This window comes from Anolis sagrei, chromosome 1 (assembly GCF_037176765.1).
Source record: "Anolis sagrei isolate rAnoSag1 chromosome 1, rAnoSag1.mat, whole genome shotgun sequence".
Classification (NCBI taxonomy): Eukaryota; Metazoa; Chordata; class Lepidosauria; order Squamata; family Dactyloidae; genus Anolis; species Anolis sagrei.
The window spans coordinates 338552547-338696725 of record NC_090021.1 but is presented as its reverse complement, the minus strand read 5'-3'; the positions used below and the strand labels follow the sequence as shown (position 1 = coordinate 338696725).

At 45.4% G+C, this 144179-nt stretch overlaps 1 protein-coding gene across 2 annotated transcripts; it reads left to right on the top strand.

The window, feature by feature from the left end:
* The first annotated feature begins 55597 nt into the window (after positions 1 to 55597).
* NID2 (nidogen 2) lies at positions 55598 to 143266 on the top strand. Of its 2 annotated transcripts, XM_067463103.1 has the most exons (21): positions 55598 to 55862; positions 64918 to 65223; positions 83007 to 83233; positions 88582 to 89264; positions 93966 to 94115; positions 98420 to 98665; positions 100126 to 100326; positions 102843 to 103076; positions 104938 to 105081; positions 109419 to 109547; positions 114525 to 114668; positions 116133 to 116252; positions 118480 to 118713; positions 125790 to 126011; positions 126116 to 126285; positions 133863 to 133992; positions 135530 to 135701; positions 135806 to 135963; positions 137398 to 137521; positions 141684 to 141796; positions 143053 to 143266. In XM_067463103.1, exons 1-21 carry the CDS (start codon positions 55659 to 55661, stop codon positions 143061 to 143063), a joined length of 4122 nt encoding a protein of 1373 aa, XP_067319204.1. In that variant the 5' UTR covers positions 55598 to 55658; the 3' UTR covers positions 143064 to 143266. The 2 variants fall into 2 exon arrangements, with proteins under 2 accessions (XP_067319204.1, XP_067319205.1); XM_067463104.1 differs by lacking the exon at positions 109419 to 109547.
* The last annotated feature ends 913 nt before the right edge of the window (positions 143267 to 144179 follow it).

Sequence of the window (144179 nt, the reverse complement as noted above, 5' to 3'; positions counted from 1 at the left end):
CCATGATTGTGTTTCAGGATCAGGGTGCTTTGGATGTGGAGAGTGATGTCAATGAGTTGCAAGATGAGTTTGAAGATGGCAATGGTTTGGCCAGTGATACTGATGCAGAGAATGACCAGGAGATCCCTGTTCAAAGTGTAGTTTCTCATGAGAATGGCCCTGAGGGGTGTGGGGATGATGGTGTGCTTTCTGAATTGTTACCAGAGAGTTCCCATGATAGAGAACATGAAAACAGCTCGCCATCTGGCCCATCTGCAGAAATTAATAAGCAAATAGATAGACAGGAGGAGATCAGTCAAAATAGGTGAGCCGAACAGTGGCTTCGGCGTTCTGCCAGGCTCGAGAGAAAAAGATAAGAAAGTCTCAGCTAAAGCGAAACCAATTTCTGAGTGCTAGAGATATAGCTAACGAGGAGATAAAAGTCCCAAGTACAGGAGATGTAGTCAGATGAAGCATCGTTTGGAATCAAGTCAAGACCTTGTCCTTGTTCATGGAAGCTTTGCTTGGAAAATTCATGTTTTAAGTGCCTTTGTTTCATGGTTTTGCTTCTTGGATTTTATGCTTCTAAATTAATGCCTTGGATTCATGTTTCCTGATTTCTTGCATTTTATTTGGGAAGTTTTGACTTTGTTTTTATGGACTTTGTTGGACTATTACCCTGGACTACTTTGTTCCTGCTTATCTTCCTACCTAATTGGATTTACCTATTTCTCTAAAGTGCTTTTTTACCTTACTGCTTTTTAATTATCTTCAATAAAATGATTGTTTTCCATGACGGATGGCCATCCAGCTTCTGTTTAAAAGCTTCCAAAGAAGGAGCCTCCACTACATTCCGGGGCAGAGAGTTCCACTGCTGAACGGACTACTTTGTTCCTGCTTATCTTCCTACCTAATTGGATTACCTATTTCTTTAAAGTGCTTTTTTACCTTACTGCTTTTTAATTATCTTCAATAAAATGATTGTTTTCCATGACAGATTGCCATCTAACCTCTGTTTAAAAGCTTCCAAAGAAGGAGCCTCCACCACACTCCGGGGCAGAGAGTTCCACTGCTGAACGGACTACTTTGTTCCTGTTTATCTTCCTACCTAATTGGATTTACCTATTTCTTTAAAGTGCTTTTTTACCTTACTGCTTTTTAATTATCTTCAATAAAATGATTGTTTTCCATGACAGATTGCCATCTAACCTCTGTTTAAAAGCTTCCAAAGAAGGAGCCTCCACCACACTCCGGGGCAGAGAGTTCCACTGCTGAACGGACTACTTTGTTCCTGTTTATCTTCCTACCTAATTGAATTAACCTATTGCTTTAAAGTGCTTTTTTACCTTGCTGCTTTTTAATTATCTTCAATAAAATGATTGTTTTCCATGACAGATGGCCATCCAGCCTCTGTTTAAAAGCTTCCAAAGAAGGAGCCTCCACCACACTCCGGGGCAGAGAGTTCCACTGCTGAACGGACTACTTTGTTCCTGCTTATCTTCCTACCTAATTGGATGTACCTATTCCTTTAAAGTGCTTTTTTACCTTACTGCTTTTTAATTATCTTCAATAAAATGATTGTTTTCCATGACAGATGGCCATCCAGCCTCTGTTTAAAAGCTTCCAGAGAAGGAGCCTCCATCACACTCCGGGGCAGAGAGTTCCACTGCTGAACGGACTACTTTGTACCTGCTTATCTTCCTACCTAATTGGATTTACCTATTTCTTTAAAGTGCTTTTTTACCTTGCTGCTTTTTAATTATCTTCAAAAAAAGGATTGTTTTCCATCCAACGGCATGGTGTTTAAAGTCAGAAGGCTCTTCCTGTCCTGGAGTGCAACAGGAATTTCTTTTCCAGCAGACGCAATATTCCATCTGAGGACTGACCAAAGCAGAATAGAGAGGCACCATGATGTAAACCGTATGCTCTTCAATGATGCGCCTTAGAATAGTATTTATTGGCTTTTTTAGTAGCTGCATCACACTGCTGACTCATATTCAGCTTATATTAGGCATGTTCTGCAGCATGATGAGGTCCATGGCATTTAATCTGCCTTTTTTTTCAGCAGCAGAGCAAGCAAAGTCATAAATAATACATTCATCTTTGGAATATCCTCCAAACTTTGTGAAATAAATGAAGGTGTTGGAAATCATGAGGAAGTCTTACGTACTGGGAACTTAGGAATGGGTCACACTGGTTAGGAAAATGTATTTTGCTACAGCATACTTCTTCTTAGGCAATCCCTCGTAGATTAAGGATGATGGTCCTCCAAGTGGAGTGTCTTGGCAGTAGGTCCATAGGTAGCTGTGGAGCCCTATTCTTGATTCGCATGTTCTCTTGCAGTGAGGACATTGGTTTCCAAGTGGAAGGCGGTCCTGATCAGGGTTGGCTTGACGCCCCATCCTCTTGGCACGTTTCTCTCTTTCACCCTCCATTCGTGCCTCTTCAAATTCCGCAGCACTGCTGGTCACAGCTGACGTCCAGTTAGAGCAGTGTTTCTCAACTTTCCTAATGCCGTGACACCTTAATACAGTTCCTCATGTTTTGGTGACCCCCAACCATAAAATTATTTTCCTTGCTGCATCATAACTGTAATTTTCATACTGTTTTGAATCATAATGTGATTCAATGTGAATGGAATGTGTCCAGAGGAGGGCGACTAAAATGATCAAGGGTCTGGAGAACAAGCCCTATGAGGAGCGGCTTAAGGAGCTGGGCATGTTTAGCCTGAAGAAGAGAAGGCTGAGAGGAGATATGATAGCCATGTATAAATATGTGAGAGGAAGCCACAGGGAGGAGGGAGCAAGCTTGTTTTCTGCTTCCTTGGAGACTAGTACACGAAACAATGGCTTCAAACTACAAGAAAGGAGATTCCATCTGAACACAAGGAAGAACTTCCTAACTGTGAGAGCTGTTCAGCAGTGGAACTCTCTGCCCCGGAATGTGGTGGAGGCTCCTTCTTTGGAAGCTTTTAAACAGAGGTTGGATGGCCACCTGTCAGGGGTGATTTGAATGCAATATTCCTGCTTCTTGGCAGGAGGGTGGACTGGATGGCCCATGAGGTCTCTTCCAACTCTTTGATTCTATGATTCTATAATGTATCTGATGTGCAAGATGTATTTTCATTCACTGGACCAAATTTCACACAAATACCCCATACACCCAAATTTGAATACTGTTGGGGTTGGGGGGGGGGGGGTTGATTTTGTCATTTGGGAGTTGTAGTTGCTGAGATTTATAGTTCGCCTATAATCAAATAGCATTATGAACTCCAAAAATGATGGAATTGAACCAAACTTGGCAAACAGAACTCCCATGACCAATAGAAAATACTGGAAAGGTTCAGTGGAAATTGACCTTGAGTTTTGGAGTTGTAGTTCATCTACATCCAGAGAGCACTGTGGACTGAAACAGTGATGGATTTGGACAAAACCTGGCATGAATACTCAATATGCCCAAATGTGAACACTGGTGGAGTTTGGGGAAAACAGACCTTAACATTTGGGAGTTGTAGTTTCTGGGATTTATAGTTCACCTACAATCAAAAAGCATTCTGAACTCCATCGAGGATGGGATTGAACCAAACTTGGCACACAGAACTCCTATGACCAATAGAAAATACTGGGTTTGGTGGGAATTGACCTTGATTTTTGGAGTTGTAGTTGCTGGGATTTATAGTTCACCTACTATAAAGCATTCTGAACTCCACCAACAATGGGATTGAACCAAACTTGGCACACAGAACTCCTATGACCAATAGAAAATACTGGGTTTGGTTTGGTGGGAATAGACCTTGAGTTTTGGAGTTGTAGTTGCTGGGATTTATAGTTCACCTACAATCAAAAAGCATTCTGAACTCCACCGAGGATGGGATTGAACCAAACTTGGCAAACAGAACTCCCATGACCAATAGAAAATACTGGAAAGTTTTGCGGGAATTGATCTTGAGTTTTGGAGTTGTTGTTCACCTACATCCAGAGAGCACTGTGGACTGAAACAGTGATGGAGCTAGACCAAACAGATACTCAATATGCCCAACTGTGAACACTGATGGAGTTTGGGGGAAATAGATCTTGACATTTGGGAGTTGTAGTTACTGGGATTTATAGTTCACCTACAATCAAAGAGCATTCTGAACTCCACCAAGGATGAGATTGAACCAAAGTTGGCACACAGAACTCCCATGACCAATAGAATATACTGGAAGGGTTTAGTGGAAATTGACCTTGAGTTTTGGAGTTGTAGTTCCACTGGCTGCCGATTAGCTTCCGAGCACAATTCAAAGTGCTCGTGCTGACCTATAAATCCCTAAACGACTCCGGTCCAGTTTACCTGTCCAAACGGACTCTCCCCTATGAACCATCAAGGTTGTTAAGATCTTCTGGGGGGGGGCCCTGCTCTCGGTCCCACCACCTTTGCAATCACGTCTGGTGGGGACGAGGGACAGGGCCTTCTCGGTGGTGGCCCCTCGGCTCTGGAACTCTCTCCCCATGGAGATTAGATCTGCTCCTTCCCTCCTGACTTTCAGAAAGCTGATAAAATCTTGGCACTGGAACATAGCATTCTCAGAATGATGATTGAGTCAATAACTGCTGACCACACTGACGGATGGTGATGAATTTGTGATTTACCTGGATGACTTGGCTTTATGTAATTATTTAATCTGTATTTTAATGTGTTTGAATGTCTTAACGTATTATTAATATATTTTAGCTTATTTGTGTATGAATTTCCTGTTGTTAGCTGGCCTGAGTCCCTCTTTGGAGGTTGAGAAGACCGGGTTATAAAAGCTCTAAATCAGTGTTTCTCAACCTGGGGGTCGGGACCCCTGAGGGGGTCGCGAGGGGGTGTTAGAGGGGTCGCCAAAGACCATCAGAAAACACAGTATTTTCTGATGGTCATGGGGTTTCCATGTGGGAAGTTTGAGCCAATTCTATGGTTGGTGGAGTTCAGAATGTTCTTTGATTGTAATGAACTATAAATCCCAGCAACTACAACTCCCAAATGTCAAGATCTATTTTCCCCGGACTCCACCAGTGTTCATATTTGGGCATATTGAGTATTCATGCCAAGTTTGGTCCAGATCCACCATTGCATGAGTCCACAGTGCTCTCTGGATATAGGTGAACTACAACTCCCAATCTCAAGGTCAATGCCCATCAAACCATTCCAATGTTTTCCATTGGTCATGGGAGCCAAGTTTGGTTCAAATCCATCGCTGGTGGAGTTCAGAACGCTCTTTGATTATAAGTGAACTATAAATCCTAGCAACTACAACTCCCAAATTACAAAATCAATCCTCTCCCAACCCCACTAGCATTCACATTAGGGTGTATTGGGTATTTGTGCCCAGTTTGGTCCAGTGAATGAAAATGCATCCTGCATATCAGATATTTACATTATAAGTTATAACAGTAGTGAAATGACTGTTATGAAGTAGCAGTGAAAACGATATTATGGTTGGGGGTCACCACAACATGAGGGACTGTATTAAGGGGTCATGCCATTAGGAAGGTTGAGAACCACTGCTCTAAATAATAATAATAATAATAATAATAATAATAATAATAATAATTCACCTACATCCAGACAGCACTGTGGACTGAAACAGTGATGGATCCGGACCAAACTTGGCACAAATACTCAATATGCCCAAATGTGAACACTGGTGGAGTTTGGAGAAAATAGACTTTGACATTTGGGAGTTGTAGTTGCTGGGATTTATAGTTCACCTACAATCAAAGAGCATTCCGAATCCTACCAACGATAGAATTGGGCCAAACTTCCCACACAGAACCCCCATGACCAGCAGAAAATACTGTTTTTTCTGATGGTCTTTGGCGACCCCTCTGACACCCCCTCACAACCCCCCAGGGGTCCCAAACTCCAGGCTGAGAAACACTAGTGTAGATGGATCCTAAATTGAGCTTTCCCATTGCCTTCCTTTGACCCCTGTCTGGGCTTTTCCTGTCTCTCTCCCACCTGCAGACCTTGGCTGTCTCCAAAACAAGCCCAATTTGGAAGCAGGCGCTCTTTATTTAGAAAGTACAGTGCAGGTTACGACATGTCCAGCATTATCAGAACTGGATGCTACTACTAGTCTTTGCTTTTGAACATTGAGTGCACCTCAGCCCCATTGTTCCAGAAAAAACCTATCCGTTATACTTTTCGGGGGGTCCTAACTCAATAGGACAGTTACTTCGTGTTCCCCGTGCTGCTGATACAATGAGAACGGCCTTGGGTCCCAAGACATTCCTCGCCCCAAGCCAAAGCTAAACTCCCTTTTCCTCCCAGGTGCCTTCTTACTGTGATAAGCTGTTCCCAGCTCCCAACTATCAATTAGTTGCAGCTGGTAGTTATCTGACCCGACTCCAATTCCCAGCAGCTCTGAAACTTCAAATGCATAACTATATGAAGAATCTATTACTATGTGAAGAATCTATAACAGCACAAACGCATCATAATCTCAGGCATAGCACGTCCTAAACATGGGATCCTGACCCCCATCAAAGCCTCCAAAACAGGCCTGAACATGTTTATCTTCTCAAATCAGACGGGATCGAGTATCTTCCCGATATTTAGGCAGCTTCCATTTGCAGAGCTGGAGTTCCTCAAGCGTCACTGTTGGAAATGCAGCTGCACATTCTTGGACGGTGTGTAAATATACACGGTTGATGTTCAGCAGAAGACTGACATAGTACAACCACCGCTGACCTATGTGCGCATAGATGTGCTAGGCAGATGCATGACTCTGGATCTCATTTGCAATCACCCTCCCAGTGATTCAGACCCTCAAATTATCCCAATGTGGCTAGAACAATCCCAGTGAATGCTATAATCATTAGGCTGGAAGGGACCATAAGGGTCATCCAGTCCAACCCCCTTCTGGAACTAGTCTTGGGAAATGGTCTCATAGCATCCAGAAAGCTGACATGCCGCATTATCACAGGGTGTCTGCGCCCCACACCACTGGAGAAATTACACTGCTTAGCCGGTATTGCACCACCTGACATCCGCCGGGAAGTAGCAGCCAATAGTGAAAGGACCAAGGCAGAGACATCTCCAGCTAATCCCCTGTTTGGGTATCAGCCAGCACGTCAACGACTTAAATCAAGACATAGTTTTCTTAGATCTACAGAGACACTAGCTGGAACACCCCAGCAAGCGAGAGTCCAAAAGTGGCAGGCCCAAACCCAGCACCTCAATTCATGGGTGATACCAGATGAGAGACTCCCCTCTGGGCACACAGAAGATTGGGCAACTTGAAAGGCGCTGAACAGACTGCGCTCTGGCACCACGAGATGCAGAGCCAACCTTCAGAAATGGGGCTACAGGGTGGAATCCTCGGCATGCGAGTGCGGAGAAGAGCAAACCACTGACCACCTGCTGCAATGCACCCTGAGCCCTGCCACATGCACGATGGAGGACCTTCTTGCGGCAACCCCAGAGGCACTCCAAGTGGCCAGATACTGGTCAAAGGACATTTAACCAAATACCAAATTTGCAAAATCTGTGTGTTTTTTTCCCCCTTTTTTCTTTTTCTTTCTAATCTCTGTGTTTGTTTTGCTCTGTTAGAATTGTAATACAATGGTTGCTGATGACACGATAAATAAATAAATCCAGAAAGCTTTGGATAATGCAGATTGAAGACAACTGCAAAAGATATAGGACATCCACTGGAAGTTTTCATTTTATTATTGATGCTCTGAGGCACGCTGCACCTCATAACCACGGCTACAGATATGACAAAAGTTCACACAAGCATATTTCCTGTCATCGTCTCTTCTCACCATCCTGGTGCCTTTAAGTTTGCTGGTACTAGTCCATTATCTGGGTGGAGGCCACAAGGGGGTGCTAGAGAGAGAAGGATAGTCCAGAAGGAAACTCTGGCATCAACACTGAGAACTGGGAAGCGTGGCCTTTGAGCGCTCTTGCTGGAGGTCAGCTGTGACCAACAGTGCTGTAAAATTTGAAGAGGCACGAATGGAGGGGAGAAACATCAAGAGGAGACATGATAGCCATGTATAAATATGTGAGAGGAAGTCATAGGGAGGAGGGAGCGAACTTGTTTTCTGCTTCCCTGGAGACTAGGACGAAATGGAGCAATGGCTTCAAACTACAAGAAAGGAGATTCCATTTGAACATGAGGGAGAACTTCCTGACTGTAAGGAGAGCTGTTCAGCAGTGGAACTCTCTGCCCCGGAGTGTCATAGAGGCTCCTTCTTTGGAAGCTTTTAAACAGAGGCTGTATGTCCATCTGTCGGGGGTGCTTTGAATGCAGTTTTCCTGCTTCTTGGCAGAATGGGGTTGGATTGGATGGCCCAGGATGTCTCTTCCAACTCTATGATTCTATGGACCACCTTCCACCTGGAAACCAATGCCCTCACTGCAGGAGAACATGCAGGTCATCTATGGACCCACCGCTGGGACACCGACCTTGCGGGATAATCTTACCTGGACAACGAGGGATCGCCTAAGTAAATCAGGCTTGTACAAATCGGTCCTCTCTCCAGGTGTTTTTAACTTCAACTTTCACAATTTCTAATGGCCAGTAGGCTGTTGGGAATTTTGGGAGTTGAAGTCCAAAACGCCTAGAGGGAGGGCCCAAGTTTGCCCAGGCCTAGGTTAACTAAACCTAGTTTCCTTGCCTTGGGTCTGGTTAGAGATCGAAGCACCTTATCTAGAAACAACATCATACGAAAGCTGACTGGCACAACCTGTATCACAACCAGATACAGTGAAGACATCTGCCCTTGCGCTGTGCTACTCCGCTGCTGAGTATGCATGCCCAGTGTGGAACACATCTCACCACACTAAAACAGTGGATGTGGCTCTGAATGAGACATGCCGCATTATCACGGGGTGTCTGTGCCCTACACCACTGGAGAAATTACACTGCTTAGCCGGTATTGCACCACCTGACATCTGCCGGGAAGTGGCAGCCAATAGTGAAAGGACCAAGGCAGAGACATCTCCAGCCCATCCCCTGTTTGGGTATCAGCCAGGTCAATGACTTAAATCCAGACATAGTTTTCTAAGATCTACAGAGACACTCGCTGGAACACCTCAGCAAGCGAGAGTCCAAAAGTGGCAGGCTCAAACCCAGAACCTCAACCAATGGCTGATACCAAATGAGAGACTCCCCCCTGGGCACACAGAGGACGGGGCGACTTGGAAGGCACTGAACAGACTGCGCTCTGGCACCACGAGATGCAGAGCCAACCTTCAGAAATGGGGCCACAAAGTGGAATCCTCGACATGCGAGTGCGGAGAAGAGCAAACCACTGACCACCTGCTGCAATGCAACCTGAGCCCTGCCACATGCACCATGGAGGACCTTCTTGCAGCAACACCAGAGGCACTCCAAGGGGCCAGCTACTGGTCAAAGGACATTTAATCAACTACCAAACTCACACATTTTGTATTTTCTCTGTTTGTTTGCTTTGTTCTGTTAGAAATGTAATATATTTGACTGGCTGCCCTGACACGAGGGGGAAAAAAAACCTTATCTATGTAGCCCTAGAATCCATACATTCACCCCCAGAAGTAACATAGAATCATAGAATCAAAGAGTTGGAAGAGACCTCATGGGCCATCCAGTCCAACCCCATTCTGCCAAGAAGCAGGAATATTGCATTCAAATCACCCCTGACAAATGGCCATCCAGCCTCTGCTTAAAAGCTTCCAAAGAAGGAGCCTCCACCACACTCCGGAGCAGAGAGTTCCACTGCTGAACGGCTCTCACAGTCAGGAAGTTCTTCCTCTCCATTCCCTTCCAAACATGCAGCTATTTTTCCCATCTAAGGCTAAAGTTCTGAGAGTGCCTTGGACTGCGAGAAGATCCAACCAGTCCATCCTCCAGGAAATAAAGCCCGGCTGCTCACTGGAGGGAAAGATACTAGAGACAAAGTTGAAGTACTTTGGCCACATCATGAGGAGACAGGAAAGCCTAGAGAAGACAATTATGCTGGGGAAAGTGGAAGGCAAAAGGAAGAGGGGCCGACCAAGGGCAAGATGGATGGATGGCATCCTTGAAGTGACTGGACTGACCTTGAGGGAGCTGGGGGTGGTAACGGCCGACAGGGAGCTCTGGCGTGGGCTGGTCCATGAGGTCACGAAGAGTCGGAGACGACTGAACGAATGAACAACAACAAGGCTAAAATCCTTAGGAATGCCAAAATTGTTTTTTCACAGGATTAACACTGATCCTTCACAGTTTTTATCTCCCAGAGTAACAGGACTGCAAAACAATAGAGTGAGTGCAAACTAAATAGTGGGGACCCATTAAGCAATCTGGATGGATTGTCAACATCTTTTCGAAGAAGAGCAGATGAAACAGGGAATGTGGCAAAGCGCCTGGGCCGGCCTCCTCTGGATCATGCCTGCTTCCATGATTGATTATGGGAAGATGTGTTGAAGCAAACATTGCTTTTTCCTCCACTTCTGAGGCCTCAGTCTGGATTGGTTGTCCTCAGACGCCTTAGGAGAGCCAGTGTGCGGAAGTAGTGGACGGAGCATGAGACAACGGCTACATCTCCACTGTAGAATTGATGCAGTTCCACACCACTTGAACTGCCGTGGAATCCTGTGAGTTGTACTTTGGGGGAGCACTGTCATGCTCTAGCAGAGAAAGTGAAAAGCCTTGTAAAACTACAACTACCAGGATTTCATAGCGCCTTGATGGTTTAAGTGAGATCAAGCTGAATTCATTCTGTAGAATCATAGAATCAAAGAGTTGGAAGAGATCTCATGGGTCATCCAGTCCAACCCCATTCTGCCAAGAAGCAGGAATATTGCATTCAAATCACCCCTGACAGATGGCCATCCAGTCTCTGTTTAAAAGCTTCCAAAGAAGGAGCCTCCACCACACTCCAGGGCAGAGAGTTCCACTGCTGAACGGCTCTCACAGTCAGGAAGTTCTTCCTCATGTTCAGGTGGAATCTCCTCTCTTGCATAGATGCAACCTACGAGTCTGTAAAGCCTTGTTTAAATCCTTGCTCAGCCATGGCTACCCATTGGGTGACCTTGTACAAGTCACACATTCTCAGCCTCAGTGGAACGCAATAGCAAATCACTTTGGAGCTGACCGGTTCACCTGCGGATACGGGGGCCTCATGGGTTTCCGTATCTGCGGTTCAAAGGAACACAGTTTCGGCCTCCCCTGCGAGAGCATCTGTTGGGGTTCAGCCTCCGTGCGAACCAGAACCTGAACCTGATTCTTTAATTGTATTTCCTGATTCAACTGAACAGGCCTCTGAACATGTATCTTTCCCTGATGGTGTTGAAACTGGTGATTATGAAGCCAATGGCGGGGAAAGTGAAACTGAACTTCCTGATGATAATGTTTTGGAATCAAGTAGAGATAGCTCTCCAGGGGGACTCACACCTGGGTTTGCTAATGAGCACTGAAGAGAACAGATTTGGAAAAACGGGAGTGAATTGCAGTTTCTACGAAGGTCAAATGGATTACGGGAGAGGGAGGCTTCAAAGTCTGGAGGCGTTTCAAGAAATAGTTTTTTTTAGTTTAAGGGGCCGCTCCCCGGCTGTCTAGCTAGATCAAGCATCGTTTTAGACTGAGGCAGTACCGTGGCAGATTTCCTGTGTTTCATGGCCTGCATTCCCAGAGGCTTCTAGTTTTCAAGTACAGTTAGTGATATGCTAACAGGTTCCTGGTTTTTGTATCATGGCTTTTGGAATTTTGCTCAAGTTCAGAGATTTTCCTGACTGCTGTGTTTCTACTGTGACATTTTGACTTTGCAATTACCTTTCTTTTGTAACCATTTTTCATTAATAATTTTTCAGTAAGGCCTTCGACAAGGTCCCCCATGGCCTTCTGGCAAGGAAACTAATCCAATGTGGGCGAGGCAAAACTACGGTGAGGTGGATCTGTAATTGGTTAAATGGACGAACCCAGAGGGTGATTCTCCCCAAGGCTTCCTCCTCTTCATCCTGGAAAGAAGTGACGAGTGGAGTGCCACAAGCAGGGTTCCGTACTGGGCCCGGTCCTGATCAGGATCTTTATTAATGACTTAGATGAAGGGCTAGAAGGCAGGATCATCAAGTTTGCAGACGACACCAAATTGGGAGGGAGAGCCAATACTTCAGAGGACAGGAGCAGGATTCAAAACTATCTTGACAGATTAGAGAGATGATTGGCCAAAACTAACAAAATGAAGTTCAACAGGGACAAAGGCAAGATACTCCACTTTGGCAGGAAAAACAAAATGCAAAAATACAGAATGGGGGACAATGCCTGGCTCGAGAGCAGTACGTGTGAAAAAGATCTTGGAGTCCTCGTGGACAACAAGTTAAACATGAGCCAACAATGTCATGTGGCGGCAAAAAAAGCCAATGGGATTTTGGCCTGCATCAAGAGGAGCATAGTGTCTAGATCTAGGGAAGTCATGCTACCCCTCTATACTGTTTTGATTAGACCACACCTGGAATATTGTGTCCAATTCTGGGCACCACAATTCAAGAGAGATATTGACAAGCTGGAATGTGTCCAGAGGAGGGCGACTAAAATGATAAAAGGTCTGGAGAACAAGCCCTATGAGGAGCGGCTTAAGGAGATGGGCATGTTTAGCCTGAAGAAGAGAAGGCTGAGAGGGGATATGATAGCCATGTATAAATATGTGAGAGGAAGCCACAGGGAGGAGGGAGCAAGCTTGTTTTCTGCTTCCCTGGAGACTAGGACGCAATGGAGCAATGGCTTCAAACTACAAGAGAGGAGATTCCATCTGAACATGAGGAAGAACTTCCTGACTGTGAGAGCCGTTCAGCAGTGGAACTCTCTGCCCCGGAGTGTGGTGGAGGGTCCTTCTTTGGAAGCTTTTAAGCAGAGGCTGGATGGCCACCTGTCAGGGGTGATTTGAATGCAATATTCCTGCTTCTTTGGAGGGGGTTGGACTGGATGGCCCATGAGGTCCCTTCCAACTCTTTGATTCTATGATTCTATAATAAAGAGGATTGGATTTCCCCACAGTCCAGTGTGGTGGATTTAATCTTATGGTCTCATTTCCTGATCTGGGATGCAACAGCATCCTGGGTGAGCTGGCGGGGTTCCAAGGCTCTGGAAAGGAAAGGTTAATAAGGATAGCGAGTTTGACTCCTTAAAGGACACAAAGCCTTCTCGACCAAAGTGAGCAAGTGCCTCACTGAATTACATCTCCCAGGATTCCATAGCATTGAACCATGGCAGTTGAATTGGTGCCTCACTGCCTTCATCCTATAGTCCAGCGGTTCTCAACCTGGGGGTTGTGACCCCCAGAGGGGTCGTTGGGTCATTTTTGGGGGGTCGCGAAGCTACCTTGGTTGGCTCCGCCCCCTCCAAAATGGCTGCCGACCCCCTGTACCAGACAAAAAGCTAGCACTCCTGGTCAGCCCCTCCGCCCAGCCCCCACACCTTTCCCAGCTCGGAAAGGCATGGGGCCCAGGTGGAGGGCTACGCAAATTGCAAGGTTGTGCGGGCAGCTTTTCTGCCCGGCCCTTGCTATTTATGCTGGAGATCAGAATGCTCCTTGATGGCAGGGGAGCTATACATCCCAGTAGCTCCCAAATGCCAAGGTCTATTTTCCCCAAACCTCTCCAGTATTTTCTGTTGGTAATGGGAGTTCTGTGTGCCAAGTTTGGTTCAATTCCATTGTTGTTGGAGTTCAGAATGCTCTTTGATGGCAGGGGAGCTATACATCCCAGTAGCTCCCAAATGCCAAGGTCTATTTTCGCCTAACCTCTCCAGTATTTTCTGTTGGTAATGGGAGTTCTGTGTGCCAAGTTTGGTTCAATTCCATTGTTGTTGGAGTTCAGAATGCTCTTTGATGGCAGGGGAGCTATACATCCCAGTAGCTCCCAAATGCCAAGGTCTATTTTCCCCAAACCTCTCCAGTATTTTCTGTTGGTAATGGGAGTTCTGTGTGCCAAGTTTGGTTCAATTCCATTGTTGTTGGAGTTCAGAATGCTCCTTGATGGCAGGGGAGCTATACATCCCAGTAGCTCCCAAATGCCAAGGTCTATTTTCCCCAAACCTCTCCAGTATTTTCTGTTGGTAATGGGAGTTCTGTGTGCCAAGTTTGGTTCAATTCCATTGTTGTTGGAGTTCAGAATGCTCTTTGATGGCAGGGGAGCTATACATCCCAGTAGCTCCCAAATGCCAAGGTCTATTTTCGCCTAACCTCTCCAGTATTTTCTGTTGGTAATGGGAGTTCTGTGTGCCAAGTTTGGTTCAATTCCATTGTTGTTGGAGTTCAGAATGCTCTTTGATGGCAGGGGAGCTATACATCCCAGTAGCTCCCAAATGCCAAGGTCTATTTTCCCCAAACCTCTCCAGTATTTTCTGTTGGTAATGGGAGTTCTGTGTGCCAAGTTTGGTTCAATTCCATTGTTGTTGGAGTTCAGAATGCTCCTTGATGGCAGGGGAGCTATACATCCCAGTAGCTCCCAAATGCCAAGGTCTATTTTCCCCAAACCTCTCCAGTATTTTCTGTTGGTAATGGGAGTTCTGTGTGCCAAGTTTGGTTCAATTCCATTGTTGTTGGAGTTCAGAATGCTCTTTGATGGCAGGGGAGCTATATATCCCAGTAGCTCCCAAATGCCAAGGTCTATTTTCCCCAAACCTCTCCAGTATTTTCTGTTGGTAATGGGAGTTCTGTGTGCCAAGTTTGGTTCAATTCCATTGTTGTTGGAGTTCAGAATGCTCTTTGATGGCAGGGGAGCTATACATCCCAGTAGCTCCCAAATGCCAAGGTCTATTTTCCCCAAACCTCTCCAGTATTTTCTGTTGGTAATGGGAGTTCTGTGTGCCAAGTTTGGTTCAATTCCATTGTTGTTGGAGTTCAGAATGCTCTTTGATGGCAGGGGAGCTATACATCCCAGTAGCTCCCAAATGCCAAGGTCTATTTTCCCCAAACCTCTCCAGTATTTTCTGTTGGTAATGGGAGTTCTGTGTGCCAAGTTTGGTTCAATTCCATTGTTGTTGGAGTTCAGAATGCTCCTTGATGGCAGGGGAGCTATACATCCCAGTAGCTCCCAAATGCCAAGGTCTATTTTCCCCAAACCTCTCCAGTATTTTCTGTTGGTAATGGGAGTTCTGTGTGCCAAGTTTGGTTCAATTCCATTGTTGTTGGAGTTCAGAATGCTCTTTGATGGCAGGGGAGCTATACATCCCAGTAGCTCCCAAATGCCAAGGTCTATTTTCCCCAAACCTCTCCAGTATTTTCTGTTGGTAATGGGAGTTCTGTGTGCCAAGTTTGGTTCAATTCCATTGTTGTTGGAGTTCAGAATGCTCCTTGATGGCAGGGGAGCTATACATCCCAGTAGCTCCCAAATGCCAAGGTCTATTTTCCCCAAACCTCTCCAGTATTTTCTGTTGGTAATGGGAGTTCTGTGTGCCAAGTTTGGTTCAATTCCATTGTTGTTGGAGTTCAGAATGCTCTTTGATGGCAGGGGAGCTATACATCCCAGTAGCTCCCAAATGCCAAGGTCTATTTTCCCCAAACCTCTCCAGTATTTTCTGTTGGTAATGGGAGTTCTGTGTGCCAAGTTTGGTTCAATTCCATTGTTGTTGGAGTTCAGAATGCTCCTTGATGGCAGGGGAGCTATACATCCCAGTAGCTCCCAAATGCCAAGGTCTATTTTCCCCAAACCTCTCCAGTATTTTCTGTTGGTAATGGGAGTTCTGTGTGCCAAGTTTGGTTCAATTCCATTGTTGTTGGAGTTCAGAATGCTCTTTGATGGCAGGGGAGCTATACATCCCAGTAGCTCCCAAATGCCAAGGTCTATTTTCCCCAAACCTCTCCAGTATTTTCTGTTGGTAATGGGAGTTCTGTGTGCCAAGTTTGGTTCAATTCCATTGTTGTTGGAGTTCAGAATGCTCCTTGATGGCAGGGGAGCTATACATCCCAGTAGCTCCCAAATGCCAAGGTCTATTTTCCCCAAACCTCTCCAGTATTTTCTGTTGGTAATGGGAGTTCTGTGTGCCAAGTTTGGTTCAATTCCATTGTTGTTGGAGTTCAGAATGCTCTTTGATGGCAGGGGAGCTATACATCCCAGTAGCTCCCAAATGCCAAGGTCTATTTTCCCCAAACCTCTCCAGTATTTTCTGTTGGTAATGGGAGTTCTGTGTGCCAAGTTTGGTTCAATTCCATTGTTGTTGGAGTTCAGAATGCTCTTTGATGGCAGGGGAGCTATACATCCCAGTAGCTCCCAAATGCCAAGGTCTATTTTCCCCAAACCTCTCCAGTATTTTCTGTTGGTAATGGGAGTTCTGTGTGCCAAGTTTGGTTCAATTCCATTGTTGTTGGAGTTCAGAATGCTCCTTGATGGCAGGGGAGCTATACATCCCAGTAGCTCCCAAATGCCAAGGTCTATTTTCCCCAAACCTCTCCAGTATTTTCTGTTGGTAATGGGAGTTCTGTGTGCCAAGTTTGGTTCAATTCCATTGTTGTTGGAGTTCAGAATGCTCTTTGATGGCAGGGGAGCTATACATCCCAGTAGCTCCCAAATGCCAAGGTCTATTTTCCCCAAACCTCTCCAGTATTTTCTGTTGGTAATGGGAGTTCTGTGTGCCAAGTTTGGTTCAATTCCATTGTTGTTGGAGTTCAGAATGCTCCTTGATGGCAGGGGAGCTATACATTCCAGTAGCTCCCAAATGCCAAGGTCTATTTTCCCCAAACCTCTCCAGTATTTTCTGTTGGTAATGGGAGTTCTGTGTGCCAAGTTTGGTTCAATTCCATTGTTGTTGGAGTTCAGAATGCTCTTTGATGGCAGGGGAGCTATACATCCCAGTAGCTCCCAAATGCCAAGGTCTATTTTCCCCAAACCTCTCCAGTATTTTCTGTTGGTAATGGGAGTTCTGTGTGCCAAGTTTGGTTCAATTCCATTGTTGTTGGAGTTCAGAATGCTCTTTGATGGCAGGGGAGCTATACATCCCAGTAGCTCCCAAATGCCAAGGTCTATTTTCCCCAAACCTCTCCAGTATTTTCTGTTGGTAATGGGAGTTCTGTGTGCCAAGTTTGGTTCAATTCCATTGTTGTTGGAGTTCAGAATGCACTTTGATGGCAAGGGAACTATACATCCCAGCAACTGCAACTCCCACATGTCAAGATCTGTTTTCCCCAAACTCCACCAGTGTTCATATTTGGGCATATTGAGTATTTGTACCAAGTTTGGTCCAAATGCACAGTCGTTTGGGTTCCCAGTGCTCTCCGTATGTAGGTGAACTACATCTCCCAAAAATCATTATCTATTCCTCCCAACCCCCTCCAGTATTTTCTGTTGATCATTCGGGTTCTGTGTGCCAAGTTTGTTCCAGGTCTATAATTTGTGAGGGTCTCAGTGGTCTGTGGAAGTCAGAGCTGAATCAGTTGAAGGTACTGCAAATCCCATCATCCATTGTCCATACTCCCCGAGGATATTGTTTCTGTGATCGATTTGTAACAATGAAAATACATCCTGCATATCAGATATTTCCATTATGCTTCATAAGAGTAGCAAAATTACCATTATGAAGTAGCAACGAAAATATGGTTGGGGGTCACCACAACATGAGGAACCTTATTTAGGGGTCACGGCATTAGAAAGGTTGAGAAACACTGCTATAGTCTAACCAAAACCAAGGTTACAACAACAGCTGTTATAGAACTCCAGTATGCTGATGACAATGTTGTCTGTGCGCATTCAGAAGAAGATCTACAAGCCACTCTAAACACCTTCGCAGAAGCATATGAGAAGCTCAACCTGTCACTGAACATTGAGAAAACCAAGGTGCTGTTCCAGCAGTCACCAGCCAATCCCTCTCCAATGCCAGTAATACAGCTTAATGGTGTAACATTAGAAAATGTGGACCATTTCCGCTACCTTGGCAGCAGCCACCTCTCCACCAAAGTCAACATCGACGCCAAAATACAACACCGCCTGAGCTCTGCAAGTGCAGCATTTTTCAGAATGAAGCAGAGAGTGTTTGAGGACCGGGACATCCGTAGGGAAACCAAGGTGCTCGGCTATAAAGCCATTGTCCTCCCAACCCTGCTATATGCCTGCGAAACGTGGACTGTCTACAGATGTCACATGCAGCTCCTGGAACGTGTCCATCAGCGCTGCCTCCGGAAAATCCTGCAAATCTCCTGGGAAGACAAGCGGACAAACGTCAGTGTGCTGGAAGAAGCAAAGACCACCAGCATTGAAGCGATGGTCCTCCAACATCAACTCCGCTGGGCCGGCCACGTTGTCCGGATGCCTGACCACCGTCTCCCAAAGCAGTTGCTCTACTCCGAACTCAAGAACGGAAAACGGAATGTTGGTGGACAGGAAAAGAGATTTAAAGATGGGCTCAAAGCCAATCTTAAAAACTCTGGCATAGACACTGAGAACTGGGAAGCCCTGGCCCTTGAGCGCTCCAGCTGGAGGACAGCTGTGACCAGCAGTGCTGCAGAATTTGAGGAGGCACGAGTGGAGGGTGAAAGAGAGAAACGTGCCAGGAGGAAAGCACGTCAAGCCAACCCCGACCAGGACCGCCTTCCACCTGGAAACCAATGCCCTCACTGCGGAAGAAGATGCAGAGCAAGAATAGGGCTCCACAGCCACATACGGACCCACAAGGAAATCCATAATGGAAGACCATCTTACTCGTCCAACGAGGGATCGCCTAAGAGAGAGAGTAAGAGAGTCTATGCATACACACCCTTTGTGCTGAATTTCCAGGAGAGTCTGTACTTTTGGCATATTTTCCCCACTTTCTCTTCCCAGCCAGGTTCTGTTTTCCTGCTGAACAAACATCCGAAGACTGGCGTTTTATGAGGAAGGCAAGGACAGATGTTCTCGGACAGATTCTGCGTTCCATCCCAAGGACTGAACAGGACAAAAGGGAAAGCTGTTCACCATCACTTATTTCAATCTCCATAATATTCAGAGACTGTGGACCATTGAAATAAATAGCTCAGTGCTATGGAAGCCTAGAAATTGTAGTTTCACCAGGTTTTTAGCCTTTTCTGCCTAATAATGTCAGTATAGAATCATAGAATCATAGAATCAAAGAGTTGGAAGAGACCTCATGGGACATCCAGTCCAACCCCCTGCCAAGAAGCAGGAATATTGTATTCAAATCACCCCTGACAGATGGCCATCCAGCCTCTGTTTAAAAGCTTCCAAAGAAGGAGCCTCCACCACACTCCGGGGCAGAGAGTTCCACTGCTGAACGGCTCTCACAGTCAGGAAGTTCTTCCTAATGTTCAGATGGAATCTCCTCTCCAAACTCACCTCACCAAACTCCAACTCCGGGGATCCCATCACCTTGAGCCAGGGCAATTAAAGTGGAGTCAAACTGCATTAAATCTACAGTGTAGATGCACCCTGAATTTGGAGACTGTTTGTACAGAACAGGCTGGGAGGTTTGTTAGGAAACATCATTTCTTAATTTCAGTTTAGGCAGGAAAATATTTTGGTTCGGATTTGCTGGAAACAGATGGGGCTCGCTGGCAAGAGTCTCGTGTGGGAGTTTTTGAGTACAAGCACTTCTAGAGATACATTTACAATTATTATTATCAATCAGCAAGACTTAGCAAACATTTCCTTTGGGGATTTAAATCTGTTGGAACGTGTGAGAAATCAGTTAGTGTGTGTGTGTGAACTGTAAAATACGAGGGTTGAATGAAAAGTCATGCCTCCACCTTCATTACTTGGATTTGGATTGGGATATTTTAATAAATCAAATGCAGAAATAATCATTACCTCTGAGGATGCTTGCCATAGATGCAGGCGAAATGTCAGGAGAAAAATTGCCTCCAGAACATGGCCATATAGCCCGGAAAAACCTACAACAACCCATGGATTCCGGCCATGAAAGCCTTCGACAATACGCAGAAATAATCCTTTGTATGTACCCTTTAAGGAGCCCCTGGTGGCACAGTGGGTTAAAGTACTGAACTGCTGAGCTTGTTGATCGAAAGGTCGCAGGTTCGATTCCGGGGAGCGGCGTGACTTCCGCTGTCAGCCCTAGCTTCTGCCAACCTAGCAGTTCGAAAACATGCAAATGTGAGTAGATCAATAGGTACCGCTCCGGTGGGAAGATAACGGCGCTCCATGCAGTCATGCTGGCCACATGACCTTGGAGGTGTCTATAGACAACGCTGGCTCTTCGGCTTAGAAATGGAGATGAGCACCACACCCCAGAGTCAGACATGACTGGACTTAATGTCGGGGGACTACCTTTACCTTTACCTATGTGCCCTTTAACTACCACTGTGCTGGTACGGCTGTACCAGGAGCTCCAACTTTATTTTCTTTCTGTTATCTGTTTGCAATTATAGGGCAGGCCTCCTGTCCATCATAATTAAGCTTTGGTTCCGCCCCTTGTTCAGGGCTCTGGGAGGGAAAGGAGCCATTTTTGGTCAGTCTCACACAAGGAAGCTAGACTATAGGATGTAGACCAGCTCGTCCCTAGAAAAGCTTCTTTTCTCAAGAGCGTCCAGGGAAAAGTAGCATCTAAGGAAACAGAAACAGAAATTCCAGGGAAAAGGTCCCAAGGCTCTGGCTGAGAGCTCATAGCCTCTCAGCCTCTCAGCGAACAGAGGGAAAACAGCCCTGATCCACAGAACTCCAGCTGACATATCTTCAAGCCTCGGCTGGTAGGTCTACTCGATACCCAGACGCATTTGGAATCGGTAGTAGGACCCACACCGATGGGGCATAGATAGTAAAGAGCCTGGGAGAGGTTAAAAAGGGTTTTTCCTACAGAGAAGGTTTAGTTAATCAAAGTCAGGTGCCAGTCCATTGAGGACTAGACTAAGAAAGCCTTGAAGTGTTGTTTGAACCATTGAAGATTTGTTGTTTGTTCCATAATAAAGACTTTGTTGTATCATTAAAGACTCTAAAGACCATCACTTCAGAGAAATCCCTGAGAACCTCTCTTTGAGGCGCCCCTGGCTTCCCGCTGGCCTTAAAGTATACGTCCTATAGAAAAGTACAGCTGTTACAGGCCCAGCACATGACAGAACAACCACTATTCACTTTTCCACATAATCACAAGATAATTAGATACATTTCTGCTAACGATGAACAAATTATTTGAAGCTGTCATGGAAGAAGTCGACATTCTGTTTCCGCAACCCATTGTGCACAGATCTTCCAATAGCCAAGCAAAGCAATAATGTGACCCACACATTTGTGTGAAATGCTGATTATGCTTCAAATTTCTCTCTGAGTGATATGACGATTGTCTTGAATCAATCTGTCAACCTTTTGCTTTTGAAACTCGGTGGTTGCTATCACAGGACGTCCAACTCTTTGTTTGTCACGCAAGTCAGATGTTCCCACCTCAACATCTTTAAACTTGCTCACCCAACGACGCACAGTACTCACATCAACACAATCAGCACAAACAGCTTGCATTCCCTGATGTATCTCCTTTGGGGTGACACCTTCTGCTCTCAAGAATTCAATGACTGCACGTTGCTTAAGTCGCATTGATCGACCGCCTATGTAGGGTTACATACGTCGCGCTTTAACAACACAACCGTTCAATGCTAAGGCCTCCCGCCAAATGGAAATGTAGAGGAGAGTCTACTGAACAAGCCAGTACCTGCTGCATACCTGTACTGCCATCTGTTGAGGAGTTACGAAGGTGGAGGCATTACTTTTCATTCAACCCATGTAAGATCCACAAAGCTGATTAGTTGGGCTACACCTTGGGAGCTGGCTGAGCCTGGAACTTTTGGTTACTGTTACATTTTTGTTCGGGCTTGAGCTCTGCAGTTGCTTTCAGAGAGAAGCAGAGAGGAGAAAGAAACATAGGGATCCTCTCACCTCTGCAGGAGTCTACCATGTACCATGCAGCTGTGGACAAGTCTACATAGGGACCACCAAATGCAGCAGCCTTGCCCAAACATGAATCAAGGAACATGAAAGGCACTGCAGTCTACTTCAACCAGAGAAGTCAGCCATTGCAGAGCACCTGAGGAACCAACCTGGACACAGCATTTTATTTGAGAACACAGAAATGCTGGACCACACCAACAACCACCATGTCAGACTACACAGAGAAGCCATTGAAATCCACAAGCATGTGGACAATCTCAACAGAAAGGAGGAAAGATCTTGGAGTCCTCGTGGACAACAAGTTAAACATGAGCCAACAATCTGATGCGGCGGCAAAAAAGCCAATGGGATTTTGGCCTGCATCAATAGGAGCCTAGTGTCTAGATCTAGGGAAGTCATGTTCCCCATGCTCTATTCCTCTTTGGTTAGATCACACCTGGAATATTGTGTCCAATTCTGGGCACCACAATTCAAGAGAGAGATGGACAAGCTGGAATGTGTCCAGAGGAGGGCGACTAAAATGATCAAGGGTCTGGAGAACAAGCCCTATGAGGAGCGGCTTACGGAGCTGGGCATGTTTAGCCTGAAAAAGAGAAGGCTGAGAGGAGACATGATAGCCATGTATAAATATGTGAGAGGAAGCTACAGGGAGGAGGGAGCAAGCTTGTTTTCTGTTTCCCTGGAGACTAGGACGCAATGGAACAATGGCTTCAAACTACAAGAGAGGAGATTCCATCTGAACATGAGGAAGAACTTCCTGACTGTGAGAGCCGTTCAGCAGTGGAACTCTCTGCCCCGGAGTGTGGTGGAGGTTCCTTCTTTGGAGGCTTTTAAACAGAGGCTGGATGGCCATCTGTCAGGGGTGCTTTGAATGCAATATTCCTGCTTCTTGGCAGAATGGGGTTGGACTGGATGGCCCAGGAGGTCTCTTCCAACTCTTTGATTCTATGATTCTATGAATTGCATCAACTCACATTATGTGAGTTGACACAACTGATCACATTGTACAAATGTTGTTCTGGACTACGAAGAGTAAACTACTTGGGTTGTTGTAGGTTTTTCCGGGCTATATGGCCATGTTCTGGAGGCAATTTTTCTCCTGACGTTTCGCCTGCATCTATGGCAAGCATCCTCAGAGGTAGTGAGGTCAGACCTCTGAGGATGCTTACCATAGATGCAGGCGAAACGTCAGGAGAAAAATTGCCTCCAGAACATGGCCATATAGCCCGGAAAAACCTACAACAACCCAGTGATCCCAGCCATGAAGCCCTTCGACAATACAGTAAACTACTTGTTCTTTACTGTGTATCTGCATGGCATATTTTCTTTCTCTGGCAAGGCAGTGTGTGGGCTGACCAAATGTGAACTACACATGGTTTATTTTACATTATGCCACAAATTCCAGCATCCCCCAGGTTGCAAGATGAAGGCGAATCTGGGCATTGCATTCCAAAAGGAAAGTCCTAAATACCTTGTAAAACTACAACTCCTGGCATTCCATAACTTTGAGCCATGACTGTTAAAGTGCATTAGTTTTACAATGCAATCGTACCCTTGGATAGATTTGAACTGAGCATTGTTTGTATCTTAATTTGTGACATGACCAATTCCATGTTGGCAGCTTTCCCTGCTGCTCTCGACACATTTCACCACTCATTTTCCAGGCTTTTGTTTCTTGGTCTCATTATTATCGTTGTTATGAGATTTCAAATACCTTTGTTCTTAATGTACTGCTTATGCTCAAAGTTTGCCAAATGTGAAATGACTTTGGAACTTTGTTAATTTTTTAGGGGGAAAAGTTTCCAAACTTTTTGGGAATGTTGTCAGAAAAGAGAAGAAGTCAAGAAGACCTTACAGAAATGGGTCAAAGTAACATCTAAAAGTTACTTTCTGCTTGAATAGAGCTGATGCATCGTGGTCCTATGTGGTAGGTGTTTTGGGATTTGTAGTCAGTGGCTATTGATAGCTTCCAAGTCAATGAGACAGTATTTTTTTGTTGCTGTGTCAGGAGCGACTTGAAAAACTGCAAGTCGCTTCCGGTGTGAGAGAATTGGCTGTCTGCAAGGATGTTGCCCAGGGGATCCCTGAATGTTTTGATGTTTTACCATCCTTGTGGGAGGCTTCTCTCATGTCCCTGCATGAGGAGCTGGAGCTGACACAGGGAGCTCAACCCGCTCTCCCTGGATTTGAACCGCTGACCTGTTGGTCAACAATCCTGCTGGCACAAGGGTTCAAACCTGTGCCACCGGAGGCTCTGGTAGGATTGGATAGCCTTTGGAATCTCTTCCAGTAGGATCCTTCTGAGGTCAAACCCAGAACTCCCTGCTTTCAAGCTAATCTGACCTGCAGCAGGGAGTTCCACAGTTCTCCACTGCCCGTTTGGGCCAACTTCCAAGGAGTGTGGTCGCAGCAGCAGCAGCTTCAATCAAGGATCTTTCCATTTGCCTTGCTTCCTTATCCTTGCCTAATATTGTAACCAATCCCCCCAATAAAGTACTAATTAATTGTAACTTTTTCCTCTCTATAGTGTTACTTTGTGTCTTTTACTGTCTCCAGACTCTTTACTATAAGAACATTTCCTCTCCCAAGTTGCAGATGGCTACCAGCCTGGCTGGGATGTGATTTTTGCATCCCGGGGTGGCCGAAACTGCGCTCCCCTGAACCGCGGATATGGAAACCCATTGGGCCCCCGTATCCGCGAGTCAATGGATCGCTTCAAAATCAGTGCGGGCTCCCCTCTCCTGGGCAGGAGCCTCCAAATTCTAGCTCGATATCACTTGGAACTTATGGTCTTCCCCCAATTAGAACCGTGCAAGCAAGTTCCTAACAAAACAAATTGAGGCTGGCCTTCCATTCTCAGGCTTTGCTGCTTTTTCCAAAATCTCTAAATGCATCTTGCAAGGATACTGATACAAAGGAACCTTTTCCACTGATATGATACCCACAAGGACCCTAAGGCCCATTGCTAAACCCCCGTGATCCCAATACACTGATACCCACAAGGACCCTAAGGCCCATTGCTAAACCCCCGTGATCCCAATACACTGATACCCACAAGGACCCTAAGGCCCATTGCTAAACCCCCGTGATCCCAATACACTGATACCCACAAGGACCCTAAGACCCATTGCTAAACCCCCGTGATCCCAATACACTGGAATTTGGTTTCCAGAACCGTTTCCAGTAACGTCTGGCTAGCTCTTGCTGCCAATAGCTAATTAAAACCAAACCTTCTGACCTCAGATTTAAATGGGTTTGCAGGAATCCTGCCCCCTTTATCTTGGGTGGCTGATCCGTTATGCAACAGATTACCATCCATTGCCTGTTCCAATGGATTTTGGCTCAGTCTCGGAAGAAAAAAAAGGTTATGCATTCCAGATTTGATCTGTGCAAAGCTCCCAACAATGTGGGAGCCCAGCTGAGACTCTTTGGGAAGTTCATCTGGTTCAAAAGGTGGGTGACACAACTCGGGACAGAAAAATGATTGAGAGATTGAGCCGCCTGAGGCTGCCCTCCCTCTTCCATATGCAAAAGGTACCTGGACCAGCAGGTGAACCCACAACTTGCCATAGCTCTCTCCTCCATCCAACCTTCTTTTCCTTTACAACCTGAATTTCTTTGCAAGTGCAACAGGAATTGTGGGAGTTGAAGACCAAAACACCTGGAGGGCCCAAAGTTTGCTTATTGCTGGTCTAGATTGAGGAAGTGACTGGATTGACCTTGAAGGAGCTGGGGGTGGTGACGGCCGACAGGGAGCTCTGGTGTGGGCTGGTCCATGGGGTCACAAAGAGTCGGAAACGACTGAATGAATGAATCAACAACAACAAGCACCGGGAATGCTGGCTGAGTGTCAGCTGCATTAAGATCACTCTGACCAAAAGGTCATGAGTTCGAAGCCAGCCCGGGTTGGAGTGGGTTTCCAACCAATTGTGTGTAACTTTCTGTCGACCTTTGCAACCTGAAAGGCAGTTGCATCTGTCAAGTAGGAAAATTAGGTACCACCTTAAAGTGTGGGGAGGCTAAATTAACTGATTTATGAGGCCATAAAGAAGACTCCAGCAAAGCATTCCAGCGGGGAAGCATGCGGGGAATGCGGAAATGCTTCATCAGCGTTGCAGATAGACGAGGAAAGCGACAGCTCCCCTTGCGGCCAGAAAAAGTTAAATAGCCTCTGTGTATGTCTGTATATGTTTGTATGTCAAAAATTGGCATTGAACGTTTGCCATATATGTGTACACTGTTATTCACCCTGAGTCCCCTGCGGGGTGAGGAGAAGGGCGGAATAGAAAAGCTGTAAATAAATAAATAAATAATAACAAAAGATTGAGGAAAGTCTTAGTCCCATTCTGCTTTGGTCAGACCTCACCTGGAGTAACAATACAAACTCCAGTTCTTGCATCACCGTTCAAGAAGATTGACGAGCAAGAACATGTCCAGAGAAGGGTGACCAAAATAGTCAAAGGTTTGGAAACCAAGCACTCTGCGGAGTAGCTGAAGGAACAGCTGGAGATGTGAAGATGGAGAGATAAAGTGATATAGTGAGGTTTGAATTTTGTAAAGGGATGCCAGAGAAGATGGAATAGGTTTGCTTTTCATAGAATCAAAGAGTTGGAAGAGACCTCATGGGCCATCCAGTCCAACCCCCTACAAGAAGCAGGAATATTGCATTCAAATCACTGACAGATGGCCATCCAGCCTCTGTTTAAAAGATTCCAAAGAAGGAGCCTCCACCACACTCCGGGGCAGAGAGTTCCACTGCTGAACAGCTCTCAAAGTCAGGAAGTTCTTCCTCATGTTCAAATGGAATCTCCTCTCTTTGGCTGCTCTAAGGAATAGGGCACGAACCCATGGACTCGAAGAGCTAACTAAGGAGTTCATGTTGCAACTAGGGGTTTACAATAAGTTTTTTTTCTAAGTAGCAGGGAGGATCAGAACCTTTTCTGTTACAGCTGCCACCAGTTAATTGGGTGTATTATCTGTTTCAGCATATAACAAGGCACTAAGTTTGCAGACTTTGAGCTTTACATTTGGCTTAGCTTGATGGCATGTTTGAGTTAAAGAAACCTTTGGCTCTTGCTGGGAGTGGTTACGCAGCCTCCTGAAGCTGAAGACTGAAGCAGTTTGGAGTGCCAGAGAAACTGCTTGTTTATACCTGTCGGAATGTACTCTCCCCTATGAACCACCAAGACAATTAAGATCTTCTGGTGGGGCCCTGCTCTCGGTCCCGCCACTTTCACAATCGTGTCTGGCAGGAACGAGAGACAGGGCCTTTTCTGTGGTGGCCCCTCGGCTATGGAACTCTCTCCCAATTGAGATCAGATCTGCCCCCTCCCTCCTGTCCTTCAGGAGGCTGGTGAAATCCTGGCTATGGAAGGAAGCATTCCCAGAGTAATGGTTGAAACCGGCTACAGAACAAAGTTATTAACCACACATACGGACTGAGTTGGACATGATTTTATCTTGGCAATTTGGTTTATTTGTAATTTTAATTGATATGTATTTTAACTCATTATTATATGATGTTTTTAGATTGCGCTATTAGCATTGAGACAGGAAAAGAGATTTAAAGATGGCCTCAAAGCCAACCTTAAAATCTCTGGCATAGACACTGAGAACTGGGAAGCCCTGGCCCTTGAGCGCTCCAGCTGGAGGTCAGCTGTGCCCAGCAGTGCTGCAGAATTTGAGGAGGCACGAGTGAAGGGTGAAAGAGAGAAATGTGCCACGAGGAAGGCGCATCAAGCCAACCCCAACCAGGACCGCCGCCTTCCACCTGGAAACCAATGCCTTCATAAAAAAATTATGGCAAGATAAGGACATTCTACTAATAACTAAGTAGAGAGACTGTATTATTTGTTTGCATATCATCAGGTAAAGAAGAAGACTCACTAGAGATATTTTTGATGTATATTGGTGAGAACAATTCTTCTGTTTGTTGTATATTGGTGAGAACAATTCTTCTGTTTGTTGTACATATATTGGTGAGAACAATTCTTCTGTTTTGATACACAGTGAATAGAACTATATTCTTGTTTCTACTTAAAAGCAACAGACTCGTGTGTATTTTTTTTGAGTTTTTATCACATTGAGAGTAAAAGGGGCTGAGACTTTCTGCGAGCTACTAATGCTATTCTGACAGTTCAACCACCAGAATGATCTCGCTGGGATGATGACAGTTCTGAAGTCCTGGTGCTCTCCATGGAATGAAGGCCCCATAATGCCAGGTAGATAATTCCATGTGAGTTAGAAATGCATTATATGTAACCAGGGGCGGCTCATCCATTACGCGAAGTAAGCGGTCGCAGAACACTTTTTTTTGCCAGGGGTGCAGAGGCGCCTCTGTAAATGCCCCTGGGCCATCACTTGAGGAGTGCCCCCCCCCCCCTCAGCTCATAACAGCCCTAGCAGTCCGGGGAGAGCCTCGGCTTTCTTGCCTCGCTACCAGGTGATCCTCTTCCCAAAGGGGCCGGGCCCTTGAGCCTCGCCTAGCCCCTCTCGTTCCTGCTCCACCCGGCCACCGGGTGCGCGAGCAGAGCCAGCGCTCAATTATTCTCCGCGTTCGATCCCTTCCCCATGACTGGCTCCCTTTCCCAATCCCCTAGCGCTCCACCTGCCTCCTCCTCTCCCCAATCTGTGGGTGGGCCAAGGGGCAGAGCCACCATGCCTGGCCCACTTTGGGTCCAGAGGCGTGTCTGAAGACCCCAACGTGCGCACCAAAAGTCGCCTCTTCTCCTGACTTTCTCTTCAGCCATTGGGACCAAGAGAGAGAGAGAGAGAGAGAGAGAGAGAGAGAGAGAGAGCCCCTCCGGCTGGAGGTATCTCCCACCTCCGCTCCCTCCTTTGTTTTTGCGCCTACCTTCAGGAAAGGTGGGCATCTCCACCTCTCTCTCTCTCTCTCTCTCTCTCTCTCTCTTGGTCCCAATGGTTAAGGAGAAAGTCAGGAGAAGAGGTGACTTTTGGTGCACACGCTGGGGTCCTCAGGCACACCTCCGGACCCAAAGCAGGCCAGGCAAGGGAGCAAGTGCGGCAAGTGTAGTTACTGGGGTGTATAGTTCACCTACAATCAAAGAGCATTCTGAACTCCACCAATGATGGAATTGAACCAAATATGGCACACAGAACTCCCACGAAGAACAGAAAATATATATCAATGATTGGTTGGGAGGAGGGGCGCCAAAATACTGTTTGCTTACCGTTGAAAATTACCTAGGGCCGCCTCTGTATGTAACTCCATTGTGTGTAAAAATACAATTCTAATGGACATGTGGTCACAGGACACTCCACTTAAGGGTTAAGCATGTGGAGATGTGGAACCTAGAGAGACAGTTGAGTTATTGTTCTTATTCTTACTTTATTTCTTACCTGCCTCTACCTGGCTTGAGTTATGATCATGTGACAGGTATGACAAGAATTGCATCCTTTCCCATAGTCCCTATAGGTATATAGTGAAGTGGCAGACATGTGCTGATCCTTTTTCCATGATGATCTTTCTATGATGTCTTCTTGCCATGCAGGGCTCACTTGCTATGACGCTCACTTTCTATGTGGATCTGTCACCATGATCCTTTGCCACAGTTTGTGTTGTGATGGTGTGATCATATCTGAGAGAAGAATGGTGTAAACAACTCAATATAGCAACTAGGAAAGAATAAGAGCCCCCAAAGGAGTTTGGATGAAAGCCAGAGCTAAAATGTATTACTGTAGTGATCAGTAAACAAGGTCAGAGCTATAAATCTCTGCTAACTACAGATAAGGACTCTGCAGTGTTTTGGTTTGAGTTAATGGCTTTCCTTGAGAAACATTTAGTCCCATGCGCAGCTCCGGGAGGATGTGGAAAGGAGAGAATAATTTCACGTACCTACCCAGTGGGCATTTGTTTATTTTGAACCCCGCATCAACACATGAATCATGTGAGTTGTAGTTTTACAAGGACTTTTCTGCCAAAGAATGCTGGTGCATCTCCAAACTACCACTCTTGGTATTCCATAGCATTGAACCATGGCAGTTAAAGTGGTCTCAAACTGCATTAATTATACAGTGTATAAATAAACGGTAGCTGGACTTTCAATTAGATCTCAGCCACTGTCATTACCGGGTGCCAATCGCTGCCCATTTCAGTGTGAACTGTTTCTGGAGTTCATGCAAAAATAGCTTTCCTTTCCGTCTCCGAGGGCGAAAAATTCTTTTTGTGAGATTCTGGTTTTAGTGCCCCATTAACAAGTCACATTGGAATTTGACGAAAACCTTTCTTTTTCCTCTCTCTCTCTCTCTGCAGGAACCAGAAGCTATTTTTACCCAACGAAGCACACTGTTCCATTGTTGGCTGTATCTTTTTTATTGCTGTTGTCAGTAAGGATTGCCTGTAAATATTTACGTTATCACATTCTCTCAGCCTCAGGGAAAGGCAAGGGCCAACCAACCTCTGGAGAAACATTGCCAAGAAAAACCTGTGATTCTGTCGAATTCATGCAGTTTGACGCCACTTGAACTGCCAGACGTCAGAGACGACTTGGAGGCGCACGACAACAGAACTGCGGATGCGGTGCAATATATTTTTCATAATCACGAGGATTTGGATATGCAAACATGAAGAATGGGCCTTCAAAAAGCAATAGTAGTTCGGTGGAAATAAGACAAAAATCCTAATTGTTCATATACGCTAGTGACTTTTGAGCTAGCAGTGTGTGATCTACTATCAAGAGATATAGAATCATAGAAACATAGACTTATAGAGTTGGAAGAGATCTGGTGGGCCATCCAGTCCAACCCCTTTCTGCCAAGAAGCAGGAATATTGCATTCAAATCACCCCTGACAGATGGCCATCCAGCCTCTGTTTCAAAGCTTCCAAAGAGGGAGCCTCCACCACACTCCGGGGCAGAGAGTTCCACTGCTGAACGGCTCTCACAGTCAGGAAGTTCTTCCTCATGTTCAGATGGAATCTCCTCTCCATCCATCCATCCATCCATCCATCCATCCATCCATCCATCTACTGCGTCTATCACTCCATCTATCTATCCATCCTAGGCCCCTTCTACATATCTATCTATCTATCTATCTATCTATCTATCTGTCTATCAATCTATCTATCTATCTATCTATCTATCTATCTATCTATCTATCGTATCTAACCCCATTCTGCCAAGAAGCAGGAATATTGTTTTTAAATCACCCATGACAGATGGCCATCCAGCCTCTGTTTAAAAGCTTCCAAAGAAGGAGCCTCCACCACACTCCGGGGCAGAGAGTTCCACTGCTGAACGGCTCTCACAGTCAGGAAGTTCTTCCTCATGTTCAGATGGAATCTCCTCTCCATCCATCCATCCATCCATCCATCCATCTACTGCATCTATCACTCCATCTATCTATCCATCCTAGGTCCCTTCTACATATCTATCTATCTATCTATCTATCTATCTATCCATCTATCTATCTATCGTATCTATCCATCCATCTATCCTAGGCTCCTTCCACACATAGAATCCTAGAATCCTAGAGTTGGAAGAGACCTCATGGGCCATCATTCAGTCCAACCCCATTCTGCCAAGAAGCAGGAATATTGCATTCAAATCACTCTTGACAGATGGCCATCCAGCCTCTGTTTAAAAGCTTCCAAAGAAGGAGCCTCCACCACACTCGGGGGCAGAGAGTTCCACTGCTGAATGGCTCTCACAGTCAGGAAGTTCTTCCTCATGTTCAGATGGAATCTCCTCTCTTGTAGTTTGAAGCCATTGTTCCAATGCGTCCTAGTCTCCAAGGAAGCAGAAAACAAGCTTGCTCCCTCCTCCCTGTGGCTTCCTCTCACATATTTATACATGGCTATCATATCTCCTCTCAGTCTTCTCTTCTTCAGGCTAAACATGCCCAGCTCCCTAAACCGCTCCTCATAGGGCTTGTTCTCCAGACCCTTGATCATTTTAGTCGCCCTCCTCTGGACACATTCCAGCTTGTCAATATCTCTCTTGAATTGTGGTGCCCAGAATTGGACACAATATTCCAGGTGTGGTCTAACCAAGGCAGAATAAAGGGGTAGCATGACTTCCTTAGATCTAGACACGATGCTCCTATTGATGCAGGCCAAAATCCCATTGGCTTTTTTTGCCGCCACATCACATTGTTGGCTCATGTTTAACTTGTTGTCCATGAGGACTCCAAGATCTTTTTCACACGTACTGCTCTCAAGCCAGGCATCATCCCCCATTCTGTATCTTTGCATTTTGTTTTTCCTGCCTAAGTGGAGTATCTTGCATTTGTCCCTGTTGAACTTCATTTTGCTAGTTTTGGCCCATCTCTCCAATCTGTCAAGATCGCTTTGAATCCTGCTCCTGTCTCCTGGAGTCTTGGCTCTCCCTCCCAATTTGGTGTCGTCTGCAAACTTGATGATCATGCCTTCTAGCCCTTCCTCTAAGTTATGAATGAAGATCCTGAACAGGACTAGGCCCAGGATGGAACCCTGCTGATGGCATTCCACTTCTTTCCAAGATGAAGAGGAAGCCTTGGGGAGAAGCACCCTCTGGGTTCGTCCATTTAACCAATTCCAGATCCACCTCACCGTAGTTGTGCCTCGCCCACATTGGACTAGCTTCCTTGCCAGAAGGTCATGGGGGACCTTGTCGAAGGCCTTACTGAAATCCAGGTACGCTACATCCACGGCATTCCTCGCATCTACCCAGCTTGTAACTCTATCGAAAAAAGAGATCAGATTAGTTTGGTATGACTTGTTTTTGATAAATCCATGTTGACTATTAGCGATGACCATATTAAAATGTGGGTGTATTGGGGATTTAGAATCATAGAATCAGAATAACCATACAGCCTGGAAAACTCACAGCTACCCACTGATTCTGACCATGAAGGCCTTCAGCAACACATTGCTATGCAATTGGTTTTTTGAACTGATTGGCACATAGTACTCTTGACTGGCAGTTGAGCATCCCAAGGAAAGAAGTGGTGGAGCAATTCAAGGAACATACCGCCACCTACTGGGCAAGAATTGAATGACAAAATTTCTTTCCCCTTTATATTGAAAAGCTGCATCCTAGAATGATTGGAGTTTGACTCCTCTTGAAGTTCCATGTCTTTGTGGTATCCTGGAAGTTGCAGTTTGGTGAGGAATCAACACTCTTTGACAAAGAGGGCCAAATATCTTGCAAAACTACAATTCTCACAACCTCATAGCAGTTGAAATGGCCAAACAGCATTAAACTTGATGGTACTGATGGGACAAAGAGCAACAAAGGGCAGGTAATCAGATTCCAAGTGTAAAAAATGGAATATAGTAAATAACAAGTGTGTAAATAAATAAATTACACTTTATGTCCCGAACATTTATTATCACAGTCAGGAAGTTCTTCCTCGTGTTCAGATGGAATCTTCTCTCTTGTCCCTTTGAACTTCTTCTCAAAATGTGGGCTTATATCCATGATAGACTATGGAAAAATAAAAATAATTTAGAGTTATCTCACACTCCATAATCTTCTTTCCTCCTTTTTATTGCAGTTAGCAGAAAACTTCAGAGATGCATTTCATTACACAGAGGGAGGTCTCTGCTTTCGCCACCAGATGGCAGCATTTATTTGTCGTGTGAGAGCAACCAGTCCATTATATTACATTTCTAACAGAACAAAGCAAGCAAACAGACAAAATACAACATTTGCGAGTTTGGTAGTTGATTAAATGTCCTTTGACCAGTATCTGGCCACTTGGAGTGCTTCTGGTGTTGCCGCAAGAAGGTCCTCCATTGTGCATGTGGCAGTTCTCAGGGTGCATTGCAGCAGGTGGTCAGTGGTTTGCTCTTCTCCACATTCGCATGCCGAGGATTCCACCCTGTAGCCCCATTTCTGAAGGTTGGCTCTGCATCTCGTGGTGCCAGAGCACAGTCTGTTCAGTGCCTTCCAAGTCGCCCAGTATTCTGTGTGCCCAGGGGGGAGTCTCTCATCTGGTATCACCCATGAATTGAGGTGCTGGGTTTGGGCCTGCCACTTTTGGACTCTCGCTTGCTGGGGTGTTCCAGCGAGTGTCTCTGTAGATCTTAGAAAACTATTTCTAGATTTAAGTCGTTGACATGCTGGCTGATACCCAAACAGGGGATAAGCTGGAGATGTCTCTGCCTTGGTCCTTTCACTATTGGCTGCTACTTCCCGGCGGATGTCAGGTGGTGCAATATTGGCTAAGCAGTGTAATTTCTCCAGTGGTGTAGGGCGCAGACACCCCGTGATAATGCAGCATGTCTCATTAAGAGCCACATCCACTGTTTTAGTGTGGTGAGATGTGTTCCACACTGGGCATGCATACTCAGCAACAGAGTAGCACAGCGCAAGGGCAGATGTCTTCACTGTATCTGGTTGTGATCCCCAGGTTGTGCCAGTCAGCTTTCGTATGATATTGTTTCTAGCACCCACTTTTTGTTTGATGTTCAGGCAGTGCTTCTTGTAGGTCAGAGCACGGTCCAGAGTGACTCCCAGGTACTTGGGTGTGCTGCAATGCTCCAGTGGGATTCCTTCCCAGGTGATCTTCAGAGCTCGGGATGCTTGTCTGTTCTTGAGATGAAAGGCATGTCTGTGTTTTAGATGAGTTGGGGATCAGCTGGTTTTCCCTGTAAGAGGCAGTAAGAGCACCTAGAGCTTCGGAGAGCTTCTGTTCTATCGCCTCAAAGCTCCCTGCTTGAGCAGTAATGGCACGATCATCAGCATAGATGAAGCTCTCCGTCCCTTCTGGCAGTGGCTGGTCATTTGTGTAGATGTTGAACATAGATAGGTCAAACACGCTCCCCTGAGGCAGGCCGTTCCTCTGTTTCCGCCATCTGCTTCTCTGGCCCTGCAACTCAACAAAAAAGCTCCTGTTTTGTAGCAGGTTTCCTATGAGGCGGGTGAGGTGGTCGTCCTTTGTGATATTATACACTTTTCTCAGGAGGAGGCGGTGGTTCACAGTCTCATAGGCTGCTGACAGGTCTATGAAGACAGCTCCTGTGATCTGCTGCCTTTCAAAGCCATCTTCTATGTGCTGAGTCAGGTTCAGCACTTGCGATGTGCAGCTTTTGCCTTTTCTGAAGCCAGCTTGCTGTGGGATCAGACAGGGGTCTATATTTTCCATAATTCTATGCAAAATAAGTCTCTCCAGAACTTTGTATAGGTGGCACAACAGGGAGATTGGTCTGTAGCTGTAGATGGCAGCAAAGAGTCAGGAACAATTTCTAATAGACTGCCACAGGGTTTAGACTACAGCTTCAGAATTTGAAACTGCATTGTATGGTCAGTGTACACACACATATATAATGCAGTTTTAATTGCATTATATAGATCTGCACTGGCAATATATTGCAGTTTCAAAATGCATTATATGGCAGTGTAGATCCATTTCATACAGCATTGCATAATGTGTGCCATGTGCGTTTTCGAAGCAAAGTTTCTAGTTCTTAACAAGAAAACAACAACTATGGCTGTATTTACACTGCAGGACTATAGCAGTTCGACACCACACTAACTGCCATGTCTCAATGCCATGGATTCCTGGGATTTGTAGTTCAGTGAGTTATTTACCCTTCCTGGGATTTGTAGTTCAGTGAGTTATTTAGCCTTCCTGGGATTTGTAGTTCAGTGAATTATTTACCCTTCCTGGGATTTGTAGTTCAGTGAGTTATTTACACTTCCTGGGATTTGTAGTTCAGTGAGTTGTTTACCCTTCCTGGGATTTGTAGTTCAGTGAGTTATTTACCATTCCTGGGATCTGTAGTTCAGTGAGTTATTTACCCTTCCTGGGATTTGTAGTTCAGTGAGTTATTTACCCTTCCTGGGATTTGTAGTTCAGTGAGTTATTTACCCTTCCTGGGATTTGTAGTTCAGTGAGTTATTTACCCTTCCTTGGATTTGTAGTTCAGTGAGTTATTTACCCTTCCTGGGATTTGTAGTTCAGTGAGTTATTTACCCTTCCTGGGATTTGTAGTTCAGTGAGTTGTTTACCCTTCCTGGGATTTGTAGTTCAGTGAGTTATTTACCATTCCTGGGATCTGTAGTTCAGTGAGTTATTTACCCTTCCTGGGATTTGTAGTTCAGTGAGTTATTTACCCTTCCTGGGATTTGTAGTTCAGTGAGTTATTTACCCTTCCTTGGATTTGTAGTTCAGTGAGTTATTTACCCTTCCTGGGATTTGTAGTTCAGTGAGTTATTTACCCTTCCTGGGATTTGTAGTTCAGTGAGTTATTTACCCTTCCTGGGATTTGTAGTTCAGTGAGTTATTTACCCTTCCTGGGATTTGTAGTTCAGTGAGTTGTTTACCCTTTTCTGATAGAGAGCTTGGGTGCCACAACAAACTACAAATCCCAGGACAACATAAAGTGGGGTTAAAGTATATTTTTGCGGTTTGGATGAGCTATAGACAGGTTTTGCTTAGGGCGTGTCTGTAATGTGGAATGAATGCAGTTTGACATCACATCAACTGCCATGGCTCAATGCTCTGGAAACCTGGGAGTTGTAGTTTTACAAGGCCTTTAGTCTTCTCTGCGAAAGAGTGCTGGTGCATCATAGAATCAAAGAGTTGGAAGAGACCTCATGGGCCATCCAGTCCAACCTCATTCTGCCAAGAAGCAGGAATATTGCATTCAAATCACCCCTGACAGATGGCCATCCAGCCTGTGTTTAAAAGCTTCCAAAGAAGGAGCCTCCACCACACTCCAGGGCAGAGAGTTCCACTGCTGAACGGCTCTCACAGTCAGGAAGTTCTTCCTCATGTTCAGATGGAATCTTCTCTCTTGTAGTTTGAAGCCATTGTTCCATTGCGTCCTAGTCTCCAAGGAAGCAGAAAACAAGCTTGCTCCCTCCTCCTCCCTGTGACTTCCTCTCACATATTTATACATGGCTATCATATCTCCTTTCAGCCTTCTCTTCTTCAGGTGAAACATGCCCAGCTCCTTAAGCCGCTCCCCATAGGGCTTGTGCTCCAGACCCTTGATCATTTTAGTCGCCCTCCTCTGGACACATCACCAAACTACAACTCCCAGGTTCCCATAGCAGTGAGCCATCGCAGTTAAAACAATATGAAACTGCATTAATTTGACAGTCTAGATTAGGCATGGGGAAACTTTGGCCTTCCAGATGTTTTGGACTCCAACTTCCACAACTCCTAGCAGCCTATCACCTATTAGGAATTGCGGGATTTGGAGTCCAAAACACCTGGAGGGCCAAAGTTTGCCTGTGCCTGGTGTAGATGCACACAGAAAATGGGCAGCTGATCCATATTCTGCACCTAGCTCTTTTCTAAGCACTGTTCCTTGAGTTATATGAAGCCCTTGGTCTCCCTTAGCAGGGTTGTTTTCAGGCTTTTCCTCCATGGAAAGGAATGAGTTGCTTCTGTTCCTTTTTCCTCTTCCTTTGAGCAGCTTGTAGGCGATGTGCAATATCTGCATAAAAATGCAAAAGTCCCGGCTAATTCATGAGGGGCCAAAAGGCCTGGGTCAAATGTGAGGCCAGCGGCAATGAGAATGAATTAAGGCCTGTGTTCTAGAGGAGGTGAACCATCTGGCCTGCGCCATAATGCCTCGTTTGAGACGCACGCCTTTCCAGCGTAAATGGCCTCTTAACGGGATGACGGCTGACTGGAAAACCCGTAATCATTCTCATCGCTCTTCCCTGCCATTATTTAGTGTAAAAGAATTGCTTTGAGTCCAGGGATTGAAGGGAAAAGGATGAGATTGTGGCTAGAAATCCAGTATAATGTAATGGTTTGAACACTGGACTCCCAAGAGTTCTGGGTTCGAATCTCCATTCGGCCATGGAGACCCACTGCGTTGTTGTTGTTCATTCATTCAGTCATTTCCGACTCTTCGTCACCTCATGGACCAGCCCACGCCAGAACTCCCTGTCGGCCGTCACCACCCACAGCTCCTTCAAGGTCAATCCAGTCACTTCAAGGATGCCATCCATCCATCTTGCCCTTGGTCGGCCCCTCCCTACACCACTGGAGAAATTACACTGTCTAACCGGTATCGCACCACCTGACATCCGCTGGGAAGTAGCAGCCAATAGTGAATGGACCAAGGCAGAGACATCTCTAGTTCATCCCTTGTTTGGGTATCAGCCAGCACGTTAACGACTTAAATCTAGAAATAGTTTTCTAAGATCTACAGAGACACTCACTGGAACACCTCAGCAAGCAAGAGTCCAAAAGTGGCAGGCTCAAACCCAGAACCTCAATCAATGGCTGTTACCAAATGAGAGACTCCCCCCTGGGCACACAGAGGACTGGGCGACTTGGAAGGCGCTGAACAAACTGCGCTCTGGCACCACGAGATGCAGAGCCAACCTCAAGAAATGGGGCCACAAAGTGGAATCCATGACATGCAAGTGTGGAGAAGAGCAAACCACTGACCACCTGCTCCAATGCACCCTGAGCCCTGCCACATGCACAATGGAGGACCTCCTTGCAGCAACACCAGTGGCACTCCAAGTGGCCAGATACTGGTCAAAGGACATTTAATAGAATACCAAGTCTGCAAATTTTGTGTTTGGTTTGTTTCTTTGTCTGCTTTTTTAATGCAATACAACTGTTTTGGTTTGCTCCTGACATGATAAATAAATAAATATGTCAGAGGAAGTCAGGGAGAAGGAAGCAAGCTTGTTTTCTGCTGCCCTGGAGACTGGGATGCAATGGAGCAATGGCTTCAAACTACAAGAAAGGAGATTCCACCTAAACATGAGTAAGAACTTCCTCACTGTGTGAGAGAACTGTTCAGCAGTGGAACTCTTTGCTCTGGAGTGTGGTGGAAACTTCTTCTTGTGAGGCTTTTATGCTGAGGTTGAATGGCCATCTGTCAGGAGTGCTTTGAATGCAATTTTCCTGCTTCTTGGCAGAATGGGGTTGGACTGGATGGCCCGCCTGGTCTCTTCCAACTCTAGGATTCTATGACAGTGTTCTGATGCTGTTGTATATCAAACTAGATCAACTCAACTGTCTAGGTCAGTGGTTCTCAACCTGTGGGTCCCCAGGTGTTTTGGCCTACAACTCCCAGAAATCCCAGCCAGTTTACCAACTGTTAGGATTTCTGGGAGTTGAAGGCCAAAAACATCTGGGGACCCCAGGTTGAGAACCACTGGTCTAGGTGCACCCGCTTCTTCTTTGAAAGTTTGTAAACAGAGGTCGGGTGGGCACATTTCGTGAATACTGGTATTCCCACACAGACTAGATATCCCTTGTGACCCCTTCCAACTCTGATTCTAATGTGATAGCGAAGGCTGGCCCCAAAGGCTCTGACTCACAGAGGGTCAAGTGGCGTAACTGCTTTGGAATGCCTTTCCATCCTTCCATTCGCCTGCCTTTCCCTCCTCTTCTTCCTGACTGCCGTCACCATAGACCGTGCCTTGGGAAGTGTGGCGTGGGCGAAATGCCTTTCCAGCGCCTCTTGCTCCCATTCCTTGTCACAACAGCGATAAGGAATGGATGGCTGCAGGAGAATATATTGCTGCATCGATGAAAGCCTGGACGATTGTGCCTGAGCAATTTCAGGAAGAGGCAGGCAGGCAGTAAGATGCCCAAAGTTTGTTACAGAGGAAGAAAACACTCAACTACTATTTTAATGCAGATTCCAGGCAGCTAAAAAAGCCAGTGACATTCTAGGCTTCATGAATAGGAATCTAGGTATGAGTCTACTCTGTTCTGTTATGGTCAGACCTCACTTGGACTATAATGCCCAGAACTAGACACATAGAATCATGGAATCATAGAGTTGGAAGAGACCTCATGGGCCATCCAGTCCAACCCCATTCTGCCAGGAAGCAGGAAAATTGCATCCAAAGCACCCCCGACTGATGGCCATCCAGCCTCTGCTTCAAAGCCTTCAAAGAAGGAGCCTCTACCACACTCTAGGGCAGAGAGTTCCACTACTGAACGGCTCTCACAGTCAGGAAGTTCTTCCTCATGTTCAGATGGAACCTCCTTTCTTATAGAATCATAGAATCAAAGAGTTGGAAGAGACCTCATGGGCCATCCAGTCCAACCCCATTCTGCCAAGAAGCAGGAAAATTGCATTCAAAGCACCCCCGACAGATGGCCATCCAGCCTCTGTTTAAAAGCTTCCAAAGAAGGAGCCTCCACCACACTCCTGGGCAGAGAGTTCCACTGCTGAACGGCTCTCACAGTCAGGAAGTTCTTCCTCATGTTCAGATGGAATTTCCTTTCTTGTAGTTTGAAGACATTGTTCCGCGTCCTAGTCTCCAAGGAAGCAGAAAACAAGCTTGCTCCCTCCTCCCTGTGGCTTCCTCTCACATATTTATACGTGGCTATCATATCTCCTCTCAGCCTTCTCTTCTTCAGGCTAAACATGCCCAGTTCCCTAAGCCGCTCCTCATAGGGCTTGTTCTCCAGACCCTTGATCATTTTAGTCGCCGTCCTCTGGACACATTCCAGCTTGTCAATATCTCTCTTCAATTGTGGTGCCCAGAATTGGACACTGTGTGATCCCATGTGTGGTCTAACCAAGGCTGAATAGTGCATGGGTAGCATGACTTCCCTGGATCTAGGCACTAGACTCCTCTTTGTCTGTCTATTGAAAGATGGCCATGTTGTCATCCCATCCTGTATCCTTCCAAGATGAGCGGACCAGGCGTGGGATAATGGAGGGTGGTCTGGACCGGTGAGAAGAAGCAGAAAAGGCATATGGCTGTGGGCTCATTGCTCTGCCTTCCCGTCTGCGTTCGTAATCCTTTGGTTTTCCAGCCAGAGCCTTACAGCTGTTCAATCTGTATCCAGAACCAAAGACCTCTTGTTTATCTTCCCTGCGCCTTAATCATTCTTTCAGGTCTAACAGAAAAAACACTTCAGCTGCTTTTCAGCAAGAGCCGGATACTGCTCTGCCTTCAGATGTTTCCTAGACGCCACACTATACACAGAGTTTGGGAACATTAACTAGTGGGACTACAAATCCCTTAGTCTTCCCTCTCAGTGGTTGGTGTTGCCATGTTGGGACTCACCTGTTGTTGTCACTGTGTGCCTTTAAGTCATTTCTGACTTACAGTGACAATTTTCTCATGGGCTTTTCTTGGCAAGATTTTGGCAGAGGAGGTTTGCCTTTGCATTCTTCTGAGGCTGAGAGAGTGCGACTTGAGTAGGGTCACCCAATGAGTTTCTTCAGCTGAGCTGTGATTCGCATCTTGGTCTCACAGTGTCAAATAAAACACTCCAACTACAATATCACAGTGTCTGTCTTAAAACATTTCAGGACCAAAACCTGAGACCATAAGGGATCAGTTTTCACCTTAACTGCCATGTCTCAGTGCTGTGGGAAATTGGGTTTTATAGTTTAGTCATTCTTTGGCCAGGAAGGTCAAAGACCTTGTAAAAGGGCCATTCCCATAATTTGATCACATTGGGTGTTGGCAAACTGTGCTGGCACAGCTGTGCCTGGAGTTTGAATCCCCTTTTTCTTTCTTTGCTTGTTTGCATGAATTCCTGCATTTTGCAATTTGGTAGCTACCTGTACAGGGTGCAATCATAGGGCCAGCTACCTGTCAATCATCGTTGCAGCCTTTAGATCTGCCCCTTTCCCCAGGTTTTGGAGGGAAAAGGAAGACTTAAGGTAGTTTTACAGTTGGAAGTCTTTCCGACAGGACGTGTGGGGTTTCTCTTTCCCACCTGGGAAAGGCTTTAGTTCTCACAGCAATCCGCTGGGGAAATATAGCTACAGCCAGCCTTCGCTGGAAAAAGGGAATACTGCCAGCTTTGCTGGATAGTAAAGGACTTCCTTCAACTTGGAAATCTACAAAGACTTTGCCTGGTAAGGTCTACTCGGGTCACCCATAATGCAGATTGGAACCGGGAGTAGGACCCACGCCAGCAAAGAGATTGCCCAGGGACGGGTCAGAGGATTTCCCTTAAAGATGAAAGAAACAGTTTGTTAAGCAGTTGCCTGTCCCTTGTTGGCAGATTGAAGAAGTTACTGTTAGAGACCCTAAATTGGGTCTTTTTAGGTCCACGTCGTGGGAGCACGAAAGAAGGAGACAGTCCCAAAAAAGATCAAAAAACAAGGTTTATTTTAGTTTCTTCATGAAGAAGATGGACAGCCGGGTAGCATGCACAGATGCTACCCTTCAAGTGACTGCCGTCCCCCTTGGCTTTTGACCACCAAATATATAACCTCAAGTTAACAAGAACATTTTTTTTTGTCATGGAAAGTACCCTCTTTCTATCCCCCTCTCTTGACCTTTTGATGGAAAGTACCTTCTTGTACATGCGGCCTCTGCGCTTCAAAAAACAACCTTTGAAGTTAACCGCAAGCATCCTGTGTAAGAAAGTACCTTAATATGTCACATCTTGTTTCTTCTGTGGTGCTCTTTTTCTACAGAGAAAGGGTATGTCTCTCTTTTGCTGTTAATTTCATTCAAAGCTCCTTACTTAGTATTTGCAAATTTCTCTCAAAGACCCTTTCATTACCAATTTCCAAAGTTTTGGAGTGTTTAATCCGTGTTTGAAGATTTTATCCCTAATAAAACTTTGTTGGACTTATCAAGAGACTCAACAGAACTTTGTGTGGGGAAATCTGAAAGGTCTCTCAGCCAAGGCGCCCCGGCGTCCCGTTGGGCATTCAGAGGGCACGTCCTGTAAACGGTCATTACTCACAGGACCAACGCGTGACAGCACACAAACCATGAATTCTACAGTGATGTGAATTGGTCCTGGTATAGTGGGCACCCGATTGCAGTTTTTTTGATGCCTTACATTGGTGCTTTTGTGGCCAACTGAAACCCAGACTATCTCCAGCTGTTTCCAAATATCACAAAGAACATCCTTTTGCAATTACTTCAAAATAAATGAAGGAACCAGTTGTTCCGCCCTCCTCCGTCCATCTCAAATGCCCTGGGGAGAACTGGCACGTTTCCTGTCCCTTGATTTTAGTGCAGCTTCTAATTAATTCTTTCTTTTTTGGGTGCAAAGGCCAAGGGAACAGACAGAGAGGAGGAGGGGAGGACATACACAGAGGCCTGCGTCTACTACATCCAAGTGCAAGGAATCTGATTTCTGTTTCGAAAGAAAAACTGCAATCGTGTCAAAAAAGGAATCATAGAATCAAAGAGTTGGAAGAGACCTCATGGGCCATCCAGTCCAACCCCATTCTGCCAAGAAGCAGGAATATTGCATTCAAATCACCCCTGACAGATGGCCATCCAGCCTCTGTTTAAAAGCTTCCAAAGAAGGAGCCTCCACCACACTCCGGGGCAGAGAGTTCCACTGCTGAACGGCTTCCTCTCACAGTCAGGAAGTTCTTCCTCGTGTTCAGATGGAATCTCCTCTCTTGTAGTTTGAAGCCATTGTTCCATTGCGTCCTAGTATCCAGGGAAGCAGAAAACAAGCTTGCTCCCTCCTCCCTGTGGCTTCCTCTCACATATTTATACATGACTATCATGTCTCCTCTCAGCCTTCTCTTCTTCAGGCTAAACATGCGTGGCACTGGTCTTTCTGAAATATTTATTTATTTATTTACTTTGCTTATATACCGCTGTTCTCAGCCCGGGGGTGACTCACAGCGGTGTACAACATAGGAACAACAAAATTCAAGACACAGTATCAAAACAATTCACAATCCAACATTATACAAAAACAACATCTACGAAAACCATTCAGCGTCGTCTCATCGTCCAAACCACAATCCAATATCGTTTTCCGTTGTTCCGTTCCTATCGTCATTACCAATCATTGTACTTCTTGTTCGAACGCCTTCTTGAACAGCCAAGTCTTTAATTTCCTGCGGAATATATTAGGTGCCAGTCTAATGTCCATGGGAAGGGTGTTCCACAGCCGAGGAGCCACCACCGAGAAGGCCCTATCTCTCATCCCCGCCAGCCGTGCTTGTGAAGCAGGCGGGATCGAGAGCAGGGCCTCCCCGGAAGATCTCAAAGTCCTGGTGGGCTCGTAGGTCGAGATGCGGTCGGATAGGTATCTTGGGCCGGAACCGTTTAAGGCTTTATAGGCCAACGCCAGCACCTTGAATTGAGTCCGGTAGCAAATCGGCAGCCAGTGGAGCTGGTACAACAAGGGCGTTGTATGCTCCCTTCGTCCCGCTCCTGTTAGTATCATGGCTGCCGCACGTTGGACCAATTGAAGCTTCCGGGCCGTCTTCAAAGGCAACCCCACGTAGAGAGCGTTGCAGTAGTCTAAGCGGGATGTAACCAGAGCGTGGACTACCGTGGCCAAGTCAGACTTCCCAAGGTACGGGCGCAGCTGGCGCACGAGCTTTAGCTGTGCAAATGCTCCCCTGGTCACCGCCGAAACCTGGTGTTCCAGGCTCAGCGATGAATCCAGGATCACACCCAAGCTGCGAACCTGCGCCTTCAAGGGGAGTGCGACCCCGTCCAACACAGGCTGTAACCCTATGCCCTGTTCGGCCTATACTGTTTAGGATTTAATTGGCGTCTATTCAATGGATTAATCTCAGGGTGCACCTACACTATGAAATTATTATTATTATTTCAGTTACTTCTACCCTGCCCTTCTCACCCCAGAGGGGGACTCAGGGCGGCTTACAAAGGCACAATTCGATGCCGGCATCAACATAACAATAGAATAAAAACAATATAGCAGCAATTAAACAATTAACAATCAGTTTCTGCACTGCAACAATAATCATAGAATCATAGAATCATAGAATCAAAGAGTTGGAAGAGACCTCGTGGGCCATCCAGTCCAACCCATTCTGCCAAGAAGCAGGAATATTGCATTCAAATCACCCTTGACAGATGGCCATCCAGCCTCTGCTTAAAAGCTTCCAAAGAAGGAGCCTCCACCACACTCCGGGGCAGAGAGTTCCACTGCTGAACGGCTCTTACAGTCAGGAAGTTCTTCCTAATGTTCAGATGGAATCTCCTCTCTTGTAGTTTGAAACCAATAAAAACCAATAAAAGCGATTTCACCTAATTAACGCTCAGCGTTCGCCATCTCATAGTCCAAATTCCAATTCCACTTTGTCAGTCCTGTCAGTCCTAGACTTCTAATTGTCTTTATCTAGTTGTCAGATTGCCCGAAGGCCTGGTTCTACAACCACGTTTTTAATTTCCTCCTGAAGGAGAGGAGGGATGGTGATGACCTAATTTCCCTCGGGAGTGAGTTCCATAGGTGAGGGGCCACCACTGAGAAGGCCCTGCTCCTTGTCCCCACCAACCTCGCTTGTGATAGTGGTGGGGTCGAGAGCAGGGCCTCTCCAGATGATCTCAAACTCTGAGGTGGAACGTAGAGGGAGATGCATTCGGACAGATATGCTGGACCGGAACCATGTAGGGTTTTGTAGGTCAAAACCAGGACCTTGAATTGTGCTCAGAACTGAACCGGCAGCCAGTGGAGCTGACACAACAGGGGAGTGGTGTGCTCCCTGTATGTCGCTCCGGTGAGCAATCTGGCTGCCGCTCGCTGGACCAGTTGAAGTTTCCAAACAGTCTTCAAGGACAACCCCACGTAGAGTGCATTGCAGTAATCTATTCGGGATGTAACAAGAGCGTGGACCACTGTGGCCAGATCAGGCTTCCCAAGGTACAGGCACAACTGGTGCACAAGCATTAATTGTGCAAAAGCTCTCCCGGCCACCGCCGAGACCTGGGGTTCCAGGCTCAGCGAAGAGTCCAGGATCACTCCCAAGCTGAAATTAATGTAGTTTGACCTCACTTGAACTGACTTGGATCAATGAATCATGGGAATTGTAGTTTTACTAGGTCTTTAGCTTTCTGCACCTAGAGTGCCAGTGCAGTGCCAAACTACAAGTTCCAGGATTCCATAATAAAGGGAAATAAGTTTTGAACTACAGCTTCTATCATTCCCCAAAGTTGCTAATTCCAGCTTTGGCACATTTCAGCCTGGACAGGCTATATTACACACAGCCAGCAACCTCAATTACACACAGACATTGTTATTGGTATTTTCTTTCTTTCTGCTGCTTCAAATTTGTTATTCCCAAAAAGACATCTTGACAATATTGGACTCCGTAAGTCAACATGATATGCTGCCAGAAACCAGATGTGTCCCTGCATGACACAAGGGAAGGAGGCATGTGCAAATGAAGTCACCCCTTTTGTTGTTGTTGTTGTTGTGCTGGACTCTATCTTCCTTTTGCACTTGCAGAAGGAAGTGAGAAACCATGGGGCTCATTGGCAGGAGAAGACCAAAGTGGGAAAGTTTGTCCCCACAGATTTCTAGGAATGGAACGAAGCACATTAAACTCACTCATTTGCATTCTCGTGGTAAAATGGGGTGCCTGTATCAGAAGGTCCTGGTTTAAACTATCCGAAGGTGTGCTGGTACAGCATACCAGGAGCTCTAATTCTGTTTGCTTTGCATTAAATGTTTGTTTGCAATCCTAGGCTTGGGATTTTGCAGCAGGGTGGCTTCCTGTTATAGTTTGCAATCATAGGGCAAGCCACCTGTCAATTATTGTTAGGTTCCCTGGTCCCGCCCCTTTTTGAGTTTTGGAGGGAATAGGAGCCTTTTTGTGTCAGTCCACACAAAGAAGCCTTTCACACAGGACATGAAACCAAGACCTCCTGTAGAAAGCTTTGTCTTCTACGACTAGGCCGGGGAGAAATACAGCCCCCACAGCTTGGCCGGGGTTATACAGCCCACAGCTTGGCCGAGGATCATACAGCCTTACAGCTCCTTTGCTGAGGGACTTCAGCTGGCCATCACTGAAACCTGCACTCCTTCTTTTCCCCTGGAAGTCTACAAAGCTCTGCTTGGTAAGGGTCGCTCGTGGAAGCCAGACGCAGTTGGTACCGGGTGCAGGGGCTCCACACTAACAGAGGCAAGTACAGACTGCCCAGATTAGAAGTTAAGGATTTCCCCATTAGTTAGTATACAGTTATGAAGATAGTGCCTGTTCCCAGTGAACAAGATGTAGGTGAACTACAACTCCAAAACTCAAGGTCAGTGCCCACCAAACCCTTCCAGTATTTTCTCTTGGTCATGGGAGTTCTGTGCGCCAAGTTTGGTTCAGTTCCATCATGCTCTTTGATTGTAGGTAAACTATAAATCCCAGCAACGACAATTCCCAAATGACAAAATCGGGTTTTTTTTAGTGGAGGATGTACATTGGGTTGTTAGGTGTCCAAATTTGGTGTCAATTCCCCCAGTGGTTTTTGAGTTCTGATGGTATCACAAACGAACATTACATTTTTATTTATATAGATAGAAGCTTAGTAGATGCAAGGAATGTTGTTGATGTAGTATATCTTGATCTCAAAAAGACTTTGGCAAGGTCCCCCATGAGATTCTCACAAAGAAGAGAATAAGATATGAATTAGACTATGGTCCTGTGAGGGGGATTGGGAATTGGTTGACTGCAGGGATCTGTCCCGGGCCTTTCAGGGCCATTCAACATCTTTATCAATGACTTGGATGAAGGTATAGAGGGCATGCTGATCAAATCTGCAGATGACACCAAACTGGGAGGGAGACCTCATGCTACAAAGGACAGGATCGGAACCCAGAATTACCTTAGCAGATTAGAGAGTGGGGTCAAACACAACATACTTCAAGAGGGAGAAATGTACAACATATAGAAATAGCATGTTTTTTCCCCCAAGTCAGAAGCAACTTGAGAAACTGGGTTGTTGTAGGTTTTCTGGGCTATATGGCCATGTTCTAGAAGCATTTTCTCCTGACGTTTCGCCTGCATCTTTGGCAAGCATCCTCAGAGGTAGTGAGGTCTCTTGGAAGTAGGAAAATGGGTTTATATTAGGCCTGGGTAACAACGGAAAAATTTGTTTCTAAAATCGATTTGTTTTTTGGGGTTTTTTGCGTTTCGATATTTAAAAGAATTCTGAAATTTTCCTTAAAAAAAGTTCGATATTTACGAAATTTCGTAAATGGTAAAAGAATTACAAAACAATAACGAAACAATAACGAATCAATTCGTTAATGGCGGCCGCGATCGCGCAATACGCTAAAAAAACTTCTGAAACTTCCCTCTCCCTCTGTTGTTGACTGTTGGTGTGATATTATAATATTTTTCACTAATTAAACAAAAAACAACTATAAAACTTGCCCCAGACATGCGGAAATAATAACGAAACGACCTCAAACCAATAACGAAACAAATACATAACGAAATACGAAGCATTTACGAAACGAATTGAAAAATTCGTTTCATTTTTAAGTTGCTCCAGAATGGTTCGTTATCGCTTCGTTAACAAAAAAATAACGAATTTTTAACGAATTACGAATTAACGAAACGAAACCGCCCAGCCCTAGTTTATATATCTGTGGAAACACCAGGGTGGGACAAAGGACTTTTGTCTGCTGGAGCTAGGTGTGAATGTTTCAACTGACTACTTTGATTAGCATTTAATGGCTTGGAAGTGCCTGGGGCAATCTTTCTTTGAGAGGTGATTTGATGTGCCTGATTGTTTACTCTCCGTTGTTTTGCTGTTGTAATTTTTGAGTTTTTTAATACTGGTAGCCAGATTTTGTTCACTTTCATGGTTTCTTCCTGTCTGTTGAAATTGTCCACATTCTTCTTGTGGATTTCAATGGCTTCTCTGTGTATCCTGACATGGTGGTTGTGAGAGTGGTCCAGCATTTCTGTGTTCTCAAATCATATGCTGTGTCCAGCTTGGTTCATCAGGTGCTCTGCTATGGCTGATTCCCCCAGGCACTTCCAAGCCATTAAATGCTAATCAAGGTAGTCAGTTGAAACATTCACACCTAGCTCCAGCAGACAAAAGTCCTTTGTCCCACCCTGGTGTTTCCACAGATATATAAACCCCTTTTCCTACTTCCAACAGACCTCACTACCTCTGAGGATGCTTGCCATAGATGCAGGCAAAACATCAGGAGAAAAGGTCTCTAGAACATGGCCATATAGCCCGGAAAACCTACAACAACCCAGTGATTCCGGCCATGAAAGCCTTCGACAATAACTTGAGAAACTGTTTGAAAGTTTTGGGGAAATGTTCACAAATCTGCTCTACATCTCCTCCTTTCTCCCTCCCTCTTTCTCTGAGTCCTGAAATAAAGAGGGAAGAACTATATTGTCTTGGCTCTCTCTGATATCTTTCTCTCACTTCCCTTAAATGGCATTTCTGCACATGGAGACCGTAGCCAAACAGGGCATTGAAATGAGAAGCTGAGCTTTGCACAGCTACTCTTAAAGAAGTAGTGCCATGCTGTTCAAAAGCAAACATGCAAAATTACAACTCCACTGGCTCAGTTAAAGGCAGAAAAAGATGGGAACAGGGAGCAAACTTGTGATGAGTACAAGGCGTGCGTGGGGAGAGAAGAAGGGAAAGCCCTTTGTTTCCACTTCCTAGCCATGAGAACTGATAAGGAGTTCCAGATCCCTTCTGCCCACGAGAAAAGATTTACTCATGTCCTGTGGATGAGAAACGAGCAAGGATAAACGATGGGAGAAGAAGCCCCGGATGCCAATTCTCATGGTAGTTGCCACCACTGCATGGAAAATGAGTAGGATGGAGACGGTGCCGTTCCCATACACAGACACACAGTCATCCCTCCAGATGTGTGGGTTTGGCTTTTGTGGATCTGATGGTTTGCAGATTTATTGCAATGGTCTCTTTTAGGCCTGGATGAAGACCTTTAGAAACCCTAAACATTGAAAAGGTTTTGGTGCCCCCCTATACCTGGATGAAGAGCTTTAGAAACACTAAGCATTGAAAAGATTTTGGTGCCCCCCCCCCCCATAGATCTAAATCAAAATAGAAAACATGATGTCCTAGTTATCCACAAACCAGATCAACAATTGGGTCACACCGTCTACAGAAAACCCACACACACAGATAGATATCTACATAAAAACTCCAACCATCACCCAAGTCAAAAAAGAAGCCCCATTAAAGCCTTGGCAGACCGTGCAAAAAGAATCTGCGAAGCCCAACTCCTCCAAGATGAACTGAACCACCTCAACTGGGCTCTCCAGGCCAATGGAGACTCCACCTCAGACATCAGGAGAGCTGCAAGACCACCGAGAAGAAGCCACGAGAATAAAGACGAAGATCCACCCAGAGAGAAAGTGTTCTTGCCATCCATCAAGGGAACCACTGACCGCAGAGGGAAGCTGATGAGGAAACACAACATACAAACAATCTACAAACCCACCAAGAAAATCCAACAAATGCTACATTTAGCAAAGGACAAGGGGGATCCTCTCACCTCTGCAGGAGTCTACCGTATACCATGCAGCTGTGGACAAGTCTACAGAGGGACCACCAAACGCAGCGCCCAGACACGCATCAAGGAACATGAAAGGCACTGCAGACTACTTCAGCTAGAGATGTCAGCCATAGCAGAGCACCTGATGAACCAGTCTGGACACAGCATATTATTTGAGAACACAGAAATGCTGGACCACTCTCACAACCACCATGTCAGGATACACAGAGAAGCCATCGAAATCCACAAGCATGTGGACAATTTCAACAGAAAGGAGGAAACCATGAAAATGAACAAGATCTGGCTACCAGTATTAAAAAAAACTCTAAAATTACAACAGCAAAACAGCAGAGAGGAAACAACCAGGCACATCTTAACACCTCTCAACAGGGGATTTTCACAGGCTCAGCCAGGCCTTCAAATGCTAATGAAGGTGGTCAGTTGAAACATTCACACCTAGCTCCAGCAGAGAAGAGCTCTTTGCCCCACCCCAGCCATTCCACAGATATATAAACCCTTTTTCCTAGTTCCAACAGACCTCACTACCACTGAGGATGCTTGCCATAGATGCAGGCGAAACGTCAGGAGAAATGCCTCTAGAACATGGCCCTATAGCCCGAAAAAAACCCACAAGAACCTAGTGATGTATTTATTATTTATTTCTCGTACTTCTACCCTGCCCTTCTCAACTCAGGGCGGCTTATAAAAGGCACAATTCGATGCCAGCACAACAACAAGGTAAAAAATAAGACATATATAAACAGTAGTTAAAACAATTAAAAACAATCCATTATACATCACATTCCCTAAAAACCAATCTAATGCTCAACGTTTGCCAGCTCAGAGTCTGTGAATTCAGTTCCACATTGTCTAATCCATCAGTTGTAGTCGTTGCTTGTCCTTTGTCTATCTGCCAGATTCCGCAAAAGCCTGGTCCCAAATCCATGTTTTCAATTTCCTTCTAAAAGAGAGGAGGGATGTCGATGACCTAATTTCCCTGGGGAGTGAATTCCACAGGTGAGGGGCCACCACTGAGAAGGCCCTGCTCCTCATCCCCAGCAACCTCACTTGTGAAAGAGGCGGGGCAGAGAGTAGGGCCTCCCCAGAAGATCTTAAACTCCGAGGTGGGCCATAGAAGGAGATGCATTCGGACAGATACGCTGGGCCGGATCCGTATAGGGTTTTATAGGTCAAAACCAACACTTTGAATTGTGCTCGGAATTGGATCGGCAGCCAGTGGAGCTGACATAACAGAAGGGTGGTGTGCTCCCTGTATGATGCTCCGGTGAGTAATCTGACTGCCGCCCGCTGGACTAATTGAAGTTTCCGAACAGTCTTCAAAGGCAACCCCACATAGAGTGCATTGCAGTAATCTATTTGTAACAAGAACGTGGACCACTGTGGCCAGATCAGGCTTCTCAAGGTACGGGCTCAACTGGTGCACAAGTTTTAATTGTGCAAAAGCTCTCCCGGCCACCGCCGAGACCTGGGGTTCCAGGCTGAGCAATGAATCCAGGATCACTCCCAAGGTGCGAACCTGCGTTTTCAGGGAGAGTGGAACCCCATCTAACATAAAATACACTGCACTTTTTGAAACGAAACTAAAGCTATACAAAAATAATGTCTATTTTTATTTGAAGAGTTCTCTACTTTTTCAAAGTCTTTAATTGTGGGATCAACTTCTCACAGGATCTGGTTCAGCTGCAGTTTTGCACCATATGATCCAAAGTAAATTTGGCAACGGGGAAAAAAATCTATTGTGCCTCCCTTCATTGATACCCAAAGTACTAGCTTATTTGACTGAATGGCTAATCCATTGAATCATAGACTTGGAAGAGGCCACATAGGCCATCTAATCCAACCTATGGTGTTGCTTGAAGTGCTGCTTGAAGTGCTGACCTGAAGGCTGGCAGTTCAAATCTGCGGGTTGGGGTGAGCTCCTGGTGTTAGCCCCAGCTTCCAACATAAAAGGTAAAGGTTGTCCCTTGACATTAAGTCCAGTCATGTCTGATTCTGGGGGTGGTGCTCATCTCCATTTCTAATCCAAAGAGCTGGCATTGTCCATAGACACCTCCAAGGTCATGTGGCCAGCATGACTGCATGGAGCGCTGTTACCTTCCTGCTGGAGCGGTACCTATTGACCTATTGATCTACTCACATTTGCATGCTTTCAAACTGCTAGGTTGGCAGGAGCTAGGGCTGACAGCGGAAGCTCACGCCACTCCCCGGAATCGAACCTGCGACCTTTCGGTCAACAAGCTCAGCAGCTGAGCGCTTTAACCCACTGCACCATTGAGGGCTCCCCTGCCAACATAACAGTCCAAAAACATGCGAATGTGAGTAGATAAATAGATATTGCCTTGGTGGGGAGGCAAACAGGCACTCCAAGCAATCATGCCGGCCATACGACCAGTAGGTGTCTACGGACAACGAAGGTTCCTTGGCTTGGAAATGGAGGTGAACACCTTCTCCAGAGCCGGAGTTGAGCACTGTCTCCAGAAGCCAGAGATGAATGGAGAAGCCTTTGTCTGTTAATATCTGTCTCATTGTATCAAGGTATTGATACAGACCTCACTACCTCTGAGGATGCTTGCCATAGATGCAGGTGAAATGTCAGGAGAGAATGCCTCTAGTCCATGGCCATATAGCCCGAAAAAACCTACAACAACCCAAGGTATTGAATGTCTCATAAAAAGAAAGCCGTCCTCAACCTCAGAAACATGGAGTGGATGAAGGATTCTGGGAAATCCAACCCCAGATAGGGAAATAAGAATATTGAAGAAACTAGCAAGACTCATTTCAGAACCACTGATAATCATCTCTGAGAGTTTTTGGAGAATGGGACTAGCTCCAGCAGACTGGAGGAGGGCAAATGTGATCCTTATCTTTACAAAAAGGACGACCCAAACAATTACTATCCGGTCAGCCTCACGTTGATACCAGGCAAGGTGTGGTCTGCCTTGGTCAGACAACACCTAGAGTCACACTGTGTCCAATTCTGGGCACCGTAATTGAAGGCAGATGTTGACAGTCTTGAATGTGTCCAGAGGAGGGCAACCAAAATGATCAAGGGTCTGGAGAACAACCCCTATGAGGAGCGGCTAAAGAGCTGGGCATGTTTAGCCTGCAGAAGATAAGCCTGAGAGGCGACATGATGAGGGCCATGTATAAATATGTGAGGGGAAGTCCTAGGAAGGAGGGAGCAGGCTTGTTTTCTGCTTCCCTGGAGACTAGAATCATAGAATCATAGAATCAAAGAGTTGGAAGAGACCTCATGGGCCATCCAGTCCAACCCCCTGCCAAGAAGCAGGAATATTGCATTCAAACCACCCCTGACAAATGGCCATCCAGCCTCTGCTTAAAAGCTTCCAAAGAAGGAGCCTCCACCACACTCCGGGGCAGAGAGTTCCACTGCTGAACGGCTCTCACAGTCAGGAAGTTCTTCCTAATGTTCAGATGGAATCTCCTCTCTTGTAGTTTGAAGCCATTGTTCCGCGTCCTAGTCTCCAAGGAAGCAGAAAACAAGCTTGCTCCCTCCTCCCCCCTGTGGCTTCCTCTCACATATTTATACATGGCTATCATATCTCCTCTCAGCCTTCTCTTCTTCAGGCTAAACATGCCCAGTTCCCTAAGCCGCTCCTCATAGGGCTTGTTCTCCAGACCCTTGATCATTTTAGTCGCCCTCCTCTGGACACATTCCAGCTTGTCAATATCTCTCTTGAATTGTGGTGCCCAGAATTGGACACAGTATTCCAGATGTGGTCTAACCAAAGCAGAATAGAGGGGTAGCATTACTTCCTTAGATCTAGACACTATGCTCCTATTGATGCAGGCCAAAATCCCATTGGCTTTTTTTGCTGCCACATCACATTGTTGGCTCATGTTTAACTTGTTGTCCACGAGGACTCCAAGATCTTTTTCACACGTACTGCTCTCGAGCCAGGCATCCCCCATTCTAGGATGCAATGGAAGAATGATTTCAAACTACAAGAAAGGAGATCCCACCTGAACATGAGGAAGAACTTTCTAAGGGCATGAGAGAACTGTTCAGCAATGGATTTCTCTCTCTCTCTCTCTCTCTCTCTCTCTGAACCCTGGAGTGTGGTGGAGGGCCCTTCTTTGGAGGCTTTAAAAAAGAGGCTGGATGGGCATCTGTTGGGGATGCTTTGAATGCAATTTTCTGGCTTCTTGGCAGAATGGGGTTGGACTGGATGACCCACCAGGTCTCTTCCAACTCTATGATTCTATGAAGAAATGCCCTTGTTCTGTCACGCGCTGGGCCTGTAAATAGTTGTCTTTAAAACAGGACGTGTAACCTTTGCCCAACGGGAAGCCAGGGGGCCTAAAGAGAAGTTCTCAGAGGTTTCCACCACAAACAGTCTTTAGATGGCTTGAGAAGTACAACAAAGTCTTTTATTAATGAACAATCAAACAGAAACTTCTCTTGTCTTCAGTAAAGTTAAGCAAATGATTCCAAGCTTTTAGGTAACTGGTGAATTCCTAATCTTGCTCACGAAGGACAGGCAACTGTCTTCAATAACTTCTTCTTTAAAGGAAAATCCCATTTTTAATTTCTCCCAGGCTGACTGAAACTTAAAGCTAACTGATGTGGGCACCACTACCGGGTTGAACTGCGTCTCAAAGCACTGAGTGGACCTACCAGCAAGGCCTGTAGTCTCCTCAGCTGGAGTTCTTTTATCTTTAGGGCTGTTTCCCTGGAAAGTCTTTGGAGAATATTTTCCTTCTGTTTCTGTTGGAATTTCTGTAACCCTGGAAATTCTTAAAGGTTGAAGCTTTTGTACAGGGGACATTTACACACGTCCTGTACATTGGCTAACCTGGCTGAGACTAACTAAAAAATGGCTCCCTTCCTTTCCCAATTGCCCTGAGCAAGGGGCGGAACCAAAACTTAACAATGATGGACAGGTGACTTGCCCTATGACTGCAACCAAAGGAAGCCACCTATCTGCAGAGTCCCTAGGACTGCAAACAAACATTTAATACAAAGTAAATAAAATTGGAGCTCCTGGTACAGCCATACCAGAACAGCTCTGTTCCCTGTACAAAAATGTGATTTGTGCACAGAAAGCTTCCTAACTGTGAGAGCTGTTCAGCAGTGGAACTCTCTGCCCAGGAGTGTGGTGGAGGCTCCTTCTTTGGGGGCTTTGAAACAGAGACTGGATTTCGGGGTTGCTTTGAAGGAGATTTTCCTGCTTCTTGGCAGAATGGGGTTGAAATGGATGGCCCATGAGGTCTCTTCCAACTCTAGGATTCTATGAAAACACATGGAGGGAAGGCTGGAGTTGGCCCTTGCTTGCTGTACACTGCAGAATGAATGTAGTTTGACCCAACTTGGCCTGCCATGGCCGAATGCCAGGGGATATTGGGATCTGTAGTTTGGCGAGGCACCATCCCTCTTGGACAGAGAAAGGCCCCAGGACCCTATAGATAGCCATGGATCCATGGGGGGATCCATCCATTCTGGGAGGAGAGAGAGAGAGAGAGAGATGTGCCACTGGAGAGCAGCAGCTGCAGCAGCAGTTAGGATGAGATCCAGATGTTCCACGCGGGGAGGGGACGGGGGGGGGAGAGAGAGGGGGTTGCAGGACGTGCAGGGATTGGTCCCTGGGCCTCCTGGGCTGGCCAATGGGATGCAATGGGATGGCCCTCCCCCCGAGGAGGAGGCAGGGAGGGAGGGAGGGGAGCGTTGCCGCCCGAAGCCTGAGCCTGAGCCCCGCCGCCAAGCATGCCTCTCCTCGGGTTGCTGCTGCTGCTGCTCCTCCTGGTGTTGCTCCCCGGGGGGGCCCCGCTGGCCCGGCCGGACCTCCTCCCCTTCGGGATCTCCTTCGGGGACCGGGACCTGCCCGCCGGCGACGACGAGACCGGCCCCGCCCGCCTCCCCGAACCGGGATTGCCCTTCTTCTCCCAGACGCGCTTCCACCAGCTCTATGTAAGTCCCGATGCCTTCCTTGCCCCCCCCCCCCCCCCGCCTTCTTCCAGCCCTTCCCGACCCTCCCCACCTTGGCAGGCTCCCTCTTGCAACCCCTCCCAGCCCCTGCCCCCTCCTCTGCCCTTTGGCAACCCTTCTCCACCCCAATTCTTTGCACACTCTCATCTCTTTCTAGCCCAGGCATGGGCAAACTTCGACCCTCCATCCATCTGGTCTGGACTTCAACCCACCATTCCATCTGAACATGAGGAAGAACTTCCTGACTGTGAGAGCCGTTCAGCAGTGGAACTCTCTGCCCCGGAGTGTGGTGGAGGCTCCTTCTTTGGAAGCTTTGAAACAGAGGCTGGATGGCCATCTGTCAGGGGTGCTTGGAAACTACAAGAAAGGAGATTCCATCCGAACATGAGGAATAAATTCCTGACTGTGAGAGCCGTTCAGCAGTGGAACTCTCTGCCCCGGAGTGTGGTGGAGGCTCCTTCTTTGGAAGCTTTTAAACACACGCTGGATGGCCATCTGTTAGGGGTGCTTTGAAACTACAAGAAAGGAGATTCCATCCGAACATGAGGAAGAACTTCCTGACTGTGAGAGCCGTTCAGCAGTGGAACTCTCTGCCCCGGGGTGTAGTGGAGGCTCCTTCTTTGGAAGCTTTTAAACAGAGGCTGGATGGCCATCTGTCAGGGGTGCTTTGGATGCAATATTCCTGCTTCTTGGCAGAATGGGGTTGGACTGGATGGCCCAGGAGGTCTCTTCCAACTCTTTGATTCTAGGATTCTATGACTGGGTTGCTGTGAGTTTTCCAGACTGTCTGGCCATCTTCCAGGACTCAGGAGCATTCTCTCCTGACGTTTTGCCCACATCTATTGCAGGCACCCATCCTCAAAGGTTGTGAGGTCTTCCAAGCTTGGCTGCTTCCATCCTGGAGGGGAATTAAATGCAAGAGACTCCACTTTGGCAGGAAAAACGAAATGCAAAGAGACAGAATGGGAGACGAGGACTGGCTTGAGAGCAGTACGTGTGATAAAGATCTTGGAGTCCTCGTGGACAACAAGTTAAACATGAGCCAGGAATGTCATGTGGCGGCAAAAAAAAAGCCAATGGGATTTTGGCCTGCATCAAGAGGAGCATAGTGTCTAGATCCAGGAAAGTCATGCTCCCCATGCTCTATTCTGCCTTGGTTAGACCACACCTGGAATATTGTGTCCAATTCTGGGCACCACAATTCAAGAGAGATATTGACAAGCTGGAATGTGTCCAGAGGAGGGCGACTAAAATGATCAAGGGTCTGGAGAACAAGCCCTATGAGGAGCGGCTTAAGGAGCTGGGCATGTTTAGCCTGAAGAAGAGAAGGCTGAGAGGAGATATGATAGCCATGTATAAATATGTGAGAGGAAGCCACAGGGAGGAGGGAGCAAGCTTGTTTTCTGCTTCCCTGGAGACTAGGACGCAATGGAACAATGGCTTCAAACTACACGAAAGGAGATTCCATCTGAACATGACGCAAGTGCCATTCAGCAGTGGAACTCTCTGCCCCAGAGTGTGGTGGAGGCTCCTTCTTTGGAAGCTTTTAAACAGAGGCTGGATGGCCATCTGTCAGGGGTGATTTGAATGCAACATTCCTGCTTCTTGGCAGAATGGGGTTGGACTGGATGGCCCAGGAGGTCTCTTCCAACTCTAGGATTCTATGATTCTATGAATCCTTTGTTGGGAGGTTTTAGCTGGTCCTGATTGTTTCCTGTAAGGAATTTCCTTGTCTGGGGGCAGGACGCAGCCAAGCTTTGAAGCTGCTTATTTATTTATTGTGTCAGGAGCAAACCAAACACTTGTATTGCATTTTTAACAAACAAACAAACAGAACACAAAGTTTGCACGTTTGAAGCTGCAAGGCTATTGAATGCAAATCAAGGTGGCCAATTGCAGCATCCACACTTGCCTCCAGCAGGCAAGAGTTCTTTCTCCCACCCTGGACATCATTCCACAGAGATATAAACCTCATTTTCCTAGTTTCCAACAGACCTGACAATCTCTGTGCATGCCTGCCATAGATGTGGGCAAAACGTCAGGAGAGAATGCTTCTGGAACTCTTGTCAGCTTGAGACAAGCGTGAATGTTGCAATTAATCACCTTGATTAGCATTGCTAATCAGGACAGTAAATAAAGAAAAACACTCTGAAAATAGGGAAGTTCCAGGCATGAAACAATCAAGGCCAACTAACACCTCCCAAAAAAGGAATCCCCCCAGGCAGGAAGCAGCCAGGCCTTGAAGCTTGATTGCAATGTCAATCAAGGTGGCCAATGGCAACATTCACACTTGCCTCCAACAGATAAGAGCTCTTTCTCCCACCCTGGACCTTCCACAGATATATAAACCCTACTTGCCTAGTTTCCAACAGATCCCTCAACCTCTGAGGATGCGTGAGAAATATGTGGGCAAAACTTCAGGAGAGAATGTTGCTGGAACATGGCCATAGAATCATAGAATCCAAGAGTTGGAAGAGGCCATCCAGTCCAACCCCATTCTGTCAAGAAGCAGGAATATTGCATTCAAATCACCCCTGACAGATGGCCATCCAGCCTCTGCTTAAAAGCTTCCAAAGAAGGAGCCTCCACCACACTCTGGGGCAGAGAGTTCCACTGCTGAACGGCTCTCACAGTCAGGAAGTTCTTCCTCATGTTCAGATGGGATCTCCTCTCTTGTAGTTTGAAGCCATTGTTCCATTGCGTCCTAGTCTCCAGGGCAGCAGAAAACAAGCTTGCTCCCTCCTCCCTGTGGCTTCCCCTCACATATTTATACATGGCTATCATATCTCCTCTCAGCCTTCTCTCCTTCAGGCTAAACATGCCCAGCTCTTTAAGCCGCTCTTCATAGGGCTTGTTCTCCAGACCCTTGATCATTTTAGTGACCCTCCTCTGGACATATTCCAGCTTGTCAATATCTCTCTTGAATTGTGGTGCCCAGAATTGGACACAATATTCCAGGTTTGGTCTTCCTCTTGTACAACCTTCTTTCACGCCTTCCTTCTGCCTTCTTAGACTTCATTTTGCCCTCTTCGTCTTCCTTCAGTCATAGAATCATAGAATCAAAGAGTTGGAAGAGACCTCATGGGCCATCCAGTCCAACCCCATTCTGCCAAGAAGCAGGAATATTGCATTCAAATCACCCCTGACAGATGGCCATCCAGCCTCTGCTTAAAAGCTTCCAAAGAAGGAGCCTCCACCATACTCCGGGGCAGAGAGTTCCACTGCTGAACGGCTCTCACAGTCAGGAAGTTCTTCCTAATGTTCAGATGTTCTGATCTTCCTAATGTTCAGTCCTATTCACACTCCCTCTTCTTGCATGCCTTTGCACCTCTCTGCGCTTCCAGCCTTGTGCATCCTTCCACCTCCTCCCACCCTTCCATCCCTTTGGACTTCCTTCCAGCCTCCTGCTTCTCCTCGTTTCACCCACTTGCACTTCTTTCCACGCCATTTTGCCCCCTTCTCCTCCTCCTTCCACCCCTTTCCTCTTCTTCTTTTGCACTCTCTCACACTCCCTTGTACTTTCTTGAACCACTTGTTCCACCTTCTTGCACTTCTTTCTACTCTTTCTCAGCCCTTTGGCACTTGCATCCACTTTCATGTGCTCCTTCCACTCCTTTCCTCCGTATCTCACCTCCTTGCCTTTTCTTGAACCCACTTGTACCCTTACGCACTCGACCCTTTTCTGCCTCCTTTTTCCCTTGTAACCCCTTCCACTCTTCCGCCTCTTGCCCTTTCTTGCACGTCCTTCTTCCCACTAGGACTCTCTTCCATCTTTTCCCACTTTCTTGTGCTTCCTTGCAGCTCTTTCACCTACACTTCCTCCCACACTCTCTTACATCCTTGCACCCCTTCCATTCCCTTGTGCCCTTTGCACTCCCAACCACACTCTGGCAGCACATTATCCTGCCCCTTTGCACCTCCCTTCCGGGGAGCGGCGTGAGCTTCCGCTGTCAGCCCTAGCTTCTGCCAACCTAGCAGTTCAAAAACATGCAAATGTGTGTAGATCAATTGGTACCGCTCCGGCGGGAAGGTAAGGGTGCGCCATGCAGTCATGCTGGCCACATGACCTTGGAGACCTACGGACAACGCCGGCTCTTCGGCTTAGAAATTGAGATGAGCACCACACCCCAGATTCAGACATGACTAGACTTAATGTCAGGGGACAACCTTTACCTTTTATACCCTCCTGGGAAGCTCTTTCCATCCTCTTGCACTACATTTTACTCCCTCCCACACTCTTCTCTTTTCTTGTTCTCCTTTCTTGCATCCCCTTGCACTCTTACCCCTCTTGCACTTCGTCCTCTTTCACCTCACTGCCACTCTCTTGCACCGCCTTGCACTTTTTTACACCCCCTTGTATTCCCAGTCCTTTCCCCCTCTTGTACCTCCTTCTACCTTCTTGCACTTTCCTGTATTCCTCTTTTGCACTTTTTATTGCATTCCTTTCCACTCTCTTGCACTTTTTTTGTATTTTCCAGCTGTTAGGATTTTTGAGACTTGAAGGCCAAAAACATCTGGGGACCCCAGGTTGAGAACCACTGCTTGCACTTCATTTCACTCTCTTCCACTCTCTTCTCCTTTTTTGTTCTCCTTTCTTGCATCCCCTTGCACTCTTACCCCTCTTGCACTTCGTCCTCTTTCACCTCACTGCCACTCTCTTGCACCGCCTTGCACTTTTTTACACCCCCTTGTATTCCCAGTCCTTTCCCCCTCTTGTACCTCCTTCTACCTTCTTGCACTTTCCTGTATTCCTCTTTTGCACTTTTTATTGCATTCCTTTCCACTCTCTTGCACTTTTTTTGTATTTTCCAGCTGTTAGGATTTTTGAGACTTGAAGGCCAAAAACATCTGGGGACCCCAGGTTGAGAACCACTGCTTGCACTTCATTTCACTCTCTTCCACTCTCTTCTCCTTTTTTGTTCTCCTTTCTTGCATCCCCTTGCACTCTTACCCCTCTTGCACTTAGTCCTCTTTCACCTCCCTTCCACTCTATTGCACAGCCTTGCACTTTCTTACACCCTCCCTTGCATTCTCAGTCCTTTCCCCCTCTTGCACTCCCTTCTACCTTCTTGCACTTTCCCATACTCCTCTTTCGCACTTTTTATTGCATTCCTTTCCACGCTCTTGCACTTTTTTTGGTATTTTCCCGCACTCCCACACTCTTTGGCAGCCCCTTCCACTTCCTCCCACGCCCTTTTGCATCCTTCCACCCCTTTGTACCCTCTTCCGCCCTCTGGCACGCTCTTGCACTCCCACCAGTTACTTTCTTCTGGGGAGGAAAGGGTGAAGTAGAGAGGGGGAGACCCAGGAGGACTCTTTTCCACACTTTCCTCCATGTATACATAGAAAGAGCTGCCTGTAACCCAAGAGAGTCCCAGGCAGAGCGGGAGGGTGGCACCCCTTGGAGAGCCAAGCCACAGGGATGCCAGCTCTCTCTCTCTCCCTCTCCCTTCCCTTCTGCTGGGCAGCCGCTGTTTGCCCAAGGCATTCCTGGGCATGGCACAGGGCGCTTCTTGTCTCCTTCCGACACAGCGCGTCCCAGAAAGAAAGAGATACTGTACACCCCTCGCACTATGTAACAAAATATGAAAAATGTTCTGTTCCTGGTTTGAAAGTGTTATTTCGTGTTTAATTGCGCACTCCTTACTTTGAAAGTCGTTGTTCTACTCCAGAAACTTTGTTTTTGTGGCTGCCACAAAATAGGTTGAATTGGTTGAGACTCGATGAGAGATTGAAAAGCTATAGCAAAATGTGCCACAGGATGCCCTGCAAAAACAAAGTTTTTGCAGTTTCATAAACTTTTCCCATATTCCCCATATTTCCCAACTTTTCCCATACTTTATGATGGAACCAATTAGAACAGTATTTCTCAACCTTCCTAATGCCGTGACCCCTTAGTACAGTTCCTCATGTTGTGGTGACCCCCAACCACAACATTTTCATTGCTACTTCATAACTGGTCATACTGTTATGAATCGTAATGTAAATATCTTAAATGCAGGATGTATTTTCAAATCCCAAATACCCAATATGTCCAAATTTGAATACTGGTGGGGTTGCGAGGGGATTGATTTTGTTATTTGGAAGCTGTAGTTGCTGGGATTTATAGTTCACCTACAATCAAAGAGCATTCTGAACACCACCAATGATGAAACTGAACCAACTTGGCACACAGAATTCCCATGATCAAGAGAAAATACTGGGAGGATTTGGTGGACATTTACCTTAAATTTTTGGAGTTGTAGTTCACCTACATCCAGAGAGCACTGTGGACTCAAACAGTGATGGATCTGGATCAAACTTGGCACAGATAATCAATATGCCCAAATGTGAACAGTGGTAGAGTTTGGAGAAAATAGACCTTGACATTTGGGAGTTGTAGTTGTTGGGATTCATAGTTCACCCACAATGAAATAGCATTCTGAACCCCACCAATGATAGAATTGGACCAAACTTCCCACGCAGAACACCCATGACAAAGAGAAAATACTATGTTTTCCAATGGTCTTTGGTGACCCCTCTGACACCCCCTCGAGACCCCCACAGGGGTCCCAACCCCCAGGTTGAGAAACACTGAATTATAATATGACATTTACAACCCAGGAACAAAAATCGTGTTACATAGTGTAATGTAACACTTTATAATTTTGGAACTTTTGCGTTTGCGACTTCTTTCCTCCAAAAACAGCCTTACCAGGACACAAGATTCCAATAGTAGAGAATTGCAAGAGAATGCTTTAAAGGAAGGTTTGCAACTTTTTGCTTGACAATAATAATAATAATAATAATAATAATAATAATTTAATAATAATAATACTTTATTTATACCCTGCCACTATCTCCCCAAGGGGACTCGGGGCGGCTTACATGAGGCCAAGCCCAGCAATACAACAATGCAAATTTTTATTGTTGTTCGATTTCTTTCCTCCAAAAACATATTCAGCCTTACCAGGACACAAGATTCCAATAGTAGAGAATTGCAAGAGAATGCTTTAAAGGAAGGTTTGCAACTTTTTGCTTGACAATTCAGTGACCTCACAACCTCTGAGGATGCTTGCCATAGATGCAGGCGAAACATCAGGAGAGAATGCTTCTAGAGCATGGTCATATAGCCTGAAAAACCTACAACAACCCAGTGATTCCAGCCATGAAAGCCTTTGACAGTTCATTATATCCTAAGTTAAAAAAAAAAAGAGAGAAGTGATATTATAAGTCAGTTTTAAACCTGATGGTTGTGTCTTCTTAATATCTTCTTGTCTTATCTCATATGGTTCTTTCTTCTGTAAAAGTTCATCTCAGTTAGTCTTTTCAGATGGTTTCTTTTAAATCTTTTATCGAAAGTCTCTAGAGTCTTGCTTATCCAACCTTCGCTCATCCGACATTCTGTATTATCCAATGCAGTCTGCCTCCCACCCGGATCCAGAGCTGTTCCAATACATTGTGATGTTTTGATGCTAAATTTGTAAATGCAGCAAGTAGTACATAATTTTGTATTGTCGAAGGCTTTCATGGCCAGAATCACTAGGTTGCTAAAGGGTTTTTTGGGCTCTATGGCCATGTTCTAGAGGCATTCTCTCCTGACGTTTCGCCTGCATCTATGGCAAGCATCCTCAGAGGCAGTGAGGTTTGTTGGAACTAGGAAAGTGGGTTTATATATCTGTGGAATGACCAGGGTGGGACAAAGGACTTCTGTCTGTTGGGGCTAGGTGTGAATGTTTCAACTGACCACGTTGATTAGCATTTGATGGCCTGGTAGTGGCTGGGGCAATCTTTTCTTGAGAAGTGATTAGATGTCCTTGATTGTTTCCCCTCTGTTGTTTTGCTGTTGTGATTTTAGAGTTCAAGAGTCCTTTGTCCCACCCTGGTCATTCCACAGATATACAAACCCTTTTTCCTAGTTCCAACAAACCTCACTACCTCTGAGGATGCTTGCCATAGATGCAGGCGAAATGTCAGGAGAGAATGCCTCTAGACCATGGCCATATAGCCTGAAAAAACTTATAGCAACCTAGTACATAAAATTACCATGTAATTTTACCATGTAACTGCATTTTCTGTTGATTTGTTGTAAAACATGATGTTTTGATGTTTATTTTGTAAAATTATAATGTAATTTGACATTAAATAGGCTTTTCCTTGATCCCTCCTTATTATCCAACATTTTTCCTTATCCAATGTTCTGCTGGATAAGCGAGACTCTACTGTATTATCTAAAATTCAAGACAATATATAAGTAAGTTAGTAAGGTAAAGGTTTCCCCTGACATTAACTCTATTCATGTCCAACTCTCTAGGTTGGTGCTCATCTCAGTTTCTAAGCCAAAGAGCCGGCGTTGTCCGTAGACGCCTGCTAAGTCATGTGACCAGCATGACTGCATGAAGCACTCTTACCTTTCCGCCGAAGCGGTACCTATTGATCTGCTCCCATTTTCATGTTTTCGAACTGCTAGGTTGGCAGGAGCTGGGGCTTCTTTTTTTTTTTGTCATGTCAGGAGTGACTCCTGGTGTGAGAGAATTGGCCGTCTGCAAGGACGTTGCCCAGGGAACGCCTGGATGATTTGATGTTTTTATCATTCTTGTGGGAGGCTTCTCTCATGTCCCCGCATGAGGAGCTGGAGCTGATAGAGGGAGCTCATCCGCCTCTCCCCGGATTCGAACCTGCGACCTGTCGGTCTTCAGTCCTGCCGGCACAGGGGTTTAACCCACTGCGCCACCGGGGGCTCCATAGCTGGGGCTAACAGTGGGAGCTCACCCCATTCCCCAGATTTGAACCGCCAACTTTTCAGTCAGCAAATTCAGCAGCTCAGTGGTTTAACCTGCTGCGCCACCAAGTTAGTCATGTACAAACCAAATTTGCTCTGTCTCACTGTGGTTATCATTCTTGGCTCGCTTTGTTCTTTGATGCCTGATAGGTTGAGACCTTCCCCTAACCACCACTCAAAATGGGTCCCAATGTACTTTGCAATGTAAATGAAAACAAAATGCAATCACCTTATCAATGGGACGAGTTTCACACTAAGACCTTGGTTTCCTGATAGGTTGGGACCAACGGGATCATCTCCACCCAAGACTTCCCCAGAGAGACCCAGTACGTGGATGACGACTTCCCCACGGACTTCCCTGCGATCGCTCCCTTCTTAGCCGACATTGACACCAGTGACGGGAAGGGCAGGATTTATTACCGCCTGGAGGAATCCAAAGAGGTGCTGGATCAAGCCGTGCGGCTGATTCGGGCTGGATTCCCTGCTGCTTCCAACTTCGAGCCTCAGTACGCCTTCATTGCTACTTGGGACAATGTCGGGGCCTATGAAGAAGTCGCCCGGAACGCAGAACCCTCCAAGCAGGTAAGGAGAGGATTTGGAGAATCCCATGGAAAAAGTACCAAAACATACCTGCAGTGTTGTTGGTATCTTCTTCATATGTAAATTCCCATATGGAGGCGGCTAATATTTTTGCCTGATGGGGAACAGTTGCACTGAAGTCAGCGTTGGGAAGTTGAGCATGCTGTGCCATTGTGCATGGAGGCACATCTGTTTTGTTACGCTTAATTTATTTCCATCACTTTTACCCCGCCCTTCTCACCCCCAAGGGGGGACTCAGGGCGGCTTACAGAGGAAGGCACAATTCGATGCCTTTGTCACATATACATACATATATAAAAGCAATTAAACAGTTACAAATTAAAAATTAAAATCATCAATACAAAACAATACAATAACACAGTAGTAGACTAATCCTGAGCTCAGCGTTCGGAGTTCCGTAAGTCCATTCCGTCTCGTCAAATTCCAGCTCGTCATCAAGTCTTTCTTTAGCTGCCAGAATGTCCAAATGCCTGGTCCCATATCCAGGTTTTCAGCTTTTTCCTAAATGAAAGAAGGGACGTTGCCGATCTAATCTCCCCGGGGAGTGAATTCCACAGGTGGGGGGGCACCACCGAGAAGGCCCTGCTCCTCTTCCCCGCCAATCTCACTTGTGGTAGAGGCGGGGTCGAGAGCAGGGTTTCCCCAGAGGATCTTAGGTTCCGAGGTGGGACGTAGAGGGAGATCCGTTCGGACAGATACGCTGGGCCAGAACCGTATAGGGTTTTGTAGGTCAAAACCAGCACTTTGAATTGTGCTCGGAATTGGATCGGCAGCCAGTGGAGCTGACACAACAGGGGGGTAGTGTGCTCCCTGTATGTCGCTCCGGTGAGCAATCTGGCTGCCTCCCGCTGGAGTTTCCAGTTGGAGTTTCCGAGTAGTCTTCAAAGGCAACCCCACGTAGAGTGCGTTGCAGTAATCCAATTAAGCGGAATTTAGTCTGGTCCAATACAAAAGACACAATAACTTTGCACAAAGGCATGAGGAAAAAGAACAGAAAACTTTACTCTTGTCAGCAGAGTCAAAACATAAAGTTGCAGTGTTGCATACAAAATAAACAGTGCAACAAACTTACATAGTCCTTGTGAGAATTAAAGAATGCAAAGAGCAAGGCTTCTTCGTCTTCCTTCAAATGAGCAGCGCAAAAGGTTGAGCAGAATGCTATGAGCACAAGCTCCTCAGAGCAAAAGCTGAACTGTATTCTAAAACACAAACAGTTATACCTCACTGGGTGTGGCTCAAATTTACTAGCTGACCTAGATTAGCAGCTGCACATAATTATTAACAGTATAAGGTTTTCTTTAACACACACACACACTTGATGTTGATCCATTTGCAACTTACTGTAACATGTTGTACGCATGGATGCGCACTATGTCCTGCAGAGGCACAGTGGTTGTGTGACATCCCAGTTTGGTATGGAAGAGGTTTATGGCAACTGCTGCATTTCTATTATCTCCTGCATCTTCCCTGTCAAATTTTCTATATTTAGTATTTCTGTCTTTTGGAATTATCATTTTACAAAGTCTTTGGCCTTCTCCCCAAACTGCAAATCTCAAGATTTCACAGTATTGAGCCATGGCAGTTCAAACAGTGTCATAACAATAGTTTCCAAAGCAGCCAAGGTTTTGTTTTATTTAGTTCACACAGTGCACTTACAGCTTTTTGCATCGCTCAGCTCCACCTGATGGAATGCTGGGATTTGTAGTTTAGAGTCCCATGGCAGTTCAAGCAGTGTCAAACAGCTTTGAGTCCCCCCAGGGGTGAGAAAGGCGGTATAGAAATACTGTAAATAAACAAACAAACTGCGTTAATACAACAATAAGCCGGTCTGAGTCCCTCTACTGAGGTTAGAGAAGATTGGGATATAAAAATTTAAATAAATAAATGTATTTATTATTATTTACTACTTCTTTACAGTATTTATATTCCACCCTTCTCAGCCCTCAGGGGATTCAGGGCAGATCACAATGCACATTTACATGGTAAGCATTCAATGCCATAGACAAGTGTTTCTCAACCTGGGGGTTAGGACCCCTGAGGGGTTTCACAGGGGTCACCAAAGACCATCGGAAAACAAAGTATTTTCTGTTGGTCATGGGGGTTCTGTGTGGGAAGTTTGGCCCAATTCTATCATCGGTGGAGTTCAGAATGCTCTTTGATTGTAGGTGAACTATAAATCCCAGCAAGTACATTTCCCAAATGCCAAGGTCTATTTTCCCGAAAAACCTCGCCAGTGTTCACATTTGGACATATTGAATATTCATGCCAAGTTTGTTCCTGATCCATCATTGTTTGAGTCCACAGTGCTCTCTGGATGTAGGTGGACTACAGCTCCCAAACTCAAGGTCAATTACCACCAAACCCTTCCAGTATTCTCTGTTGGTCATGGGAGTCCTGTGTGCCAAGTTTGGTTCGATTACATCATTGGTGGAGTCCAGAATGCTCTTTGATTGTATGTGAACTATAAATCCCAGCAACTACAACTCCCAAATCACAAAATCAGCCCCACCAGTATTCAAATTTGGGCATTTTGGATATCTGTGACAAATTTGGTGCAGTGAATGAAAATACATCCTGCATGCCAGATATTTACATTACGATTCATAACAGTAGCAAAATTACAGTTATGGGGTAGCAACGAAAATAATGTTATGGTTGGGGTTCGGCACAACATGAGAAACCATATTAAGGGGTCATGGCATTAGGAAGGTTGAGAAACACTGCCATGGACACACAACATACATAGACAGGCACACAGAGGCTATTTAACTTTCCAGCTTCATGAGGGTATGCTTCGAATTCTGGCCACTGGGGGAGCTGTCACATCACCGTCCACTTGTGACACCGATGGAGTACTTCCTCATTCTTTTGCATGCTGCTGGAGAGTTTTATGGAGTTGTAAATTAGTTAAATTAGCCTCCCCACATGAGCAGTATCTCAATTTCCTACTTGACAGATGCAACTGTCTTCCAGACTGCAAAGGTTGACAGCAAGCTAGACAAATGGTCGGAAGCTTACTCCAACCCGGGCTGGCTTCGAACGCATACTCATTTCGTGCAGTAGTGATTTTAATGCAGATGACTCCCAACCAACTGTGCCATAACCCAGTCCTTACTAGCAATATGAATAGCATTATTTATTTATTTGTTTATTTACACAATTTCTACTCCGCCCTTTTCACCCCCGAGGGGGGGGGGACTCAGGGCGGCTAACACAGGCAGCAATTCGATGCCAAAATATCAGTAACATAATATAAAATCATCATACATAGCAAAGTTATGTATGACCCTTCAGTAGTTTTGACTATGTTCTGTTTCCTTCCTATGGGTGAAAGGTACTTAGAATCATAGAATCCTAGAATCAAAGAGTTGGAAGAGACCTCCTGGGCCATCCAGTCCAACCCCATTCTGCCAAGAAGCAGGAATATTGCATTCAAATCACCCCTGACAGATGGCCATCCAGCCTCTGTTTAAAAGCTTCCAAAGAAGGAGCCTCCACCACACTCCAGGGCAGAGAGTTCCACTGCTGAACGGCTCTCACAGTCAGGAAGTTCTTCCTCATGTTCAGGTGGAATCTCCTCTCTTGTAGTTTGAAGCCATTGTTCCATTGCCTCCTAGTCTCCAGGGAAGCAACAAACAAGCTTGCTCCCTCCTCCCTGTGGCTTCCTCTCACATATTTATACATGGCTATCTTATCTCCTCTCAGCCTTCTCTTCTTCAGGCTAAACATGCCCAGCTCATTAAGCCGCTCCTTATAGGGCTTGTTCTCCAGATCCTTGATCATTTGAGTCGCCCTCCTCTGAACACATTCCAGCTTGTCAATATCTCTCTTCAATTGGACACAATATTCCAGGTATGGTCTAACCACCAAAGCAGAATAGACCATACTTATACCATGCAGACTAATCATAGAATCATAGAATCAAAGAGTTGGAAGAGACCTCATGGGCCATCCAGTCCAACCCCCTGCCAAGAAGCAGGAATATTGCACTAAACTAAAACTAAATAATAAGCACACAGTTTCAACTAGCATCAAAGATGTAACCACACTGCACATTTGTTGCAGTTTGATACCACTTTAACTGTCAAGCTGTTTTCTACATAATCCTAGGTTTTGTAGTTTGGGGAGATGTTTTGGCTTCTCTGCCGGAAAGCTCTAGTTCAAGGGAATGGAGGGGACTCCAAACTACAAATCCCAGCATTCCATCAGTTGGAGCTGAGCAATGCAAAAAGCTATAAGTGTGCTGTGTGAACTAAATAAAGCAAAACCTTGGCTGCTTTGGAAACTATTTTGTCCTGTTTGGCCTTCTACCTTTTTTCTGGGAGCGAAGAGGGCGGGTGGGGTTTTCTTCCGGACCCTTCATTCACAACTCAGCAGGGAATGGGATCTTTCAGTTTTTCCACAGTGTATGGAAAAGCATCACTAATGAAAAATTCCTATCCCAGGGGTTGTTTTGTTTTGTTTCCAATCTGGCTTGCTGAGGACAAGCTAGCATGTCCCCCGTGTGCTCTTTTGTTTGCAGAATCCAACTCTGTGAGAGATGCATTTTAAAAAAGGGTTGAATTCTTGTGTCTCTGGGATGATCATCCACTTTGGGTTTCAGTCAGAACGTTGAAAGAACCGTCCAAGGCACTGAGGCCCCATCTACACTGCCATATGATCCAGTTTCTTAATCCAGATTTTCTGTGGCAGTGCAGGATCATATAATCCAGTTCAAATCAGATAATCTGGATTCAGAAACGGGATTATGTGGCGGTGTAGATCCAAGCTGACCCCTTTTCTCAACCCTCTCTTTCCCAAGCTAAACATACCCATTTCCCTAAGCAGTGCTTCCTAGGGATCCATGCTTCCCACAACTTTGACCATTTTGGTTGTTGTTCTCTGGACTGCTTTGAGCTTCTCCAGCTACTTCTCACTGGCAACAAAGATCTGTATAGTTAAAGCATAGTTAAAGCAATGGTATTCCCTGTAGTAACCTATGGATATGAGAGCTGGACCATAAGGAAGCCTGAGTGAAGGAATATAGATGCTTTTTGAACTGTGGTGTTGGAGGAAAATTCTGAGGATGCCTTGGACCTCAAGAAGATCCAAGCAGTCCATCTTCCAGGAAAGAAAGCCCAGCTGCTCACCAGAGAGAAGGACATTAGATGCAAAGAGGAAGTCCTTTGGCCACATCATGAGAAGACAGGAAAGCTTGGAGAAGAGAATGATGCTGGGGAAAATGGAAGGAAAAAGGAAGAGGGGCCGAACAAGGTCAAGATGGATGGGTGGCATCCTTGAAGTGACTGGATTGACCTTGAAGGAACTGGAGGTGGCCACGGATGACAGGGAGCTCTGGCGTGGGCTGGTCCATGAGGTCACAAAGAGTCGAAACCAACTGAATGAATAAACGACAAATCACCTTCTTGAATTGCTCTTGAATCCAATGCTAAGTCAATGCAAATGAAAAGTTGTATGTGGGAGCTGAAATGAGGCTAAATAACAGGCCTGGGCAAACTTGGACCCTCCAGGTGTTTTGGATTTCAACTCCTACAATTCCTCACAGCCTACCGGCTGTTAGGAATGGTGGGAGTTGAAGTCTAAAACACCTGGAGGGCCCAGGTCTGCTAAAGAGCATTGTCCGCAACTAGAAGGATCACTGTATTGTCGAAGGCTTTCATGGCCAGAATCACTGGGTTGCTGTAGGTTTTTTCGGGCTGTATGGCCATGTTCTAGAGCCATTCTCCCCTGATGTTTCGCCTGCATCAGAGACCTCATAACCTCTGAGGATGCTTGCCATAGATGAAGGCAAAATGTCAGGAGAGAATGCTTCTAGAACATGGCCATACAGCCCGAAAAAACCTACAACAACCTAAAAGGAACACCTTTCCCAGCATTCTTTTCATTAGTGGATTTGGGTTACAGGGGGTTAAACTGCTGAGCTTGTTGACCGAAAAGTTGCAGGTTCGAATCCAGGGAGGGGCACTCGAGGCCTCCCAAAGAAGAATACTAGGATGGAATGATTGGCCCAAATATAAAGACATAATAAAAAAGGAAGGAGAAGAATTTAAGATCAAAACTCAACAAGAATTAAAAAGCATAAATAATAGAATTTCATGGTATCAGTACGAACAAATTAAAGAGCACTTTAAGCTACACAAAGAAAAAGGATTTGAAGAAGGCACAAATTTCTGGGACAGGATAATGCAGACTGAAAATAAACTAATCTCAAAGATATACAAGAAATTACTAGAAGAAGAAGGAGACACAGAAAATGAGAAATCGTATATGAAAAAGTGGAAAGAAAATTTAGGAAGAGAGATAAGGAAAGAAGAATGGGAAGAAATATGGAATAAGAAATTAAAATACACGAAAGCGATGGAACTTAAAGAAAATTGGTTTAAGATAGCATATAGGTGGTATATAACACCACATAAGATAGGAAAATTTAACAAAAACACGAATACCAAATGCTGGAAGTGCAGAAGACATGAAGGGACATATTACCACCTATGGTGGACATGCCCAAAAGCAACAATATATTGGAAAAGTATACAAAAATCTTTAAAAAAAATCTTAGAGATAGATATACCCCTGAAGCCAGAAATATTCCTATTAGGGATCCACAACATAAAAATGGAAAAGAACAAGGATAAAATCCTATTTCTCTTAACAACTGCGGCCAGAATAATCTATGCAAAATATTGGAAGGAAAAAGAACCTCCAGGAGAAGAAGAATGGCTAACAAAGATCCTGGACATAAGAAACATGGACAAACTAACCTACATACTCTCAAAAAAAAAGGGGCACTCCATCAGAAGAAACAGACTGGAAACAAGTTACAACATATTTGATAAAAGAAAAAAATATGAAAATCATCACATGAAGAACGTCGTAAGCAAAACAAAAGAGGGAGAGCAGGCGAGAGACGAGAGAGCAGTAGCACTGAAGAGAGAAGGAACGAAGGAAGAGGAAGAACCTCCAGAAGATACCGGGAAGTCAACGCCAGAACTTCACCCAACACACATCCCCCCTTCCCTCACAGTGACTCCCTGATTTTCCTTTTCTACACCTGGCACACCCCCCTATACCAAACAATTTCCAATAGCATTCTCCCCACTCTACCCCCCTCTATTTTATCATCCCTCCTCCCTTTCCCAACCTTGGTCCCTCCTTCCTTATACCTACCTGACCAGATACTGTATGTTTTTAATTTAAAACTAATAAAGATTATTTTAAACCGAATCCAGGGAGGGGCATGAGCTCTCGCTGTCAGCCCCAGTTTCTGCCAAACTAGAAGTTCGAAAACATGCAAATGTGAGTAGATCAATAGATATTTCTCTGGTGAGAAGGTAACGACACTCCATGCAGTCATGCTGGCCACATGACCTTGGAGGTGTCTATGGACAACGCCGGCTCTTCAGCTTAGAAATGGAGATGAGCACCAACCCCTAGAGTCGGACACAACTAGAAAACCTTTACCTTTACCCTGTCTCCCTTTGCTCTGGAAGGGAGCGGGGTATTTATGTATGAGACGGAATTTGCCCCTCATGTCTCTCTTAACAAGTGTGACGCTCAAAAGCCCACTGCAGGGAACAGGCACCGAACTGACCTTTTCACGTGCCCTTTGACCCTACTTCCCTCTTATCTGACAGCTTCCCCATGTAAAAACCCATGTTGACTTTAGGCTCAATTATGAGCTGCTTTTGTTTGTTTGGTCTTTTTTGTCCCACGGTTGGCTCTTTTACGGGAAATGCCTCGGATAGAAGAGGGAATGCCTGGTTTTCTTAATGTTTTTATTTATATTCCACTTTTGTCCTGGCCTGGCAGCCTGCGCAGATACTAAAATAAGTAGGGAAAAGAACAACTCGATCATAGAATCATAGAATCCCAGAGTTGGAAGAGACCTCATGGGCCATCCAGTCCAACCCCATTCTGCCAAGAAGCAGGAATATTGTTGGGTTCAGAATGCTCTTTGATTGTAGGTGAACTATAAATCCCAGCAACTACAACTCTCAAACGCCAAGATTCTATTTCCCCCATACTCCACAAGTGTTCACATTTGGGCATATGGAATATCAGTGCCAAGTTTGGTCCAGATCTATCATTGAGTCCACAGTGATTGATGAAGGCAGGTGAACTACAACTCCAAAACCAAAGGACACTGCCCACCAAACCCTTCCAGTATTTTCTGTTGGTCATGGGAGAACTGTGTGCCAAGTTTGGTTCAATTTCACCGTTGATGGGGTTCAGAATGCTCTTTGATTGTAGGTGAACTATAAATCCCAGCAACTACAACTCCCAAATGTCAAGATTCTATTTTCCCCCAAATTCCACCAGTGTTCACAATTTGGCATATTGAGTATTTGTGCCAAGTTTGATCCCGATCCATCATTGTTTGTGTCCACAATGATCTCTGAATGTAGGTGAACTACAACTCCAAAACCAAAGGACACTGCCCACCAAACCCTTCCACTATTTTCAGTTGGTCATGGGAGAAATGTGTGCCAAGTTTGGTTCAATTCCATCGTTGGTGGGGTTCAGAATACTTTTTGATTGTAGGTGAACTATAAATCCCAGGAACTACAACTCCCAAATGACAAAATCATTTTTTTTGAGTGAAGGACATACATTGGGTTGTTAGGTGTCTTGTGTCTAAAATTGGTGTCAATTCGTCCAGTGGTTTTTTGAGTTCTGTTAATCCCACAAACAAACATTACATTTTTATTTATATAGAAGTGTGGGTCTTTGTTTTTTGATTTTTTGGGGGGTTTTTTTGCACTGCAAATAATATATGTGCAGTGTGCATAGGAATTCATTCATGTTTTTTTTCCAAATTATAATCTGGCCCCCCAACAGTTTGCAGGACTGTGACCCGACCCTCTGTTCAAAAATTTTGGGGACCCCTGAACTAGAGCTTCGGAGAGCTTCTGTTCAACCATCTCAAAGCTCCCTGCTTGGGCAGTAATGGCACAATCATCTGCATAGATGAAGCTCTCCGTCCCTTCAGGCAGTGGCTGGCCATTTGTGTAAATGTTGAACATGGATGGAGCAAGCACACTTCCCTGAGGCAGGCCATTCTTCTGTTTCCGCCATCTGCTTCTCTGGCCCTGGAACTCAACAAAAAAGCTCCTGTTTTGTAGCAGGTTTCCTATGAGGCGGGTGAGGTGGTCGTCCTTTGTGATATTATACATTTCTCTCAGGAGGAGGCGGTGGTTCACCGTATCATAAGCCGCTGACAGGTCTATGAAGACAGCTCCTGTGATCTGCTGCCTTTCAAAGCCATCTTCTATGTGCTGAGTGAGGTTCAACACTTGCGATGTGCAGCTTTTGCCTTTCCTGAAGCCAGCTTGCTGTGGAATCAGACATGAGTCTATTTTTTCCATAATTCTATGCAAAATAAGTCTCTCCAGAAGACTTATTTCTTTATTTAAGTCGTTGGCGTGCTGGCTGATACCCAAACAGGGGATGAGCTGGAGATGTCTCTGCCTTAGTCCTTTCACTATTGGTTGCTACTTCCCGGTGGGTGTCAGATGATGCAATACCGGCTAAACAGTGTAATTTCTCCAGTAGTGTAGGGTGCAGACACCCCGTGATAATGCAGCATGTTTCATTAAGAGCCACATCCACTGTTTTAGTATGGTGAGATGTGTTCCACACTGGGCATGCATACTCAGCAGCAGAGTAGCAAAGCGCAAGGGCAGATGTCTTCACTGTGTCTGGTTGTGATCCCCAGGTTGTGCCAGTCAGCTTTCGTATGATATTGTTTCTAGCGCCCACTTTTTGTTTGATGTTCAGGCAGTGCTTCCTGTAGGTCAGAGCACGGTCCAGGGTAACTCCCAGGTATTTGGGTGTGCTACTACTCAGCAGCAGAGTAGCAGAGCGCAATTCCAATTCTAATTCTGGGCACCACAATTCAAGAGAGATATTGACAAGCTGGAATGTGTCCAGAGGAGGGCGACTAAAATGATAAAGGGTCTGGAGAACAAACCCTATGAGGAGCGGCTTAAGGAGCTGGGCATGTTTAGCCTGAAGAAGAGAAGGCTGAGAGGAGATATGATAGCCATGTATAAATATGTGAGACGAAGCCACAGGGAGGAGGGAGCAAGCTTGTTTTCTGCTTCCTTAGAGACTAGGACGCAATGGAACAATGGCTTCAAACTACAAGAGAGGGGATTCCATCTGAACATGAGGAAGAACTTCCTGACTGTGAGAGCCGTTTAGCAGTGGAACTCTCTGCCCCGGAGTGTGGTGGAGGCTCCTTTTTGGAAGCTTTTAAACAGAGGCTGGATGGCCATCTGTCAGGGGTGATTTGAATGCAATATTCCTGCTTCTTGGCAGAATGGGGTTGGACTGGATGGCCCATGAGGTCTCTTCCAACTCTTTGATCTATGATTCTAAAGGCAGATGTTTTCACTATCAAAGTGGTATCATCTGCATATCTAAGGTTGTTACTGTTTTATCCAGCAATTTTAACTCCAGCCTTGGATTCGTCAAGCCTCGTACATTGCATGATGTGTCCTGCTAACAAGGACTCTGTAACCCATCTGCTTGGATCACACAGGAGAGGAAGCCTGCTAGTAAGGACCATAAGAGTCTTCTAGGTTTGTGTACGCAACTGAGCTATTGTTCAGCTTCTCATTCATCACAAGTGGGCTTTGCCATAAAAAGGAGTCCCTTGACTCCAGAGGGGCTGCGTGCCAAAAGCCTCTTCCTCTTGCCCACCCCCTCTTGGCTCTGCTTCCTTCCCTGATCCAAATTAGCTCTGTTTACACAGCTCAGCTGCCGTCCCTAGGGCTTGGTCCGGGACCCGTCGTGCTCTCCATATGTCCGCATGGTGTTTGACAACAACCTTGCCTTTGTATCCGGCAAGAATGACAAGCGCCTCCTGTCCGCCCGAAAAAACCCTCGGAAACTCCTAAAACTGGAATCCCGCCTGGCGCCGCTTGCCGCTGAGACCAAACGGTCATTGCCTGCGGCCGTCTTTCCGTGACTTTAAATATCCCGTTCCGCTCAAAAAAGGACATGAATTGAGTTCTGTACTCACGGTTTCCTAGGAGGAGCTGGGGCTCCATGCGGAATCATCCATGTTGCATGCAGTAAAGCTCTAGGTTCAAGCCTCAGCCTTCCTGGGTCAATACTTTCAATTCACTGTACTGTGGCCTATGGAAATAGGAGGATAGAATTCAATTCATTCGCTTTTTTCCAAGTGGGACGGGCTGTATACTTACTTACTTACCTACTTACTTATACAGTTTTTCGTAGCTTGAGGATGATGGTCTTCCAGATGTGATGTCTTGGTGGTGGGTCCGTAGGTGGCTGTGGAGCCTGATTCTTGATCCGCATGTTCTCCCGCAGCGAGGACATCTGTTTCCAGATGGAAGGTGATTCCAGTCAGGGTTGGCTTGATGCACCTTCCTCTTGGCACGTTTCCCCCTTTCACCCTCTATTAGTGCCTCTTCTAATTCTGCAGCACTGCTGGTCACAGCTGGCCTCCAGTTAGAGTGCTCAAGGGCCAGGGCTTCCCAGTTCTCAGTGTCTATGCCAGAGTTTTTAAGGTTGGCTTTGAGCCCATATTTAAATCTCTTTTCCTGCCCACCAACATTCAGTTTCCTGTTCTTGAGTTTGGAGTACAGTAACTGCTTTGGGAGATGGACACAATATTCCAGATGTGGTCTAACCAAAACAGAATAGAGGGGTAGCATGACTTCCCTAGATCTAGACACTATGCTCCTATTGCATAGAAGAACACATTGATTTTCTCGATGGGCTGTATAGCAATAAAAGTGACATTGTATTGGAGACAATGTGCTGCCTAGGTTGGCCAGATCTCAGGACTTTCATTTTTGCAGGTCTTTTCCAGACAGGAGATAAAGCATGCATGTACACTATAGAGTTAATGCAGTTTCATACTACTTTGACTGCCATGGCTCAATGCTATGGAATCCTGGGTGCTGTAGTTTTACAAGGCTTCCTTGGAGACTAGGACATGGAACAATGGCTTCAAACTACAAGAGAGGAGATTCCATCTGAACATGAGGAAGAACTTCCTGACTGTGAGAGCCGTTCAGCAGTGGAACTCTCTGCCCCAGAGTGTGGTGGAGGCTCCTTCTTTGGAAGCTTTTAAGCAGAGGCTGGATGGCCATCTGTCAGGGGTGATTTGAATGCAATATTCCTGCTTCTTGGCAGGGGGTTGGACTGGATGGCCCATGAGGTCTCTTCCAACTCGTTGATTCTATGATTCTATGATTCTAAGGCCTTTAGCCTTCTTTACTGAAACAATGATGGTGCCTCACGTGCCTCACCAAACTACAAATCTCAGGATTCTATAGCACTCAACCATGGCAGATCTAGTTGAGTTAAAGTACATGAATTCTATAATGTCGATAACCCAAAGGTTACCAATTCTCCCAATTTGGAAGGCCCACAACTGGACTGGAGGAAGGGAGGGTGTAAAAATCTCCAGCTTGGCTAGTAAAGCACCAACATGCTTAAGATTTATGGATCCATTGCTACTATTTAGTCTCCTGTGCTTCTACCTGGGCTGGATCTGCACTTTGGAACTGCATTATATGGTCAGTGTATTTATTTATTATTTATTTACAGTATTTATATTCCGGCCATAGGTTTTTGAATCTCTGCGTGTTATTGTCTATATGTGAGTTATATTAATTGTATTGTTTTATTTGTTTATTGCTTGTGTTGTTGGGCTGGGCCTCATGTGAGCCGCTTCGAGTCCCCTTGGGGTGATGGTGGTGGGTATAAATAAAGTTATTATTATTATTATTATTATTATTATTATTATTATTATTATCCCTAGGGAGAAGTTTTTCTCAGGTTAAATAAGTGGTTTCTAACGCCAGCAAATGCCGAGGGCTGGCTGTACACAGAAATACATCCATTGTAAAAAAATCTGAAAAACTCCCCAATCCAAAATGCTTGTGGTTCCACGGAGTTTGGATAAGGGATCCCCAACCTGCATTAGAAAAGCTTCCAGCCCCGCTACTTCTGGGCAGAGAACCGTGCCCATATAAGGATGTGCGCACGTTCAAAGAAATTGCCGTGAAATGCGGTTGCTGCGGATGTCACGATCTCTTTCCCTCCCCACACAGCTCCCTTTACTTTTCTGAGGCTGGGATTGCTAAGGTTTGCTTCTGGCACCAGTTAATATCAGGGCGGATTCCTCTGATAGGCCCAGCATATCAGCATTTGTGATGTGGCCCAGCATATCAGCTCTTATTAGCATTTAATTTGTTTGTTTTGGAACTTCCTAAGGAGGGCTTCATGGTTTGGAAGGGAGATGGGGAGGAGGAGCCCCAAAGCCTTGGCCGAGAGGCTTATCTTGTGAAACTGGGATGTCCAACTTCTGCATTCTTGGGGATTCTCCAGGCACATATTCTGATATATGACCCAGCTGCCTCCTATAACTCTTTCGTGATAAAGTTGACACCTCTCCCCTGAGTATTGAAGCAAGAAACTAGTGTAATTCCCAGGAGATGAAGGGTAAACATCCTATATGTCCTCTCACTTGCTCCTATAAACAGGAAATTAGAATGAAAGTGCGGGGAGCCCATTCCCAAAGGCCAGCCTTGTTTCCTGCCTACCACGCTCCTGCAAGCTTGACCCAGCTAAAAATCCTTTATGTTTGCCTTAACCCATTCCTGAGTCTGGAGTTCCATGGAAACGGAATCCTAGGTTTGGAAGGGACCCCAATGGCCATCCAGTCCAACCCCTTTCTGCCATACAGGCTCACACAAAGCACCCCAAGAGATGGCCATGCAGCTTCTGCTTGAAATCCTGGAGAAGGAGACTCCACTAGACTCCCAGGCGGCAGCAGATTCCACTGCCAAACAGAATGGAGCTTGGCTGTTGTCGGTTTTTTCGGGCTATATGGCCATGGTCTAGAGGCACTCTCTCCTGACGTTTCGCCTGCATCTATGGCAAGCATCCTCAGAGGTAGTGAGAATGGAGCTTCCCAGGGAGGTGTTTCTAAAAGTATCAAAGTATTTTCTGTTAGTCATGGGGATTCTGTGTGTGAAGTTTGGCCCAGTTCTATCACTGGTAGGGTTCAAGGGTCTCATTGATTGTAGGTGAACTATAAATCCCAGCAGCTACAACTCCCAAATGCCAAGGTCTATTTTCCCCAAACTCCACCAGTATTCACATTTGGGCGTATTGAGTATTCGTGCCAAGTTTGGTCCAGATCCATCATTGTTTGAGTTCACATTGCTCTCTGGATGTAGGTGAACTACAACTCCAAAACTCAAGGTCAATGCTGACCAAACCCTTCCAGTATTTTCTGTTGGTCATGGGAGTTCTGTGTTTGGTATAATTACATCATTGGTAGAGTTCAGAATGCTCTTTGATGGTAAGTAAACTATAAATCCCAGCAATTACAACTCCCAAATGACAAAACCACCCCCCCCCAAACCCCACCAGTACTCAAATTTGGGCATATCGGGCATTTGTTCCAAATTTGGTCCAGTGAATGAAAATACATCCTGCATATCAGATATTTACATTACAATTCACTACAGTAGCAAACTAGTGTTATGAAGTAGCAACAAAAATAATGTTAAGCTTGGGGGTCACCACAACATGAGGAACTGTATTAAGGGGTCATGAGAGGAAGTCATAGGGAGGAGGGAGCAAGCTTGTTTTCTGCTTCCTTGGAGATTAGGACGCGAAACAATGGCTTCAAACTACAAGAGAGGAGATTCCATCTGAACATGAGGAAGAACTTCTTGACTGTGAGAGCCATTCAGCAGTGGAACTCTCTGCCCCGGAGTGTGGTGGAGGCTCCTTCTTTGGAAGCTTTTAAACAGAGGCTGGATGGCCATCTGTCAGGGGTGCTTTGAATGCAATTTTCTGCTTTTGGCAGAATGGGGTTGGACTGGATGGCCCATGAGGTCTCTTCCAATTCTATGATTCTATAGATGCCACCAAGTCACTTCCTTTGCATCGTGGCATCTTAGCCAAGATCTCTGGAATTTCTGAAACTGCTTTCTGATAAAGTTGGAATCCTCAACTTCTCCTTTGGGGGGGGGGGGGGGGAGAAAGTAGCAATGCATATCTTGAAGACTCTTTTGTCTCAGATTGAGGCCACAGGGCAGAAACTTCAATCTCTCTTCTGGTGACCCAATGTGGTCGCAGGCAGAGGAAGAATCAGCAAAAGGAGGCGAAGGTTCTTGATTTCCTCCTTTGTAGCAAGATGAAAAGAGTCAAGTCCTCCCCCAAAGCCAAGGAGATAAAACGGGAGATTAAGGATAGCAAATGGGGAAGTTTTATCGGCTCTTGTGCAAGAGGGATTCAGGAAGTGGGAGATAAACGGAATCCGCTTTTCCGAGATTGGTTTTCAGTATTTACCCTGCACCAAGTGTTTTGCAAGAAGCTAAGCAGGAAAGACAAATGTCAGCTTATACCAGGCATGGGCAAACCTAGGCCCTCCAGGTGTTTTGGACTCCAACTCCCACCATTCCTAACAGCCTGCTGGCTGTTAGGAATGGTGGGAGTTGGAGTCCAAAACACCTGGAGGGGCCAAGCTCACCCATGCCTGATCTATACCAGGCAGTCCTCATGGACAACAAGTTAAACATGAGCCAACAATGAGATGCAGCGGCAAAAAAAGCCAATGGGATTTTGGCCTGCATCAATAGGAGCCTAGTGCCTAGATCCAGGGAAGTTCTGCTACCCATGCTTTATTTTGCCTTGGTTAGACCACACCTGGAATCACACTGTGTCCAATTCTGGGCACCACAATAGAAGGGAGATGTTGACAAGCTGGAATGTGTCCAGAGGAGGGCGATTAAAATGACCAAGGGTCTGGAGAACAAGCCCTATAAGGAGCGGCTTCAAGAGCTGGGCATGTTTAGCCTAAAGAAGAGAAGACTGAGAGGAGACATGATAGCCATGTATAAATACGTGAGAGAAAGTCATAAGGAGGAGGGAACAAGCTTGTTTTCTGCTGCCCTGGAGACTTACTTACTCATTTACTTAGGCGATCCTTCGTTGGACGAGTAGGATAGTCTTCCAGGATCAGTATTCTTGTGGGTCCGTAGGTGACTCTGGAGTCCTCTTCTTGATCTGCGTCTTCTCCCACAGTGAGGGCACTGGTTTCCAGGTGGAAGGCGGTCTCGGTCAGGGTTGGCTTGCCGCGCCTTCCTCTTGGCACATTTCTCTCTTTCACCCTCCATTCGTGCCTCTTCAAATTCTACAGCACTGCTGGTCACAGCTGACCTTCAGCTGGAGAGCTCAAGGGCCAGGGCTTTTCAGTTCTCAGTGTCTATGTCAGAGTTTTTAAGGTTGGCTTTGAGCCCATCTTTAAATCTCTTTTCCTGCCCACCAGCATTCTGTTTTCTGTTCTTGAGTTTGGAGTAGAGCAACTGCTTAGGGAGACGGTGGTCGGGCATCTGGACAACATGGCCGGTCCATTGGAGCTGATGGCAGAGGACCATCGCTTCAGTGCTGGTGGTCTTTGCTTCTTCCAGCACGCTGACGTTTGTCCGCTTGTCTTCCCAAGATATTTGCAGGATTTTCTGGAGGCAGCGCTGATGGAATCGTTCCAGGAGTTGCATGTGAGATCTGTAGACAGTCCGCGTAGGGTTGGGAGGACAATAGCTTTATAAACAAACACCTTGGTATCCCTATGGATGTCCTGGTCCTGAAACACTCTGCTTCATTCGGAAAAATGCTGCACTCGCAACCCTGGAGACTAGGGACGCAATGGAGCAGTGGCTTCAAACTAGAAGAAAGGAGATTCCATCTGAACATGGAATCAACATGGCACTGGGATTGTGGTGCAGTTGGTTGGGTGTCAGCTGGGTCGAGATCACTACTGACTGGAAGGTCATGATTTTGAAGCCAGCCTGGGTCGGAGTGAGCTTCCAACCAATTTTGTGTAGTTTGTTGTCTACCTTTGCAACCCGAAAGACAGTTGCATCTGTCAAGTAGGAAATTTAGGTACCACCTATGTGTGGGGAGGCTAATTTAACTAATTTACGAGGCCATAAAAAATCTCCACCAAAAAAAGCATGTGGGGAATGCGGAAAGTATATAAATACTGTAAATGAATGAATGAACATGAGGAAGAACTTCCTGACTGAGAGCTGTTCAGCAGTGGAACTCTCTTCCCTGGAGTGTGGTGGAGGCTCCTTCTTTGGAGGCTTTTAAGCAGAGGCTGGATGGCCATCTGTCGGGGGTGCTTTGAATGCAATTGTCCTTCTTCTTGGCAGAATGGGATTGGACTGGATGGCCCTCCAGGTCTCTTCCAACTGTAGGATTCTATGATTTTAGGAGAAATTGTAAAAGTTAAATTTGAAACGAAACTTGAACTCTACTTGCTTGGGATATTAGATGATCAACTTGATAGAAAATGTGGAGGGTTATTATTACTATGAAGCAGTGGTTCTCAACCTGTGGGTCCCCAGTTGTTTTGGCCTTCAACTCCCAGAAATCCTAACAGCTGGTAAACTGACTGGGATTTCTGGAAGTGGTAGGCCAAAACACCTGGGGACCCACAGGTTGAGAAACACTGCATGAAGCAATGGCCTCTCTGCCCTGGAGTGTGGTGGAGGCTCCTTCTTTGGAGGCTTTTAAACAGAGGCTGGATGGCCATCTGTCGGGGGTGCTTTGAATGCAATATTCCTGCTTCTTGGCAGAATGGGATTGGACTGGATGGCCCATGAGGTCTCTCCCAACTCTAGGATTCTCTGATTCTATTGATATGTGGTTGAAATTGTCTTAAGATAACTTTCCTAACTTGTTCTTCTTTGGCTTGTGTTCCGCAGCGCAACACCTTCCAGGCTGTCCTAGCCTACAATGCTTTGGACGCTTATGCCATTTTCCTCTATCCTGATGATGGGATCCAGTTTTATGGAACGCGCCCCAAGGAATCCTACAATGTCCACTTGGAGCTCCCGGCCCGGGTGGGCTTCAGCCGAGGGGAATACCAGCGCCGGGAAGGACCCTTCTACAGCGTCACCACCAGCGAGCAGTCGGTCAAAAACCTCTACCAGTAAGTTATTGCCAGGTATCCATCCAACAGGAGCCCGTGGTGCCGCAATGGGTTAAACCCTTGTGCTGGCAGGACTCAAGACCGACACGTCAGAGGTTCCAATCCAGGGAGAGTCTCCCTCTGTCAGTTCCAGCTCCCCATGTGGGGACATGAGAGAAGCCTCCCACAGGATGGTAAAACATCAATGATCTGGGCGTCCCCTGGGCAACGTCCTTGCAGACGGCCACTTCTTTCACATCAGAAGCGACTTGCAGTTTCTCAAGTTGATCCTGACACACACACACACAAAAAGTACAGTACATCAATTCCTCAAGAATTAAATTGTGGAAAACAAAAAAACAAAAAAAAAACCTGTGTGCTTATGCTTAACTCACTCTCCGCTACAGAATCCAGAAAGAGCTCGACAAAGAGATGGAGCTTTTTCAGGATTTTGCAGGAATACAAGCCCTCAATCGTGGTGTTTTCCTCTTGTAGGCAAATATTGTGTGCCTGCTCTATCAGAACCTGGAAAGCCGCATGGATGTTGCGTCAGATAATGATTCCAACTTTGTTTGCATAAGGCAGCTGTTTCATTAGATAATTTTATTTGTGCTGGGAAAATGTGAGGTTTTTTGTTTTCAGAATGGGTTCAAGCAGAGGGTAATGTTTTGTGGGAAGGAAACTTGTGGAAGAGGATTTGTGGTGGTCTTGGTGCAAATGATTACAAGGAAATACCTGCGAATGTTGTTGTGTTGACAGATAGTTTCCTGCAGTTGACCTGAGCGCACTATTACTTCAGAAATGGGAATTCCATTGGCAGCCTGCTTTGTAGAGTAGGGGGGCATCTACACCAGCGTTTCTCAACCTGTGGGTCAGGACCCCGGGGGGGGGGGGGGGTTGCAAGGAGGGTGTCAGAGGCTAGCTCCAGCAGAGAAGAGCTCCTTGCCCCACCCCAGCCATTCCACAGATATATAAACCCATTGTCCTAATTCCAACAGACCTCACTACCTCTGAGGATGCTTGCCATAGATGCAGGCGAAACGTCAGGAGAAATGCCTCTAGAACATGGCCCTATAGCCCGAAAAAACCCACAAGAACACAGTATTTTCTATTGATCATGGGGGTCCTGTGTGGGAAGTCTGGCCCAATTCTATTCTTGGTGGGGTTCAGAATGCTCTTTGATTTTGGTGAACTATAAATCCCAGCAACTACAACTCCCAAATGCCAAGATCTATTTTCCCGAAACTCCACCAGTTTTCACATTTGGGCATATTGAGTATTTGTGCCAAGTTTGGTGCAGATCCATCACTGTTTCGGTCCACAGTGCTTTCTGGATGTAGCTGAACTACAACTCCAAAACTCAAGGTCAGTTCCCACCAAACCCTTTCAGTATTTTGTATTGGTCATAGGAGTTCTGTGTGGGAAGTTTGCTTCAATTCCATAGTTGGTGGAGTTCAGAATGCTCTTTGATTGTAGGTGAACTATAAAACCCAGCAGCTACAACTCCCAAATGCCAAGGTCTATTTTCCCCAAACTCCACCAGTGTTCGCATTTGGCCATATTGAGTATTTGTGCCAAGTTTTACCCAGATCCATCATTGTTTGAGTCCACATTGCTCCCTGGATGTAGGTGAACTACAACTTCAAAACTCAAGGTCAATACCAAACTTCAGGAGAGAATGTTTCTGGAACATGGCCATACAGCCTGGAAAAGTCACAGCAACCCAGACTAGAAGGCGTGTCTTTAGAATCCCTGATTCAGAAAGTTGGAAGGGATCCCGAGGAACATGTAGTCCAACCTCGCAGAAAGACACAATTCAAGCAGTCCCGACAGATGACCATACAACCCCAGTGTAAAAACTTCCAAAACAGGGGGAAGAGAGTGTCATATTGCATGTGGTGCTATTGCACTTAGCATCTAAGGGAACCCAAAGGCCATCTAGTTTAACCTGCTTCCGCCATGCAGGACAACACAATCTTCCAAGATCAGTGTCCTGGTGGTGGGTCTGTAGGTGACTGTGGACCCCTATTCTTGACCCGCATGTTCTCCCGCAGTTTCCAGGTGGAAGGCGGTCCCGGTCGAGGTTGGCTTGACGTGCCTTCCTCTTGACACATTTCTCTCTTTCGCCCTCCATTCATGCCTCTTCAAATTCTACAGCATTGCTGGTCACAGCTGACCTCCAGATGGAGTGCTCAAGGGTCAGGGCTTCCCAGTTCTCAGTGTCTATGCCACAGTTTTGAAGGTTGGCTTTGAGCCCGTCTTTAAATCTCTTTTCCTGTCCACCAACATTCTGTTTTCCATTCTTGAGTTCCGAATAGCACAACTGCTTTGGGAGACGGCGGTCAGGCATCTGGACAACATGGCCAGGCCAGCGAAGTTGATGGTGGAGGACCATCGCTTCAATGCTAGTGGTCTTTGCTTCTCCCAGCACGCTGATGTTTGTCTGCCTGTCTTCCAAAGAGATTTGCAGGATTTTCCGGAGGCAACGCTGATGGAATCGTTCCCGGAGTTGTATGTGACGTCTGCAGACAGTCCACGTTTTGCAGGCATAGAGCAGGGTTGGGAGGACAATAGCTTTATAAACAAGCACCTTGGTATCCCTATGAATGTCCCAGTCCGCAAACACTCTCTGCTTCATTGGGAAAAATGCTGCACTCGCAGAGCTCAGGCGGTGTTGTACTTGGTGTCAGTGTTGTCTTTTGTGGAGAGGTGGCTGCCAAGGGAGCGGAAATGGTCAACATTTTCTAATGTTACACCATTAAGCTGTATTTTTGGCATTGGAGGGGGATGGGCTGGTGACTGCTGGAAGAGCACTTTGGTTTTCTCAATGTTTAATGACAGGCTGAGCTTCTCATATGCTTCTGCAAAGGTGTTTAGAGTGGCTTGTAGGTTTTCTTTTGATTGCGCACAGATGATGTTGTCATCAGCATACTGGAGTTCTATAACAGATGTTGTTATAACCTTGGTTTTGGCTTTCAGTCAACTGAGGTTAAAAGCTTGCCATTTGTCCAATAGATGATTTCCACTCTGGTGGGAGGCTTCCCATCAATAAGATGAAGTATAATAGCGATGACGATGGAAAATAAGGTCGGGGCACACAATCTAAGCCAGTGGTTTTCAACTTGGGCTCCCCAGATGTTTTTGGCCTACAACTCCCAGCTGTTAGGATTTCTGGGAGTTGAAGGCTAAAAACATCTGGGGACCCCAGGTTGAGAACCACTAATCATAGAATCATAGAATCAAAGAGTTGGAAGAGACCTCATGGGCCATCCAGTCCAACCCCATTCTGCCAAGAAGCAGGAATATTGCATTCAAATCACCCCTGACAAATGGCCATCCAGCCTCTGCTTAAAAGCTTCCAAAGAAGGAGCCTCCACCACACTCCGGGGCAGAGAGTTCCACTGCTGAACGACTCTCACAGTCAGGAAGTTCTTCCTAATGTTCAGCTGGAATCTCCTCTCTTGTAGTTTGAAGCCATTGTTCCACGTCCTAGTCTCCAGGGAAGCAGAAAACAAGCTTGCTCCCTCCTCCCTGTGGCTTCCTCTCACATATTTATACATGGCTATCATATCTCCTCTCAGCCTTCTCTTCTTCAGGCTAAACATGCCCAGCTCCTTAAGCCGCTCCTCATAGGGCTTGTTCTCCAGACCCTTGATCATTTTAGTCGCCCTCCTCTGGACACATTCCAGCTTCTGGACACATTCCTCTGGACACATTCCACAATCTAAGCCCTCTTGAGAGATAGCTGTTCATTTCAATAAGATTTGCTATTATCCATGGTTTCCTAATCTCATAGTAGTTTCAGGAAGCTATTTTCTGCCGATATGGGGGTCATTGTGTGTTAAGCGACCCAAGAATTGATTCCAGCAGTGAAACTTCTTGGCAGAGCAGGGTGGCATTAAAATGCCGAGGAACACAATGAGACGTAGACATTTCACCGAAACTTGATCAGTTCAAGGAGTTGAGCTTTTGGAAGAACAGCTGTCCTATAGACATTTGCACTCCCCTCCAATGCCAGCTATTTTCTGACTTGCAGATGGTTGACATGAGAAAAGGAGAGAAGAATGCGTACTTTGAAAAAAAATATAGAGAGAGATGAACAGGAGGGTTGTTTAAATAAGTATTTAAAAGAGATCCGGATCTTGTTTAGATAGGCTAAGAACCTGCAGCTAAAATATTTGGTCAGTTATGTGGTGACTCAGAGGGTAGCCCATCAGTTTGATACTGCTTTAGTTACTGTGGAAGCATCTTGGGATTGATAGTTTAGTGTAGGCATGGGCCAACTTGGGCCTTCCAGGTGTTTTGGACTTCAACTCCCATCATTCCTAACAGCCTCAGGCCCCTTCCTTTTCCCCCTCAGCCGCTTGGTTCTGCATCTCGTGGTGCCAGAGCGCAGTCTGTTCAGCGCCTTCCAAGTCATCCAGTTTTTAGTGTGCCAAGGGGGAGTCTCTCATTTGGTATCAGCCATGGATTGAGATGCTGGTTTTGAGCCTGCTACTTTTGGACTCTCGCTTGTTGAGGTATTCCAGAGAGTGTCTCTGTAGATCTTAGAAAACTATTTCTTGATTTAAGTCATTGGTGTGCTGGCTGATATCCAAACGGGATGGGCCAGAGATGTCACTGCCTTGGTCCTTTCACTATTGGTTGCTACTTCCCGGCGGATGTCAGGTGGTGCAATACTGGCTAAATAGTGTAATTTCTCCAGTGGTGTAGGTGCAGTCTCTCATTTGATATCAGCCATGGATTGAAGTTTTGAGTTTTAACCTGCCACTTTTAGATTCTTGCTTGCTGAGGTGTTCCTCAATTATCTCTGTAGGTCTTAGAAAAATATTTCTTGATTTAAGGCATTTGCATCCTGGCTGATAACCATACAGGGGATAGGTCAGAGATGTCACAGCCTTGTTCCTTTAATTAGAGGTTGCTACTTCCTGGTGGATGTCTGTTGGTGCAATACCAGCTAGAAGGTGTAATTTCCCCCGTGGTGAGGGTGCAACCTGTGATAATGCGGCATGTCTCATTAAGAGCCACATCAACTGTTTTAGCGTGGTGAGATGTGTTCCACACTGGGCATGCATACTCAGCAACAGAATAGCAAAGTGTAATGATAGATTGAAGGAGCTGGGGGTGGTGACGGCCGACAGGGAGCTCTGGCATGGGCTGGTCCATGAGGTCATGAAGAGTCGGAGACGACTGAACGAATGAACAACAATGATAGATGTCTTCATTGTATCTGGTTGTGACCCCCAGGTTGTGCCAGTCAGCTTTCGTATGATATTGTTTCTAGCACTAGAAACCATCTCTTCTGCAGGCTAATTATTACTTGCCAGTGATTAACTCTGGGATTTCTTCTGTATTCTTTCTCATTTCAGGTCCAGCAATGCCGGGATCCCAGGGGTCTGGGTCTTCCATATTGGCAGCTCTTCCCACATGGAGAATGTGATCCCAGCTTCAATTGGGAAAAGTCCTTCGCCAATTAATCTAGAGAGGACGGCTGTGGATCATGACTTCCTGGAGCCCATCTTCCCGAGTTCGCCGGCCGACTATGCCGATGCCTTCTATGAAGAAGGCGAGGAAGAGTATTTGTCTGTCAGGCCGACTGATCCGCCGGCGTCTGACGTGGAGACGTGGCCTCCTGACACTTCCTTCAGCCTCGACGACCACCTCGATTACTCTGAGCCAAGGCATTCCGGAGGGGCAACGCTGGAGTTGGAGCCCGAGTCCACGGTGTATAACCCGGCCGCCAGCCCCCTTCCTTCATACCCAGATCTGGATGCCGTCCTGAAAGCCCTTGGGGAGCAGTTGCCGACCGCAGCACCTTCTGTATCGGAAGAGGACTCCACAAGTCCCTCCGTGCCGTGGATTTATGAGAGGCCATTTGAGGCGGTGACAGCGGTTCTGCTAGGAGAAGAGGACAGCGGTCCACCTTCGGAGAACTACCCTGTCTACCCCGAGGGAGAGGTTATTCTTGAAAGTTTCCCCGATAACGCCCCACCCTTCAGCCCACGGAGACGAGTCGTTGGGGTCGATGAAGACATTACTTTTAACCCAGATGGTAAGCATTGAAGGGTCAACCAATGTGGAGCTTTGAGCTAGGGATGCATCTGCACTAATGCATTTAGCTATTGTAGCTAAATGCAAGAGAACAGGCATGGGCAAACTTGGGCCCTCCAGGTGTTTTGGACTTCAACTCTCACAATTCCTAACAGCCGGTAGGCTGTTAGGAATTGTGAGAGTTGGAGTCCAAAACACCTGGAGAGCCCAAGTTTGCCCATGCCTATTATAACAAAAACAGGGAGTAGTTAAAAAGATTTACATTAAATTCTTTGACGGGGAAATATATTTATAAAATAATCCCAATGCTGCTTCACCAAATTATAATGATAGCACCTCCACTACAGACTAGCTCACCAAAATATAGAGGGAGTATGGTTGCTGAACCAACTGTCTACTTAAAAGTTAGGAACTGGGAACCACTTAAACTGAGAGACTTAAAATGATTCTTGAAAAGATTTTCGCTGCCACTATATTAATAATAAACAGGCTGAATTATTATTAAGAGGTTGTGCAGTAACACACTCTGTTTTCTTAGAGTTTTCTTAGTTTTCTTAGAGGCTGCTGAGAGCTGACTGGAATAATGCTTTGACCACAAAGGTATTCACACTGAGGCTGGTATAAGTTGATAAAAATAACAAGAATGTTTATTGAACAGGCTTGAAATATTCAGGTACAAATGCTTAATGGTTTCAGTAAAATACAGGCATCAAAAGCTTGTGGTTGCGTTTGAGTAAAGATCTCAAAAACTTCTGGGTTACAAGTCTTACAAGTTCCAACACAGAAAATTACTTCAGGAAATAAATCTCTGAAATAAATCTCTGAAAATTACTTCAGGAAATAAATCTCTGAATTCTTGTTAAATCCCCAAAATCCCCCTTAGGAATCTAGCCAAAACCCTGAACTAGCCTTCCTTAGGAAATGAACGGGGTGCTGCTCCACACAGTATTCTAGGCATAATCTCAATAGCTATCAGGGCCAGCCAACACCTCCCAACAAAGGATTTCCCCAGGCAGCAACCAGCCAGGCTTTGAAGCTGCAAGGCCATTCAATGTGTGGTATGTGGTGGAGGCTCCTTCTTTGGAGGCTTTTAAACAGAGGCTGAATGGCCATCTGTCAGGGATGCTTTGAATGCGAATTTCCTGCTTCTTGGCAGTATGGGGTTGGATTGAATGGCCCACCAGGTCTCTTCCAGCTGTAGTATTCTATGAATGCTAATCAAGGTGGCCAGTTGCAGCTTTCACACTTGCCCCAAGCAGACAAGAGTTCCTTCTCCCATCTTGGACATCATTCTACAGATATATAAACTTCACTTGCCTAGTTGCCAACAGACTTCACAACTTCTGAGGAAGCCTATCATAGATGTGGATAAAAACGTCAGGAGATAATGCTTCTAGAACATGGCCAGACAGCCTGGAAAACTCACAGCAACCTATTATTATTATTATTATTATTATTATTATTATTATTATTATTTGAAACACAACAAGATGAATCCACAGCAGACACTCTGCTGGCTGTTGTATTGGATCATACGTTGGACACTTGCCAAGTGTCTAGGACTGTGTGATGTATCGGCCAATAATGCGTGCTGATCCCAGTAAAGTGGCCTTCTGCAGCTGGCAAATGGTGATTTTATCAGAATTGATTGTGTTTAAGTGCAGGCCAAGGTCTTTAGGCTCTGCACCCAGTGTGCCAATCACCACTGGAGCCACCTTGACTGGCTTGTGCCACAGTCTTTACAGTTCTATCTTTAAATCCTCATATCGTGTCAGCTTTTCCAGTTGTTTCTCTTCAATCCTGCTGTCACCTGGGATTTCAACATTGACAATCCACACTTCGTTTTTTTAACACGATCATGAGGTCAAGAGTCATGTGCTCCAAGACTGTCTGAATGCAGAAGTACCAGAGGAGTTTGGTGTGTTCATTCTCTGTAACTTTTCTGGCTTGTGATCCCACCAGTTCTTTGTCGCAGGCAGATGGTGTTTGTGGCACAGGTTCCAATGAATCATCTGAACAAGGGTGTTGTGCCCCTGCTTGTAGTCTGTCTGAGCGATCTTCTTGCAGCTGAGGATGGGATCTGTTGTTTCATCTGCTTCCTTGCAGAGTCTACATTTGGGATCTGTTTTTCGGCTTGTTATCCCACTAGTTCTTTGTCACAGGCAGATGGTATTTGTGGCACAGGTTCCAATGAATCATCTGGGCAACGGTGTTGTGCCTCTGCTTGTAGTCTGTCTGCGCGATCTTCTTGCAGCAGCTGAGGATGTGATGTATGGTTTCGTCTGCTTCCTTGCAGAGTCTACACTTGGGATCTGTTGTCGACTTCTCCTTCTCCTTCTCCTCCTCCTCCTCCTCCTCATTATTATTATTATTATTATTATTATTATTATTATTATTATTATTATCTTTTGTGAGATTTCCAGGCTGTCTGGCTATGTTCCAGAAGCATTCTCTCCTGGCATTTCACCTGCCAGGTCTTTATCATCTTTATTTATACCCTGCCTTTCTCCCCATGGGGACTCAAGGCAGCTAATACTCCACAGTAAACGTGCAATACAAGAGTTAAAAAACAAATAAATACAACAGTGTGGTAAAACACAGAATTATAATACAGTAAATAAATACACAGCAACAGCAGGCAACTTTAATTGGGTGTGGGTCATATTTGAGGGAGAACGGGACTGGACATTTGTACACATGTTCCTTTCTGAGACACTCAGACTCATAGGTTGTTGGTTCATTTATACAGAGAAAAGTAAACAAGTGGTTGCAAATGATACCCATCATGGTTATTAGGCAAGGTTTGTGTAAGCAATGGCTGTTGGCCAACCCAGGGGTTTTGGCCAGTCTCTGCTCCCCCTTTTCAACAGCTGGCAAGAACAGCAGCTTTCTGGGCTTTCGGCCAAAGCACCTTCTGGGTTTTTAGAAAGCTTGTCCAGAAGACCTATAGAAAAGATTAGGGGGCTATAAATGTGGGGAGAAGAAGGAATCCCACCCGCCAGCCGGACACAGCATTTCGGTACGTGAAACGAGATGCCCAACAGCTGGGGGGACTTTGCATGCGCAGGGTTTGCACGGGATGCCAAAGCTGGCCCTTCTAAGGAAAATTGGTTTGGATCGGATAGCATGACTGGGATGGGAGAAAGGAGCTGGAAGACTCACAAAGGCAAGCTGCCACAATCGTTTACAACAAGGCATCGGGATTCGCTGGAGCAGAGCTTTCCAGACATTTCATGCTGGTGACACCCTTTTTAGTCATGCATCATTTTTTGACACAGTAATTTTATGACACAGTGACACAGTGGGTTAAAGCACTGAGCTGCTAAACTTCTTGACCAAAAGGTCGCAGTTTCGATTCCAGGAGCAACGTGTCCTTCCACTGTCAGCCCCAGCTTCTGCCAACCTAGCAGTTCGAAAACATGCAAATGTGAGTAGATCAATAGGTACCTCTGGCGGGAAGGTAACGGCGTTCCATGCAGTCATGCCGGCCACATGACCAGGAGATGTCTATGGACATTTCTAAGCTCTTCAGCTTAGAAATGGAGATGAGCACCACACCCCAGAGTCAGACACAACTGGACTTAACGTCAGGAGAAAACCTTTACCTTTTCCTTTAAATTAGTTAAATTAGCCTCCCCACATAAGCGGTACCTACATTTGCTACTTGACAGACACAACTGTCTTTCGGGCTGCAAAGGTCAACAGCAAGCTAGATAAATGGTTAGGCGCTTACTCCAACCCGGGCTGGCTTTGAATTCATGACTTTTCGGTCAGTAGTGATTTTAATGTAGCTGACTCCCAACCAGATGCTCCATAACCCGGTCCAATAATAGAAAATGTCATCTTCTATTATTCCATAGCATCAAGTGGTGCTGAACTGTATTAATTCTACAGTTTAGAGCAGTGGTTCTCAACCTGGGTGTCGGGACCCCTGGGGGATCTCAAGGGGGTGCCTGAGGGGTCGCCAAAGACCATCAGAAAACAGTGTTTTCTGTTGGTCGTGGGGGTTCTGTGTGGGAAGTTTGGTCCAAATATATCATTGCTGGGGTTCAGAATGTGCTTTGATTGTTGGTGAACTATAACTTCCAGCAATTAGAAGTCCCAAATGTCAAGGTCTAATTTCTCCAACTCCACCAGTGTTCACATTCGGGTATATTGAGTATTAGTGCCAAGTTTGGTCCAGATCTATCATTGTTTGAGTCTACAGTGCTCTCTGGATGTAGGTGAACTACAACTCTAAAACTCAAGGTCAATGCTCACCAAACACACTCAGTATTTTCTGTTGGTTGTGGGAGTTCTTTGAGCCAAGTTTGGTTAAATTCCATTATTGGTGGAGATCAGAATACTCTTTGATTGTAGGCGAACTACAAATTCCAGCAACTACAACTCCCAAATGACAACATCAATCCCCACCCCGCCCCACCAATATTCTATTTTGGGCATATAGGGTATTTGTGCCAAATTTGGTCCAACGAATGAAAATATCAGATATTTCCATTATGATTCATAACTGTAGCAAAATGACAGTTATGAAGTAGCAAAGGAAAATAATGTGATGGTTGGGGGTCACCACAACAGGAGGAACTGTACTAAGGGGTCGTGGCATTCGGGCGTTTGAGGATCACTGGTTTAGAGGCATACAAATGAAATAGAGAAATACATAACCTGTTTTGATGTCATACTGTTATGTTTTCTGTCCCAGGGTTCACATACAGCGCTCCCAATGTTGAAACCTGCGAGACTCACCACAGCCAGTGCTCCCCGCATGCCTTCTGCACAGACTACAGCACCGGTTTCTGCTGCCATTGCCAGTCCAAATTTTATGGAAATGGACAGCACTGCTTACCGGAAGGTAAGGTAACACCAGTTTCCGTCTTGGTGGGGAAGAGTGGCGAATCCGTTCCGGGTTTTAGGCTGAACTCCCAAGAAGTTATCTATATCTTTTAATCTCAACTGTGAGATATTGCGGTGGTAACTAGATAGAATCAAAGTATTGGAAGAGACCCCCAAAGGCCATCTAACCCAACCCAGGTCAGACAGGAACATGCATTTAAAGCACTCCCAGCAGATGGCCAACTTATCTCTGTTTAGAATCCATCAGAAAAAAAGGCTCCATCACACTCCAAGGCTACCAATATTCCAAAGTAATTCTTACTGTCAGGAAGTTCTTCCTAATTTTTATGTAGTTTTCCCGTAGTTTGTACAGACTAGGGCACAACCCATGGTTTTATTGTGCCCTGGTCTCTGGAGCAGCATAACACACTAGTCCAATGTGGGCTAGGCAAAACTACGGTGAGGTGGATCTGTAATTGGTTAAGTGGACGAACACAGAGAGTGCTCACTAATGCTTCCTCTTCATCTTGGAAAGAAGTGACAAGTGGAGTGCCGCAGGGTTCCGTCCTGGGCCCGGTCCTGTTCAACATCTTTATTAACGACTTAGATGAAGGGCTAGAAGGCAGGATCATCAAGTTTGCAGACGACACCAAATTGGGAGGGAGAGCCAATACTCCAGAGGACAGGAGCAGGATTCAAAACGATCTTGACAGATTAGAGAGATGGGCCAAAACTAACAAAATGAAGTTCAACAGTGACAAATGCAAGATACTCCACTTTGGCAGAAAAAAATGAAATGCAAAGATACAGAATGGGGGATGCCTGGCTCGAGAGCACTACATGTGAAAAAGATCTTGGAGTCCTCGTGGACAACAAGTTAAACATGAGCCAACAATGAGATGTGGCGGCAAAAAAAGCCAATGGGATTTTGGCCTGCATCAATAGGAGCCTAGTGTCTAGATCTAAGGAAGTAATGCTACCCCTCTATTCTGCTTTGGTTAGACCACATCTGGAATATTGTGTCCAATTCTGGGCACCACAATTCAAGAGAGATATTGACAAGCTGGAATGTGTCCAGAGGAGGGCGACTAAAATGATCAAGGTTCTGGAGAACAAGCCCTATGAGGAGCGGCTTAGGGAACTGGGCATGTTTAGCCTGAAGAAGAGAAGGCTGAGAGGGGATATGATAGCCATGTATAAATATGTGAGAGGAAGCCACAGGGAGGAGGGAGCAAGCTTGTTTTCTGCTTCCCTGGAGACTAGGACGCAATGGGACAATGGCTTCAAACTACAAGAGAGGAGATTCCATCTGAACATTAGGAAGAACTTCCTGACTGTGAGAGCCGTTCAGCAGTGGAACTCTCTGCCCTGGAGTGTGGTGGAGGCTCCTTCTTTGGAAGCTTTTAAGCACAGGCTGGATGGCCATTTGTCAGGAGTGATTTGAATGCAATATTCCTGCTTCTTGGCAGAATGGGGTTGGACTGGATGGCCCATGAGGTCTCTTCCAACTCTTTGATTCTATGATTCTATGATTCTTGCTCTCAATGGGACGTCCTTTCAGATATTTAAACATATCTATCACCTCCCCTCTCAGCATTCTTTCCTCCAAGCTAAATATATTTATTTCCTTGAGCTGCTTCTCATAGAGTTTCATAGCATCCAGACCTTTGACCATTTTGGTTGCCTTTCCTTGGACACTTTCCATCTTGTCCATCTCCTTCCTGAATTGCTTTGCTGAGAACTGGACACAGGGTTATTCCAGGTGAAGTCTAGCCAAGGCAGAAAAAAGTAGGTCTATGACTTCCCTTGATCTAGCACAGGCATGGCCAAACCTGGGCCCTCCAGGTGTTTTGGACTTCAACTCCCACAATTCCTAATACCTGGTAGGCTGTTGGGAATTGTGGGAGTTGGAGTTCAAAACACCTGGAGGGCCAAAGTTTGTCCATGCCTGCGTTCTAAATGTCATTTCCTTGTGTTTGGCCTGCCCAGGTTTCGGCGGTGGTCAGGGGAGCTTTTGCACAATTAAAACTTGTGCGCCAGCTGCGCCCGTACCTTGGGAAGGCTGACTTGGCCATGGTAGTCCACACTTTGGTTACATCCGGTTTAGACTACTGCAACGCTCTCTACGTGGGGTTGCCTCTGAAGACTGCCTGGAAGCTGCAGCTAGTCCAACGCTCGGCAGCCAGACTTCTAACGGGTGCTGGGTACAGGGAGCACACCACTCCGCTGTTACACCAGCTCCACTGGCTGCCAATCAGCTTCCGAGCACAATTCAAAGTGCTGGTGTTGACCTATAAAGCCCTAAACGACTCCAGCCCTCAAAGGCTTTCATGGCTGGAATCACTCAGTTCTTGTGGGTTTTTTCAGGCTATATGGCCATGTTCTAGAGGCATTTCTCCTGACGCAGGTGAAACGTCAGGAGAAATGCCTCTAGAACATGGCCATATAGCCTGAAAAAACCCACAAGAACTGAGACTCCAGCCCTGTTTACCTCTCCGAACGTATTCTCCCCTATGAACCATCAAGATTATTGAGATCGTCTGGAGAGGCCCTGCTCTCAGTCCCACCGGCCTCGCAAGCGCGTCTGGTGGGGACGAGGGACAGGGCCTTCTCGGCGGTGGCCCCTCAACTCTGGAACTCTCTCCCACTGGAGATCAGAACCGCCCCTTCTATCCTGACATTCAGGAAACAGCTGAAGACATGGTTATGGAGACAGGCATTCGACGAGTGAGCCAGATATGGATGGAGGATGATGAACAACGAGTTAGTGTGACGACTGACCATTGTAGTTATTGAATGTAATTGCTGTTTTAATGTTTTAGTGTAAAATGAATTATTATGTTTTTATTAACTGTATGTGATATTATGGTTGGAAACCGGTCTGAGTCCCTCAAGAGAGGTGAGAAGGTCGGTATATAAAACTTTTAAATAAATAAATAATAATGGCACCAGTTTCCCCTCTAGTTTTTGAATAACAGAATGTATGCCACATACTGTACTTCATCTGCTTGTCCATAGGAAACCATGATAACCCTATCTAAGAAATTAGAGCTGATGTAGCCTCGACAATGAATGACACTATGTAACACAATTTGTGTGTTATAAATGTCATTTCCTAATTGAGTCTATTATTAAAAAAACATGGTAAAGGTTTATTAAATGGTAATAACTTTGTATTTGGGGACATCCTGCAGCAAATTTTGCTGTAGCATTTCAGTGAATATCTCATAAGAGCCTCAACCAATTCAACACAGTTTGCGGCAGCTACAAAAACAAAGTTTCTGGAGTAGAACTACTTTGAAAGTAAGGCCTGCACAATTAAACAGGAAATAACACTTTCAAAACAGAAACAGTAGGGCTGGGCGGTTTCGTTTTGTTAATTCGTAATTCGTTAATAATTCGTTAATTTTTGTAATTACAAAACGATAACAAACCATTCTGGAGCAATTTTTAAAAAAAATGAATTTTTAAACACGTTTTGTAAATGCTTCGTATTATTGTATTCGTTTCGTTATTGTTCTGAGGTCGTTTCGTTATTATTTCCGCATGTCTGGGGCAAGTTTTTTGTTTAATTAGTGAAAAAAAATTATAATATCACACCAACAGTCAACAACAGAGGGAGAGGGAAGCTTCAGAAGTTTTTGGAGGTTTTTTAGCGTATTTCGCGGTCGCGTCCGCCATTAACGAATCGATTCGTTATTGTTTCGGAAATCGATTCGTTAATGTTTTGTAATTTTTTTCACATTTACGAAATTTCGTAAATATCGAACTTTTTAAAAGGAAAATTTTGTAATTATTTTAAATAACGAAACGCAAAAACCCCCAAAAAACGAATCGATTTTAGAAACAAATTTTTCCGTTGTTACCCAGGCCTAAGAAACAGGTTTTTTTTTCAGATTTTGTTACATAGTGCAATTTTTTTTCGTATCAGGAGCGGATTGCGAAACTGCAAGTTGCTTCTGGCGTGAGAGAATTCGTTGTTTGCAAGGACATTGCCCAGTGGGCACCTGGATGTTTTTGATGTTTTACCATCTTTGTGGGAAGCTTTTCTCATGTCCCCGCATGGGGAGCTGGAGCTGACAGAGGGAGCTCATCCACGCTCTCCCCAGATTCAAACGTCCGGCCTGTTACTCTTCAGTCCTGCTGGCACAAGGGCCTAAATCATTGCTCCACTGGGGGCTTGGTGCAATTAAATCCACCAAATCTAAACCTGTAGATGTCAAAGGTTGCCTGTATAGTTTACATTTTGTGAAATCTCTCAAGAATCGGCATTCCTGGGGAAGGACCTAGAACTCAGATAACGAGTGGCTCTTGTCATTCCAGGTGCTGCTCATCGCCTGAACGGCAAAGTCAGTGGAGACCTGCTGGTGGGACGGACGCCTGTGCACTTTGCGGACGTTGACTTGCATGCCTACATCGTTGGCAACGATGGGCGAGCGTATACGGCCATCAGCCACATCCCTCAGCCAGCCGCTCGCTCTCTGATGCCGCTAGCTCCCATCGGAGGCTTCTTTGGCTGGCTTTTCGCTCTGGAGAAACCTGGCTACGACAACGGCTTCAGTATTGCAGGTGAGTGGAAGAGGTGCATGGTCTCCACCTGAGCAGTGTTGCTCACTATCACATTAGCCATTTTGAGTCTCCTTTGGAGAGATAAACCAGGGTATAAATAATAATAATAATAATAATAATAATAATAATAATAATAGGAGTCCTCGGTGGCGCAGTGGGTTAAAGCACTGAGCTGCTGAGCTTGTTGACCGAAAGGTCGCAGGTTCGATTCCGGGGAGCAGCGTGAGCTTCCGCTGTCAGCCCTAGCTTCTGCCAACCTAGCAGTTCGAAAACATGCAAATGTGAGTAGATCAATAGGTACCAATCCAGCGGGACGGTAACAGTGCTCCATGCAGTCATGCCGGCCACCTGACCTTGGAGGTGTCTACGGACAACGCCGGCTCTTCGGCTTAGAAATGGAGATGAACACCACACTCCAGAGTCAGACATGACTGGACTTAAATTCAGGGGACAATCGTTAGCTTTACCTAAATAATAATAATAATAATAATAATAATAATAATAATAATAATGCTTCTGTATCCATAAAGCATAAAACATGTACATGGACGATCTGAAGCTGTATGGGAAACCCGAAACTGAAATCCAGTCTCTGACTAACACTCCAGACTGGTTGTTTCCATATAGAATCCTAGAGTTGGAAGAGACCTCACGGACCCTGGCAAGAAGAAGGAAATTGCATTCAAAGCACCCTTGACAGATGGCCATCTAGCCTCTGTTTAAAAACCTCACAAGAAGGAGCCTCCACCGCACTCCGTGGCAGAGAGTTCCACTGTTGAACAGCTCTCACAGTCAGGAAGTTCTTCCTCATGTTCTGGTGGAATCTCCTTTCTTGTAGTTTGAAGCCATTGTTCCATTGCGTCCTAGTCTCCAGGGAAGGAGAAAACAAGCTTGCTCCCTCCTCCCTGTGGCTTCCTTTCACATATCTATACATGGCTATCATATCTCCTCTCAGTCTTCTCTTCGTCAGGCTAAACATGCCCAGCTCCTTAGGCCGCTCCTCATAGGGCTTGTTCTCCAGACCCTTGATCATTTTAGTCGCCCTCCTCTGGACACATTCCAGCTTGTCAGTATCTCTCTTGACAAGCTGGAATGTGTCCAGAGGAGACATGTCTCCTCCTAGCCTTCTCTTCTGCAGGCTAAACATGCCCATCATAGAATCATAGATTTGAAAGAGCTCACCATCCAATCCAACCCTCTCCCATGCAAGAAACACAATCAAAACCCAACAGATGACCACCCAGCCTTTTTTTTTTAAAAAAAGGAGACTCTCCACCGGTAGGCTATTAGGAATGGTGGGAGTTGAAGTCCAAAACACCTGGAGGGCCCAAGTTTGCCCATACCTGATCTAGACACTATTTATACTCTGCTTAATACATCCCCATTCATTTTCAAAATGTTTTGCGCAAGGCTTAATATGGTTTTGATTTCAACCCTATTTATTCTCTCTCTGAAAATAGGTGCTAAATTCACCCACCGCCTTGAAGCCACTTTCTATCCTGGAGGAGAAACTGTTTTCGTCAAGCAAACTGCTGATGGTCTGGATGCCGAAAATTATCTCAGCGTTCGGACCGAAATTCAAGGGCAGGTGCCTTATATTCCGGAGAATTTTACTGTCCACATCGCACCTTACAAGGAGATTTACCAGTACATGGATTCAGGTATTTTAGATTTTATTTCCTACTAGCTTGGGGTCCCGGCGGTGCTCGGGTAATTTGAGAAAGGCACTGTTTGTCTGTGCTCCAAGTTTAGTCTAGATCCAATATCAGCTGGGTTCAGTGGGTGCGGGTAAACTACAACTCCCGTATGCAAGTCTCATTATCCATGGTTCAAACTCTTCCAAACCATCCCAGGATCATCACCCATAGTCCATCCTTCTCCAAACAGCACCAGGATGTAGAGAGTGTCATGGGGGCTCTGTCTGCCAAGTTTGCTCTTGATCAGACATTGGATAAGGGTTGCAGTGATCTCAGGAAGTGAATGAAGGTACTGCAAGTCCCATCATCCATGGTCCATCCTCCCCCAAACCACACCAGGATGTAGAGTGGGTCATGGGGGCTCTATGTGCCAAGTTTGGTCTTGATCAGACATTGGATAAGGGTTGCAGTGGTCTCAAGAAGTGAGTGAAGGTCTGCAAGTCCCATCATCCATGGTCCACCCTCCTCCAAACTGCACCAAGATGTAGAGAGGGTCATGGGGGTTATGTGTGCCAAGTTTGGTCCAGGTCCATCATTCGTGCGGGTCACAGAAGCCTGTAAAAATGGGAGCCAATCAGAAAGCTGCCACATACCCACACCTCCACAAATATACATATTTACATACATACATACATGCAAACACTGACTTTTATTATATATATAGATATAGATGTAAGCTTATTTGTCTACAGGAATAATTTTGATTTGGTACTCCAATCCGATCCCGCCCTTTTTTTTCGTGTCAGGAGCGACTTGAGAAACTGCAAGTCGCTTCTGATATGAGAGAATTGGCAGTCTGCAAGGACGTTGCCCAGGGAGTGCCCAGATGTTTTGATATTTTACCATCCTTGTGGTAGGCTTCTCTTATGTCCCCACAATGGAGAGCTGTAGCTGACAGAGGGAGCGCATCCGCACTCTCCCTGGATTAGAACCTCCAACTTTTTGGTCTTCAGTCCTGCCGGCGCAAGGGTTTAACCCATTGCACCACCAGGGACCCCTGTATCCACAGGACTGTTATCCATTATTTCCTTTATCCATATCCAACAAAACAAGTCTTCTCTGGGTATTTTCTAGGTCTTCCAGCATGACTCTATGGTCTTCTTGGGCTGGATAGAATATATGCATTGCATTCCCAGGCATCTCAGATCGCAGATCGTTGTTTGCAATATGAAGGAGCCCTATAGTAATTGATGACATCCTTGTAGGTTCATTTGCAGTTTTCCCACTTTGGTGGGGGTTTTGTTTTCCTAATCCCAGCAAATGTGGGGGGCCGGCTCTGACACAGTTATTTTTCCCTTCCTTTTCTGTTTTTCTGTCTGAGATCTCTTTTGAATCTAAATAAAAACAATTAAAATTAGTGTAAAAGAGTACAAGTTTTATGGGTGCAAATGGTACCCTCTGTGTCATTGGGTGCATCTACACATTGGAGTTAATGCAGTTTGACGCCACTTGAACTCTTATGGCTCAATTTTGTGGAATCCTGGGAGTGGAACTTCCAGAATTTCATGGCATTAAGCCATGTTTGTTAAAATGGTATTAAAATGCATTAGTTCTTCAGTATAGATGCACCATTGTATCCATTGGTGTTGGAGTTCAGATTGTGGTTGCGTTTCAGGATCAGAGTGCTTTAGATGTGGGGAATGATGTAAATGAGGTTCAAGATGGCAGTGGTTTGGACAGTGATATTGATGCAAAGAATGACAGACACCTGTTCAAAGTGTAGTTTCCCATGAGAATGTTCCTACAGGGTATAGGGATGATGGTTTACTCCCCGAATTGCTCCCAGAGAGTTCCCAGGGTTTGGGACTTGAAAACAACTCGGCACCTGCAGAAACTAGTGAGCAGATAGTTAGCAGAAATGAGTCAAAACAGACAGGTTGAGCAATGCCTTCGGCATTCTGCCAGGCTCCGACAGAAAAAGATAAGGGCTGCTCGAGGAAAGTGAAACCAGTTCCTAGGTGCTTGGAATGGCTCAAAAGTTCCAAGCATGGGAAATCCAGTCAGATGAAGCATCGTTTAGAATCCTGCTCCGTTCTTGTTCTTGTTTCATGGAAGCCGTGGTTGGAAGATTCATGCGTAAGGATTTCTTGTTTCTTGGTTTGGCTTTTTGTCCCTTGTGATTACACACTCATGCCTTGGATCAACTTTCCCTGGTTCTTTGGATTTCGTTAGAGAAATGTGGACTTTGTTTTTGGACTTTGCTGAACTTTACCTTGGACTAATTGGTTCCTGCTTATCTCCTTACCTAATTGGATTTACCTATTTCTTTAAAGTGCCTTTTTACTTTGCTGTTTTTACTTATCTTCAATAAAAGGATTGCTTTTCCCTACTCAACGTGGGGTGTTTTAGAGTCAGAGGGTTATTCCTGTCCTGGAGTCCAACAATTGGCCTGTTTCAGACTTGGATCTGGGAGACAGCAATGGCTGATGCTGGACCCAGTAGCTGTTCTAATCCTGGTTCTTGCGTGCTCTCTTTTGCAGTAGTGGCATCGACGTCTTACCGGGAATATTCCTTATTTGCCTCTGGGACCCTCAACCAAACCTTGTCCTACCGGCTGCGCCAGAATCTCACTTACCAGAGCTGTCCCCACGCAAGGCATCACCTGAGGACTCCGGTCACGCAGCAGCTCACTGTGGACAGAATATTTGCTTTGTACAACGAGGAGGAACAAGTGCTCCGTTATGCCGTCACCAACCAGATTGGGCCCCTCGGAGGTGAGTTTGGGCTTGGTTCTCATGGGGGTCCATGCTCTAGTCCACATTTTGGCTCCCATGGAATCCTATTTATTGGGCCATTTATTCCAACCCCATTTAGCCATGTCAACAATCTAAACCCTCCCAACAGATGACCATTCGACCTCTTCTTAAAAACCCATAGAGGAAGGGATACCTCCAGACTCCGAGACGTAATATTCCTCTGTCAAACTGCTCTGGCAGTTGCTAATCACCTCCCAAAAGGATTCCCCCAGGCAGTAAGAAGCCAGACCTTGAAACTGCTAGGCCATCAAATGCTAATCAAGGTGGCCAATTGAAACATTAACACCTATCTCAAACAGGCAAGAGTTCTTTCTCCCATCCTGGACATTCCACAGATATATAAACCCAATTTTCCTAGTTTCCAACAGACCTCACAAACTCTGAGGATGTTTGCCATAGATGCAGGCGAAATGTCAGGAGAGAATGCTTCTAGAACATAGCCAGACAGCCCGAAAAACTTAAAACAACCCAGATTTTAGATAGAATTTGAATTTTGCTCCATTGTGTCCTATGGAACAGAAAGATCTGTATCCTGATGTATGCAGACGATCTAGTGCTCGTCTCCCTCTCTCGGTTGGGTCTCAAAAATCTTCTGAAAGCTTTCAGTACCATTTGACAAGCTGGAATGTCCAGAGGACGGAGACTAAAATGATCAAGGGCCTGGAGAACAAGCCCTATGAGGAGCGACTTAAGGAGCTGGGCAAGTTTAGCTTGAAGAAGAGAAGGCTGAGAGCAGATATGATAGCCATGTATAAATACGTGAGAGGAAGCCACAGGGAGGAGGGAGCATGCTTGTTTACTGCTTCCCTGGAGACTAGGATACAATAGAACAATGGCTTCAAATTACAAGAAAGGAGATTCCATCTGAACATGAGGAAGAACTTCCTGACTGTGAGAGCCGTTCAGCAGTGGAACTCTCTGCCCCGGAAAGTGTTGGGGGCTCCTTCTTTGGAAGCTTTTAAACAGAGGCTGGATGGCCATCTGTCAGGGGTGATTTGAATGCAATATTCCTGCTTCTTGGCAGAATGGGGTTGGACTGGATGGCCCATGAGGTCTCTTCCTACTCTTTGATTCTATGATTCTATGATTCTATCCTTTTATAGATGCAGCCAAGAATTGCTTTGGCTTTTCAAGCTGCTGAATCACACCGTTGACTGAATGTTGTAACATTAGAAAAAGTTGACCAAGGTAGAGGAGATGGTCAACATTTTCTAATGTTACACCATTCACTTTAAACCTCCCACTTTAAAGACCATGCAATGAAAATATTCCACTCCTTATCTTAGACTTCTTTCCTTCTGAGGACGCTTGCCATAGGTGCAGGTGAAATGTCAGGAGAGAATGCTTCTAGAACATGGCCATATAGCCCAAAAAACCTACAACAACCCAGTGATTCCAGCCATGAAAGCCTTCGACAATATATTTTCTATTACTCCAGAAATGATGATACAATGGAGTAATGGATTAAAATTGCAGGAAATAGAGATTCCACCTTCACTTTGGGAAGAACTTCCTGACAGTCGGAGCTGTTTGGCAGTTCAACATGCTCCCTGGGAATCCGGTGGAGTCTCCTTCTCTGGAGGCTTTTAAATCATGCTGGATGGTCATCTGTTAGGAGAGTTTTCTTTCCTGTACGGCAGAAGGAAGTTAGACTGGATACCCTTTGGTTTCGCCAAGTCATTGATTCTATAACTGGGTCTTAGACTTTCTCCAAAGTTCTGAACGTGACAAGAAACAAGACACACATCTCCTGAACGGCCAAGCCTTGAAGTCTATGTTTTGTTCTAACCCATCCCTTTCTCTTTTTTTGCTGGTGTAGATGATGCTGGGATGGTTGCATTGAACCCATGCTACGATGGAACCCACTCGTGCGACACAACGGCACGGTGCCAGCCTGGCTCTGGTTTGGATTACACCTGCGAGTGCACAGCTGGCTACTATGGGGATGGGAAAGAATGCACAGGTGAGTCCAACTCAAGCCTAGTTCTTTTCTATCTTCTTTCAGGGTGGTGTCTAAAATACAACTTCCAGGATTCCATGGTATTGAGCCGCAGTGATTGTTAAAGTATTGTTGAACAGCCTCAAAGTCTATACTGAGTAATTCCAGTGTCTTTTCCTTACGTTGTTGTTGCTGTTGTTAAACTAACCATCTTGCATGCACATTGAAATGGTTCTCTCCATATTTCCGTGTTATCTCACTTCCTTCCCTGTCAGTTTCATGGGTCTTGGAGCATCTTCTAGAAAGTGGACATGCTGGAAGTCACGTAGGCAGTTCTTTGAAGTCAAAAGATTATGAAAAGAGAGGTGCTTCCTTTGTCTTTATCATGAGAGAAGCCTCCCATAGGATGGTAAAACATCTGGGTGTCTCTTGGGCCCATAAATAAATAAACAACAAGCTGAGTCCACAGCAGACACTCTGCTGGCTGTTGTATTGGATCACATGTCAAACACTTCCCAAGTGTCTGGGACTGTGTGATGTGTTGGCGAATAATGCATACAGATCCCAGGAAGGTGGCCTTCTGCAGCTGGCAGATGGTAATCTTGTCAGCGCTGATTGTGTTTAAGTGCAGGCCAAGGTCTTTAGGCACTGCACCCAGTGTGCCCATCACCACTGGGACCACCTTGATTGGCTTGTGCCGTAGTCTTGGCAATTCGATCTTTAAATCCTCATATATTATTAAACTATTAAAGACCTGGCTCTGAGATGTGGCATTTGAGGACTGAACTATAACCTCCTTCCTTGTGCTGAACTGTGATGAACTGTGACTACAAATATGACTATGACTATGACTGGATTGACTATTTGGCTTAGGTAATTATCAAAACGATCAAAACGATCTTGACAGATTAGAGAGATGGGCCAAAACTAACAAAATGAAGTTCAACAGTGACAAATGCAAGATACTCCACTTTGGCAGAAAAAATGAAATGCAAAGATACAGAATGGGTGACGATGATGCCTGGCTCGAGAGCAGTACGTGTGAAAAAGATCTTGGAGTCCTCGTGGACAACAAGTTAAACATGAGCCAACAATGTGATGTGGCGGCAAAAAAAGCCAATGGGATTTTGGCCGGCATCAATAGGAGCAATAGGATCTAAGGAAGTAATGCTACCCCTCTATTCTGCTTTGGTTAGACCACATCTGGAATATTGTGTCCAATTCTGGGCACCACAGTTCAAGAGAAATATTGACAAGCTGGAATGTGTCCAGAGGAGGGCGACTAAAATGATCAAGGGTCTGGAGAACAAGCCCTATGAGGAGCGGCTTAGGGAACTGGGCATGTTTAGCCTGAAGAAGAGAAGGCTGAGAGGGGGTATGATAGCCATGTATAAATATGTGAGAGGAAGCCACAGGGAGGAGGGAGCAAGCTTGTTTTCTGCTTCCTTGGAGACTAGGACGCGGAACAATGGCTTCAAACTACAAGAGAGGAGATTCCATCTGAACATGAGGAAGAACTTCCTGACTGTGAGAGCCGTTCAGCAGTGGAACTCTCTGCCCCGGAGTGTGGTGGAGGCTCCTTCTTTGGAAGCTTTTAAGCAGAGGCTGGATGGCCATCTGTCAGGGGTGATTTGAATGCAATATTCCTGCTTCTTGGCAGAATGGGGTTGGACTGGATGGCCCATGAGGTCTCTTCCAACTCTTTGATTCTATGATTCTATGATTCTATGACATGTCAAACACTTCCCAAGTGTCTGGGACTGTGTGATGTGTTGGCGAATAATGCATACAGATCCCAGGAAGGTGGCCTTCTGCAGCTGGCAGGCGGTAATCTTGTCAGCGCCGATTGTGTTTAAGTGCAGGCCAAGGTCTTTAGGCACTGCACCCAGTGTGCCCATCACCACTGGGACCACCTTGACTGGCTTGTGCCGTAGTCTTTGCAATTTGATCTTTAAATCCTCATATATTATTATTACTCCTCCTCCTCCTCCTCCTCCTACTACTACTACTATTTATTAAATTTCAAACTGGTATTGAAGAAAGTGGTTTTTGCTGTGCAGATGATTAAATAGGAAGTCCTGGAACCAACGTGAGACCTGAATTGCAAACCAGAAAGCACTGGTTCACATAAAGGGATTTCTTTTGCATGCTTTTGTGGGAGTTTGTTGTTTGGATAGCTTAGAATTGCATTAAACAGTCAGTGTAGATGGGGCCTCAGTTTACTCCAATGGCTAAGAAGGGATTGCTGGGTACAAGAGGCTATTCTGTGTGCCTGTCCCTCTCTTTCTCCCTCTTCTCTCGCTTTCTTGCATGAACACACACAAAAACGCTCTTGAGGATTGGACGGGCCCTAGAATCATAGAATCATAGAATCAAAGAGTTGGAAGAGACCTCATGGGCCATCCAGTCCAACCCCCTGCCAAGAAGCAGGAATATTGCATTCAAATCACCCCTGACAGATGGCCATCCAGCCTCTGTTTAAAAGCTTTCAAAAAAAGGAGCCTCCACCACACTCCGGGGCAGAGAGTTCCACTGCTGAACGGCTCTCACAGTCAGGAAGTTCTTCCTCATGTTCAGATGGAATCTCCTTTCTTGAAGTTTGAAGCCATTGTCTGCAAGGAAGCAGTAAACAAGCTTGCTCCCTCCTCCCTGTGGCTTCCTCTCACATATTTATACATGGCTATCATATCTCCTCTCAGCCTTCTCTTCTTCAGGCTAAACATGCCCAGCTCCTTAAGCCGCTCCTCATAGGGCTTGTTCTCCAGACCCTTGATCATTTGAGTCGCTCTCCTCTGGACACATTCCAGCTTGTCAATATCTCTCTTGAATTGTGGTGCCCAGAATTGGACACAATATTCCAGGTGTGGTCATATTGAGGGTTGGATGGGCCTTGTTGAATTAGAACTTACCAGTGGCATGTTTGTGTCCAGTTCTGGGTTATTTAAAGAGAAGGCAAAGAGAAATTGGAGAACTCTCTAAGGCAGAATATGAAGAAGGAAGAAAGTAATGCATCGGAAAGGAAATGCCCATCAGAGTGCAAGAGTCTCCTGGGCTTTCTAATATTTGATAGCTTGAGTGTACACAGGAATTGGAGCTTTGTCCTTTTTGTGCATGCTCTTACTTCAGCTCAGATAGAAATTCCGTCCCCTGCCGTTAGTGTTATTCGAAGCTGAACTTGTGCTCTCTCATCACATTTAAGAGGTTAAGCTTTGGAACTTGGAAAAACATCTGGAACCATTTGGCACCGTTTGTGTTTTTCTAACCGCAAGAGGGCTGAACGGCTGCCCAGAATGAACTGAGATAATACGGGGAGTGATGGGGGCGAACCAGGGGAGATCCACGGCCGACCAGATCTTCGTGGAAACACGTCCTGGATCACATTGGGGATGGGAATGCGCACTGCTGCCAGGCGTGGTTCATCATAGAATCATAAAGAATTGGAAGAGACCTCCTGGGCCATCCAGTCCAACCCCATTCTGCCAAGAAGCAGGAATATTGCATTCAAATCACCCCTGACAGATGGCCATCCAGCCTCTGTTTAAAAGCCTCCAAAGAAGGAGCCTCCACCACACTCCGGGGCAGAGAGTTCCACTGCTGAACGGCTCTCACAGTCAGGAAGTTCTTCCTCATGTTCAGATGGAATCTCCTCTCTTGTAGTTTGAAGCCATTGTTCCGCGTCCTAGTCTCCAGGGAAGCAGAAAACAAGCTTGCTCCCTCCTCCCTGTGGCTTCCTCTCACATATTTATACATGGCTATCATATCCCCTCTCAGCCTTCTCTTCTTTATGCTAAACATGCCCAGCTCCTTAAGCCGCTCCTCATAGGGCGTGTTCTCCAGACCTTTTATCATTTTAGTCGCTCTCCTCTGGACAGATTTCAGCTTGTCAATATCTCTCTTGAATTGTGGTGCCCAGAATTGGACACAATATTCCAGGTGTGGTCTAACCAAAGCAGAATAGAGGGGTAGCATTACTTCCCTGGATCTAGATACTATGCTCCTCTTGATGCAGGCCAAAATCCCATTGGCTTTTTTTGCCGCCACATGACATTATTGGCTCATGTTTAACTTGTTGTCCACGAGGACTCCAAGATCTTTTTCACACGTACTGCTCTCGAGCCAGGCACTCCCCATTCTGTATCTTTGCATTTCGTTTTTCCTGCCAAAGTGGAGTATCTTGCATTTGTCACTGTTGAACTTCATTTTGTTAGCTTTGGCCATTCATCTCTCTAATCTGTCAAGATCGTTTTGAATCCTGCTCCTGTCCTCTGGAGTCTTGGCTATCCCTCCCAATTTGGTGTCTTCTGCAAACTTAATGATCCTGCCTTCCTGGTTCATTCCCTCTTGCTGTCCCCTCTCTTCAGATATCAACGAATGTGCCGCGGGCATCAGCCGCTGCAGCCCCGAGTCGGTCTGCGTCAACACGGTGGGCAGTTACCGGTGCGAGTGTCCTCTTGGGTACGAGCTTGCAGCGGACCGGGCCACTTGCCTAGGTAAGAGGGTGAACAAGCCCCAGTCTTTCCTGGAAGTTGATCCAAGGTTTCTCCTCAATTCACAATCAGTCTGTCTCGTTTAAGTAAATTTTAATTGTGATATATGAAAAAAAGCATACAACCTACAAAATGCAACAATCAAAATACATCGAAATCCACAAGCAAATGGACAATTTCAACAGAAAGGAGGAAACCATGAAAATGAACAAAATCTGGCTAAAAGGTAAAGGTAAAGGTAGTCCCCTGACATTAAGTCCAGTCATGTCTGACTCTGGGGGTTGGTGCTCATCTCCATTTCTAAGCCGAAGAGCCAGCGTTGTCCGTAGACACCTCCAAGGTCATGTGGCCGGCATGACTGCATGGAGCGCCGTTACCTTCCCGCCGGAGCGGTACCTATTGATCTACTCACATTTGCATGTTTTTGAACTGCTAGGTTGGCAGAAGCTAGGGCTGACAGTGGAAGCTCACGCCGCTCCCCGGAATTGAACCTGCGACCTTTCGATTAACAAGCTCAGCAGCTCAGCAGCTCAGTGCTTTAACCCACTGCCCCACCGGGGGCTCCCAAAATCTAGCTACCAATATTAAATTGTTTCCCCTCTGTTGTTTTGCTGTTGTAATTTTAGAGGTTTTTTTAATATTGGTAGCCAAAATCTAGCTACCAATATTGAAAAAACTCTAAAATTACAACAACAAAACAACAGAGGGGAAACAATCAGGGACATCTAATCACCTCTCAACAAAAGATTGCCCCAGGCACCAACAAGCCACACCAAACAACTGCCAGGCCATCAAATGCTAATCAAGGTGGTCAGTTGAAACATTCACACCTAGCTTCAGCAGACAAGAGTTCTTTGTCCCACCCTGGCCATTCCACAGACCTCACTACCTCGGAGGATGCTTGCCATAGATCCAGACAAAACGTCAGGAGAGAATGCCTCTAGACCATGGCCATATAGCCCGGAAAAACCACAACAACCCAGTGATTCTGGCCATGAAAGCCTTCGACAATACACCAATTTTCCTTGTTTCCAACAGATCTCACAATCATCAAGGTGGTCAGTTGAAACATTCACACCTAGCTCCAGCAGACAAGAGTTCTTTGTCCCACCCTGGTCATTCCACAGATATATAAACCCTTTTTCCTAGTTCCAACAGACCTCACTACCTCTGAGGATGCTTGCCATAGATGCAGGCGAAACGTCAGGAGAAAATGCCTCTAGAACCTGGCCATATAGCCCGAAATACCTACAACAACCCAAAATACATGTATTATTTTCTCTGCCCCACCACCTCCTCATCCCCATCCGGAAACCATAACCTGTGACTTCTGGCACCACTCAGACTGGAACGACTATCTAGCAAAATCTGTCATTATCATCTACATAAATAAAAATGTAATGTTCATTTGTGGGTTTAACATAACTCAGAAACCACTGGACCAATTGACACTAAATTTGGACAGAAAACGCCTAACAACCCAATGAGTGAACATCACTCAAAAAATTGATTTTCTCATTTGGGAGTTGTAGTTGCTGGGATTTATAGCTCAACTACAATCAGAGAGCATTCTGAACCCCACCAACGATGGAATTGAACCAAACTTGGCACACAGAACTCCCATGACCAACAGAAAATACTGGGAGGGTTTGGTGGACAGTGTCCTTTGGTTTTGGAGTTGTAGTTCACCTACATCCAGAGAGCACTGTGGACTCAAACAATGATGGATCTGGACCAAACTCTACACGAATATTCAATACGCCCAAATGTGAACACTGGTGGAGTTTGGGGAAAATAGAATCTTGACATTTGGGAGTTGTAGTTACTGGTATTTATAGTTCACCTACAATCAAAGAGCTTTCTGAACCCCACCAGCGACAAAATTGGGGTAAACTTCCTACACAGAACCCCCATGACCAACAGAAAATACTTAAGGCCATTGAGTCTAAGTCCCTTCACCAGGGCAAGGAAACGTAATCAAAGCCCTCCTGACAAAGAGCCATCCAGTCATAGATATAGATAGATATGATAGATACACAGATATAGTATCATAGATTTGAAAGGGATTCCTAAAGAAGGACAATTGCATGTTCCAGAGTAGGCAAACCAGACACTCTCCACATCAACACTGACAAAGAAACAGCAAGAAATACTGTTGACCCACAAGCATCAAGACATGACATAGATTAGGGTATACAGTATATACACACACAAAATACATATACACAGACTGGGCCACAGCAACACATGGCAGGGGACGGCTAGTTACCCAATAAATTTAATCTTTGGGTTTTTTTCTTCATGGTTTTGGATTCTTTGTGCTTTTGTAGACTTTTGCCCTCTCCATTTTATTGCTATTGTTATGTACCTTCGAGTCATTCTTATCAGCCCCCACATGAAGGAAAAGAAGAGACAATTTGGGAATCAGAGCTTTAACAACAGTTTTAAAAAACACTACAATTTCTGGCAGTTCTTTTTCCCAGATTTTGGCCGATATCAGTGAGAAGCTCTCTGGTTTCCCTGAAATTGCATCAAGGCTTGGCATTGAGGTTTCCCCCCAGCATGTTATTCATTAACTCTCCATTTGCAGTTGCACTGATAAGACCCAGAAACGAAATTTGGGAGAGCTTACGTTGGATGATCCATTTCCTGTGGTTTCATTGAGTAGTTTACTAGTTAAGGACTAGAAACTAGAAAAATCCAACAAATGCTACGTTCAGCAAAGGACAAGAGGGATCCTCTCACGTCTGCAGGAGTCCACCATATACCATGCAGCTGTGGACAAGAAGTCTCCATAGGGACCACCAAACGCAGTAGCATTGCCCAAACACGAATCAAGGAACACAAAAGGCACTGCAGACTACTTCAACCAGAGAAGTCAGCCATAGCAGAGCACCTGATGAACCAGCCTGGACACAGCATATTATTTGAGAACACAAAAATGCTGGACCACGCTCACAACCACCATGTCAGACTACACAGAGAAGCCATTGAAATCCACATGAAGCATGTGGACAATTTCAACAGAAAGAAGGAAACCGTGAAAATGAACAAAATCTGGCTACCAGTATTAAAAAACTCTAAAATTGCAACAGCACAACAACACAGAGGAAACAAACAAACAAATGACATCTAATCACCTCTCAACAAAAGTTTGCCCCAGGCACAGTCAGCCCATTGTATGCTAATCAAGGTGGTCAGTTGAAACATTCACAGCTAGCTCCAGCAGAGAAGAGTCCTTTGTCTCACCCTGGTCATTCCACAGACATATAAACCCCTTTTCCTAGTTCCAACAGACCTCACAACCTCTGAGGATGCTTGCCATAGATGCAGGCGAAATGTCAGGAGAGAATGCCTCTAGACCATAGCCATATAGCCCGAAAAACCTACAACAACCTAGTGATTCCGGTCATGAAAGCCTTCGACAATACACTAGAAACTTTCCTTGAAAAAACAAAAACCAAGTACTGGAAATGCCATAAATGTCATTTCCTAATTGGTTCCATCACAAAAACATGGGAAAAGTTTATTAAACTGCAAAAACTTTGTTTGTGTGGGAGGGACATCATTCTGCAGCACATTTTGCTCTAGTTTTTCAATGAATATCTCAAAGCAATTCAACCTAGTTGTGGCGGCCACAAACACAAAGTTTCTGGAGTATAACAAATCAAAGAAAGTAACTCACATTTAAACAGGAAACCAGGAGTAGGATGTATTGTCAAAGGCTTTCATGGCCGGAATCACTGGGTTGTTGTAGGTTTTTCAGGCTGTCTAGCCATGTTCAAGAAGCATTCTTTCCTGACGTTTCACCTGCATCTGTGGAAGACATCCTCAGAGGTTGTGAGGTCTGTTGGAAACTATAAAAATTGGGTTTATATATCTGTGTAATGTCCAGGGTGGGAGAAATAACTCTTGTCTGCTTGAGGCAAGTGGGAATGTTTCAATTGGCCACCTTGATTAGCATTTGATGGCCTGACAGTTTTTAAGTGTGCCCTATTACTGCCTGGGGGAATCCTTTGTTGAGAGGTGATTAGGTGTTCCTCGTTGTTTCTTGTATGGAGTTCCCCTGTGTTTGAGCATTGTTCTTTATTTTCTGTTATAATTTTAGAGTTATTTAATACTGGTAGCCAGATTTTGTTCATTTTCATGGTCTCTTCCTTTCTGTTCAAATTGTCCACATGCTTCTTGTGGATTTCAGTGGCCTGACATGGTGGTTGTGAGAGTGGTCCAGCATTTCTGTGTTCTCAAATAAAATGCTGTGTCCAGGCTGGTTCATCAGGTGCTCTGCTATGGCTGACTTCTCTGGTTGAAGTAGTCAGTAGTGCCTTTCATGTTCCTTGATGCGTGTCTGGGCAATGCTGCTGCGTTTGGTGGTCCCAAACGTAGTTTTGGTGAACAAAATCTGGCTACCAGTATTAAAAAACTCTAAAATTGAGGGAGTTGAAGTCCAAAACACCTGGAGGGCCCAAGTTGGCCCATACCAGGTGTAAATGGATCCAAAATGAATGTTACATATTAGCCTTGGGTCCCATCCTCAAGATATCCCAAAATTATAGCAGTAAATAATGAACAAGACCCAAGCACAGGGGAACTCCAGACAAGAAACAATCAGGAACACCTCATGACCTCTCAGCAAAGGATTTTGCCAGGTAGTAACAAGGCACACCTAAAAAATATTATTTATTTATTTAAAATGTTTATATCCCAATCTGTCAGGCCATCAAATGCTAATCAAGGTGGCCAACTGAAACATTCACTCCTAGCTCCAACAGACAAGAGTTCTTTCTCCCACTCTGGACATCATTCCACAAATACATAAACCTCATTTTCCTAGTTTCCAACAAACCTCACAACCTCTGAGGATGCCTGCCATAGATGCAGGTGAAATGTCAGGAGAGAATGCTTCTATAACATGGCCATACAGCCCGAAAAACCTTGTTATATAGTGTAATTGATCTCCCATCTTGTTCCTTGCTCTAGTGGTTGCCCCGCCATCCAATCCGTGTGAAGATGGCACTCATAACTGTGCCGCAGCAGATCAGGCGCGATGTGTGCCCCATGAACGTGGCTCATTCACCTGTGTGTGCCTTCCTGGTTTTGCTGGTAATGGGCACAACTGCACAGGTAAGTGGAAGCGAAAGCCTATTTTGGCATGGCTTGGTCATTTCCTTCCAAAGTGATGCTACAGAGAGAGACGCAAAGAGGCAAACTAGTATTTGGAAGGTCGAAGGATGCATTTATTGAAGCAGCTCCACTGGTTGCCGATAAGTTTTTGGGCCCAATTCAAAGTGCAGGTTATGACCTACGAAGCCCTAAATGGTTCAGGTCCTGCTTATCTTTTTGATCATATCTCCCTCTATGAACCAGTGAGGGCTCTAAGATCTGCCAGGGAAGCCCTTCTCTCGCTCCAACCTCCATCACGAGCATGGTTGGTGGGGATGAGAGAGAGGACCTTCTTGGTGGTGGCCCCCTAGCCCCCTAGCTCTGGAACTCCCTCGTCCCCACCAATCGCACCTGTGAAGGAGGTGGGAGCGTGAGCAGGGCCTCTCCAGTTGATCAAAGAGATCATGTGGGTTCGTACACAGAAATGCGGTCACGCAGGTAGGTGGGTCCCAAACCGTTCAGGGCTTTGTAGGTCAGACCCTGCACCTTGAATTGGGACTGGAAAATGAATGGCAGCCAATGGAGCTCCTTAAACAGGAGGGTTGACCGCTCCCTGAAAGGAGCACCAGTTAACAACCTGGCACCGCCCATTGGACCAACTGAAATTTCTGAGTTGTTTTCAAGGGCAGCCCCACGTAGAACGCATTACAGTAGTCCAATCTGGAGGTGACTAAGGCATGGACCACCCTGGCCAGATCCGCCTTCACGCACGAGTCTTAATTGTGCAAAGGCCCTCCTGGTCACCGCCGACGCCTGAGCTTCAAGCGTAAGTGATGAGTCCAGGAGGACACCCAGACTGCGGATGTGCGAGTTCAAGGGGAGTGCAACCCCATCCAGCGCAGGTTGCCACCCTATACCCCGATCCGGTTTACGATCAACCAGGAGGACCTTTGTCTTGTCGGGATTGATCCTCAGCTTGTTCCTCCTCATCCAGACAGCCACAGCGGCCAGGCACTTGTCCAGGGGCTGTTTACTTTGTATGTTTTGGTGATGTTACTTGGAAACCACCCTGAGTCCCCCTCGGGGAGATAGAGTGGTATAAAAATAAATTATTATTATTATTATTATTATTATTATTATTATTATTATTAAATTAGCCTCCCTGCATAAGCGGTACCTAAATTTCCTACTTGACAGATGCAACTGTCTTTCGAGCTGCAAAGGTCGACAGCAAGCTAGACAAATGGTCGGGAGCTTACTCCAACCCGGGCTGGCTTCGAACTCATGACCTTTTGGTCAGTAGTGATTTTAATGCAGCCGAGTTCCCAACCAGCTGTGCCAAAACCTGGTCTGTAGGTTAAAGATATACTGCCTTTTGATTTAGAGGAAAACTTGTATTAAATCAGGACTATCCATTCATGTATCTACCCTGTAGAATTAATATAGTCTGAACTCAATGCAATGGGATTTCTTATTTCTCTGCAGATGTGGATGAATGCGCGGAAGGGCAATGCCATCAAGCTGCCGTCTGCCACAATTCTCCCGGATCCTTCTCTTGTCGCTGCCGGGATGGCTATGAAGGTGATGGTTTCCACTGCTCTCCAGGTATGGGATACAGGTGATTCTAATAGACTAACATCTGTAATTGTCTTTCTGAGTGGCTGAAATAGCAACCCCTTTGCTTTGGGATGGCTCAGTCGATGCCAGTCTTTGTTTCCTGCAGAAAATCATTAAAAGTATTGTATAAATTAATGTATGCCCTTATGGTGTACACCAGGCATAGGCCAACTTGGGCCCTCCAGGTGTTTTGGACTTCAACTCCCACAATTCCTAACAGCCGGTAGGCTTTTAGGAATTGTGGGAGTTGAAGTCCAAAACATCTGGAGGGCCCAAGTTGGCCCATACCTGGTGTATATGGAACCAAAATGAATTTTGCATATTAGCCTTGTTTCCCATCCTCAAGATACGAAGGTTGAATGAAAAGTAATGCCTCCACCTACATGGCTGTACTGGTATGTAGCAGGTACTGTTGTGTCTCAGAATAAGATTCACCTTGCTCTCCACAACAAACCAGCCACAGTTGTGAGGTATATAGTTTATTGTGAAGTTTCCAAACAAAAGGCAGTTCATAAGCAGGGAAAACATCAATAGTACAGGTTATAATCCAATATAATCCATATTGCCAAAGCAGGAGACTTGAAGCACAGGTTCAGTGTAAAGTCCATGAAATAGCATGAAGCAGCCTTCCCCAAGGCCCGGAGCCGGAGCTAGCCATAAAGCAACGTTGGAACTGACAACTAGAAATCTCCAGAGCAGAGCATATATTCACTAAACATCAAAACAATCAGCTTTCCCACCCAACTGATGATCTCAACACTTGGCCGCAATCCGTGGGCTCCGTCTCAACACCTGGGCACCTTGACCCTGGTTCTCAGCGTCTGTCTTATCATCTGCATTCCTTTCCTGTGAGAACTGCAGCCTCTCTACAGATACAGGCTGTGACTGAGAAAACTGAAAGCCAACATCAGCTGCACTCTCCCTCTCATCCCCATCATGCTGTTGTTGTTGAACCACAACAGGTACTGGCTTGTTCAGTAGACTCTCTTCTACAGTTCCATTTTGGCGGGAAGTCTTAGCATTGAACGGTTGTGTTGTTAAAGTGCGAAGTATAAAACCCGGAGCAGACTTAAACAACGTGCAGCCATTGAAATCTTGACAGCAGAAGGTGTCACTCCAAAGGGAATGCAAGCTGTTTATGGTGATTGTGTTGATGTGAGTACTGTTCATCGTTGGGCGAGTAAGTTTAAAGATGTTGAGGTGAGACCATCTGACTTGCGTGGCAAACAAAGAGTTGGACGTCCTGTGACAGCAACCACCGAGTTTCACAAGCAAAAGTTTAACAGATTGATTCAGGACGATTGTCGTATCACTCAGAGAGAAATTTCAAGCATAATCGGAGTTGAATGTGTGGATCACATTATTGCTTTGTTGGCTATCAGATAAGCAGATGCAGTTGAAAAATGCAAAAGAAAGCAAGGAAGTCTTAATGCAGACACAAATTAAAGTCTCTTACAAAGTCCCAAAAGAAACAGCAGTCTTCCATCAGACAACGAGCAATGATCTCTAAGTCCTTAGCAGCAGACACAGAGCAGATTCAATTGGAGTGAAAACATCGGCACCAGAGTCATTGACTACTCCTGCTTCTGATTTATAGCCCTGAATTCCCCACATAGGAGGTGCTAGGGCATCTCCCAATTAGCTCAGCGTTTTTAGCAGCTATTCTAGCTGAACACCGCCTGTGCTCTGTCTCCTTTCGTCTCTCTAGAAATATGGGCTCTTGCACAACCTCATAGCCTAATTCTTCTTCTCCCTCCAATTCCTGAGCACTTCTCTGTTCCCCTTCCTCTTCCGAAAATGAGGAATCCCTAACAGATTGGCTGTCTCTGTCCAGAGGGGAAGGGTGAAACCCCTTTCTGCACTCCATTGTTGCCAGGAGGTGGGATTAGAATGCCACTCCGGGCAATGGCAACCATTCATAAACTGGGAGGCAAAATCCTGTGAAACAACGAGTCCGTGAAAAGTGAACTGCAAAGTAGTGAGGGAACGCTGTATCCAGGTGAGATGGATCCCCAAGAATGTTCTGAGCGTTCTTAATGCTGCAAGACCTATAAAGTTCTTTCAAAGAGGGGAGAGAGCAATCTATGATTCTCTGTGCAGAAGTGAAATCTCTCTCCTCAAGTTAACCTTTGGATTGTGGGTCTGCATTGCACACGGTTATTTTTGTACTCCTGCTGCAAAATCTTGAGCAAAACACACTTTTTCTGCCCTACAGAGACCTTGCCCCCAGCAATGACCCGCTGCCAACATCAGCGGCTGTATGCAAGCCAGCGGGGGCCATCCCTCCCAGGGGGACCCCATGTACCAGACTGTGATGACCAGGGGAACTACCGACCACTGCAATGCCACGGCAGCACTGGGATGTGTTGGTGTGTGGACAGGGATGGCAACGAGATCCCTGGGACGCAGGTTCCTCCAGGTGCTCCTCCACCACTTTGCAGGGCTCCAGGTTAGTGATGCCTTCCTTCCTAGCTCACCTTTTCTGCTCTCAGCATAGACTCCTAGAACTGGAAGAGAGCCCAAGGGGCCAGCCAGTCTGACCCCATCCTTCCAGGCAGGAACACACAATGCAAGCCCTCCCAACAGATGCCCATACAGCCTCTGCTCAAAATTTATTTATTTATTTATTTGGTACGCTTGTATACCGCCAATATCTCAGCCTATGCGGCGACTCATTGCGGTTTACAACATGTTAAAATATACAATTCACTTTAAACATATAGATTAAAATTAAGAAAACATACAAAACATACATAGTATTGGGCCACCAATACAGATCGAGACATCTCATCGTTTAAATCGTAGTCCAATTCGTTATCCTTGATTGCTAGTCCATGGTCAAACAACATCACATCAAAAATCAGTTGAAGACTTGCACAAACATCCAAGTTTTTAGTTTCTTCTGAAATGCCATTAGCGAGGTGGCTGATCTTAGTTCAGTAGGGAGGGCATTCCAAAGCCGGGGGGCCACCACAGAAAAGGCCCTATCTCTCGTTCCCACAAGCCGCACCTGTGAAGCAGGTGGGATAGAGAGAAGGGCTTCTCCTGAAGATCTTAGGGTCCTGGTGGGCTGATAGGCCGAGATACGTTCGGATAGGTATGTAGGGCCAGAACCGTTTAGGGCTTTAAAGGTCAAAACCAGCACTTTGAATTGGGCTCGGTAGCTGATCGGTAGCCAGTGGAGCTGGTACAGCAGAGGAGTTGTATGCTCCCTGCGCCCTCCAGAAGCTCCATTGGACACAAAGGCAGTACCAGATTCCACTGTCCCATCAATTCTTCCCATGAGGAAGCTCTTCTTAAAGTTTAGATGGACTCTGTTTTCCTATAGTTTGAATCCATTGCTCCATTGTGTCCTAATATCTGAAACAACAGGAGCCAAACTTTCCCCCTTCTCAGTGTGACATCCTTTCCAATATCTAAGCATGGCTGTCATGTTTCTTCTCAACCATCTCTTCTTCAAGCTAAACATACCCAGGTCCCTAAAATGCTTCTCATAGGGATTGTTTTCCAGACTTTTGATTATTTTGGTCACCTTTCTCTGGACCCCTTCCATTGTATCCATGTCCTTCTTGAACTCCTTTGCCCAGAACTGGACACAGCGTGAAGTTTGACCAAAGCAGAATAATGTGGGACTATTATTCCCCTCAATCTAAACACCACAAGCACTTCTGCTCATCTAGCCTAGAATTGCATTGATCTTTTTGTTGAAGCTGTTTGCAATTTATAATGTAGATTTCAAAGTATGTATATATGTTTAAAATGCAGTAGCTATGTGCCAAGTGCTTTCCACACAAGTATTCTTGTGTGGAAAGAGTTAACTGAACCATGGAGGGAACAGCATTCCTAGAGAGGTCATAAATCAAATGTATAGAACAAATGGATGCAGCATCGTGCTTCATACGTCATACATCACTCTGGAATGCAAGAGGTGTGGACTAGTACTGATAGCAGTTTGTGTGTCGGCTGAGATCTTTTGGCATGGCACCCAGTGTGCCGATGACCACTGGGACCACCTGGACTGGTTTATGCCAGAGCCTTATTATTATTATTATTATTATTATTATTATTATTATTATTATTAGAAACACAACAAGATGAGTACACAACAAACAAGATCACTATATTGGATCACACGTCGGACACTTTCCAAGTGTCTAGGACTGTGTGATGTATTGGCGAATAATGCATGCAGATCCAAGCAGGGTGGCCTTTTGCAGCTGACAGGTGGTAATCTTGTCAGTACCGATTATTTATTTATTTATTTGTTATTTTCTTTATAGTAAAATAATATGGTTGCAGTATTTGCAAAGAGCTATTTACAAATGAAGTTCTTTATACTTCCTTCTTTGCATCAACGCTGGGCTTCTTTCTCATGCAGATAAACAGCTTTGCTCTCACAGAGCTTCTCTTCACATCAAAGTTACACAAGAGCTTCATACAGTAGCTTTTTACACACAGCAGCCTTCACACACTGGGGCCTTAGAATCATAGAATCACAGAGTTGGAAGAGACCTGCTGGGCCATCCAGTCCAACCCCAATCTGCCAAGAAGCAGGAACATTGCATTCAAATAACCCCTGACAGATGGCCATCCAGCCTCTGCTTAAAAGCTTCCAAACTAGGAGCCTCCACCACACTCCGGGGCAGAGAGTTCCACTGCTGAACGCTCTCACAATCAGGAAGTTCTTCCTCATGTTCAGATGGAATCTCCTTTCTTGTAGTTTGAAGCCATTGTTTCGCATCCTAGTCTCCAAGGAAGCAGAAAACAAGCTTGCTCCCTCCTCCTCCCTGTGGCTTCCTCTCACGTATTTATACATGGCTATCATATCTCCTCTCAGCCTTCTCTTCTTCAGGCTAAACATGCCCAGCTCTTTAAGCCGCTCCTCATAGGGCTTGTTCTCCAGACCCTTGATCCTTTGAATCGCCCTTCTCTGGACACATTCCAGCTTGTCAATATCTCCCTTCAATTGTGGTGCCCAGAACTGGACACAATATTCCAGGTGTGGTCTAACCAAAGCAGAACAGAGCATGGGGAGCATGACTTCCCTGGATGTAGACACTATGCTCCTATTGATGCAGGCCAAAATCCCATTGGCTTTTTTTGCCGCCACATCACATTCCTGGCTCATGTTTAACTTGTTGTCCACAAGGACTCCAAGATCTTTTTCACACGTACTGCACTCGAGCCAGGCATCGTCCCCCATTCTGTATCTTTGCATTTCGTTTTTTTTCTGCCTAAGTGGAGTCTCTTGCATTTGTTCCTGTTTAGCTTCATGCGCGGGAGCCTTCAAACTGGGGTTTCTCTCACAGAAGCTTCTCACACCAAGCCTTCTCACACTGAGGCCTACTAACACTGGAGCCTTCTCATACTGAGGCTTCTCTCATACGGAAAGCAGCTAACACTGAGGCGTACAGGCACACTTGCTTATGTTGAGCTGCACCTTTTCTGAGTCATTGCATCTATTTAACCCTTTCAGTGCTTGAATCACATTTTCAGTGCTTGACTCACATTGCATCTATTTAACCCTTTCAGTGCTTGAATCACATTTTCAGTGCTTGACTCACATTGCAGCTATTTAACCCTTTCAGTGCTTGAATCACATTTTCAGTGCTTGACTCACATTGCAGCTATTTAACCCTTTCAGTGCTTGAATCACATTTTCAGTGCTTGACTCACATTGCATCTATTTAACCCTTTCAGTGCTTGAATCACATTTTCAGTGCTTGACTCACATTGCAGCTATTTAACCCTTTCAGTGCTTGAATCACATTTTCAGTGCTTGACTCACATTGCAGCTATTTAACCCTTTCAGTGCTTGAATCACATTTTCAGTGCTTGACTCACATTGCATCTATTTAACCCTTTCAGTGCTTGAATCACATTTTCAGTGCTTGACTCACATTGCAGCTATTTAACCCTTTCAGTGCTTGAATCACATTTTCAGTGCTTGACTCACATTGCAGCTATTTAACCCTTTCAGTGCTTGAATCACATTTTCAGTGCTTGACTCACATTGCAGCTATTTAACCCTTTCAGTGCTTGAATCACATTTTCAGTGCTTGACTCACATTGCAGCTATTTAACCCTTTCAGTGCTTGAATCACATTTTCAGTGCTTGACTCACATTGCATCTATTTAACCCTTTCAGTGCTTGAATCACATTTTCAGTGCTTGACTCACATTGCAGCTATTTAACCCTTTCAGTGCTTGAATCACATTTTCAGTGCTTGACTCACATTGCAGCTATTTAACCCTTTCAGTGCTTGAATCACATTTTCAGTGCTTGACTCACATTGCATCTATTTAACCCTTTCAGTGCTTGAATCACATTTTCAGTGCTTGACTCACATTGCAGCTATTTAACCCTTTCAGTGCTTGAATCACATTTTCAGTGCTTGACTCACATTGCAGCTATTTAACCCTTTCAGTGCTTGAATCACATTTTCAGTGCTTGACTCACATTGCAGCTATTTAACCCTTTCAGTGCTTGAATCACATTTTCAGTGCTTGACTCACATTGCAGCTATTTAACCCTTTCAGTGCTTGAATCACATTTTCAGTGCTTGACTCACATTGCATCTATTTAACCCTTTCAGTGCTTGAATCACATTTTCAGTGCTTGACTCACATTGCAGCTATTTAGCCCTTTCAGTGCTTGAATCACATTTTCAGTGCTTGACTCACATTGCAGCTATTTAACCCTTTCAGTGCTTGAATCACATTTTCAGTGCTTGACTCACATTGCATCTATTTAACCCTTTCAGTGCTTGAATCACATTTTCAGTGCTTGACTCACATTGCAGCTATTTAACCCTTTCAGTGCTTGAATCACATTTTCAGTGCTTGACTCACATTGCAGCTATTTAACCCTTTCAGTGCTTGAATCACATTTTCAGTGCTTGACTCACATTGCAGCTATTTAACCCTTTCAGTGCTTGAATAACATTTTCAGTGCTTGACTCACATTGCAGCTATTTAACCCTTTCAGTGCTTGAATCACATTTTCAGTGCTTGACTCACATTGCAGCTATTTAACCCTTTCAGTGCTTGAATCACATTTTCAGTGCTTGACTCACATTGCAGCTATTTAACCCTTTCAGTGCTTGAATCACATTTTCAGTGCTTGACTCACATTGCAGCTATTTAACCCTTTCAGTGCTTGAATCACATTTTCAGTGCTTGACTCACATTGCATCTATTTAACCCTTTCAGTGCTTGAATCACATTTTCAGTGCTTGACTCACATTGCAGCTATTTAACCCTTTCAGTGCTTGAATCACATTTTCAGTGCTTGACTCACATTGCAGCTATTTAACCCTTTCAGTGCTTGAATCACATTTTCAGTGCTTGACTCACATTGCATCTATTTAACCCTTTCAGTGCTTGAATCACATTTTCAGTGCTTGACTCACATTGCAGCTATTTAACCCTTTCAGTGCTTGAATCACATTTTCAGTGCTTGACTCACATTGCATCTATTTAACCCTTTCAGTGCTTGAATCACATTTTCAGTGCTTGACTCACATTGCAGCTATTTAACCCTTTCAGTGCTTGAATCACATTTTCAGTGCTTGACTCACATTGCAGCTATTTAACCCTTTCAGTGCTTGAATCACATTTTCAGTGCTTGACTCACATTGCAGCTATTTAACCCTTTCAGTGCTTGAATCACATTTTCAGTGCTTGACTCACATTGCAGCTATTTAACCCTTTCAGTGCTTGAATCACATTTTCAGTGCTTGACTCACATTGCAGCTATTTAACCCTTTCAGTGCTTGAATCACATTTTCAGTGCTTGACTCACATTGCAGCTATTTAACCCTTTCAGTGCTTGAATCACATTTTCAGTGCTTGACTCACATTGCATCTATTTAACCCTTTCAGTGCTTGAATCACATTTTCAGTGCTTGACTCACATTGCAGCTATTTAACCCTTTCAGTGCTTGAATCACATTTTCAGTGCTTGACTCACATTGCAGCTATTTAACCCTTTCAGTGCTTGAATCACATTTTCAGTGCTTGACTCACATTGCAGCTATTTAACCCTTTCAGTGCTTGAATCACATTTTCAGTGCTTGACTCACATTGCAGCTATTTAACCCTTTCAGTGCTTGAATCACATTTTCAGTGCTTGACTCACATTGCAGCTATTTAACCCTTTCAGTGCTTGAATCACATTTTCAGTGCTTGACTCACATTGCAGCTATTTAACCCTTTCAGTGCTTGAATCACATTTTCAGTGCTTGACTCACATTGCAGCTATTTAACCCTTTCAGTGCTTGAATCACATTTTCAGTGCTTGACTCACATTGCAGCTATTTAACCCTTTCAGTGCTTGAATCACATTTTCAGTGCTTGACTCACATTGCAGCTATTTAACCCTTTCAGTGCTTGAATCACATTTTCAGTGCTTGACTCACATTGCAGCTATTTAACCCTTTCAGTGCTTGAATCACATTTTCAGTGCTTGACTCACATTGCAGCTATTTAACCCTTTCAGTGCTTGAATCACATTTTCAGTGCTTGACTCACATTGCAGCTATTTAACCCTTTCAGTGCTTGAATCACATTTTCAGTGCTTGACTCACATTGCAGCTATTTAACCCTTTCAGTGCTTGAATCACATTTTCAGTGCTTGACTCACATTGCAGCTATTTAACCCTTTCAGTGCTTGAATCACATTTTCAGTGCTTGACTCACATTGCAGCTATTTAACCCTTTCAGTGCTTGAATCACATTTTCAGTGCTTGACTCACATTGCAGCTATTTAACCCTTTCAGTGCTTGAATCACATTTTCAGTGCTTGACTCACATTGCAGCTATTTAACCCTTTCAGTGCTTGAATCACATTTTCAGTGCTTGACTCACATTGCAGCTATTTAACCCTTTCAGTGCTTGAATCACATTTTCAGTGCTTGACTCACATTGCAGCTATTTAACCCTTTCAGTGCTTGAATCACATTTTCAGTGCTTGACTCACATTGCAGCTATTTAACCCTTTCAGTGCTTGAATCACATTTTCAGTGCTTGACTCACATTGCAGCTATTTAACCCTTTCAGTGCTTGAATCACATTTTCAGTGCTTGACTCACATTGCAGCTATTTAACCCTTTCAGTGCTTGAATCACATTTTCAGTGCTTGACTCACATTGCAGCTATTTAACCCTTTCAGTGCTTGAATCACATTTTCAGTGCTTGACTCACATTGCATCTATTTAACCCTTTCAGTGCTTGAATCACATTTTCAGTGCTTGACTCACATTGCATCTATTTAACCCTTTCAGTGCTTGAATCACATTTTCAGTGCTTGACTCACATTGCATCTATTTAACCCTTTCAGTGCTTGAATCACATTTTCAGTGCTTGACTCACATTGCATCTATTTAACCCTTTCAGTGCTTGAATCACATTTTCAGTGCTTGACTCACATTGCATCTATTTAACCCTTTCAGTGCTTGACTATCTAGTTATTTTGAGTATTTCTGACAGTCCATCCTATATCTCAGCATTTTTTTTTTATCGTAGAGCCAACCCGGAGGCCACAGACCATGTGTGAGCGCTGGAGACAGAGCCTCCTGGAGCATTACGGGGGCAACCCACAGGATGACCAGTATGTGCCCCAGTGCGACTCTCTGGGCCACTTTAATCCCTTACAATGCCACGGGAACAGCGGCTACTGCTGGTGTGTGGACGAACATGGCCGTGAGGTCCAAGGCACGCGGTCGGAACCCGGCGTCCCTCCACCATGTAAGAATGCAGCAATCGAGTGGCAAAGCTTGTCAAGAAGAGGGGAACGGAAGGGTTGATAACCTTGTGTCTCATGCCTTTCAATTGTTTTTCTTTTGTCCTAGGCTTGCCCAGTGTGGCTCCTCCGACAGTTCACCCATCTCCTCGCCCCGATGTGGTTCCACCTTCCGCAGGGACGTTCCTCCTTTACGCTCAAGGCCAGCAAATTGGTGCTTTGCCCCTGAATGGGACCCGGCTGAAGAAGGAGGCTGCCAGGACCCTGCTCTCCTTGCATGTAAGGTATTCTCCTGCCCGGTGGGAATGAGGGTGAGGAGCAAAGGGAGCTGCAAAGGGATGGGAATGATCAGGCATGACTTGGGCTCAGTTCCTAACCTCCTCCCTGTTGGACTGGGAAAGATTCTTCCCTATGACTCTGAAGCTTTTTATTATTATTAATTATTATTGGAGGGAAAGATACTAGAGACAAAGTTGAAGTACTTTGGTCACATCATGAGGAGACAGGAAAGCCTAGAGAAGACAATGATGCTGGGGAAAGTGGAAGGCAAAAGGAAGAGGGGCCGACCAAGGGCAAGATGGATGGATGACATCCTTGAAGTGACTGGACTGACCTTGAGGGAGCTGGGGGTGGTAACGGCCGACAGGGAGCTCTGGCGTGGACTGGTCCATGAGGTCACGAAGAGTCGGAGACGACTGAACGAATGAACAACAACAAACAATTATTATTACTATTAAACTTTATTTGTACCCCGCTACCATCTCCCCAAGGGACTCGGTGCGGCTTACATGAGGCTGAGCCCATAATACATCAATACAAGCAATAACAACAACAGTAAAACAGATTAAATAAACCTCGTAACAAAAAAGCCATATACAATGGCAATAATACAACACACAATTAAAATCTATGGCTGGGCCAAATGCAATTAAAGTTAAAAATAATGCTAGACATGAATAAGGTAGGAGAGATGGGGCGTTAGTGGGAGCGTACAACAATCTTAAATCAATGTAAAGTGCATTTGGAGGGCACAATGCTGAGAATTCCTTATTCTGGGAAGGCACAGTGGAACAACCACGTTTTCAGGCTCCTCCTAAAGACTGCCAGAGTTGGGGCATGCCTGATGTCCTTGGGAAGTGAATTCCAGAGTTGAGGGGCCACCACTGAGAAGGCCCTGTCCCTCGTCCCCACCTGTCGCGCCTGCGATGGAGGTGGGAGTGCAAGGAGGGCCTCTCCAGATGAACGAAGAGATCGTGTGGGTTCATACACAGAAATGCGGTCACGCAGGTAGGCGGGTCCCAAACCGGTCAGAGCTTTGTAGGTAAGAACCTGCACCTTGAATTGGGACCAGAAAATGAACGGCAGCCAGTGGAGTTCCTTAAACAGGAGGGTTGACCACTCCCTGAAAGGAGCACCAGTTAATAATCTGACTGCCGCCCGTTGGACCAACTGGAATTTCCAAGCCGTTTTCAAGGGCAGCCCCACATAGAGCGCATTACAGTAGTCCAATCTGGAGGTGACTAAGGCATGGACCACCCTGGCCAGATCAGCCTTCACGAGGTACGGTCGCAGCTGGAGCACAAGTCTTAATTGTGCAAAGGCCCTCCTGGCCACAGCCGACGCCTGAGCTTCAAGCGTAAGTGATGAGTCCAGGAGGACAACCAGATTGCGGACCTGCGATTTCAAGGGGGGTGCAACCCTATCCAGCACAGGTTGCCACCCTATACCCCAAGCCAGTTTACGATCGACCAGGAGGACCTCTGTCTTCTCGGGATTGATTCTCAGCTTGTTCCTCCTCATCCAGACAGCCACAGCGGCCAGGCACTCGTCCAGCACCCGAAGGGCTTCCTTGGAGTTTCTGCCAATCAATATCAGTATTCCTAGCCTAAATTGACTCTGGCATAGCATAAGGCAAGTTCATCTCCTTCTGAAAAAATGGTCCCAAGTTCAATCTAAAGAGGGTGGATTGGAAATTCCTTATGTTGTCAAAGGCTTTCATAGCCAGAATCACTGGTTTGCGGTGAGTTTTTTGGACTGTATGGCCATGTCCCAGTAGCATTCTCTCCTGACGAATCAAAGAACATGAAAGGCACCACAGGCTAATTCAACCTGACAAGTCAGCCACCTGATGAACCAACCTGGACACAGAATATTATTTGAGAACACAGAAATTCTAGACGACTTTGACAAGCATCATGTCAGACAGAAAGAAGTCACTGAAATCCACAATAAGCATGTGGACAATTTCAACAGAAAGGAGGAAACCGTGAAAATGAACAAAATCTGGTGACCAGTATGCAATTGGCTGCTTTGCAGCTTCAAAGCCTGGCTGCAATGATGCAAGTATCTAGATCTTTGGTATTCAGAAGCTGGAGTATATGGCAGTGTAGATGGGATCCTACACTGCATATGGAGCCCCCACTTATCAGAGGCAAATGGGAATAATGCAATTGTCGACCTTGATTAGGACTGAATAGCCTTGCAGCTTCAAAGCCTGGCTGCCATTATGCAATGATGCAAGTATCCCCTAGTACAAGTCTACATAGGGACCACCAAACGCAGCATTGCCCAGACACGAATCAAGGAACGTGAAAGACACTGCAGACTACTTCAACCAGAGAGGTCAGCCACAGCAGAGCACCCGAGGAACCAACCTGGACACAGCAGATTATTGGAGAACACAGAAATGCTGGACCACTCTCACAACCACCATGTCAGACTACACAGAGAAGCCATTGAACTCCACAAGAAGGATGTGGACAATTTCAACAGAAAGGAGGAAACCATGAAAATGAACAAAATCTGGTGACCAGTATTAAAAAACACCAGAATCAAGAACACTGCCAGTGAAAACCTGCCAAACAGAGGATGCCTCCAGGCAACAGAGGCAAAACTTCCTCTATGTACATACCCTTAATAATAATAATAATAATTATTATTATTATTATTTATACCCCGCCACCATCTTCCCAAAGGGGACTCGGAGCAGCTTACATGATGCCAAGCCCAGTGATACATTACAGCAAAATAAAATATAAACAACAAAAATAACATCACGATAAAATAAATAAGCCAATGAAGTAAAATAAACAGTGCAAAATAACATAATGGAAAATCAAACACAATGGGCGGGCCAAATGCACAGCATAAAATGATAAAACTCTGGATGAGATAGTAATGAAAAAGATATATTTGTGGGGGAGGAGCTCATAAATTGCCTTGAGTCACCAATTGGCTGAGAAAGGCGGTATACAAATACAGTAAATAAATAAATAGGGGACAGAACTGATTGACTTTACAGCTTGATGGCTACTCAGCTGGTAAAATCACCAGCAATTATAAGCTCTAGCAATCGAAAGGTTGCAAGTTTGAAGCCCCGGGTCGGCATAAGCTGCCGACTATCAGCCTAGTTCACTGTTTACGTAAGCAATTCAAAATTTCTGTTTACCTAAGCAGTTATAAATTTCTCTAATTATAGCTTTAGCTATAATTAGATAAATTAGGTACCGCTAAAAGCAGGGGAGGTGTTTTACAACACCATAAAGAAAGAAGATCAGAAAATGCTGGGCGACCAAAAGGAAGGAGGAAGTCCTGACGGCTCTTCATCATAGAAGATGGAGTGACAGCACCCCCTTATGGCTGGACTCGAGCCCAACATTCCATGGCACCTAAAGAGCTGCACACTGAGTTGAAACAAAACACCTTTTGTTCTGTGGATTGTCTATACAAAGCAGCACTTAATGTTCGCTGTGTATGTGTACTGTGATCTGGCCTGAGTCCCCTTCAGGGTGAGAAGGGCGGAATATAAATAAAGTGTTGTTGTTGTTGTTGTTGTTGTTGTTGTTGTTGTTAATTGCAACATTCACACTTGCTTCAAGCAGATAAGGTTTCCTTCTCCCATCCTGGACATTCCATAAGTATGTACACTCCACTTGCCTCACCTCCAACAGAACCTCCAACAGAACCTCCTGACATTTCACCTGCATCTGTGTCTAATGGCATATTAGACACAGATGCAGGTGAAATGTCAGGATAGAATGCTGCTGGAACATGGCCTTACAGCCCAAAAAACTCATAGCAACCCATTGAAATTCCTTGCTAAAGGATGTGGAAGTGGAACACAGAATTGCACCGGAGGATCTAGAGATTCCTTAAATGGGCAATTTATGCACTGGCCAACACATATTTCGGTGTTTCAGGTGTTAGCCCTTATTCTGGGTATAGTTGATCTGCAGATCCCAAAAATGGCACCAGTTTCCCCCCATGAGCTGTAGTTTTTGAGATACAGACTATATACCAGTCACCATTGGCTCACGTACAGAAAATCAAAGTAACTATATTTAAGAAATTAGACCTGATGTGGTGCATCCTAAGCAATTTTCTGAATCAGGACCCTAAATAACCCTAGAAGCAGGCCTAAAATCCAAGAAAAAATATTTTGGTGTGGCTGTGTAATCAAAACTACAGACGTCAAAACAGCAAATGTGGAGGGACAGCTATATTATTGTTTCCCTGGCCAATTTCCAGGCAATAAATGGAACCACAATGGAGTAATTCCCCTCCTTCTCGAACTTGCAGCTCTGTGGGTGAATGGGAGAAAATACTTTGTCTCTAACTGTTAATAATACTTGCTCCAAATTTTGGGAGTTCCAAGCCAAGGCATGTTTGCAAACAACGCTTCCAAGAATCAGTCTGGGAACAATGTGTTTAAGGGAGAAGGCAGATGTTCCTCAGACCACCTCCTGAGGGAGAGATGAAGCCTTAGCAAACCCACACACACTTACGTACTTGTCAGGACAGATTGTGTTGATTTCCTCATTTGAAACAGACCTCAAGCACGATGTCCAAAGGTTCTGCAGGGGAACCGAGGAGACAAGGCTGTGGGAAGGCCGTGGCCCCATTTGACCACTTCATAGAATCATAGAATCAAAGAGTTGGAAGAGACCTCATGGGCCATCCAGTCCAACCCCATTCTGCCAAGAAGCAGGAATATTGCATTCAAATCACCCCTGACAGATGGCCATCCAGCCTCTGCTTAAAAGTTTCCAAAGAAGGAGCCTCCACCACACTCCGGGGCAGAGAGTTCCACTGCTGAACGGCTCTCACAGTCAGGAAGTTCTTCCTCATGTTCAGATGGAATCTCCTCTCTTGTAGTTTGAAGCCATTGTTCCGCGTCCTAGTCTCCAAGGAAGCAGAAAACAAGCTTGCTCCCTCCTCCTCCCTGTGGCTTCCTCTCACATACTTATACATGGCTATCATATCTCCTCTCAGCCTTCTCTTCTTCAGGCTAAACATGCCCAGCTCCTTAAGCCGCTCCTCATAGGGCTTGTTCTCCAGACCCTTGATCATTTTAGTCGCCCTCCTCTGGACACATTCCAGCTTGTCAATATCTCTCTTGAATTGTGGTACTCAGAATTGGACACAATATTCCAGGTGTGGTCTAACCAAAGCAAAAAGGAGGGGTAGCATGACTTCCCTGGACCTAGACACTATGCTCCTCTTGATGCAGGCCAAAATCCCATTGGCTTTTTTTCCCGCCACTTCACATTGTTGGCTCATGTTTAACTTGTTGTCTACGAGGACTCCAAGATCTTTTTCACACGTCCTGCTCTTGAGCCAGGCATTGTCCCCCATTCTGTATCTTTGCATTTCGTTTTTCCTGCCAAAGTGGAGTATCTTTCATTTGTCACTGCTGAACTTCATTTTGTTAGTTTTGGCCATTCATCTCTCTAATCCGTCAAGATCATTTTGAATCCTGCTCCTGTCCTCTGGAGTATTGGCTATCCCTCCCAATTTGGTGTCATCTGCAAACTTGATGATCCTGCCTTCTAGCCCTTCATCTAAGTCATTAATAAAGATGTTGAACAGGACCGGGCCCAGGACGGAACCCTGCGGCATTTCACTCACTTTCATGGAGCAAAGCAGAAGGTCAAAAACATGTGTCGTTCATAGGATTGGGGGTTAACCACATGGGCCTCCTCCCATAAAGTATTGTAGCTACAATCCCAGAAGGTTTGGTCAAACTTCTAAAAACCCAGTAGCAATTTCAACAATGGTGCATGCTTGTAGTTCATGCAGACATCCCTGTGGTATTTGAACAGCCATTGCAACTGGACCATAATGATAACTGTGACTTGAGCGCTTGTGCATGAGACGATTCAACAAGTAAATAAACCTAAAGTCACAGGCAAGGACCCCCAAAGACTTCAACACAGTTTTGTTGATAACCCTGGAATATAGCTCCATTTTATTCATTCTATACCAGGTTTGGGAAAACTTGGGCCCTCCAGGTGTTTTGGACTTCAACTCCCACAATTCCTAACAGGATTACCTGGGAAGGAATCCCACTGGAGGATTGCAGCACACCCAAATACCTGGGAGTCACTCTGGACCGTGCTCTGACCTACAAGAAGCACTGCCTGAATATCAAACAAAAAGTGGGCGCTAGAAACAATTTCATACGAAAGCTGACTGGCACAACCTGGGGATCACAACCAGACACAGTGAAGACATCTGCCCTTGCGCTGTGCTACTCTGCTGCTGAGTATGCATGCCCAGTGTGGAACACATCTCACCACGCTAAAACAGTGGATGTGGCTCTGAATGAGACATGCCACATTATCACGGGGTGTCTGCGCCCTACACCACTGGAGAAATTACACTGTTTAGCCGGTATTGCACCACTTGACATCCGCCGGGAAGTAGCAGCCAATAGTGAAAGGACCAAGGCAGAGACATCTCCAGCTCATCCCCTGTTTGGGTCTCAGCCAGCACGTCAACGACTTAAATCTAGAAATAATTTTCTGAGATCTACAGAGACACTTGCTGGAACACCTCAGCAAGTGAGAGTCCAAAAGTGGCAGGCTCAAACCCAGAACCTCAACCAATGGCTGATACCAGATGAGAGACTCCCCCCTGGGCACACAGAGGACTGGGAGACTTGGAAGGCGCTGAACAGACTGCGCTCTGGCACCACGAAATGCAGAGCCAACCTTCAGAAATGGGGCTACAAAGTGGAATCCTCGACATGCGAGTGTGGAGAGGAGCAAACCACTGACCACCTGCTGCACTGCACTGTAATTGGCTAATGGCTTATTATTGAAAATAAAGCTCTCCCCTGAGTCTTAATCTAGGAAGTTCTAAAAATATGGTAGAATAGCCCCAAGGAGACATAGGGATATGACTCTTCATCAGTTAAGTAACTTTGGCTTTATCTCTGAAATTTACCTTAGTTATGGCTTATAACTTGGTTTCCTCTCTCTGGTTGTAAGGATACAGGCAAGAAGTTGCTAAATCCCCATCTAGGTTCTGATGTTGGTCCTCGATGGGGTTCTGTTTTGAAGCAATCCAGTTTTAGGGTCCCTACTGTCAGTGTATGATTTATGTATAATGTATGTTTAAATGTAATTTTATGTACTAGGATTGTAATTGTAATAGAATTGTATTGCCAGGATGTAGTTTGGCACAGAAGGGTTAAACAGGAAAGTAACAAGCTGTGAGAATGTGACCCTGAGTTCTTGCTGTGTGAAAGATTAGGGAGTGCCAGAGCTAAACTTCCTTCCAGCTGCAGTTTGAATTAGTGCTTATCTCTTTCGTTTTGTGTTCTTCACGTCTGTCCGCTGATGGCGTATGTTGTATATTATGAGCTGCTTAAGTAAAGATGAACTCTGCTTTTATTGGAGAGTCCAAGCCAAGCCAATTCAGAGTCCATTATTCTGAGCTTCTGCGATACTCTACTAATGCCAACACCTACTTCACTCTGGGAATCTACTTGGACCCTTGTTACCCAGAGACTAGACAAAGATCTCTTTCTAACTATTTGGATGTGTCTTCTTCTTCCCACAACCCCACTGCAGGGATCCATTGTGGTGGGGATTGGCTATGACTGTCGGGGGAAAATGATGTACTGGACGGACGTGGCGGGACGGAGCATCAGCCGGGCGAGCCTGGAGCCAGGGGCAGAGCCGGAGACGGTCATCAGCTCAGGTAGGTGACTCATATCCACTGGACAAAGGTGGCGTTCCTATCAGAGGGTTAGCTTTTGGGCGATGGAGCTCTCTGAGGTGCTGAAATTGCATTGGAGTTGTGATTCAGCACCACAGACAGCTCCTTTGAACTCTGACTCCTTACTCAGGATCAATCCACCTAAACTGCCTCAAACAACACTGCGAGGTCTGTAAAATAATATTTCCCTCTCCTCCCTGTGATACATCTTCACATCTTCTCTAGAAGGTCTCATGACCCCAAATAATATATTTGAAAACATGGGACAGAGGGAAATTGCTCATCTCCTTCCCTTTTGGGTTGATGGAAGCCATTCCATTTACAAAAGCAGATAGTATATGACAGTGTTTCTCAACCTTCCTAATGTCATGACCCTTGATACAGTTCCCCATGTTGTGGTGACCCCCAACTACAACATGATTTTTGTTGTGACTTCATAACTGTAATTTTGCTCCTGTTATGAATCATAATGTAAATGTCTTATATGCAGGATGTATTTTCATTCACTGGACCAAATTTGGCACAAATGTCCAATATGCCCAAATTTAGTACTGGTGGGGTTGGGAGAGGGGCGATTGATTGTCATTTGAGAGTTGTAGTTGCTGGGATTTATAGTTCACCTACAATCAAAGAGCATTCTGAACTCCACCAAGAACAGAATTGAACCAAACATGGCATACAGGACTCCCATGACCAACAGAAAACACTAGAAGGGTTTGGTGGGCATTGACCTTGAGTTTGGGAGTTGTAGTTCACCTATATCCCAAGAGCACTGTGGACTCAAACAATGTTGGATCTGAACCAAACTTGGCACAAACACTCTATATGCCCAAATGCAAACACTGGTGAAGTTTGGGGAAAATAGACCTTGACAGTTGGGAGTTGTAGTCGTTGGGATTTATAGTTCACATACAATCAAAGAGCATTCTGAATCCCATCAATGATAGAATTGGGCCAAACTTTCCACACGGAATCCCCATGACTAACAGAAAAGACTGTGTTTTCTGATGGTCATTGGCGACCCCTCTGATACCCCCTCGCGACCCCTCCAGGGGTCCCGACCCCCAGGTTGAGAAACGCTGGTATATGACAATGTCATATCACATAGTTCATTCCAACAGGAGTAGACCCATTGGATCTATTGAATGGATTTATTGAATGGTAAATCAACATGTAGCTCAATTCTTCTTGGGTCTGTTGTAATCCAATGTGTTAAGCTCCCAATTTAAAAGAACAAAGCAAATTACAAAATATGTCCATGTTATGTCATCCAATGGCTGTAATTCTTTCACAGGCTTAGGGTAGCATAACCAAGAGTTACTTTTACTGATATTTCATGGCTACCTTCCTACATGATAGTGTTCTTCAAGCTCCATCCTTTGAATCAAAGAACCATTGATAGGAGAACTCTTTTGTGCTGTCCACTCCCTGCCTGATTTCCTATTGTAACCCTTTTATATAGAAAGTATGTAAAGGAAGTCTTGTCCTGTATTTCCTTCCTTGGCTTCTGCTCTCTTAGGCCTGATCAGTCCTGAAGGCCTTGCCATTGACCACCTCCGGAGCACCATGTTTTGGACGGACAGCGGCTTGGACAAAATTGAGAGTGCGAGGCTGGACGGTACGGAACGGCGAACCCTTTTTGCCACAGACCTGGTCAACCCTCGTGCAATAGCAGTGGATCCCATCCGTGGGTGAGTGGTTGACACTATCTTTGACCCCAGGTGCCTTTTATTTATTTATTTTTATCCTTCCTAAAAAAAATTTAACTGCATGGCCAACCCTCTCTCCCCTCCAGGAATCTTTACTGGACGGATTGGAACCGTGAAGCCCCCAAAATCGAGACGTCCACCGTGACGGGAGAACACAGGCGGATTCTGGTCAACCAAGACATTGGGCTGCCCAACGGTTTAACCTTCGACCCTTTTTCCAAACAGATTTGCTGGGCGGACGCAGGTGACGTGTGTTTTGTAGAAAAGGAACTATTCAAGTTGAATATCTCTTAACTGAAGTACTTGAGAATGGGACTTTTGAGGGATTTTGAAATACTTAGATTTGCAGTCAGGCCCGAGAGAAGATCTCTGTAGGAATATCTAAGCCATCCACTATGACTCTGTGGTCAATGTCCACAGGAAGTTGGCTATATAATCTTTCTGAATGTCTAGCAAGAACATTTTAATCAAATCCACAAATCATCAAAGCCACAAAAGTTGAATCTGGAAATGTGGAGGGCTAAGTATAAGTACATTAGGAGAATATCTTGGAGATGGGACCCAAGTCTATACTCAGACTTCACTGATGTTTTACATGCACCTTATGCATGTAGTTTGGAGGCAGTTTTATACACATTGTCTTCCTTACATGATTTTGTGCGTGCAACAACTGAACTTGAAATCTAGAAACATGGTTCTCATGATCCCGCTTGACCTTCACTTCTCCCAGCTAAACATTCCCCAGGAGGAAAGGAGGAAGGAAAAAGAGAAGGAAGGGAGGAAGAGAAGGATGGAAGGAAGGGTGGAAGGGAAGGGCAAGAGGGAGGAAAGAGAGAAGGAAGGAGGGACAAAAGGGAAGGAAGGAAGGAAGGAAGGAAAGAAGGAAGGAAGGAAGGAAGGAGAAAGAGAAGGAAGGAGGGACAAAAGGGAAGGAAGGAAGGAAGGAAGGAAGGAAGGAAGGAAGGAAGGAAGGAAAGACAGTGAAGGAAGGAAGGAAGGAAGAAAAGAAAGGAAGGAAGGAAGGAAAGACAAGGAAGGAAGGAAGGAAGGAAGGAAGGAAGGAAGGAAGGAGAAAGAGAAGGAAGGAAAGACAAGAGGGAAGGAAGGAAGAAAAAAAGGAATGAAGGAAGATAAGAAGGGAGGAAGATAAGGAAGGAAGGAAGGAAGGAAGGAAGGAAGGAAGGAAGGAAGGAGAAAGAGAGAAGGAAGGAAAGACAAAAGGGAAGGAAAGACAAAAGGGAAGGAAGGACAAAAGGGAAGGAAGGAAGGAAGGAAGGAAGGAAGGAAGGAAGGAAGGAAGGAAGGAAGGAAGGAAGGGGGGAGAAAGAGGGAGGGAAGGAGGAAGGAAAGAGAGAAAGAAGGAAGGATAAGATAGTGAGAGAGGAGGGCCTGAGAAAAGAGCCCGAAGAGGCCACATCTGGCACCTGGGCTTGGGTTTGCCCATACCTGTCATAAAGTCTCAACCAATTCAACATAGTTTGTGGCAGCCACATGAATGGAGTTTCTGGAGTCGAACAACTATTTTCGAAGTAAGGACCACACAATGAAAAAGGAAATTACACTTTCATATCAGGAACAGAAAATGTTTCAAATTTTGTTAAGATAGTGTTGTGTACAAAATCCAAAAAGAGAGGAAGTGAAGTCATTCTCAGGTTTAACTCTCTTTTGTTTCCTATAGGAACCAAAAAGCTGGAGTGCGCTTTACCTGATGGAAGGGGAAGGCGGGTCATCCAGAATAACCTCAACTACCCTTTCAGTATCGTCAGCTACGCCAATTACTTCTTCCACACAGATTGGAGAAGGTAGGTCTCTCCCTCCTAGCCCAGAAACTTGAGGCCAAACAAACAGGTAGCCAACTTCAGTGGCTAAAGGGGGTGGCTCTTTGGCAGCACCATTTGGGATGCAAATGCTCATTCTCCCTTGTTCATGCAGAGGAACCAGAGGTTGGCAGCCAGCTTTTATAGGAGCAAAGTGTGGCCTTTGGAGTGACACATGGAACCAACTTTGGTCATGCGCACCTTTTTGGTTTCAAGAGGCATCTCATTGGGAAAGACCCCTGTTTGTTGGGCAAGCAGCAGGGGAATGGCAAAAGAGGGGAACCGCAGTCCAGGTGCATTCATTCAATCTAGGGCACGATTCTCAACCTGGAGGTCAGAACCCATGAGGACGTCACAAGAGGGTGTCAGAGGGGTCGCCGGAGACCATCAGAAAACACAGTATTTTCTGTTTGTCATGGGGGTTTTGTGTGGGAAGTTTGATCCAATTTCTATCATTGGTGGAAATCAGAATGCTCTTTGATTGTAGGTGAACTATAAATCCCAGCAACTACAACTCCCAAATGTCAAGGCCTATTTCCCCCAAATTCCACCAGTGTTCACATTTGGGCATATTGAGTATCCATACCAAGTTTGGTCCAGATCCATCGTTGTTTGAGTCCATAGTTCTCTCTGAATGTAGGTGAGCTACAACTCCCAAACTCAAGGTCAATGCCTCCCCAAACACTTCCAGTATTTTCTGTTGGTCATGGGAGTTCTGTGTGGCAAGTCAGGTTCAATTTTATAATTGGTGGAGTTCAGAATGATCTTTGATTGTAGTTGAACTATAAATCCCAGCAACTACAACTCCCAAATGTCAAGGTCTATTTCCCCCAAACTCCACCAGTGTTCACATTTGGGCATATTGAGTATCCATGCCAAGTTTGGTCCAGATCCGTCATTGTTTGAGTCCACAGTGATCTCTGAATGTAGGTGAACTACAACTCCCAAACTCAAAATCAATGCCCCCCAAACACTTCCAGTATTTTCTGTTGCTCATGGGAGTTCTGTGTGGCAAGTCTGATTCAATTCCCTCGTTGGTGAAGTTCAGAATGCTCTTTGATTGTAGGTTAACTATAAATCCCAGCAACTACAACTCCCAACTGACAAAATCAACCCCCCTCCCAACCCCACCAGTATCCAAATTTGGGCGTATTGGTTATTTGTGCCAAATTTGGTCCAGTGAATGAAAATACATCTGGCATACTCGATATTTACATGACGATTCATAACAGTAGCAAAATTACAGTGATGAAGTAGCAACGAAAATAATGTTATGGTTGGGGGTCACCGCAATTTGAGGAACTGTATTAAGGGTTCGTGTAGTTGTGCAATAATAATAATAAATAAGTAAATAAATAAAGTATTATTATTATTGTCGAAGGCTTTCATGGCTGGAATCACTCAGTTCTTGTGGGTTTTTTCGGGCTATATGGCCAGGTTCTAGAGGCATTTCTCCTGACATTTCGCCTGCATCTATGGCAAGCATCCTCAGAGGTAGTGAGGTTTGTTGGAACTAGGAAAAAAGGGGGTTTATATATCTGTGGAATGACCTGGGTGAGACAAAAGGCTTTTGTAAGTTGGGCTGGGTGTGGATCTTTCAACTGACCACCTTGATTAGCATACAATGGGCTGACTGTGCCTGGAGCAAACTCTTCTTGAAAGGTGATTAGATGTCCCTGTCTGTTTCCTCTCTGCTGTTTTTGCTGTTGCAATTTTAGAATTTTTTAATACTGGTAGCCAGATTTTGTTCATTTTCATGGTTTCCTCCTTTCTGTTGAAATGGTCCACATGTTTGTGGATTTCAATGGCTTCTCTGTGTAGTCTGACATGGTGGTTGTGAGAGTGGTCCAGCTTTTCTGTGTTCTCAAATAATATGCTGTGTCCAGGTTGGTTCATCAGGTGCTCTGCTATGGCTGATTTCTCTGGTTGGAGTAGTCTGCAGAGAAGTCAGCCATAGCAGAGCACCTGATGAACCAACCTGGACACAGCATATTATTTGAGAACACAAAAATGCTGGACCACTCTCACAACCACCATGTCAGACTACACAGAGAAGCCACTGAAATACACAAGAAGCATGTGGACAATTTCAACAGAAAGGAGGAAACCATGAAAATGAACAAAATCTGGCTACCAGTATTAAAAAATTCTAAAATTGCAAAAGCAAAAACAGCAGAGAGAAAAACAGGCAGGGACATCTAATCACCTTTCAAGAAGAGTTTGCTCCAGGCACAGTCAGCCCATTGTATGCTAATCAAGGTGGTCAGTTGAAAGATCCACACCCAGCCCAACTTACAAAAGCCTTTTGTCTCACCCAGGTCATTCCACAGATATATAAACCCCTTTTTTCCCAGCTCCAGCAGACCTCATTACCTCTGAGGAAGCTTGCCATAGATGCAGGTGAAACGTCAGGAGAAATGCTTCTAGAACATGGCCATATAGTCCGAAAAAACCCACAAGAACTGAGTATTATTATTATTATTATTATTATTATTATTATTATTATTGTGCAAGGCTTTTGGCCTTCTCATCAAGGCTAGCGCCTCACCAAACTGCAGCTCCCAGGATTCCCTAGCTTTGAACCATAGTAGCTAAAGTGGTGTCAAACTGCATTCCTTCTACAGTGCAGACACCCCTATTGGTGGGGTGGTAAGCCTTTGATTTTATCCATCACAGTTCTGATAACATCCTCCAGCCAACCGCTGTTCTTCTGTCTCTCCAAACAACTTAATCCAAGTAAGAGACAAAACCACTTCGGAGTGTTTGTAGATTAGTACAACGCATGTTAATGTAGGTACATGTTTTGTTGGTGTGTTTGCTTTTGATTTATGTCTGTAGTATGCTGTAGTAGCTACACTGCTTAGTTTTATCAATACTTTTGCTTTTTGTATGCTTTTTAGGATTTTGTAATATGTTTTTCTTTAGTTCAGAATTTTAAAAAATCAGTTAAGAAAACCATCCTGGAGTTCACTTTTCTTCCTCGATCCTCTTCGCTGGGACAGTTCTAAAAGGAGGGTTGTTGAGTAGGCTGAATGGACATTGGGTTGTTGTAGGTTTTTTCGGGCTGCATGTCCATGTTCTTGAGGCATTCTCTCCTGACGTTGTGCCTGCATCTATGGCAAGAGGTCTGTTGGAACTAGAAAAATGGGTTTATATATCTGTGGAATGACCAGGGTGGGACAAAGGACTCTTGTCTGTTGGAGCTAGGTGTGAATGTTTCAACTGACCATCTTGATCAGCTTTTGATGGCCTGGCAGAGCCTGGGGGAATCTTTTGTCGAGAGGTGATTAGGTGCCATACATCAAGGGAACCACTAACCGCATAGGGAAGCTGATGAGGAAACACAACATACAAACTATCTACAGACCCACCAAGAAAATCCAGCAAATGCTCCGTTCAGCAAAGGACAAGAGGGATCCCCTCACTTCTGCAGGAGTCTACCGTGTACCTTGCAGCTGTGGACAAGAAGTCTCCATAGGGACCACCAAACGCAGCAGCATTGCCCAGACACGAATCAAGGGACATGAAGGGCACTGCAGACTACTTCAGCCTGAGAAGTCAGCCATAGCAGAGCACCTGAGGAACCAACCTGGACACAGCATATTATTTGAGAACATAGAAATGCTGGACCACTCTCACAACCACCATGTCAGACTACACAGAGAAGCCATTGAGATCCACCAGGATGTGGACAATTTCAACAGAAAAGAGGAAACCATGAAAATGAACAAAATCTGGCCACCAGTATTAAAAAAAACTCTAAAATTACAACAGCACAACAACAGAGAGGAAACACATAAGGACATTGAATCACCTCTCAACAAAAGATTGCTCCAGGCTCTGCCAGGCCATCAAATGCTAATCAAGGTGATCAGTTGAAACATTCACACCTAGCTCCAACAGATAAGAGTTCTTTGTCCCACCCTTTATCATCCCATAGATATATAAACCCAATTTTCCTAGTTCCAACAGGCCTCACTACCTCTGAGGATGCTTGCCATAGATGCAGGCGAAACGTCAGGAGAAAATGCCTCTAGAACATGGCCATATAGCCCGAAAAAACCTACAACAACCCAGTCATTCCGGCCATGAAAGCCTTCGACAATACATTGAATGAACATTGTTTTGTATTTTGTTTTTGGCACAGGGATGGGGTAATAGCCGTGAACAAAGACAGTGGCGCTTTTACAGACGAGTACCTTCCAGAGCAACGGACGCACCTCTACGGAATAACTGCCGTCCATCCTTACTGCCCAGGAGGTGAGAACAGAGGCGGTGTGTGAAAGAAGGGTCAGCCTTGAGCAGAAACACTTGCGCTTCCTGCAAAAAGAAGCCCTTCTATTTGGGCATATGTGTGATTTTCTGCAAGAGCGTTGCAAAGCTATTTGCACTTGGGTGGGTGCCAGGGGCAAAGATGGAGTATGCTCCATTGTGCCAAGGTAAGTAGGAGCTGCTGAAACTAATTATTATTATTATTATTATTATTAATAATAATAATAATAATAATAATAGAATCATAGAATCAAAGAATTGGAAGAGACCTCATGGGCCATCCAGTCCAACCCCATTCTTCAAAGAAGCAGGAATATTGCATTCAAATCACCCCTGACAGATGGCCATCCAGCCTCTGTTTAAAAGCTTCCAAAGAAGGAGCCTCCACCACACTCCGGGGCAGAGAGTTCCACTGCTGAACGGCTCTCACAGTCAGGAAGTTCTTCCTCATGTTCAGATGGAATCTCCTCTCTTGTAGTTTGAAGCCATTGTTCCGCGTCCTAGTCTCCAGGGCAGCAGTAAGCTTGCTCCCTCCTCCCTGTGGCTTCCTCTCACATATTTATACATGGCTATCATATCTCCTCTCAGCCTTCTCTTCTTTAGGCTAAACATGCCCAGCTCCTTAAGCTGATCCTCATAGGGCTTGTTCTCCAGACCCTTGATCATTTTAGTCGCCCTCCTCTGGACACTTTCCAGCTTGTCAATATCTCTCTTGAATTGTGGTGCCCAGAATTGGACACAATATTCCAGATGTGGTCTAACCAAAGCAGAATAGAGCATGGGGAGCATGACTTCCCTAGATCTAGACACTAGGCTCCTATAGATGCAGGCCAAAATCCCATTGGCTTTTTTTGCCGCCACATCACATTGTTGGCTCATGTTTAACTTGTTGTCCATGAGTTCCATTTGTGAGCCACAGCCATGTTTATTATTATTATTATTATTATTATTATTATTATTATTATTATTATGGATTCTGACTCTTCCTCTTAACTATCCTTCCCAATTTGGAGTCATCTGCAAATTTGATCAGTACGCCCTCTATTCCATCATCCACATCATTGATAAAGATGCTGAACAGCTCTGGGCCCAGGACAGAATCTTGCGGCCGCTCTTTAGTTACTTCTTTCCAGGATGAAAAGGAGTTATTGACAACTGAAATAGAAAAGTGGGAAAACTCTGCCTCACTGCCCAAGATCGACAGCCTTCCAAAATAAACCTCTCTTTTTTCTCTCTCTTTGCAGCAAGAAAGTAAACTACCTGGGACCTGGCAGGGGAGCAGAGGGTTCAAATTCCACTACTAGGACCGCTGGCCGAAGAGTCCCTCCTCCTGTTACTCTTGTACATAACGGAAGAGACTCTTCAACGCTGCGTCCAGACGAGCAGCGATCTGTTACCAAAGGGAATGAAGTCGTCTTAAGCTTAAAGCCAAATTATCCAGTATTTTGTTTTGTAAAGTTATACCTCAGATTTGTACTACTGTATTTTTATTTTTTACAACAACAACAACAAAAAGAACTTTTTAAATCTATTTGCCAAGAAGAAATGGTGCTATGGGTGACAGGAGCAACTTAAGGGGAAAATAGGACCATATAAGCATTGTCTTACTCCAGGGATATTTTATTGGAAAGAGACTCAACACATGTTGAAATGGGGACAGAAGGAAGGACCCGCCTTAGGTCAAGAAGGACGCTTTCTAGGCTGGGCTTCTTGTAGCAGTGCCTTAATTGGGTTGCTGTGAGTTTTCCAGGCTGTCTAGCCATGTTCCAGAAGCATTCCCTCCTGACGTTTCACCCACATCTATAGCAGGCATCCTTAAGAGGTTGTGAGGTCTGTTGGAAATTAGGCAAGTGGGGTTTATATATCTGTGAAATGATGTCCAGGGTGGGAGAATGTTGCAATTGGCCACCTTGATTAGCACTGAATGCCCTTGCAGCTTCAAAGCCTGGCTGCTTCCTTTGTTAGGAGGCCTTAGCTGGCCCTGGAGCTCCCAGTAGCGCAATGGGTTAAACCCTTGTGCAAGTCAGGACTGAAGACTGACAGGTTGCAGGTTCAAATCCGGGGAGAGTGCAATTGGCCACCTTGATTAGCACTGAATGCCCTTGCAGCTTCAAAGCCTGGCTGCTTCCTTTGTTGGGAGGCCTTAGCTGGCCCTGGAGCCCCCGGTGGAACAATGGGTTAAACCCTTGTGCAGAAAGACTGACAGGTTGCAGGTTCAAATCCGGGGAGAGTGCAATTGGCCACCTTGATTAGCACTGAATGCCCTTGCAGCTTCAAAGCCTGGCTGCTTCCTTTATTGGGAGCCTTAGCTGGCCCTGGAGCCCCCGGTAGCGCAATGGGTTAAACCCTTGTGCAGGCAGGACTGAAGACC

Coding starts and splice junctions, on each gene's coding strand:
- NID2 (XM_067463103.1), top strand. CDS start 55,659: ATGCCTCTCCTCGGGTTGCTGCTGCTGCTGCTCCTCCTGGTGTTGCTC. Junction 109,548..114,524: donor GGACCGGGCCACTTGCCTAG/GTAAGAGGGTGA, acceptor TCCTTGCTCTAG/TGGTTGCCCCGCCATCCAAT. Junction 126,286..133,862: donor GGACCCTGCTCTCCTTGCAT/GTAAGGTATTCT, acceptor ACCCCACTGCAG/GGATCCATTGTGGTGGGGAT.